The sequence below is a fragment of the Ovis aries genome, chromosome 1 (assembly GCF_016772045.2).
Source record: "Ovis aries strain OAR_USU_Benz2616 breed Rambouillet chromosome 1, ARS-UI_Ramb_v3.0, whole genome shotgun sequence".
Taxonomy (NCBI): Eukaryota; Metazoa; Chordata; class Mammalia; order Artiodactyla; family Bovidae; genus Ovis; species Ovis aries.
In genome coordinates, this window is record NC_056054.1 from 263,139,110 (window position 1) to 263,281,921 (window position 142,812).

At 48.8% G+C, this 142,812-nt stretch overlaps 2 protein-coding genes and 1 long non-coding RNA gene across 4 annotated transcripts; 2 read left to right on the top strand and 1 right to left on the bottom strand.

Annotated features, from left to right (window-relative positions):
- The first annotated feature begins 29,969 nt into the window (after window positions 1-29,969).
- On the top strand, window positions 29,970-96,818 carry ABCG1 (ATP binding cassette subfamily G member 1). Of its 2 annotated transcripts, none has more exons than XM_004003360.6 (15): window positions 29,970-30,116; window positions 36,930-37,164; window positions 74,579-74,696; window positions 75,847-75,979; window positions 78,745-78,795; window positions 82,623-82,768; window positions 82,921-83,044; window positions 83,931-84,045; window positions 87,326-87,510; window positions 87,649-87,750; window positions 88,779-88,947; window positions 89,898-89,998; window positions 90,104-90,262; window positions 91,492-91,610; window positions 93,271-96,818. In XM_004003360.6, the coding sequence occupies exons 1-15, from the start codon at window positions 30,075-30,077 to the stop codon at window positions 93,497-93,499; spliced, it is 2,028 nt and encodes a 675-aa protein (XP_004003409.1). In that variant the 5' UTR covers window positions 29,970-30,074; the 3' UTR covers window positions 93,500-96,818. The 2 variants fall into 2 exon arrangements, with proteins under 2 accessions (XP_004003409.1, XP_004003408.1); XM_004003359.6 differs by having other exon boundaries at window positions 87,326-87,474.
- On the top strand, window positions 46,867-65,270 carry LOC132658556 (uncharacterized). Its single transcript, XR_009598366.1, has 2 exons — window positions 46,867-46,990; window positions 54,662-65,270. It is a non-coding gene; the product is annotated as an uncharacterized LOC132658556 (long non-coding RNA).
- Window positions 96,819-107,035: 10,217 nt separating the features above from the next.
- On the bottom strand, window positions 107,036-110,342 carry TFF3 (trefoil factor 3). The gene is made up of 3 exons (XM_004003361.5): window positions 110,213-110,342; window positions 108,486-108,632; window positions 107,036-107,211 (listed from the first exon to the last, which is right to left on the bottom strand). Exons 1-3 carry the CDS (start codon window positions 110,295-110,297, stop codon window positions 107,198-107,200), a joined length of 246 nt encoding a protein of 81 aa, XP_004003410.1. The 5' UTR covers window positions 110,298-110,342; the 3' UTR covers window positions 107,036-107,197.
- Between the last annotated feature and the right edge of the window lie 32,470 nt (window positions 110,343-142,812).

Consider the following 142,812-nt stretch of genomic DNA (forward strand, 5'->3'; position numbering starts at 1 on the left):
CCAGTTCTTAAGGAGCAAGGCGGCTAGTCCTTAAGGAGTGAGCTCTGGAAGGCAGAGCAAACCTTCAACCAGGAAGAGCTGCGTCCTCAGCCCAGAATTTAGACCTCAGAGCAGAAGTCAAATAAAGACTAGCAAAAGGGACCAAGTCAGGCATTTACTCATCTAAAGATTTTTTTTACCTTTCAATTGTCATATCTCCCTCTATCTAATTCATTATTTATTCATCATCCATCTATTTATCTATTTATCCATCCACTAGCTAGCTAGCTAGCTATCCATCTATTAATACTATCTATTATTGATCTATTTTCTATCATCTATCTGTCTGTTCATCCTTCTTGCTATCCATTATCCATCCATTATATATCATTCATCTATTATCTGTCTATTTCTATCTCTATCATCCATCCACATCTGTATCTATCATCTATCTACCTTTCATTCATTCATTTAGGAAGATGTCCTAAATGTGCTTGCTTTGTGTGAGTTGCACTCACTTACATTAATAAACAAACTTTTTTATTTAAAAAAAAAATGAAAGTTTTGCAGTGGATTTCAGTGGAGAACTGACCTCTGCAGGGGTCAGGGAGCTAACCAGCGCTTCCTACCTGAAGCTCTGGACCAGCACGCACAGCTCTGCTGGAGGGCTCGGTTGGGAACCACATAAATGCTTGTAGGTCAATAGGCCTTGGGTTGTTTGTGCTGCAGCTAACTCTCTCAGTGGAGCATCATGAATATTGAAATCTCCCAAGGAGACTCCTGTTCCGGGATTGTTGCTATGTTCCCCTAGATGTCTGGAACACCTACCCAGCATAAACACTACATGAGGGGAAATTCGTAAACCTACACGAAAAACTACAGTTTGAGGGATGATTGCAGATGAAAAACATTTTAAAGCTGCAATAATAAAATTTTAGTATTCTAGAGATGTGAAAGTGAAAGCAGCTCAGTCGTGTCCAACTCTTTGTGCTCCAATGGACTGTAGCTCTCCCTGCTCTTCTGTCAATGGAGATTCTCCAGGCAAGAACACTGGAGTGGGTTACTATGCCCTCCTCCAGGGAATCTTCCCCACCCAGGGATCGAACCCAGGCCTCCCACATTGCAGGCAGATTCTTTACCACCTGAGCCACCAGCTAAGCCCAGGAATACTGGAGTGGGTAGCCTATCCCTTCTCCAGCAGATCTTTCAGACCCAGGAATTGAACTGGGGTCTCCTGCATTGCAGGCAGATTCTTTACCAACTGAGCTATTAAGCCTGCATTCTAGAGATAAAGCATCGTTTAAATTATGTTGCAAAACAATCAATGAAATAGTAGTTTACTTTCCCCAACAGGGGAAATGCACACAAAGTCTGGTGAGATACGATCACAATAAAAATTCAGGTTCAATGCACAGTGGCCTGGAGGAGGGCACAGCAACCCACTCTAGTATTCCTGCCTGGAGAATCCCAAGGACAGGGGAGCCTGGCAGGCTACACTCCCTGGGGTCACAAAGAGTCAGACACAACTTAGCAACTATACACACACAGTGGCCACATAACTACGTTTTCCTGGATACTCACAATTTTCAATAGTACTGATATCCACTCTCCAGGATACACTTAGTTCATGTACCCAAAGACAACTTTTCCCGCAGAACATGGCGACTTTCTTTTTCTGTACATTATATAGACATCATTTGGTGTAAGATATTTTTAGATTTACATATATGCCTAACTGTATAATCTCTGACAAGTAATGTTTCTATTATGGACTTCTGAAAAAAGATCCAACTGTCTGTTTGCATATAAGACCACATCTTTCCTGGGAAAATTCTAAAAATCGGGGAGGTGCTGAAATCCCACAGACAGAGGAGCCTGGTGGGCTACAGTCCACGGGGCTGCAAAGAGTTGGACACGACTGAACAACTTAAACAACTGACTTTCCCAGGGAGGGTGCATCCCACCAGGTAGACTATCCCTGCCTTTTCCCTTGGCAGATATCACCAATCAATCAGGACACCAAGGGCTGCTGAGTCTGGACTTGGTATAATAGAGATGAAGGCAATGACTGCCTTCATGAGGGAGCCAACTTAGCTTCATCCTGAGGGATGAACCTTAACTTTCTTTCTCCAGATTAAAACCTTTGTCCAGATGGGGACCTCTGGCTGGAGTCATTTCATCTACCCTTGCTTGTGTGGGATCAGAAATTTAGCAGGATGTTCAAGGCTTCCCCTGCAGACATTGCTGCACAAGCTGATATTCTTGCTGTGTGAAAGCTTGCCTCAGTCTGGGGATCAGTTCTTCCCATCCATCTTTTTCCTCCCTGGCTCAGATCCCTGCTTGGGATGACACCATAACCTTGGACTACCCTCTGGGTAATGCCGACCACAGTGACCCATGCACTGACTCCCACCTCAACAGGTGGGCACCCCAGGACCTGCATCACTGAACCACACCTCCTGGAGGCTTGAACTGGAGGCATTTTCTGACAAGCTCAGTGTTGGAGAGATCTCTATACTGAGAGCTCCACACTATACTGCCATGAAGAATGGCAGCAATGCAATTTATCTACAAATGAAACAAAAGCAGTCTTTTATAGATGGGCCTGGGAACCTAACCCCTGCATCTATGGGAAAATGCATTCTCAGTGCTCAACAATAAGCCAGAGAAAGCCATGGCACGCCCTGCGTGGGACTGCCAACTTTCCGGATGTGGCATGTCCTCGTGGACCGGACCTCGGTGCCGAGGGCAGCTGACAGTGCGTGAGCTGGGAGGGAGCTGAGCTTAGAAATTCTTTCTCCAGGGCTCCAGCAGGATTTTATAAAAAGAGTCTAAGATTTGAAGTCTTTAAGCAGGGATTTCTATGATTCCAAAAGGCAAAAAGCCTTTGGAAGTCCATGTCCTGTTAACAAGCTCACAACTTCATTCTGGGTTTGGGGTGACTTAAGGAGCACAGCTGGGAGACAGGCTGACATTGAATCACAGTTACCCTTCTGCTACTCTTCAGCTCTGTTGGAAGAGGACTGTTCATTGCCTGATGGAATTTTCTTAGACACTCAGTAGTCAAGGCTGGTTCTCATAGGTTGTAGACATTGGATGATGTGGTCCCATGTTCTAGGCCACTTTGCACAGCCTGCTGCTCCTGGCCAGCTTTCCATGCTCAGACCCCAATGTCATCACCCAGAGACCTGACTGTGACATGTTTTTGACTTATCCACATTTGATGGTGACCTTGTCGGAATTTGCAGCACATTGGAAACAGTGAGAGACTTTATTTTCTTGGGCTTCAAAATCACTGCAGATGGTGACTGCAGCCAAGAAATTAAAAGACATCTGCTCCTTGGAAGAAAAGCTATGACCAACCTAGATAGCACATTAAAAAGCAGAGACACCACTTTGTCAACAAAGGTCTGTTTAGTCAAAGTTATGGTTTTGCCAGTAGTCACGTATGGGTGTGAGAGTTGGACCTTAAAGAAGGCTGAGCACTGAAGGGTTGATGCTTTTGAACAAGGAGATCAAACTAGTCAATCCTAAAGGAAGTCGACCCTGGATATTCACTGGAAGGACTGATGCGGAAGCTCCAATACTTTGGCCACCTGATGCGAAGAACTAACTCATTGGAAAAGACCCTGAGGTTGGGAAAGATTGAAGGCAGGAGGAGAAGGGCATGATGGAGGATGAGATAGTTAGTTGGCATCACTGACTCAATAGACATGAGTCTGAGCAAGCTCTGGGAGTTGGTGATGGACAGGGAAGCCTGGCGTGCTGCAGTCCATGGGGTCACAAAGAGTGGGATGCGACTTAGTGACTGAACAGCAACAACCTGTGCAGACCCCCAGCTGCCTGCCTTCAAGTCCCCTGGCCCTGAGAGAGGTACTTGCTAGCTTTGCTTTCGTCTCTCCTCTTGCTTATAGGAACACAAACAGCCTTCCCTCAGGGCCAGTGGGACTGTCCCAGCCACGTGGGCAGGACCCAGGCTGTCCTGGTGAGGAGATTTGAGATTTGGCCAACATACTTGTGATTTCTATCAACTCACAGCTTGATCTATCTATTTTACAATCTCAACTGTGTGAGATATTCTTAGGTGGTTTTCCAGTTTCTATATTCCGAAATGGTTGCATGGGCAGAGGCGGCTATAAGAACCTGCATGCCTGGGGATGTCCTAGGACCCCTTTTCCTGTGCTGAGGGGTGAAAGTCTCTGCCCTTAACTTCCTACATCATCTTGCTCTGCTGCCAGGTATTCTTGAGCTGTTTCACCTTTGGCATCTGGAGAACAGGCTCTAGGACATTTTTTTTGGGACCGCAAATGGGGCAGGTGACTGGGGCTCATGCTTCACTTTCCTTTTCTTATTCTGGGATTCATCAGGAGAAAACCACCCCCATCCTCATGCCCTCATGGGCCTGTGCCCATGCACCACAGTCCTGCCCTGGAGTGAGTGACCTCAGACACATGGCCACGTGGGACAGGCAGCTGGACAGACTCAGTGCAACAGGCTGGGTGGGGGAAAGGAGGGCCACCTCTGGGATACTGGGGCATCCAGCCCTCGGTCTGCCTGGGCCTTCCTGTCACTCAGGATGGGTTCTGAGATGTGGCCATCAGGGTTCTCTTCCCTGAATCCCACCCAGATGTCCCGATTCATGAGTCTGCGGTAATCTGGAGGCATCACAGCCCCTCCCCCAGGAGAGTCTACGGGGCAGCCTGGTTATGGCAGGACTCATCGTATTGTGGAGCTTCCTTGATGGCCAGTGGGTAAAGAATCGGCCTGCAAATCAGGAGACACAGGAGATGTGGGTTCGATCCCTGGGTTGGGAGGATCCCCTGGAGAAGGAAACGGCAACCCACTCCAGTATTCTTCCCTGGAGAATCCCACGGACAGAGGAGCCTGGCGGGCTACAGTCCATGAGGTTGCAAAGAGCTGGACATGACTGAGTGAGGTCACTGATGACAGGATTGTAAGTGGTGAGGGGAGGGCTGCGTATCAATGACACAACAGGGAGAGGGGTCCTCAAGGTCACCTCCAGGGCGGACTTCATGAGGACGACACCACATTCACAGGGAGACAGAAATGCTGCAGGCATTCGGAGGAGCTGGGGAAAAGCACCAGGTCTCACCCACTGACTGAGTGTGGCATGGTGTGTCTAACAAGGCAAATTCCCAGGAATTTCTCATGCACACTCACCTTTAGGTCCAGGCCTCTCATTCCAATATTTGAATTCATATTTGCATCACCCGTAAGCTGTTCAGACTCTGGACACCCAGACCTTTGCCGTCAGGGTCTCGGGGGGATTCCAGGTTGCAGGCATTGCTACAGGACAGGCATGGAGTGAGCGCATCAGGAAAGGGGGAGCTGGATACCATCCTGGGTCCGTCACCATAGTGGGGACAGATGAGTGGCCATCACTTACGTGGAGCTGGAGAGACGCTTCCGTGTCATCTCCGATTCCTGAGATGGTGAAGCAAAGGGGAAGGAAGGTGACATCTGGTGGAATGAATTCCCCCGCAGCCCTGGGGAGCCCCCAGGATCCTGTGATTCGGGGCTCACAGGTGGCCACACTCAGCTGCCCCACAGGAGGAGCCCTAAGAGCTGTGGCTCTCGGCGGCTCTCAGGAGGGAATCGAGTGTCCCAGATGCATTCACAAGGCTGTCAGCACCAGGCACCCCCCACCCAGGGGCACTCTTGTTCCCCGCCTGTTTAAGGTGCTGCTAGAGTTACCAGTTCCCTGCAGCTGCTCAGGAGGGAGAGGTCATGAGCTGGGAGGGGGTCAGGATCCTAGGAAATGCAGGGTTGGGGGAAGCGAGGGAGGAACCACTGGACAATGAGCTCGGCCAGGATGACTGGGCAAAGCCAGGTTCTACTGAAGTTGTGTTGATGTCGGGTGGCAGGGACGGTATTGGCCTCAGACGTGTGTCCTGCTCTCCTCGGTAGACTCAGGCCCTCTGGGGAGGGAGCACGGAGTGGGCACCGCTTCTTGTGAGAGGCCTCAGGGCCCACGCACATCCAGAGCCCATATCAGGTTATAGACAGGTGCAGGATGTCCAGACTGGAGACGTGAAGGGCAGTGTGGGGCTGATGGGACACCAGTGCCCGACCAGGAGGAGACAGACCGGCATGGTGGGGATGAGGTTGGCTGGGAAAGGTGGGGCCAGAAAGGGTCCAGGGACACTGGACATCAGGGAGCAGACTCCAAGCTGTTCCTCGGTCCTCAGGGCCCCGCGCATAGCACGCATGGCCTCAGTTCTAGGTCTGAATCCTTGCCTGGTGTGGTTTCCCATTGACTCCCTTCCAGGCATTGCCAGCTGAGAGCCCAAATAGTGCTTCTGATCTCTCCTATGGTTAAGAGTTGAAAACTTGGTACAGTTGACATAACAAGGTGTCAAACACTGTTGTGTAGCAATTGAGACATTAGAAAACCAAAGCACTCTCAAGTTCTTCCACGTGAGGCATTTATCACACAAATGACAGTGCCCACATAGGGACTCGTTTCCAATCACAAACCTGTACAAAATCCCTCAGAACCCTTCATTGAGAGGCAGGCAAAACCCCAGGGAACCAGTTATGGCAACCATGAGTTACCTTTGTTCTTAAGAGAATAGGGTTTGTACCATGCACCACAGGTTACTTCAGTTAAATTGTTAACATCAACTTTAGGACTTTTTGAGAAATAAAGAACAATTTACTCAAATGGTGGGTTGTGATGGGTGCATTGGCAATCCTCAGTGTCTATGGGCCATTCAAGGAAAATGGTGAAAATGGTTTCAACCTCTAGACCCTGTGTCGCCCGAGGCAACTAACTAGCTTCCCAAACTGTTGAGGGGAGAGTGCCTCCTGATCTCCGGTGACTCAACACTGTTTGGGTTATTGCATCGGAGTCACCGCTGCAACATGTACTTCCTGGCCTGGTTCCTGCGGTTGCGGTCACAGACTCCAAGGTAAGCCAACCCAGACGTCCCAACCGGTAGGTGAAAGTTGATGAGTGAGTACAGTAACCGGAGCACAGACGTCAGGAGACACAGTTCATGTCTTGTCTGGGGAGACAGCTGGTGTGTTTAGAGGTCAAACTTCTGAGAATGACCCAGTGAATAAACTTGGAAGTCAAGGACTTCAAAATTACTGTGACAAATATAATAGGGTAAAAGAGAGACAAAGCGGGGTGCAAAGTGGGAGCATTTCAATGAAGGATTGGAATCTACGAAAATTGTCAAATGGGCTTTCTGGAAGGGCAAATGAATATCTGAAATGAGGGTGTTGCAGATGGCTTTGACAGAAGACTGGATATAACAGGACACAAGATTACTATGTTTAAAGATAGACCAAGAGAAAATATCCAAAATGAATCACAGAGAGAGAGAAAAAACTGTGAAAATAGAACAAAGTGTGAGACAGGTAGGGAGGACGTGATTAATATCAACATGGATGTAACTGGAGTCTTAGGGAAGAAAGAGAGGGAAAGACAGGGGAAATAGAGGGAGGGGGGAGAATAGAGGAGGAGGCTAGAGGGAAAAGTGATACTTAGAAAAATAATAGCCAAATATTTTTGAAATCTTATGAAAGGTAACAACCCACAGATTCAAAAATCTAATTCCAGTCAGGATGAATAATTAAGAAAAAAAATCAAACATCATAGTTCAACTATCTATAATATAAAATATATTATATACTATAAATATAATATAAAATATGCTATCTAAAATATAAAATCTATAAATGTGTAAATTATTGTCATTAGTAAATGATTTTAGAAAGTTCACTATGTGCACATCAAACAACACTATTCTGAGTTATCAGATATTCAAAGAAGAAACCACAAGGGAAATTAGAATATGCTTCACAATGAATGAAAATAAAAGCACAATATACCAAAACTTAGAGAATACAGTGAAAACAGTGCCTAGAGGGAAATTTATAGCTGTAAGAGTTAAAAAGGATCTCAAATCAATAAACTTCCACTTTAAGAACCTAAAGCTTCCACTTTAAGAACCTGGAAGAAGCACAAACAAAACCCAAACCAAGCAGAAGGAAGGAAATAATAAATATTAAAGCAAGAATAAATGCTTAGTTATTCAGGAAAAGATTCCTAAATAATCTTTTAGGAAGATTACAAGATACAAAGTTAGTCTAGAAAGTCAATTCTATTTCGACATACTGCAAATAATTGGATAATGAGTTTAAAATATATCCTTTACAATAATAAAAAAGAATAAATCTAGCTAAAGATGAACTTAAAACATAGTAATATTGATGAGAGACACTACAGATGATGTATATACGGTGAGATATTTTATACTCGTGGGTCAGGATCTTTAAAGGACTTCCCTGGTAGCTCAGCTGGTAAAGAATCTGCCTGCAATGCAGGAGACCCTGGTTTGATTCCTGGGTTGGGAAGACCCCCTGAAGAAGGAATAGGCTACCCACTCCAGTATTCTTGGGCTTCCCTGATGGCTCAGAAGGTAAAGAATCCACCTATAACGTGGGAAACCTGGGTTCGATCCCTGGGTTGGAAAGATTCCCTGGAGGAAGACATAGCAACCCGCTCCAGTATTCTTGCCTGGAGAATCTCCATGGACAGAGGAGCCTGGCAGGCAACAGTCCATGGTGTCACAAAGAGTTGAACACAGCTTAGTGATTAAACAACAACAAATACACCTAAATACAGTCTACGAAATAGAACATAGTTGCTGAGCAACTAAGCACAGCACATCACAGGGTATTTAAAGCTGTCAAGATGCAGTCTCCTCTTGGGAGGACCTGTGATCTTCCCAGCATTCTTGCCTGGAGAATCCCAAGGAAACTGGCAGGCTATAGCCTGTGGGGTCACAAGAGTTGGACATGACTTAGTGACTAAACCACTGAGATGAGGTCCTAACATGAAGTAATCTTTAGAAGAATTCAATCCCGGTCGAAACCCCACTAGATTTGCTTTTCCTCTCCCCTCCTTTTGGGATGACAATTGATAAACTGGTTTTAAAATGTATGTGGAAATCCAAAGGACCCAGGATGTTATCCTATTCCAGGACTTACTTTTAAACAATATAACAAAGATGGTGCAATATTGGTGTAAAACCAACGGACAGCTGTTGGGAAGAATAGATACTCCAGAAATGTACCTTCCTCTCATGTATGGTGATGTGATGAAATCAAAGTGCTGGTGCAATTCAGGGGAGAAAGGATGGTGTCTTTGGTAAACTGATGCTCGGAGCTATTAAACATACAGAAAAAATAAACTTTGGCCTCTGCCTTTTGGCACATGCAGAAATTAATTCAACGTGGATCACAAACTGAGAAGTGAAAACCAAAACAATGGCACTTTTAGAAGAAAATACTAAAAATATTTTCATATTCTTGTGGTAAGTAGGTTCTTGTGGTAGATTTCTTAAAGACATACATGCAAAGAACCTATAACCACAGAGGAAAATTGAGTTTTGTTAAAACTAGGAACTCTAATCATCAAAAAAAAAAAAAAAATTAAGAAGCTAAATGGCAAGCTGCAGACTGGGAGAACATATTCACAAAATATTTGGGCAACAGGGAACATGTATGCAGAACAGACAGACAAATCTACAAGTCATTAAAAACAAAACAATCCAATTTTTAAAATTTATTTAATTGGAGTCTAACAATCCAATTTTGAAATGGGGTGGGGGGGGAATTGAACAGACACATCACTAGTCAGTAGAGAAAGTGAAACCTTGGTAATGCAAGCACCAAGCACACATGAGAACAGCTACAGTTAACAACAACAACAAAAAAAAAACTGGAAATGCAAAGTGATGGCAAAGACGTGGACCAGCTGGAACTCTTACATGGCTGGTGGGAATACGTTGGTAAAAATTTGGAAAACTGGTTGGTAGTATCTACTCAAGTTAACCATATTCTTGTCCCATAACCCATCAATTTCACTGCTAGATATATTCTCAAGAGAAATGAATATTTACGTCCACCAAGATACATTTACAAGAATATTGATAGCATCTTTATTTATAATAGCCTCAAACTGGAAACAACACAAGCATCATCAACAAGAGAATGAAAAATAAACTGGGTGTAAAGGAATGAACCATGAGTATGTACAACAAGAGTGAATCTCAAAATCATAATGTGGAGTGAGAGAAGGAAGACACAAAATGGTATATATGGCATTCCAATTATACAGATATCAAGAATAAACCACTATCTATAGTATTTATTTCTAAACACTGGAATTGTTTGAGCAAGTGCCCAAGAAACATTTTCACAGGGTGAATATGTTCCATTTTGTAGTTGGTATTTAGGTGTATTTGTTGTTTAGTTACTCAGAAGTATCTAACTCTTTGCAACCTTATGGCCTATGACCCACCAGGCTCCTCTGTCCATGGGATTTCCCAGGCAAGAGTATTGGAGTAGGTTGCCATGCACTCCTCCAAAGGATCTTCCCAACTCAGCATTGCAAGCAGATTCTTTACCACTGAGCCACCCGGAAAGTCCTAAATAAGTGAATAGACATGTAAAATTCATCAAGTTTTAACATTAAAATATTTGTGTTTTACTTTTAAAAAGAAAAGAAAAGAAAAAATATCTTTCTTACAGGAAAAAAAAAAAGAATCTGCAACATCTGGAGCAAACCTTGACCATTTTGGATCTGAGATTGGTACTTTTTTGCTGTGTGACCCTAGGTAAGTTACATAAACTCTCTGTGCCTTATTTCCCCATTGTGAAATATAATAGAGTGAAGAATAATTAGAGACTCTGGTTCATGGGCTTCTCTGGTAGCTCAGCTGGTAAAGAATCCACCTGCAATTCAGGAGAACCCAGTTCTATTCCTGGGTTGGGAGGATCCCCTGGAGAAGGGATCGGCTACCCAGTTCAGTATTCTTGGACTTCCCTGGTGGCTCAGTTGGTAAAAAATCTGCCTGCAGTGCAGGAGACCTGGGTTTGATTCCAGGGTTGGGAAGATCCCCTGGAGGAGAATGGCAATCCGTTCCAGTATTCTTGCCTGGAGAATCCCATGTGTAGAGGAGCCTGGCGGGCCACAGTCCATGGGGTTGCAAAGAGTTGGACATGACTGAGAGACTAAGCACACAGCACTGGCTCATGGAGCTGTGCTAAGGATTAAGTGAATTAATGGCTCTCAAGTTCAAGGTGTTGGGCACCTAGCACAGTCTCCAAGGCTTAGTTCTTGTTAGCAGATGATGGCTAAGCTTCCTTCAAGCTCTGAAGTCTCAGGAGCTTCCCCAGCTCACTTTTTCCCACTTTGCGGCAATAATCTTCGGCTAGAGCTATCATGATACGATGTTTACAAGTTATTCTAGATCTTCTACTAAGAAGCACTCCATTTACCTTTGTTATTGCCCTGTAAACCTTGATGATTTCAATTTTTGCTGTAGTCGTGTTCAGTGTGTGCTATTAAAAAATTCCACCATGTTCACAAATGCAAAATATATCAGCTGACTACCTGTGGAAAATACCTAGATTTCACACTTGCTCAGTCCTTGGACAGAGAGGTAGTGGATGCTTTTCTATGCCAGTGACCTGGGAACGAGCAAAACTGACCGTTAGTAACCTCACTCCCTTCCTGTTTTCTACAGTAACAATTACATTGGGCAATATTATTACGCAGATGATTACATCATGCTTATTTTAAAATAATTCTCATTGTGGCATAAAACAGAAACTGAATCACGGTTTGTGGTTTGGGGGTTTTCACGCATCTGCAGGGGTGACAGCTGAAACCTGCCCTACATCAGGCAGGGGCTTCTTCCCTTTATTAATTGCAAAATAAATATACTTCACTCAGTGGGTCTGTTTTGCAGCAGAAAGATTCCTTGGGAAGTGTTTACACCTAAGCTGTGGCTAAGTCACTGACAAAATGCAGTTTAGTAAAAAAAAGTTTTTAATGTGAATGTAAGGAGTAAATGTAACTAGATGTGAATCAGGGAAAATACAAGTCATGTCTCTTAGTAAAGGCAGCCAACAAAAATTTGTAATTTAAACTCTGATGTAAAATTGTTGAGGTCCTTTAGTGGACCGGAACCTGGTCTGGAGTCAACCGATAAGAAAGTAAAGGAGAGAGAAGGAGGCTGATATTCCTTGGTTTACACAGAAAGCCAATAAAGGCCCTGCACAGGGCTTGCTCTGTTCATGAAGGCCTCAGGCGCCCTCTCGATGGGGTGAAGGTGCAGAGTGCCTTCTCGAGAGGGTCTTAGAAGCCCAGGCAGGAAAGTGAACTCAGAGAGCCTCTACACCCCAGGGGATCAGCCTGAAAAAGAGAGAGAGAGAGAGAAAGAAAGACACAGGGACCAGAGCTCTGATGGAGCAAAGGGGTTTTAATCAACATGGTGTGGGCATACATACTGTCTTACAAGGTAGTTATTTTCAGCAAAGATAAAGATTAAAATTCCAGACTTACAAAACTTAGGTGATCCATATTAAAGAGAGAGAGAGTTGTAAACAATCACTTTTACCGTATGGTTCACAAGAAAGAAGAGGGTACTTATCACTGTATAAAAAAACTAATGGAGGAAATGCCTGGATTCCTCAGCCCCCAGGAGAGATTTGCCTCTCCTCTTAATTCCTGAGTATTCAGGAATTAATAAGGAACAGAGAATTCCTGACAGATCCAAAACAGCACACAGGAAGCCTCCTGTTCAATGCTTCTTGACGTAAAATGTCTGTGACAAATCAGCCAATCTACAGATACTGAAGAATCTCCTTACAGACAGACACCTGCTAAATGGTGGGGACCAGTGAGAAGCAGTCAGTGTCTCCATCCTCTGGGTCCAGAGACTAGTGGGGGAAGGAGAACAAATCTGTAAATTCAGATGAACTGAGTGTCAGCAAAAAGTAAGATGCTTTAATATTTTATCCAGTTGTATTGAGAAATAATTGATATACAATATTATATTCAGTTCAGTTCAGTCACTCAGTCGTGTCCGCTCTTTGCAACCCCATGAATTGCAGCACGCCAGGCCTCCCTGTCCATCACCATCTCCCGGAGTTCACTCAGATTCACTTCTGTCGAGTCGGTGATGCCATCCAGCCATCTAATCCCCTGTTGTCCCCTTTTCCTCCTGCCCCCAATCCCTCCCAGCATCAGAGTCTTTTCCAGTGAGTCAACTCTTCCCATGAGGTGGTCAAAGTACTGGAGTTTCAGCTTTAGCATCATTCCTCCAAAGAACACCCAGGACTGATCTCCTTTAGAATGGACTGGTTGGATCTCCTTGCAGTCCAAGGGACTCTCAAGAGTCTTCTCCAACACCACAGTTCAAAAGCATCAATTCTTTGGTGCTCAGCTTTCTTCACAGTCCAACTTTCACATCCATACATGACTACTGGAAAAACCGTAGCCTTGACTAGATGGACCTTTGTTGGCAAAGTAATGTCTCTACTTTTGAATATTCTATCTAAGTTGGTCATAACTTTCCTTCCAAGGAGTAAGCATCTTTTAATTTCATGTTAGTTTAAGGTAAACAAGATGATGGTCTGATATATGGATTGCAAAATGATCACCATAATAAATTTAATTAACATCAATCACCTTCTATAGTTACAGATTTTTTCTTGTGATGAGAACATTTACGATTTATTTTCTTAGCAATTTTCAAATATACAATATAGTATTAACTCTATTCACCATAGTACATTATGTGCTGTGTGCTCAGTTGCTCAGTCGTGTCCAACTCTTTGCAACCCCGTGGACTGTAGCCTGCCAGGTTCCTCTGTCCCTGGGATTTCCCAGGCAAGGTTACTGGAGTAGGTTACCATTTCATCCTCCAGGAGATCTTTCGGGCCCAGGGATTGAACCCGTCTCCTGTATTGGCAGGTGGATTCTTTATCACTGCGTAACCTGGAAAGCCTGTACATTACATCTGCAGGAATTATCTTTTAACTGGAAGATTTTACCTTTGTCCACCATATTGATGCTTTAATATTTAACATCAAAATATATCATTGTGAGGTTGGTGACAATGTTCCTTTGTACATTTATCCACCCATTTTATTCTTTATAGAATATCCTATATGGCAGTTCATCATAGAAGGCAAAGAAGAATAAATTCACTGGATGAGACAAGCAGTGAAAACAATGGAGGAGGGAAATGGGCAGGTGAGGGGCTCAGGATGTGAAAAAAAAAAGTTAGATGCATATGAAACACCCTCTCTCCTCAGCTCCCAGGCACCTGAACTACCTAATCTTACTCAAGCATCACAATGGTACTCTTTTTATTCCCATTTTACTGATGAAGATGAAGGATTTGAGAGGTTAGAAACCAACTTGGCACCGGTGATGGCCAGCGATGAGGCTGCCCTCTCGCCCACCACTGTCTGCCTGCAGATGCCTGGACCTGAGCGTGCACACATGCACTCTCTCTCTCTCTCTGAGTTCTAGTAAGGAGGAAGAGCATCATTCCTGGTCCTCACCTTCTGAGATTGACAAAGGATGGTCACGGTCCCTTGTCCTGCAGCCCAGCTGTCTGATTCTGGTGACCTGACACCTCTCGTTCTAGGTCCTCTCACTGTTCATCTCCAGAGCTCCTCCACCCACTTCCTCACCCCCATGCTCCATGTAACTGCCCCCGCTGCCATAGTGACCTCACTCAAGACTGTCCTATGACTTTAAAAAAGCTGACCTTGATGCAGCCCAGAGACAGAACATTCCATGCGCACAAGGATGCCTCCAGTGACCCCTTTATGATCACATCCCCTTTCACTCTCCTCACCTGCTTCTTAACCTCTGACAGTCACACACCTCTTCCCCATCTGTATAATTTTGTCATTTCAAAAATGTTGCATCAGTGGAACTGAATAATATATAACCTCTTGCGATTGGCTTTTCCATGAGAATTCTCTGGACATTCTTCTATGTTGTTGCCCGTATCAGTAGTTCCTTCTTTTTTATGGCTGAGCAGTGTTCCATGGTGTGGATGGACCACATTTGGTTTAATTCTTCACCTGTTGAAAGACAACTGGGTGGTCTGGAGGTTTTGACTATTACACATAAAGCTGCTGTAAACCTCTGCGGGCAGATTTCTGTGTGAATGTGAGTTTTCGCGTATCTGAGGTTAATGTCCAGCAGCGCAATGGCTGGACTGAAGGGTAGTTGCATGTCCAGTTTCTGAAGAAACTACCGGACTGCTTTCCAGAGTGGCTGTACCTTTTACATTCCCACCAACAAGGTACCAGTGATTCAGTCTGTCTACACTGTCAAACCTGGTGATGTCCCATTAATTTCTAACTTAGCCATTCTTATATATCTGTAGTGCTATCTTATTGTGATTTTAATGCAGAACTTCTGTTTCATGCACTTATTTGCTATCTCTTGGGGTAAAACGCCTGTTTGTGTCTTTTACCCATTTTAAGCCGGATTGTTTGGGCTTTTACACTGCTGAGTTTTGAGAGTGCTTTATATATTCTAGATACTAGTTCTTTGTTGGATGTGAGTTTTACACCTATTTTCTCCCTTCCATAGCTTGTTTTTTCATCTTTCTAACAGGGTCTTTGTCAGAGTCGAGATTTTTCATATCAATGTATTAATAGTTCAATGCGTTCACATTTCATTTCATGTATCATGCGTTTAATTTTTGAAACCTCCTTGCCTGGCCCTGGATCCAGGATTTTGTCCCACTTTTTTCCTAAAAGATTTGTTGTTTTACATTTAAATATATGGTCCCTTTTGAATTTGCACTAAGGAGCTAATGACCTGAGCCACAGTCAGCTCCAGATCTGGTTTATGCTGACTGTATAAGAGCTTCTCCGTCTTTGGCTGCAAGGAATGTAATCAATCAGATTTCAGTATCGATCATTTGGTGATGTTCTTGTGTAGAGTCATCTCTTGCGTTGTTGGAAGAGGGTAAGAGTTGGACCATAAAGAAGGCTGAGCGCTGAAGAATTGATGCTTTTGAACTGTGATGCTGGGGAAGACTCTTGAGAGTCGCTTGGACTGCAAGGAGATCAAATCAGTCAATCCTAAAGGAAATCAACCCTGAATATTCATTGGAAGGACTGATGCTGAAGCTGAAGCTCCAGTACTTTGGCCACCTGATGTGAAGAGCTGACTCATTGGAAAAGACCCTGATGCAGGGAAAGATTGAGGGTAGGGGAGAAGGGGGTAACACAGGATGACATGGTTGGATGGCATCACCAAATCAATGGACATGAGTTTGAGCAAGCTCTGGGAGTTGGTGAAAGACAGGGAAGCCTGATGTGCTATAGTACATGGGATCACAAAGAGTTAGACATGACTTAGCGACTGAACAAAAGGGCAGCTGAGACGTGTTCAGAAAATCCACAGTCCATCCAGCACCTGCCTGATGGGGCTGTAATTGTCTATAAAAACAACTTACCCACTGAAAACATGACTTAGCCACTGAACAACAACAACAATTTTGAGTTAATTTTTACATAAGGCGTGAGATTTGGACCCGGTTTCTTTTTCTTTCTGACTATGGATGTCCAGTTGCTTCAGCACCATTTGTTGCAAAAGATATCTTTCCTGCAGTGAAGTGCTTTGAACCTGTGTTAAAATCACTTGGGCGTTGTTGTGTGCATCCAACTCCAGGTGTCCCTTTTGACTTCCATTGATCTTTCTTTCTCTCCCTTTACCAGAAACAGTCTTAATTCCTGTAGCTATAATTAGTCCTGAAATCAGGTAGAGCAATTTCCCCTACTTTATTCTTCCTTCATAACAATGGTTTAAGTATTCTAATCCCTCTGCCTTTCCAAAAATTTAGACGATACTTATTTTAATCTATAAAGAAATGTTGCTGAGATTTTGATAGGAATTGCATTAAACCTGTATTTGATCCAGGAATAACTGACATCTTTACTTTGCTAAGTCTTCCAATCGATAAACATAGGCTGTCTCTCCAGGTTGCAGTGGAGATGCAGACATAGAGAACATTCTTGTGGACACAGGGCAGGAAGGAGAGGGTGGGACGAATGGAGAGAGCAGCATGGAAAAATATACATTTCCATGTGTTAAATAGGTAGCCAGTGGGAATTTGCTGTGTGCAGGGAGCTCAAATCTGGCCCTCTGTGACAACCTAAAGGGGTGTGATAGGGTGGGAAGTGCAAGGGAAGTTCAAGAGGGAGGAGACATTTGTGTACATACGTAGGGTTGATTCATGCTAATGGATGGCAGAAATCAACACAGTGCTGTAAAGCAATGGCCCTCCATTAAAAATAATTTTAATTTAAAAAAAGAAAAGAAAAAGAGGATTTTCTTTGATTATCTTCCATCATCATTTTGTAGTTTTTAGTAGATAAGTCATATACATGTGTATGTTAGGTCTGTACCTAAGTATTTGCTTTTGTTTGAACAATTGTAAATTACTTGCTATTTTTAATTTCAGTGTCCATATGTTGATGGCTAGGATATAGAAATAAATTTTATTATTGTGCATTTATCTTATATCCTCAAACTTGCTTATCTCACTTAATGTTCTAGGAGCGTTTCTGTTGATTCTTTAGTGTTGTTTGGTGAAAGTTCAGTTCAGTCGCTCAGTCGTGTCTGACTGTTTGCGACCCCATGAATCGCAGCATGCCAGGCCTCCCTGTCCATCACCAACTCCCAGAGTTCACTCAGACCCACGTTCATCGAATCAGTGATGCCATCCAGCCATCTCATCCTCGTTTGTCCCCTTCTCCTTCTGCCCCGAATCCCTCCTAGCATCAGAGTCTTTTCCAATGAGTCAACTCTTCACATGAGGTGGCCAAAGTATTAGAGTTTCAGCTTTAGCATCATTCCTTCCAAAGAAATCCCAGGGTTGATCTCCTTCAGAATGGATTGGTCGGATCTCCTTGCAGTCCAAGGGACTCTCAAGAGTCTTCTCCAACACCACAGTTCAAAAGCATCAATTATTTGGCACTCAGCTTTCTTCACAGTCCAACTCTCACATCTATACATGACCACAGGAAAAACCGTAGCCTTGACTAGATGGACCTTAGTCAGCAAAGTAATGTCTCTGCTTTTGAATATGCTGTCTAGGTTGATCATAACTTTTCTTCCAAGGAGTAAGCGTCTTTTCATTTCATGGCTGCAATCACCATCTGCAGTGATTTTGGAGCCCCAAAAAATAAAGTCTGACACTGTTTCCACTGTTTCCCATCTATTTCCCATGAAGTGATGGGACCAGATGCCATGATCTCCGTTTTCTGAATGTTGAGCTTTAAGCCAACTTTTTCACTCTCCTCTTTCACTTTCATCAAGAGGCTTTTTAGCTCCTCTTTACTTTCTGCCCTAAGGGTGGTGTCATCTGCATATCTGAGGTTATTGATATTTCTCCCAGCAATCTTGATTCCAGCTTGTGTTTCTTCCAGGCCAGCGTTTCTCATGATGTACTCTGCATATAAGTTAAATAAGCAGGGTGACAATATACAGCCTTGACGTACTCCTTTTCCTATTTGGAACCCGTCTGTTGTTCCATGTCCAGTTCTAACCATTGCTTCCTGATCTGCATACAGATTTCTCAAGAGGCAGGTTAGGTGGTCTGGTATTCCCATCTCTTTCAGAATTTTCCACAGTTGATTGTGATCCACACAGTCAAAGGCTTTGGCATAGTCAATAAAGCAGAAATAGATGTTTTTCTGGAACTCTCTTGCTTTTCCATGATCCAGCGGATGTTGGCAATTTGATCTCTGGTTCCTCTGCCTTTTCTAAAACCAGCTTGAACATCAGGAAGTTCACGGTTCACATATTGCTGAAGCCTGGCTTGGAGAATTTTGAGCAATACTTTACTAGCATGTGAGATGAGTGCAATTGTGCGGTAGTTTGAGCATTCTTTGGCATTGCCTTTCTTTGGGATTGGAATGAAAAATGACCTTTTCCAGTCCTGTGGCCACTGTTGAGTTTTCCAAATTTGCTGGCATATTGAGTGCACCACTTTCACAGCATCATCTTTCAGGATTTGAAACAGCTCCACTGGAATTCCATCACCTCCACTAGCTTTGTTCGTAGTGATGCTTTCTAAGGCCCACTTGACTTCACATTACAGGATGTCTGGCTCTAGGTGAGTGATCACACCATCATGATTATCCAGGTCGTGAAGATCTTTTTTGTACAGTTCTTCTGTGTATTCTTGCCACCTCTTCTTAATATCTTCTGCTTCTGTTAGGTCCATACCATTTCTGTCCTTTATCGAGCCCATCTTTGCATGAAATGTTCCCTTGGTATCTCTAATTTTCTTGAAGAGATCTCTAGTCTTTCCCATTCTGTTACTTTCCTCTATTTCTTTGCATTGATTGCCAAAGAAGGCTTTCTTATCTCTTCTTGCTATTCTCTGGAACTCTGCATTCAGATGCTTATATCTTTCCTTTTCTCCTTTGTTTTTCACCTCTCTTCTTTTCACAGCTATTTGTAAGGCCTCCCCGGACAGTTATTTTGGTTTTTTGCATTTCTTTTCCATGGGGATGGTCTTGATCCCTGTCTCCTGTACAATGTCACGAACCTCATTCCACAGTTCATCAGGCACTCTATCTATCAGATCTAGGCCCTTAAATCTATTTCTCACTTCCACTGTATAATCATAACGGATTTGATTTAGGTCATACCTGAATGGTCTAGCGGTTTTCCCTACTTTTTTCAATTTAAGTCTGAATTTGGTAATAAGGAGTTCATGATCTGAGCCACAGTCAGCTCCTGGTCTCGTTTTTGTTGACTGTATAGAGCTTCTTCATCTTTTGCTGCAGAGAATATAATCAGTCTGATTTCGGTGTTGACCATCTGGTGATGTCCATGCGCAGAGTCTTCTCTTATGTTGTTGGAAGAGGGTGTTTGCTATGACCAGTGCATTTTCTTGGCAAAACTCTATTAGTCTTTGCCCTACTTCATTCCGCATTCCAAGGCCAAATTTGCCTGTTACTCCAGGTGTTTCTTGACTTCCTACTTTTGCATTCCAGTCCCCTATAATGAAAAGGACATCTTTTTTGGGTGTTAGTTCTAAAAGGTCTTGTAGGTCTTCATAGAAAGGGACAGTCTTATTTCTTCCTTTTTAATCCATGTGCCTCATTTCCTTTTGCTTTACCATAGTGGCTAGAATTTCCAGCGCTGCGTTGAATAAGAGTGGTGAAAGCAAATATCTTTACTTTATTCTTGATCTTAAAAGGAAAGCATTCAGTCTTTCACCATTAGCTGTAGTTTTCTGGTAGATGGGCTTTATCACATGGAGGAAGTTGTCCTCTATTCCTATTTAACTGAAAGTTCTTTTTTAAAAAAAATCACGAATCAGTGTCAAATTTTGCCAAGCAGTTTTTTTTTTTCTCTGCATTAAATGACGTGATTGTGTGAATTTTCCTCTTTAGTCTGTTAATATGGTTCACTCCATTAAATAACTTTCAAATATTGAACCAGCCTGGCCTGCCTAGAATAACATCCACTTGAACATAGTACGTAGGTTTAAAATGTATTGCTGAATTCTATTTGTTAACATTTTGTTAAGGATTTTTGCATCTGTATTCATGAGGGATATTGGTCTGTAGTATCCTTTTTTTCATGCTCTCATTACCTGGTGCCAGGATAACACTAGCAAATTAAATGAATTGGGAAGTATTCCTTTATAAACCATCTGTACCCAAAGAATTCTTTATTTGGTGTTTTAAAATTTTGAATCTAGTTTCTTTAATAGCTGTTGTTAGCCGTTAAGTCTTGTCCGAGCCTTTTGCAACCCCGTGGGTGCAATTCTGTTCTGTGTGGTCAGTCATTTGGTTCTGTCCGACTCTTTGCCACCCTGTTGACTATAGCCCACCAGGTTCCCCTATCCATGGGATTTTTCAGGTAAGAATACTAGCCCACGCTAGTCATTGTCATTTCCTTCTCCAAGGGATCCTCTTGATCCAGGGTTCCAACCCATCTCTCCTGAACTGGCAGGCAGATTCTTTACCACTGAGCCTCCAGGGAAGCTCTCTTAATATTTATAGGGCTACTCAAATAACCTATTTTACATTCAGTGAATTGTAGTTTTTTGAGGAATTGGCCTGCTTCATCTAAATTGTGAAAATTGTGTGTTTAGAGCTATTTGTACTGTTCCCCTATTGTCCTTTTGATGTTCGCAGGATCTGTAATGGTATCCCTGCTCCATCTTGAATATTGGTAATCTGTGTTCTCTCTCTCTCTCTCTTTTTTTTTTCCCTTTACCAGTCTTGTTAGAGTTTTGTCGATTGCATCGATCACTTCTAAGAATCAGCTTTGTGTTTCATTGATTTTCTTTAATGTTCTTCTATTTTTAATTTGATTGATTTCTGCTCTTATGTTTACTGTTTTCTTTTGACTTCTTTAGCTCTTTTTTTACATTTCTGAGGTGGGACGTTATATTATTGATTTGAAAAGTTTCATCTGGGTCAGAGAACACATTCTGTATAATTTCAATTCTTTTAAATTTGTTGAGGTTTGCCTGATGGCTCAGGATAGAATCTGTCTTGGTCTATGTTCTATGAACATTTGGAAAGAATGTGTAGTCTCCTGATGTCTGGTGGGGTGTTGTATAAATATTGATTGGATTTCATAGGCCAGTGGTGCTGCTGAGAACATAGATATACTTGCTTATTTTCTAATTGTTCTAGCAATTGAGGAGAGACAGAGAGAGATGTGGAAGTATCCAACTGTAACTGTGGGTTTATCTCTTCTCTTTTCAGCTCTATCAGTTCTTGCTTCACTAACTTTATAGCTCTTCTATTTGGTTCATACATACTTAGAATTGCTATGCTTTCATGCTGGATTGGCCCATTTATGATCATGGCAATACAATGTTCCCTCGCCTTCTTAAAATAACTTAGTTAATTTATTTATTTTTGATTGCTTTCAGCCTTTGTTGCTGGCGGGCGCTCTCTAGTTGTGGCGAGCTGGGGCTCTCCTGCTTGCTGTGCGTGGGATTCTTGCTGCAGCGGCTTCTCTTGTTTTGGAGCATGGGCTCCAGGCTGGGGGCTTCAGTAGCTGTGGTGTGTGTTCTTAGTTGCTCTGTGGTGTATGGAGTCTCCTTGAACCAGGGGTTGAACCAGTGTCCTCTGCATTGGCAGGGGATTCTTAGCCACTGAAAGTGTGAGTTGCTCAGTTGTGTCTGACTCTTTGCGACCCCGTGGACTGTAGCCCGACAGGCACTTCTGTCCAGGGGATTCTCTAGGCAAGAATACTGGAGTGAGTAGCCATTCCCTTCTCCAGGGGATCTTCCAGACCCAGGGATCAAACTCGTGTCTCCCGCATTACAGGCAGATTCTTTACCATCTGAGCCAGCAGTGAAGTCCACAGTGGCTCTTAATTTTTGTACAGCTTATTTTCTTTGTGTTGCGCTTCCCTGGTGGCTCAGCAATAAAGAATCTGCCTGCGTTGCAGGATGTGCCAGTTTGATCCCTGTGTTGGGAAGATCCCCTGGAGTAGGGCATGCTATCGCGTTCCAGAATTCTTGCCTAGAGAATCCCATGGATAGAGGAGCCTGGTGGGCTACAGTCCATATGGTTGCACAGGGTTGAACGTGACTAAAGCAACTTATCATACATGTACATTTTGTCTGCGTTGTTCAAATTGGATGATTTTTACAGTTCTATTTCATTAATTCTTTCCTTTTCCCCTTTATTCTGCTGTTGAGCCTGTCCACTGACTATTTCACTTTGGTTATTGCATTTTTTTGTTGTTTTACACTTTCCATTTTATTCTTCTTTACATCTTCTATTTCTCTGCTGAGAGTTTCTATTTTTCAATTTGTTTCAAGCGTGTTCCCAAATGCTCACTAAAGCATTTTTATGATGGCTGCTTTTATATCTTCGTTGGGTAATTGTAACTTTTTTTTTTCATCTTGGTTTTGACATCTATTGATTGGGCTTTTTTCGCATTTAAATTTTGCTTCTCTTGATTCTTGGATGATGAATGATTTTTTATGGAAACCTAGATATTTTCAATGCAATGTTACAAGATGCTAGAGCTTATTTAAGCCTTCTGTTTTAGCTGACTTCTTTTGACATCACTAGGCAGGGAAGGGAAGAGGAGCACTACCTCATTACTGCCTGTGAGGGTAGAATTCTAGGTTCTCTGCTCACTCTTTGTAGACATCCAAGGGAGGGATTTCTCGTTACTGCTGGGAAGGACTGGAATCCTGACTCTCCACTGGCCACTACCCATGCCTCCCTGGCTGGGACAGGGGAACTTCATTACTGCTCCCCACACACTTTCCACTGGCATCATGGTTTGGATCGTGTTCTCCTTACCACTGATTGGTGCTGTGAGGGCTCATTCCACTGTGTCTCCTCTGCCACCACTGCAGCAAGGAAGGGAAGGAAGCGAGTGGGTCCCAGACCCCCTGTCTGGCCTTCTCTGATACAGTTTTGATGGGGGATGAAGCAGGTTTTGGTGCTTCATGACAGCCTGGGGGGAGTGAAAATCTAGGCTCCCCTTTTATCTTTGCTGGTGCGGGTAGAGTTCGGAGTTTATTGCATGGTATTTGTCAGGAACAGAGCCGTAATTGTCTACAAATTTTCCATCCTGCTAGGTGGCTCTCTTTCCATTCCCGTGGCTAGAGTGAGTAGTCTTTTGTGCGACCTTTTTCGTTTGTGCCAACTGCCATTTCCGGTTTGTTGGTTTCTTCAGCAGAGCGTCTGGGATCCATGCAGTGAAAGAAAGCCCGGAGACCTCACCACCATGTATTACCTTGGGTCCCCAGGTCCTGGCCACCCTGTCTTGTCCACTCCACCACTCCACAGAGTCTCCTCCTGTCTGTTTTGTATTATGTCCAGAGTTTTTAGTTGTACTGAGGGGACGAATAGAGAAAAGCATGTCTATTCCATCTCCCCTCTAGTCTGCCTGTGACTTTTAAAAGACTGCACTTGGACTTGTAGCTAGTTCTCTCCCATTTACAAATAGGTTTGACATATTCTCAACAAATGTTCCGTTATAGTTGTTCAGTCGCTCAGTAGTTTCAGACTCTTTGCGATCCCATGGACTGCAGCACGCCAGGCTTCCCTGTCCTTCATTGCCTCCTGGAGTTTGTTCAAATTCATCTCCACTGAGTCAGTGATACTATCTAACCATCTCATCCTCTGCCATCCCCTTCTCCTCTTGCCTTCAATATTTCCCAGCATCGGGGACTTTTCCAATGAGTCGACTCTTTGCATCAAATGCTTGACAGCTGTAAAAAAGTGGAAAAGGTGCTCACCGAGAGTTAGGAGAGCTGGGTTCTTGCTTTGGCATCTTGGCCCCAGGCAGGTTTCAAACCTCGTCCAGCCTCCATCCCCTTCTTTACTGCAGCAGGAAATAATCTGCTGAGATAATCTCTGACACTAATTTCCTTGCTGGAGATTTCCCCCCTTCCTTTCCTCTAAAAAGTAGCCAAGATTTTTTTAAAAAATTAGATTGATTCTCTCTTGCCTTGGGGACTTTTGAGTTGCAAGGCTCTGCCCTGAAAGTTTCCAAGTGTACAGAAGATAATCTCCCTAACCAGACTTCTGTTTTCAAAAGCCAGGGCTCAGCAAAGTGACAGTCAGGTCTTCCCGGAGGGGAAGGGATAGAGCTGAGTTTCCAGAGGGGAGAGGCAGGAGGTGGAAGAAACATTTCCCAGGCCTGGGGAGGGGAAAAGTGGGTGGGCAGATCCCAGGAGAGCTCAGGTGTCTCCAGGAAGCATGAGGACATCTGCTGGGTGGCCTGGGTGCTGAGCACAGTGGGCTGGAGCTGTGGTCTTCGGAGCCATGAAAAGTTACTCTGTGTTCCAGCGGGCCTGACTTGTCCTGCTCCTGGGGCTTGGGACTCAAATGCACACATGTTCCTGTGATGGCACCTGTGCTCTGACCCTGCAGGGCTGTTCTGAGCATCTCAGAGGGTAACGCATGTCACAGCACTTTTCAAGCCATTAGATGGAATGATCTGGTGGCTCTGGGTGGGGGTTGTCTTGGATTGAGTACATGGAGTTGGGGAGGGCAGTTCCCCAGAGGAAAAGTGGGTGCCCGTGGCCTGGGGGGGTTCCATCTACTCCCCAGCTGGCATCTTTTATGGGGGGACATGCTTCTATGTCTGTGGGAGAAGGAGGCCTCAAGTCGTTTTCTGATGTCTGCCTCTGAGACTTCTCTCCTAATTTTCAGCTTTGAAGGTCATCTCATTGCCAGATGCTATTTCCTCTTTCTTCATTTGTAGAAATAGCTGGTCTCCTGTATCTTTCCCACCATTCTGTGTTCCACGTTAATGAGAGAAAACAAATAATCTGCTTGCAATGGTTAACTTGCCTCTTGCTAACTTAGCTTATAAAATACTTACCTGCCTTTTTCCTTCTCTCATTCACTCACCTCCACCTTCCCTCTTACCATCTGGGCTCCACCTGCACCGCACTCTCAGTGGTGACCTCGCCCCTGCTCTCACCTCTGGCAGGCTGGGGATGGCAGGGCCCCTCTCTGGAGCTGGGCTGATGCTCACATGTGATGGGGGGGTGGCATCTGGATCAAGATGCTGGGGAAGTTACACTGTTGTTGTTTAGTCGTGTCCAACTCTTTGTGACCCCATGAACTGTAGCCCACCAGGCTCCTTTGTCCATGGGATTCTCTAGACAAGAATATTGGAGTGGGTTGCCATTTCTTTCTCCAGGGGATCTTCCTGGCCCAGGGATGGAACCCATATCTCCTGCGTTGGCAGGTGGATTCTTTACCACTGAGCCACTGGGAACCCCGGGGGAGTCAAGAGGGCTAGTAAAATAGGAATCAAACAAACCATAGAGAGAAAACAATGTTTCTTAAAAGTACACCAATTACAGAGTCCCCATTTGGTGTGTGGCTTAGCCTGTCATCCTCCCAGGCAGCCTCTGTCTGTGCGTCTGACTGCTCATCTGCTCCCCTTTCCACCCTTTCCATCAAAGGCTAAGACTCCTATTCTTCCCACTCAAGGCTCTTTCTCTCTCCCCCTTTCCACTTCCTTCTTCCCTGTCTTCCTTCCTCCCTCTCACCTCTTCTCGCTGTCTCTTTCTCTCTTTCTCTTCCTTTTTAAAAGTGGAAGCAATGGAGGTAATGTGAACAGAAGAAGGGGTCCGATGACTCTGCCAACATGAGTGGAAGGACCACAGAGGCCAAGAGGTCAGGGGCCATGACCTGAAAGCAGGTCTCCAGCCCAGCCAAGGGCAAGCCTCCCCTTGGGATGCCTCCAGTGACCAATACCTGCAACATTGTGGGCCTGGGGGTACTACAGGGCAGGGCTCCCCAGACCATCTCTGCCTCCCAAAGGCCCCACTATGTCTCCCATCCCCGCCAGTCTGGGGAAGGGGCAAGCCTCACCCTTCCTATTGGTTGTTGAGGCACCAGATTCTGTTTTTATTTGTCTGATAACTTCACCTTCAGAGTCAGAGGTTGGGTTGTAAAGAGTAAGCAAGCAAACACTTTCCTATACCACACCTCCAAAGTCAAGCTCAGTTGAGGCTTTGGGGAAAGAAATCCTATAAGCTCACATTGCTGCAGAGCAGGTGTCAACATGATGAGAGGAGCTAAGGAGGTGGGGGTCAGCCTTCTGTCATAGGTTTTTGTTTGTTTGTTTTACTCCAGTCAATAGTGGTGGTAGTGGTGATTTAGTTGCTCAGTCGTGCTCAACCTTATAACCCCATGGACTGTAGCTCTCCAGGTTCCACTGTCCATGGGATTTCCCAGGCAAGAATACTGGAGTGGGGTGTCATTTCCTTCTCCAGTGATCTTCCTGACCCAGGGATCAAACCCACATCTCCTGCATTGCAAGCAGATTCATTACCACTGAGCCACCAGGAAAGCCCGTCTGGGCAATGGTGGGCACCACATGGGGGAGAAGCCCGCCTGGTAGAACACTGACAGGCGTGTACATCTCCACTCTGGGCACTTCATGCACACTGGGAACACCCAGCCTGGGGGATCCAGAGGGACTGGAGGTGGGAGGTATTGACTGAATAGCTCATGAGCTTGGACACTGCTCCTGGGGCTGATGACCCATGAGTGGGTGGATATTCCTGCCCGCATGGGGCTTACATTCTTGAGCAGTGTGGTGGACAGGAAACACAATCGATAGTGAATTAATTAGGTGATGCACGGATTATAAGGGGTCATAGCATCAGGGATGAGAGGGTTTGCGAGGGGGTGCAACTGCAGATATATATATATAGTCTCCAGGGTGGGACACCTGCAGGACTGATTCCGAAAGGGCGGGGCCAAGAGAAACCTGAGGCCTGAGAGGCACCAGTGTGCTTCTGAAAGGGTGTCCCTTAAACTACACAATAAGAGTCCCTCTAACCTAGGCAAATCAGTTCAGTTCATATTTATGAAATACGTTAATCTCACAGAGCAGGTATAAAACATACCAAATTTAGTTCCCTGGGTTGGGAAGATCCCCTGGAGGAGGGCATGGAGACCTACTCCATTATGAGGAGGGCATGGCAACCCACTCCAGTATTCTTGCCTGGAAAATCACATGGACAGAGGAGCCTGATGGGCTACAGTCCATGGGGTTGCAAAGACTGAGTGACTAAGCACAGCACATACATTCATCATTAATATATGTACCCAGGTTGCTTTTCCAGGGCAAGATATTCTCAGGTCCATGCCCTGAGCCATGAACCACCTGAGATCTCCTGCCTCCTGAAACTACAACTCAGCGCTGTCACAGATGATAATTAACCTGAGCTCCTTTGTTCTTTCCCTTTTAAAAATCCCAAAATCAAAGAGCCGGTGGAAGTGAATCTGAGGCTTGTCTCCCCGTTCCTGGCTTGGTGCCCTGCATTTAAGGCTATGCTTTCCTGCCTCACATTCCAGTGTCAGTAGCTTGGCTTGGCTGCATGATGGAAAAGTGGAGCTGATCTGGTTTTGGCCACAGTGATGGGATGCAGGCTTGTTACTGGGAGGGCCGTGTGGTGACAGCCTCCAATAGTGGAAAGCCAGCAGACAGAAAGCAGAGCCATGGACAGAGCTTGGGATCAAGGGCTGAAGCCTGAAACCAGTGCACCCTGAGTCTTCCTGTTACGTAAGACAGTGAAGTACCTTGAGCCAGTTGGAGAGGGTATTCTGTCACTTACAACCAAAGAAGTCCCGATAGCCACGTCACAGATCTGACCGACCTTATTCACCATTTGCTTATTCCCAGGTTTGGCACAAGAAGGATAACATTAGTAAGGATTAGAATTGCTGGCTATGTGTCCATGAGCAGTGGAGCACACATTATCTCCCACGTGGCTGAGATGATTGTTATCCCCATGTACAGATGCGTAAGCAGAGCTCTCCATGGCCTGTAACAGAAAAGCCAGCAAGAACCCACTTTACCACTGTCTTCCCTCTCTGGCTTCATCCTCAGGCTCCACATGTCTCCCTGCCCATTCCCAGGAGCTTGGCGAGCAGAGCCTTACACTTCCAGTACCTGACCTATCACTGGCCAAATCAGCTGGTGTAGAGCTGGGGGCAGGGGCAGTTCCAGAAGGATGTTCTGAGCACATGCCCAGCAGTGAGGAGAGTGGGTCTCAGGCAGAGAATACATGCCAGGGCAGCAGGACCACACTGTCACTTGTCCTGGCTGCACAGCACGGTCCAGTCGATTCTCATGGAGAGTTCCTCCGTGGTCACGTTCTGTTGTGTCTTTCACCCCTGTTTTGTGTTCCATTTGGCCCTAGGGCAAGTGGTGGGCTTCAGGGCTGCCCACAAATCCCAGGTCTCAGAGATGAGGCACCTCCATCCCTGCCTTTGGGTCTCAGTTCTCATAGACCGGCTTGTGAATCTGAAACCTCTTTCCAGAACATTTGGAGTTCATTGGCCTCCCTGCTCAGCATGTTCAAGGCACCACACAGCCTGGTGGGCCCGGCATGTAGAGAACCAGTGGCACCTAGAGATACAGCAGTCAGATTTCTTAACAACAGAATAGAGGTGATGCGTGAACTATTCAAGTGAACTGTGCAGACAAAAGCAGGGCCCTCTCGCCCTTGAACTCATGCTTTACACTGCCTTTCCCTCCATCCTTTGATTCGAGGGTCATGAGACCTCAGGTGTGAAGCCCTCCTGCTTGGCATGAAAAGCCGTGCTCCCTCTCCCCGTGAGAAAAGCAGGGGCTTCACCAACCCGAGGAAAAGTGGGGAGGGGTGACCCAGGTGTGCTGGAGGTGAGAAGGGATGCATTCCTACCTGTGGTCCCCACATGCAAACCACTGAATAAAAGTATTAGCCTCTGAGATTGGGAGTAAGAAATGTCTTATCACCATGGTTACCAGGAAATGGTTCCACTTACATATAATAAGGGTCTTAGCAGGCCATCTGATACTCCCATCTGGGGCCACAGGAGAGGGTGTCTGATGTGTCTCTCCTTATGCAGTTACATGAACACAGCTGTGGGCCAGGTACTGGGAACACTAAATTTAAAAAAAAAAAGTTTTTGGTTTTTTGTTAAGGTGGGAGTTGGGAAGCTGGGGGAGGACAGAGGCCTGGGCATCTTCACCTAGCACCCTTTTGTTACCCAGGCCTTAACTCTGAGTCTGGCACCCAGCAATGTTGGGTGAATGAGTGAATGTGCTGCCTCAGTATGCAAGGGCGGGTGTCCCAGATACAGAGCTGTAATGGGGGGCGGGTATTGGAGCGGCCGTCTCCTCTTTAGTTCTCACGCTCCTACCTGGCAGAGAGGTGCCCAACAACAGAAAAAAAGAGAGAGAGAGAGAGAAGTTCCTTTACCCTTCCACTCTCCCTCCCAAAACGAACTCCGCAACCCCCCTCCCGGCACAGCACTACAGGCTGTGAGGTGGCAGTCTTGAAGGGGATCCCCCGCTGACAGTCGGGGGCCCAGGGTCTCTGGCCTAGCCCTCGTGAGTTTTGGAACTCGAAGACTCGAGGTCCAGGGAGGATCCTCGGCACCTGCCGGGCCAGCGGCTCGGACAGCCAGTGGAGCTGGGACGCGGAGAATTGGGCCAGCCGCGCCCCCGCAGAAGCAAAACAAGAGCACGCGCACCTGTCGGCCCCGCCCCACCCCCGCGCGCCGGCCAATCGCTGGTAGAGGGCGGGGCCGGAGTGGGCGAGTCGTGGGCGGGGCCTGGGCCCCAGAGCCCTTAGAGCCGGAGCCCGAGTCCGAGCCCGCTCGGCGCTCAGCAGCCGAGCCGGTGCGAGCGCAGTCTCGTGCCCGCCGCCCGTCCCCGCCGCCCGCAGCCTTGTCCCCGCCGCCGCCGCCGCCGCCGCCCCCGGGGCATGGCCTGTCTGATGGCCACTTTCTCGGTTGGCACCGCCATGGTGAGTGAGCGCATCCTTTGCCCCCGGCGCTGGGTTCTGTTCTCCGGGAGAATAAGAAACGCACAAAGACCCGCACCCTGACATCTGCCCGTGAGCCCCGGGGGAGGCGCCCGACTCACATCGCCCCCCGCCCTGGCCACCTGACGCCTCGGGATGCTGCTTGCAGCAGAGGACGCGGGGAAGGCGGAGGGCCAGGGGACGGAGGAAGGGAAGGAAGAGGTCCCACAACTAGACAGATGGCCTTGACCTCGTCCGCCTCAGAGTGCTCGGCCTGGGAACCCATGGCATACTGGGGCGGGGCGGCAGCCTGGGTCAGAGGGAAAAGGGGGTCCCATCCCTCTGCCCGCGCGCGTGGCGGGAGCCTGAGGATCCGGCGCTTCTTGCGCTGCTCTCCGGAGCGCCGGCACTGTCTAGGGGAACAAAAGAGAGAGGTGGTCGAGAGCCTGGGCTGCCCCTTCGCCCCCGGGGACGGCCTCTCCCGGACCTGCTCAGGAGGGGGCGGCGGACGGAGTTAGGGGGAGGCAAGTGAGGGACTAGCCTGGGTCACATTTCTCTACCTTGGGAAGAGACTGGGGTGGGGACAAAGGCGCTCATCTCACTCTTCCCAAGGGTGCCAGCTCCGTAGGGGGACCACCGGGTGCAGGCGAATTCTTTGCTAGACACTTACAGTAAGTGCTGTTTCTATAGGTGGTCAGGAGTCTCCTCTTGCCCCTTTAAAACAGCTCCATAAACTCACATTAGAAAAAAAGCAAAACAAAAGTCTCACCCATCCCAGGGCCTTTCATTTCTATGCCCAGCACACCGGCAGTGCAGTGAGGTACTTCTGGACTGATTTCAGGTCATCTAAAGTACAGATAGAATAAAGTATTCCGTATTCCAAGCCAAATCGCCTCCCCACACCAACCGCCCACCCACCCCCACCATGCATCCCTCTTCTGTCCTTTGTCTGTGTGTTTACTATCCTGCTAGTCACTTCCCATGAGCTGTAGCCCCACCGTGCACAGCACGCACGGGTTTCTTCCCCATCCTTTGCCTTTATTTCATTTTTAGCATCCTGTATTTGAAGTCAGCAGGGCTCCGCAAGATTTGACCGACAGTTACCTCTTGCCTTGAGCGAAAGAAAAAAAAAAAACGTAGCCGGGTTTCTGCGCATGCTCTGCTCTGACAACTGCATCCTATGATTCCAAACAGGTTACTGTAGAACATATCCAGCCTCGCCAGCTCATTATATAATGATTTTGTGTAAACCGAGAGAATGGGGCCGCGGACACATTGAGGAGGTTGGCAGAGCAGGAAAGAGCCAGGGACAGGGGGATCCACATGCCGGGTCCCATCTCTGGAAGGTCTCTGCCTTTATGACCTAGCTTCTTAATATGAGAGGGATACCCAAATGAAAAAGGCAGCCCCCTCATGACGTTTGCTTTTATCTGGTTGAATGTTTGGGTAACACTTGACTATTTTTCATTTTGCACTTGTTCATTGCTTTGGGATTCCAGAATGAAGGTGGCAATGGAAAATGAAGGAGATTATTGTTGTTAGTTGTGGGTAAAGAAAGTTTCAGGTCTTGGAGGTGCCTGGTAACTAACTCTTGAAGCCCTTTCAAAGCTGCAAAAGTGGTTTATACATGTGGGACAATAGTGAATCAGCATGTTTTAAGGTAGAGATGTTTTTGCCAAGATTTCCTGAATGTTACCTTACGGTTTGATGCAGCACCAGAACTTAGATGTTTCTTTCACATGAGGCTGAGCTCACTTTTTTCAGAGAATGTTGTTTTGCGTGAAAATCATTCTCCCTGAAAACGTTGTCCTTTTTTAAATTTAAAATTTTGACCCAAGTCATAAGCAGAACCCTAGAGACATTCCTAGGGCCCTAAACTTTCCTCTAGGGTCCAGCCCAGGGCTGACTGCCAGGTGTGAGTCTAGAGAAGGTGCCTTGGAGGATGGGAAAACCACCCACCCGTGTTCACGAGTCCCTGAGCTGGGCTGGGTGGGGCGGGCAGGGCTCCCAGTGGGATTGGCATTTGGGGCTGTTGGAAGCCAGGTTTTGGAGACGATGAGGTTGGCACTCTGAATGACCGTATCAGTGACACCTACCCTTTGCTTAATTAAGGGCTTGACACGGGTTCTTTTCCCTTAGGCAGTGCTCTTGAGGGTGCTGGACCTAGTTTTCCCTTTTTTTGTGCTCAAGGTTCCAGTGTGTGTGTTTGGGGGGGGGGTCTGCCCTCCAAATGCAGGGTCCACTCATCAAGGTGGACACTGTAGCTGGCAGCAGGGAGAGAAGTGGGAGAGAGTGCATGCCAGTGCCTGGAGCCTGTGAGTTCCTCTTTCCTTTCCTTTCCAAGATGCTGTGAAAAGATGCTGAGAAGTTTCTATCTCCAACTGGGCTTCCCTGAGTAAAGAGAGTGAACCAGCGTCACTATGGTCCGGGGTGGGGGCAGGGCTTGCTGACTGTTAGAGACCCTCCCTAGCTAAATAGGTATCTAGATATGCAAGGAAATCAGTGGCCCAGAAAAAATTCGTACCAACAGCAAGCAAAAACCGTCCAAATGGGTCTCCTTGCCACTCAACACCTGTGAATGGACTTGCTATTATTTACCGTTTATTATGCAGCGCAAATTGTGTGGAGGGAGAGGGCAAAGACAATGCTTTGGTAAGACAGGGAAACATACAATGAAAGGGAACAAATAGGGAGGGAAGATATATTTGTTTCATTTTTAATGAGCTCCGGAGGCTAAGGACAAGCTAGCTGTAACCTACATCCTCGGCAGCTCTCATCTGAGGATGTGTTTGAAGAGAGCTGGTCTATTTTGGAGTGACAGCCACTACCTCCCATCAGACAGGATTGTAGGATTTTATTAATTGGACACCCGTTGGAAAGACGGGTGATGGTATGCACTGCTTTGGTTGCTTTGGAAGGTGGGCTTGTACGGTTTCCCCAGTCTCTTGTGGCTTTGCCTGTGATGAACAGGGGCTGGGATGGCCTAGGGACTACTGCAATTTGCCTATAGAAAGCCAAGCAATATTCCGGTGTGATTAGGGACGCTGCCTGTGGGAGCACCCTGCAGGAGCTGGCCCCCAGCTCGGCCTCTCCTTAGCCCTGGGGCCTCAGGCTCTGTGAAGTGGAGTGGAAAAGGGTATACCCCCTGTCGAGCTGTGGAGACAGAAGAGGAGTAATCTATGCAGCCTGGAGTGTAATTGGGCGCATTGTTGTGCATTACTGAATGAATAGTCACTATTGTTCATAATCGTTTACCTACCACGCGGGAGGCATAATAATTCAAAACTTTATATAGGAAGTATGGGCCTCTGGCTTCTCTCTTTCAGTTCCAAATCAGTTTACTCACCCAGCTTTGTCCCACCGGCCTGTCCATCTGTCTCCCTCCCCACTGTCTCCAGCTAGTGGAGGTCACTCACTTCCACCACCCTCCTGCCGCCCGGGCTCCCGCACCTTGCGGAGCTATTCGGCTACTGGCTACTTCCTCCTTGACATCCCTCTGCGGCCCCACAGAGACTTCCAGATAGAATGCAAATCCCTTAACAAGCTTGGCAAGCCCTCCACCCTGTGGACCTGGTGAGCCTCTCTAGTTCCATCTTGTTCCAGAAGCGCTTTCCCCCACCCCACATCAGCGCTCCAGCCCCCGAATTTCCAGTCTCCAGGTTCTCCACCCTCTCGTGCTGCCCAGCCTTTGCACCTGCTGTTCCCTCGCAGGGAACATCATGAAGCAGCACCTCTCCTCCACCTCCCCTTGCTAAGCCCAGCTCACAGTTTATTTCATCAGAAGCATCGTGTGTCCCACACCCCCAGGCTCGAGCTGCACTGGGTGACCCCTGTGGGTCCCAGTAGCGTCTTCCTTCTAGTCCTAGCCCCTTCCTATTGAAATTCTTTGGGGCCCAGTCTTGGCCCTGAGCGTGTCTGGCTGGCTGGCTGCAGATCCCCAGGGCTTTATCTGGGCTAAGAGTGAGGGAGGGAGGGAGTAGATAAGTCTAGAGGGAAAGTCAGGCCCTCGCCATGCTCCAGGTGGGCATCTGCTCCAGTTGGGAGGAGGGTGGAGTAATGGCTGCTCATCCCCGTGCTGTGTGGGCTTCATCAGCACTGCGAGACCCGACGTGTCCCTGGGCTTCCTCAGGATGGTCCACCTCGGCAGGAGGGGGAAGGTGGCCACGCTCTGCGGAGGGGCTGCTGGAAACTCCCTGTCCCTAACTGAACACAAAACGATTGGCCATTCAGACTTTAGAGCCTCAGGATGCCACGCAGACATCTCACCTTTCAAGGTGGGGGGTGAGGACGGACTTTGGAGACCAGGCCTGGAGCTAACTGCCCTGCCCATTGGTCTCTCCACTACCCCGTGCGTGCATGCATGCTCAGTCGCGTGGGACCTTTTGCGACAGTGGACTGTAGCCCGCTAGGCTCCTCTGTCCATGGAATTCTCCAGGCAAGAATACTGGAGTGGGTTGCCAAGCCCTCCTCCAGGGGATCTGCCTGACCCAGGGTTAGAACCCCTTTTCCTGCATCTCCTGCACTGCAGAAGGATTCTTTACCACTGAGCCCTCCCCCCACCCCGCCTTCCACTGCTACCGTACCCACCGCGGCTCCCCCACCCCACCCCAGCCCCCGGGAAGGGGTGGCCATCTCCTTCTCCTCCACTACCCGACCCCCGGCCAAAGCCAGGACTGGTGTTTCAGGACTCTTGTGGAGTCAAACTGGGTTATAACCCAGAGAAAGAAGCTCCTGTTCCCGGAGGGGCAAGACAGGTGGCACAGGAGTGGCATTTGGGGCTGCTCTGTGTGCTGGAGTTGAAGGTGAGCGTTGCACTGGTGGGTCAAAGCTAAGCTCGTGCAGAACTAGGGCAGGGTCTCTGTTGTTCCTTCAAGGGGTCCCATCACTGAAGGCACTGGGCCAGCGCGGATGCGGAAGCCCTGCAGCGCCCTCCTGGGCGCAGGAGGGGCTCCTCCGTAGCCCAGGCTCTGAGGAGGCCCGTTGTCAGGCTGACACAAACCCGATTGTGTGGGGGATGCACAAACCCACTCATGTTTGCATTTGAAGCACTTCACGTGCTTGGTGCCAGCGGCAAAGCAAGATTAATTTTGTCAAGAGTTTTACTCTGCACTTTAATTTTTATCCACAGAATGTTACAGTCAATGAACTAAGTTCTGATGCAGTTAAGCTTTCCAGAAGTGGGAGATGCCTGGGAGGGGTGTGTGTGTGTGTGTGTGTGTCTTTTTCTTAAACTGCAAAGCAACATTTTCAAGCATCGTAAGAACCAGAAACCCCTGTGGTCACATCTCCCCATCCCCTTACTCCTGCTTTAAAGATTTGAAACCTCCAAATCCTCTGATACTGCAGAGGCCCTTAAATCCCATGATAGAAATAATGTCAGCTCATTAAGGATGCAGTCACTGTACACACAAGAGGTCATTCTAATGGGGAGAGGGCTTGTTTTAGTCACTAGAGTTGCTGGGGTTTGTAAGAATGTTTATTGATGGTCCACCCTCTGGTTTTGTTTTAGATTTTTTTTATTAGAAACAATAATGATAAAAAAGCCATCAACTTTAAAGAAATACCCCACAAACCTATGGAAAAATAACAGTGTGATATTATTCCTGTTTAGAACAGATAGCAGTATGTCAGGGGCTACCCAGCCTTATAGCCATCAGAAGGGCCTGAATTATCAAAGATGGTCATCCAGATCAGAATAGATCAGGCGGACTGCCTTCAACAGTATGGAGGTGTGTCACTGGAGGCCCACACTTTTGGCATGGGGGAATGTTCTCTCTCCATTCAAGAGACAGCTAGAAAAAGCACAGCACATTATTTGTCCACCCCAGGGTTCTTCTGTGTTTTGGATGTACCTGAAGCATATTGATTTGTTCAGTATTGCCAAGCCATTAGAAAGGATATTCCTTTCTCTGCATAAATACTTTTGGTTCTTGGGTCACCTGTTCAGTGGACTCCCAGTGGAAGCCTGAAAGGCCAATGGAGCTACGTATTAGGTATCCTGGTGGTGCAGTGGAAGAGGCACCTGTTTTTATGGATGACTCACATTCTGGTGTTCTTGCCTAGGGAATCCCAGGGACGGGGGAGCCTGGTGGGCTGCCGTCTATGGGGTCGCACAGAGTCGGACATGACTGAAGCGACTTAGCAGCAGCAGCAGCAGCATATTCTGGGATCCCTTCTGCCCCTCACTTGATCGTAGAGTTCCTTAAAATAGTCTGTGCTTCAGTTTCCTTGTCTTTATCACAGAGAAAAAAATCAAGCTTTCCAACACTTCAGAGCTATTATGAAGATACAGTGAGAGAGGAGAGTTGTAGGGGGGTTGGAAAATTTATCAGGAAAACACAAAGACCAACTCCCAGGGGTCCAAGCGATACCATTGCTCTTGAAAAACGTGTATGACTTTACACCAGGGAGGTACTGAACGAGATCATCATAAAGCTCTTTCAGCTGTGCACTTCTAGCAGTCTCATGCATTTTTGTTGGGTTTTTTAACAAGTGGACTGTAAGTAGATGATTTTTTAGGGTGGCTGATGTTTCATTCTTTGAGACAAGTGGTGTATTTATTTTGGTTTTGTGATTAGATGTTATGATTCCTAAATAAGATGGTAGATCTGTTTCATAGTTTATCTTTAGCATATTTATAGTGGTAGAAGAAGTGAAGCCTGGAGAGAGGGAATTTCTCTAGGGGAGCACCCATCCTGTGCTGCTGAGGGCACGGTGGAGGGTGAGGAGTGTTGATAGATGGACGGTTCTCTCCTTGTGGTCCTTGCCGTGATGTAGCTTACACTCGCTCTCAGCGCTTCTTTCCTGTCTCCTTAGAACGGCTCTTCAGGGATGACAGAGCCCAAGTCAGTGTGCGTCTCAGTGGACGAGGTAGTCTTCGGCAACAGGGACACCATGGAGAAGGAGCTGCTGAACGGACATCTGAAGAAGGAGGACAACAATCTCACAGAAGCCCAGCGCCTCTCCTCCCTGCCTCGGAGAGCGGCAGTGAACATTGAGTTCAAGGACCTCTCCTACTCTGTCCCAGAAGGCCCCTGGTGGAGGAAGAAAGGTAGGCGGCGGAGCAGCTGGAGCCTTCGGCGGTGGGCGGAGCCTTGAAGGAATCATCAGGTGGTTTGGGAAAATCTGGGTCTGGAAGGTGGGGGACTGTCTTTCCACTCCGGCTCTGCCATGGCCAATCTCTCTGATTGCTTTATGCCTGATTTTTGGCTTCCCTGGTGGCTCAGACGGTAAAGCGTCTGCCTGCAATGCGGCAGACCTGGGTTCTATTCCTGGGTCGGGAAGATCCCCTGGAGAAGGAAATGGCAACCCACTCCAGCACTCTTGCCTGGAAAAATCCCATGGACGGATAGGACTGATAGGCTCCTCCCTCCATGGGGTCGCAAAGAGTCGGACATGACTGAGCGATTTCACTTTCTCACTTTTTTCATGATGTGAACAGATCAGATTAGATGACTCAGGAGACATCTTGAGTGTTTTTGTTTTTGTCTTTTTCACTGAAGTGTAGTTGATTTACAATGTTGTGTTGGTTTCAGGTGTACAGAAAAGTGATTCAGTTATATATATATATATATGTATATATATATATATATATGTATGTATGCATACTTTTATAGCTTCTTTTCCATTAAAGGCTATTGTAAGATATTGAATAGCATTCTCTGTGCTATACAATAGGTCCTTGTTGTTTATCCATTTTATACATCGTGGTGTATATCTGTTAATGCCAAACTCCTAATTTATCCCTCACCTTCTCCCTCTGGTAACCACAAGATTGCTTTCTGTGTCTGTGAGTCACACAGTAGTTCTTAAACTCTGATATGATCACAAAGTTTGACCAACGTTCCTGTGTGCTGGCTTCCAGTCTGAACACAGAGGGTTCTCTTTACTGGATGCTGTTAATGTTAGTCTTTCTAGATGGGACTTTTTTAGTTTCAGAGAAAAATGGAAACAGGTGTTTCCTCCCATGCTTGAAGTGTTGAAAAGTAACCAGTGACCTAGGGTAACCTCTCGGGAAACCAGTTGTGTATGTTTATAGGTCTTGAAAGGACTGACTCAGGGGGGTGTTGGTGGGCTAGCCGTAAACACAGAAAAGCTGATGGAGCAGGTGAGACTTCAGAGATCTTGGGAGACGCGCACACACACGAGTTTGCTGCTGCCCTTTTGCTTGCTGTTGGGAATCGACAACTGATGGTATTTTGAGTTTTCTTCGCAATGGAGATGCTCCTTTGCTAGGTCTGGATTTTCAGAGTGTAGAGTTGATGCTTCCCTGGGTTGGTATTTATTTTTCAAGCCTGACTGACTTCTTCCCATGGAATTCACTCCTCATTCACCCCAGCTCTGTGTACCCACCCTGCGTCCATCTTTGGAGGTAGGGGAGGGAGGTGACTGGGAGAGGGCATGTTAGATGTCACCCAGAAACGATGGTCTATAGTTTCTACTGAACCATTTAAAACAACTGGAAAATCATGAGGAATCTGGAACAAAGTGATTCAGGTACCTTCTAAATGTTTATATTGTTTAAACCTTTTAACTTAATCTAGGCTCTATCCTTCTTTCTTTATGAAGAAGACCCACCAAGACTCACTTTTTTTTTTTAACTTTTCATCTTTCTGCCCTCTCTTGCCTTCCCTCTCTTGTTTCCTACCGCCTTGACACGAATCTGTTGAGATGGTTGGTGTGGCACCCCAGAATCCCTTGGAACCATGGTTTTAGAGCCTTGATTGACAGATCCCTGGGACTTTGGAGCCAAGTTGACTGTGGGATGACTGTGGGTCTGTTACCACAACCAGGAACAGATCCCAAACAAATACTATCAGCAGCTGATAGTATCTGAGTGATCTGAGACATATTTTCAGGGTGTGTCAGCCTGTTTCATTAACAAAGAAACTCTGTGAGAGGCTCAGGAGCCTATTTGTTTGAGCCTCTTGAAATTTCAACATAAGTTTCCAGCTTTTTCCTTCTTCACTTAAACAAAGATTTTTATTGAAAAAATGCACTAAGTGACTAGGAGGACATTGTGAGGTTTTGACCTGCTGCATCTCTATAGATAAGTGGTGGCAAACCTGTGGGAGAGTGAACAGGTTTCTGTCCATGTGTTACGTGTGGTCTTGGAAATGTGATCATGATGTTAGCAGTGCTTAGATGGGTATTTTTCAAATGGAGACAACTTGCAATGCAGAAATGCCAACATTTGAAAACGGAGGCAGAATGTTGGCTTGAAATCCAACCTGGCAGGTGTTCACTTGGGGCTCTGGCAGGTGAAGAATATCACTTCCTGGCCAGATGTGTGGCTTGCCCACACTATAGTCTCTACTTGTTAGAACTGGTCACGCTGATTGTCAGCGGAAATGGCCTCTTAATTAGCAAGGGAGAGGCCACCAAGGTCCATGGCCAGTGGCCTACTAGGAAGCCTTGCCCAGGTGGCTTCTGGGTAGACACTTGCCCTGAAGTAACCTCTGTGTAGGCTCGGGATGGGGGGCTGGGTGGAGGAGTAGGGTGTGGGCCCCAGGGACCTGCCTGTGAGTCAGAGATGGTTAGGGCTGGAGTGGAAGGCAGGCTGATGTGTCCGGGTTGCTGGTTTCTCAAGCAGCGAGGCCTGACTTCTCCATCCGGCTTCCTCCTTGGCCTCTGCAGCACCTCTGTTCGCTTCCTCTGGCCCTGCCCTCCTTCCCTGCACTCCATCATTTCCTTTGTTCTTGGTGCCCCGGTGGTTTATCACTCCCGCACACCCGGAGGCTGGGGGGGTACTTGTCCACCTTCTCACCAAATCAGAGGAAGCAGTATGTGCAGGACTTGCCCTGAGCCTCAGCTTCGGGGATGGCCAGAGGCTGGACGGTGGTTTCAGACTTGGTGGTCCAGCTTGGTGCCCAGGCCACACCTGGTGCAGGGCCTCGGAGTGCCAGGGTCCCTGTGGCCACAGGGCAGCGGTGCTTTCTCCAGGCTCAGTGCCCACAAGGCCCGCTCTGCTGCTGCTCATCCAGCTGGCCAGCGTCTCCCTTTTCTCTTGGTGGCAGCTTTATATTTGGCGTCACCTCTGTGTGATGTGTGATGCCAGGCGTCATGCCGAGTGCAACTGACGGTTGGGGCAGGAGCTTTTGTGCTTTTTTCTCTCACCATGTTCTGTTTTTCTGTCTGTATTGAGTTGTTTGTTTTTTAAAATTCAACGTTATGTGCCGAGCTCACTATAAGGATCACAGCGGGGCTGAATGCAGCGCACTGAGGAGGGGAGAGGCGTTTCTGAAAGGAAAATGAGAGTTGTGGGTTGAGAGGGTGACGTGTTTCAGGACTGCCTGGTTGTATAGTGAGTGATGGACACAGGAGCCTGAAGGCTAGGGTGGTCGCTCAAAGTCAGAGCCAGCACCTCCACTCGCCTTGGATTCCTGTCCATGCTTCTCCCCCTCACACAGACACTAGTCCACTCAAGTAAACTCCAGGAAAGCCTCCCCCGACCCCCATCCCAGAACATGGTGCTATACACTAACTCGACACAGAATGCTGTAGCAAAGTCTGTCACTGGCATTAGAATAATATCACAAGCTCCTACACAATTATTTTAAAGAAGATGGAAAAAGGAAGCTTCCTAACCCTTAGTGGAAAGGATGTGAGTGACACCATGTTTAAGAAGGCGATGTCAGCACTGGTTCTTTACAATTCTTGAGCTTGATGATTGCCAGGCATTGACTGTGGCCTTTGAGAAAACATCTTGAATTTTCAATTGTAGTTACATTTTCACTATATGATTAATGATGTCTTTAGAGGAAAATGTGGATCGTATAATAGATTCCTAGTAGAGAGCATAATTGTGAAAGGAACCATTCCCAGGAGAAAAGAGTGCCCCCCGGGGACGATCTCACTGACTTCTGATACAGTAATGACTTTACCTCAAGGAATTCACTCATGGAGCCAGAGTTGAGGGGACAGATGACTTGGAGCAATTTGGACTTTGGTATCATAACATTAACTAGTCATGTGAACTACTGTGTTGAGGGAAGTAGGGGAACGTCTAGTTTAATTGTCCTCACTCACCCCAGTGTGACTTAAATTTGAAAGTAGCTTTTGCTTTGTGGAAGCTAGGCACTGCGTTGGTGTTGGTAACATTTAGGACTCCATATATATATATTTTTTTTTAAATTTTTTTGATTGGAGTATAATTGCTTCACAATGTTATGTTAATTTCTGCAGTACCAGGAAGTGAATCAGCTATAGCTGCCATCCATGGGGTCACACAGAGTCGGACAGCACTGAAGTGACTTAGCAACAGCAGCAGCATACATATAATCCCCTCCCTCTTGTACCTCCCCCCCACCCCCATGCATCCCGCCCCTCCAGGTTGTCACAGAGCACTGAGCTGAGAGCTTCCTGTGCTAGACAGCAGCTCAGGACCCCTGTTAGGAAGAGAATCCACATCACGAAAGGCTGGGGTGGAGCAGAGGCGATTCTACACGCATACAGCACTCCCTGGCTTTCAGAGCTTGTCCATGAAGTGGAGTAGTGGGTACTCTTGAGTCGTCTGCCTTCCAGGGAGAATGAAGCCATTTCCATTTATAAAATTCAAGCAGCACTTTGGTTTAGGTGACTCAGGGGCCAATTCTGTCCTTTCAATGCAGTGAGTATAGGAGGTTTGGAGACATATCCCAGGTCACGGGAGCAGGGGAGGTGGGACACGAAAGCATGGGGGCTTTGAGACTAGCCCCAACGAGACACCCAGTAAGCCCCCGGCCCCAGCATGGGCACCTGACAACAGGCCCACCGTGGCATGAGTATCGTTCGCCCCTTTTTACAGAACCACTGAGGGTTGCCTTACTGTTACTTCTGGTTTATTTTCCCTTTAATAGGCCTGCCTGGATGTCAGTCACCTCTGCCTTTCACAGGGACCCATAAAGAGGCTTCCTAATCTCCTGGAGAGGCTTGGCTGTCCTGTCCTCTCCAGAGGGAGGTGAGGCTGGTGTGCCTGACATGCTTTGCACAAACAGGTGACTTGATTCTTAGAAATGAAATTATACCTCCCCAGATTACCTGTGGGTTGAGAACAAAAGTAATCCTAGCTGGGGCTTTAGAGAGTCTTCTTTCCTCTTCCTGAGCCTGGCTGGGGTCTCAACATGCTAATATTCCGATGGAATGGGACAGCACCTCCTACTCTGAAACCAGACCCTCCAGCCTCATCCTTGCCAAATGTCAGGATAGAGTTAAACATTCTGGGCAGCCCCACATCAGATTATCTGTATTGGTTTGCTTCTGAGCTATAAAAATGCATTTGAATGCCCTTCTCAAATTCAAGTTTGCTTTCTCTTAATTTCCACAGCTATTTCACAAGGCCTGCAATGACAGGCTGGCTAAAATGAGCAGAAGGTGCCATTAAAATCCCTTTCAGCAATTCCATTAAGGGGAAGACTGGATTCCATCCCAGCACTGGGTGACTTGATCCAACTGGTGGGGACATGGATGGGGAGGAAGGCCAGTGAAAGGAGGACTGTAGAAATCGCAGAACAGTGAGGGGGCTCTAGGGGGTGGGCTGCCTAGGTGTGAAGGCAGGTTTATGCTCCTCTAGCATGAATGATATTTTAAAAATTAATTTTTATTGGAATATAGTTGCTTCACTATGCTGTATTAGTTTCTACTGCACAGCAAAATGAATTGGCCATACATCAATTACTTTCATCTTCTATGAAACTGTCATGCAAAGGCAAGCTTTCTTTGGGGAGCAAAGAAAAGGCTTCTGATACTCTGCCTTTGTTTTTGAGGCTGTGGCTGGTCTTATGGTGCAGTTTAGCAAACCTAGACCTTGCTTACGAGGACTCCCTGCTTGATGCTGGGGTGTTGACATGGGGAGCCCAATAACCCCAGGTCACCTTGGTGAATGGAGACAGCTGCCGCACTCCTCTGCCCCCTCCGGGGCCAGTTGCCAGGTTCTCTGTGGCTCCCTGGGACAGGCCACTGGCTCAGGCCCTTTTGATGATGAGGTCTTCTGGAATAGTTCTGAATCTCTGCCTTATAGGCTCCGAAAGAGGCTTTGAAAAACTATAGTGAAAGTGAAGTGAAGTCGCTCAGTCGTGTCCGACTCTTAGCGACCCCATGGACTGCAGCCTACCAAGCTCCTGCATCCATGGGATTTTCCAGGCAAGAGTACTAGAGTGGGGTGCCATTGCCTTGAAAAACTATAGAGGATGGGCCAACTCTCCTGACAGATGGAGGTAGTGTGACCATGTATAAAACCAAAAGAGTTTGCTAGCTTACAGGCAGAACTTGAACATCCAAAGGGTCTAGGCACCCTTTCTGTAGCTCTCTTGGGGCCTGCTGCATGGAGGTCAAACCATCACTAACAGGGACCTGGAATCAGGGGTGCATGATCCCTATGTAGTCTGATCAGGCTCTACAGCCCCCACAGACATAGCACAGGTGACCTTGCTGACACTGGCTTTGAGGTCTCCTCTTCTCCTTCATGTCCATGTCAGGCCACCCCAGTCGCCTTCCAGTTGGCGGGACCCGCTAACACACTGCCATTTTTCTAAAGAGTGTGCCTGGTCTGGAGCCATCTGGTCTCCTCAGTGTGACCTTGCAGGATGGTGCTCTGCTCAGTGGGGGGCTGGTGTCACTGTGTCACTTTTTGAGTACACTCTTGTGACACTCATCTTCGCCTGCTGGGTAGGTACCCTCCTGCCTTCCTTTAACACCCCCTAGTATGCTCATTAAAACTTCATATGCTGGAACTAACATCTTCTTGTATAAACCAGAACTGAATCCATCAAGGCCAAGATATAACCGAAGGTGACATTCTGCTGAACATGAAACCATTTCTTTTGTGTATAAACTGGTAGAATAAAATGTTTAGTAACCACACACCTGCTTGTTTTGAGTTCAGTTCTAGAACCAGCAGAATTGCTTATTTAAGGAACAAAGGCAACCACGTGGGTCAGATGAAAAACATTTGGAAAGACTGACCTGAACAAAACGAGGAGCTTTTAGGATGGCGGTACATCCTCTATAAAACCTTCACTGATGGAGTTCCAAAACCTCTATAGAAAACTTACCTTTGAATAAAGTATCTCTAATATTGGGTGGTTTTGCCCATAATTTGCAAAAAGGCATCAGGAGGCGTTTTCAGAGACTAGGATGGAGGCGGGTGTGCCTGCTGTGACTTGACCTGACCCACAGCCCTTAGTTTTACTTTTCGTCAGCCGTGTCTGTTAGTCTTCTTTGTGCTTGACTTCAAGACTGCAATTATGTCCAATGGAGTCCTATATTTAGAGCCTGAATCTTGGAGCCCAAAGGAGCCTGGGAGCTCCCTCCTCTGACCTCTCACCCATGGAGCAATCTTTCTTGCTCCATCCTGACAGCAACCAAGGCCTGGCACCTCCCGGCTTGACCAGGTCCATGTTTGCACAACTCTCATTCTTAGAATTCTGTCTGTGGAGCTGAAATCTCAACTCGAGTAATGTTCATTTGTTGATCCAAGTTCTGCTTTCGAAACTCTGAAGAAATGTGCATTATCTTGGTCTTGAAATGAGCTCACAAACTGGGAGGAAAAAAGCCTATGTACAAATCAGGTGCCTTAAGCTCCAGGGCTGTCTGGAAAGGAGGGAATGAAAAGCATGTGGCTGGTAGAGGAGGTGAAGCTGGAGCCCTGCTCTGGGAGAAGGTAGCGCAGTGGCACTCCTGGGGGCAGGGCAGTGAGCAGGAGCCCCTCCCGGAATGCTGTCGGTGGTGAACTGATAAGGGTGGGGATAAACTGAAAAACAGCCCGAGTCATTCTGTCTGTTTCTTTTATGGTCATCAGACAAGCTGCTGTGTTCAGACAAAAAGTCCCTCGCCTTGATATCTCCTCTGCCTATCTTGAAAGTGAACTTTTTAGCAGGAGTTTAATGGGATTTCTCAGTTGTTTCTTCCCTCCCACTTTTGGGGGTGAAGTGTTTATTTTTTAAACAAATGCTGTTTGCTTTAGCATATTGTCTCTGTTAAGTGCGCATGGGGAAGCCACAGGGCATCATTGTCAGTGTGGACCTAACCAGGAAGAAAAGGAGGCTTAGAAGGAGGCAGATGTCAGATTCAGGCCTAGACCGCAAATCTTACTAATCACCAGCCTCTCCACCAGCTCCGAGCTCCACTGAGACCCCTCCTCCCTCTGTCATTTCGCAGGTCCACGTAAGATCAGCTGTTTTTCTCACCTTTCTTTGCCCATGACAAACACAACCCCAGACCCGGTGGCAGCAAAGGTGCCACAGAAAGCCTCCCCACCTCCTGGGAAAGAGACCCCCAGAGTTCCTTCATGGGCTGGGCCGTGGGCGGCTGTGTTCACCACCCTAAGGACTCCGTCGATCCTGTGCCCTCCAGGATGGGGTTCTCCGGCCACCTGTCCTTCACCTTGCCCTTCCTTCCCAGGGCGACCAGACTGGCTTGTCTCCAAGGAGCGAATCACTGGGGCCAATCCCAACCCCCGCAACCCCTTCTCCCTATTCCACACTTAAAGCGAGGCCCTGGCCGGCCCGCCAACAGGGCTCTTGCCCGGCTTTTAAAATGGAGTAAAAACCCTTGTCTTTTCCGCCGGGGCGGATGCTGATTCTGCAGGCCTGGGGCCCAGGGTGACGTTTGCACTGTCCTTGCCAAGCGGCGGGGACACACCTGCTTTCAGTCATATGGTTGAGGGTCCGGCGGAGGCTGCCTGGTGGTTTTTGTGCACTTCGGGAACCCTATATTGTGAATGGTTGGAAGAGAAGGGCACTGGCCGACCCCTCAAGCACGCGCGTAGGTGCGGGCTGGGCAGGGGCGCTCCGCTGCGCATGCGCAAAGGCCACCTGCCGCCGCCGCCGCCGCCCGCGCCGGGGTTACTACCGGTCAACGCTCGCGGGTAACCTCGGCGGCGGCGCCGTGCTTGGCTGCCCGCCCGGCGCGGTAGCTAAGCGGTAGCTGTTGCTAAGCGCGAACAGAGGATGCCAAGCTGCTAGGTCCGGATGCTGCGGCCTCTCTGAGCGGACCTGGCCGCCCTCCGCAGACCCTGCCCTGTGCACATCGGATGCCGAGCCTGAGTGCCACAAGGCTCCAGACCAAATCCGACGGACACCTGGGCCCAGAAAATGAGAGAACCTTTCTATAGCCTAATTTTACCCTGGAGACGTCACTAACATGCATCTGATGAATGGAGTTCCTTTTTACCCATGATTATTACTTTGATGTCTATTTAAGCATAATTGGGAGACTTCACTGGGATAGAAATAGCATATAGATATTTAGAAAGACCATCTTGAGGGAAACTGGCTGGCTTCCTTGTGTAGTGTCTTCCCCCTGGAAGCTTTCCTCAGAATGGGGAAGCTTCATGAGGTTTCCGGACTTCTGTTGAAAGTGGAAGGTAGGGCCATGAGGCCAGGTGCGCGTGTTTCCTGTGAGACAGCCACATCCGAATCCTTGTGAATCATTCTTGTTTTGCTTTGTTTTAAATTCACCCTGTAGGTGAGACAGTGAGAAGCAGGGCCTCCTGCTTTGGGCCGGGCAGACTGAGCAGTCAGCGTTTTAAAATGAGCAGGGTGGTTCTTGGAATTCTGGGCTTCTGCTTAGGAATCCGAGGGGCAGATTGAGTAAGGGGGCTGGAATCCAGAGTGTCAGCTGCCAGGCTGCTGCTCCCCACTCCCTGGTGACTCACTTCCACCCTGGGTGGGTTTGTGAGGTTGGGAGAAACAGCAGCTGAACTTTATGTGTGCTTCCTGGAGCATACATGTGTACAAGGTGTGTGAATATAAACATGATCTACAAGTTGGGCTCCATTCCAGAGCCTTGAAGGCCAGGGATGCCTTGGTAGAAGCAGAGGTGCCATGCTTTGCCCCTCCCTGAGGACCAGGGCCTTCCCTGGACACCTGGCCAGTTTGGTTCCTCTGTGCTGAATTTAGGTGAGTTATGAAACATCCAGGGCTTCCTGGGTGGTGGTAGTGGTAAAGAATCCCGCTTCAAATGCAGGAGACTAAAGAGATGTGGGTTTGATTCCTAGGTTGGGAAGATCTCCTAGAGCAGGGCTTGGCAACTTGCTCCAGTGTTCTTGGCTGGAAAATTCCATGGACAGAGGAGCCTGGCAGGCTGTAGTCCATGAGGCTGCAAAGAGACTGGGCACACACACACACACACACACACACACACACACACACACACACACGAAACATTCAGCACCATCATTTATATGGTTCTTGACCAAACACAAGGAGACAGGGGGTTAATAACTGTTCTCATAGCCTTGGGTTTTACTTGGTTGGTTGTTTAATTTTGTGATTGTAGAGTTGACGTTTTTGTAAACCTACCTAGAGAGTGTAGTTCTCAAGCACCAAGACTTGCTGACCTGAAGGTGGGATACAGGAATCAGAAATGGTGGTGGGTAGTTGTTAAGCAATAAATTCTCTCTTATGGTTTCCTGAGTGCTGCTGGTGAGGTACGTGGAAAACCTTTGGAGAAAGAAGGAAGTGCACATTTATGATAGCTGAGTTGTTCCCTCATTATAAACAATAATAGGGCTTATTGCCAACACAAGAACAGATTATGGCCAAAAGCTGGTTGAAAAATGGAGAGCCCTTATATTTAGTTTCACTGGAGTCCCCATTAAGACATGCAAAGAAGCTTGTGGGTTTCCTATTTCTAAAGACCTGCATATTGGTCTGTCCAGAAAATGGTTCTGTCCTAAATGGTATGAGAGGGCAGGCTGTCTAGTCATGGGCTTCTGCTCTGACTGGCAGCCACAGGGGCATTGGTGGTGAGCCCAGTCTCTGTGTGGCCATGCATGACCAGCACATAAATGCTGTTCTTGGGTTTCCAGATATTTAACATGAAATCCCATTGGCTGTAGTTTTGTGGAAAAGGCATTTTCTTTCCTTTAGAGTAATTTTGAGTTAATGTGTAGTAAGAAGGAAGTTAAAGTGAACTGAATTATTATTTATTACATAGGGCTTTAAGTTCAGTTCAGTTGTTCAGTCATGTCTGACTCTTCCCAATCCCATGGACTGAAACACGCCGGGCTATCACCAACTCCCGGAGCTTGCTCAAACTCATGTATATTGAGTTAGTGATGCATTCCAACCATCTCATCCTCTGTTGTCCCCTCCTCCTCCTGCCTTCAATCTTTCGCAGCATCAGGATCTTTTCCAATGAGTCAGTTCTATGAGTCAAGTGGCCATTGTATTGGAGCTTCAACTTCAGCATCAGTCCTTCCAATGAATATTCAGGACTGATTTCCTTTAGGATTGATTGGTCTGATCTCCTTGCAGTCCAAGGGACTCCCAAGACTCTTCTCCAACATCACAGTTCAAAAGCATCAATTCTTTGGCGCTCAGCTTTCTTTATGGTCCAATTCTCACATTCATACATGACTACTTAAAAAACCATAGCTTTGAAATTATGGACCTTTGTCAGCAAAGTAATGTCTCTGCTTTTGAATATGCTGTCTAGGTTGGTCATAGCTTTTCTTCCAAGGAGCAAGTGTCTTTTAATTTCATGGCTGCAGTCACCATCTGCAGTGATTTTGGAGCCCAGGAAAATAAAGTCTGTCACTATTTCCATTGTTTCCCCATCTGTTTGCCATGAAGTGATGGGACCAGATGCCATGATTTTAGTTTTATGAATGTTGAATTTTAAGCCATCGCTTTTACTCTTTCACTTTCATCAGGGCTGTTTAGTTCCCCTTCACTTTCTGCCCTGAGAGTGTTGTCATCTGCATATCTGAGGTTCTTGATGTTTCTCCTGGCAGTGTTGATTCCACCTTGTGCTTAATCCAGCCTGGCATTTTGCATGATGCTCTCTGCATACAAGTTAAATAAACAGGGTGACAATATACAGCCTTGATGTACTCCTTCCCCAATTTGGAACCAGTCAGTTGCTCCATGTCTGGTTCTAACTGTTGCTTCTTGACCTGCATAAAGATTTCTCAGGAGGCAGGTCAGCTGGTCTGGTATTTTCATGTCTTTCAGAAGTTTTCACAGTTTATTGTGATTCACACAGTCAAAGGCTTTGGCATAGTCAGCAAAGCAGAAGTGGGTGTTTTTCTGGAACTCTCTTGCTTTTTCTGTGATCCAACAGATGTTAGCAATTTGATCTCTGGTTCCTTTGCCGTTTTTAAATCCAGTTTGAACATCTGGAAATTCTCAGTTCACTTACTGTTGAAGCCTCACTTGGAGAATTTTGAGCATTACTTTACTAGTGTGTGAGATGAGTGCAATTGTGCAGTAGTTTGAGCATTCTTTGGCATTGCCTTTCTTTGGGATTGGAATGAAAACTGACCTTTTCCAGTCCTGTGGCCACTGCTGGGTTTTCCAAATTTGCTGGCATATTGAGTGCAGTACTTTCACAGCATCATCTTTTAGGATTTGAAATAGGTCACCTGGAATTCCATCACCTCCACTAGCTTTGTTCATAGTGATGCTTCCTAAGGCTCACTTGACTTCACAGTCCTGGATGTCTGGCTCTAGGTGAGTAATGACAGCATCGTGGTTATCTGGGTCATTAAGATCTTTTTTGTACAGTTCTTCTGTGTATTCTTTACACCTCTTCATAATATCTTCTGTTTCTGTTGGGTCCATACTGTTTCTGTCCTTTATTGCCCCTGGCCCTACACTGCATGGCTCATAGTTTCATTGAGTTAGACAAGGTTGTGGTCCGTGGATCAGTTTGGTTGGTTTTCTGTGTTACATGGGGCTTAGTTAAAATGTTCCTTCTTTCTCTCTTGTTTATTTTAATAAAATGATTCCCAGTCTAGTGCCTTTTAGTAGCTTGTGTTCAGCAGAGAAGGGGTTGAGTGGGAATGTGGCCTCAAGAGTTAGAGTCTGGGTTCAAAACCTACCCTACTCTAGATGGGCATCTGGGTGAGTTACTTAACCTCCCTGTGAAAAGGGATTATTGGTAATAATACCCATGTTATTGAACCAAATAACTTGATATAGGTGAAGCTCTGTACTCAATGTGCAGTATTAACAGTAGCTACAGTCCTTATGAATGCTACATGTCCTTATGTCTGGAGGAGGGCATGGTAACCCACTCCAGGATTCTTGCCTGGAGAATTCATGGACAGAGGAGCCTGGCAGGCTACAGTCCATGGGGTAGCAAAGAGTCAGATACGACTGAGTGACTTTCACTTTTTTCACAGTAGTTATGAATGGTATTATGTGGGATATAATTAAATAATAATAGCCCAGAGGTCATAGGATGGATCAGAACCTTTGTTTATCATTCTAAAAGTCAGTTGGGGGTAAAATCTGAGACTTTAGAAATAAAAGAGTCAAGACACTGTACAGTTGGTGGACATCAACTTAGCTGAGCGTTTCTTGGGTGTGAGGGAGGAGCAGGGAAGCATTTGGGACCTTCCTGAGGTCACGAGGCTGTAAGTCTCGAGTGAGAGGGAGAGTCCAGCCCTGTCTCCCCATCTTGGTCTGTGAGGGCTCCCTAGCAGCCTCCCAGAGGACGGTGGCAGTGGTGTGACCTGCCTTGCCAAGTGAGTCCCCATCAGTTTGTCAGGCCTGGTCTCCAGGTCATCAACAGGGGAATCCTGGTTGGAGAAGTGTGAGTGACAAGTTCAGAATTTCTGCAAGGACCCCGGGATCCTGTCTGGACCCCAGGCTCCTTCTGTTTGTTCTGTGTCCAGTCAAAATATCCCTTGACCTCCCTGGCCCAGGGACATTTATTTTTTCCACTTTATTTATTTTTTTAATTGAAGAATAATTGTTTTACAGAATTTTGTGGTTTTCTGTCATACATCAAGAAGAATCAGCCATAGATGCACCCATGTCCCCTCCCTTCCCAACCTCTCTCCCACATCCCTCCCCATCCCACCCTTCTAGATTGTCACAGAGCCCCTGTTTAATTCCCTGAGTTCAGTTCAGTTCAGTCACTCAGTCATGTCTGACTCTTTGCGACCCCATGAATCGCAGCACGCCAGGCCTCCCTGTCCATCACCAACTCCCGGAGTTCACTCAGACTCACGTTCATCGAGTCAGTGATGCCATCCAGCCATCTCATCCTCTGTTGTCCCCTTCTCCTCCTGCCCCCAATCCCTCCCAGCATCAGGGTCTTTTCCAACGAGTCAACTCTTCGCATGAGGTGGCCAAAGTACTGGAGTTTCAGCTTTAGCATCATTCCTTCCAAAGAAATCCCAGGGCTGATCGCCTTCAGAATGGACTGGTTGGATCTCCTTGCAGTCCAAAGGACTCTCAAGAGTCTTCTCCAACACCACAGTTCAAAAGCATCAATTCTTCGGCGCTCAGCTTTCTTCACAGTCCAACTCTCACATCCGTATATGACTACTGGAAAAACCATAGCCTTCACTAGACGGACCTTAGTTGGCAAAGTAATGTCTCTGCTTTTGAATATGCTCTCTAGGTTGGTCATAACTTTTCTTCCAAGGAGTAAGCGTCTTTTAATTTCATGGCTGCAGTCACCATCTGCAGTGATCTTGGAGCCCCCAAAAATAAAGTCTGACACTGTTTCCACTGTTTCCCCATTTCCCATGAAGTGATGAGACCAGATGCCATGATCTTTGTTTTCTGAATGTTGAGCTTTAAGCCAACTTTTTCACTCTCCACTTTCACTTTCATCAAGAGGCTTTTTAGTTCCTCTTCACTTTCTGCCATAAGGGTGGTGTCATTTGCATATCTGAGGTGATTGATATTTCTCCCAGCAATCTTGATTCCAGCTTGTGTTTCTTCCAGCCCAACGTTTCTCATGATGTACTCTGCGTATAAATTAAATAAGCAGGGTGACAATATACAGCCTTGATGTACTCCTTTTCCTATTTGGAACCAGTCTGTTGTTCCATGTCCAGTTCTGCTGCTTCCTGACCTGCATACAGATTTCTCAAGAGTTCCCCCTGAATCATATAGCAAATTCCCATTGGTTATCTATGCACTCTAAAGGTTAAATTGTTTACTTCCTGCCTGCTTGTGCCTTGGAGCATTGTTTACACAGAGAATGAGCCAGTGTCATCAGAGAGAAATCCAATGAGCTTGGAGGCTGTGGGAGCAGAGCCTGCAGCAGGATTCAGGCCTGGCCCAGATTAAACCTGCTGCAGGTCTTTGCGGACAGCAGACTGTCGTGACAAGTGGACCCCACACTCACATGGGCAGGGCAGTGCAGGATGAATCTGCTGCTCTGGGACATCGTCAGCATTTCAGGGGGGTGGGGGAGCATTGGGGTGGCCACCTAGGCAGCCTTTCCAGAGGGACTCGGGGGCCCAGGTGTCTGGACCAGCCAGGAAAGAACACGTGGATCTCCACGAGTTTCGTGACTCTGACGCTTGAGGACTTGTTCTGAGAGGCCTGCCCACATTCAGAAGTGCCTGCCTCTTGGAATATGAGCTGGACCACCAGCCTGGGCCACCGGCTTCATGAAGCCCCATGCAAAGTGGGCCTTCTTGCTACACATAACATCAGTGAGCTCACCAGGAACTGAAAGGGGGACACGTCACAGCTGTGTTTCTGGGTGGAACTTGAAAATCCATAGGCTTTGGTAATTTTATACTGTTTCGTAAATGATTCCGTTGTATGGAGGATATTCCACAGTGCTTCAGTCACCTATTCACAAACTTGCCTGCTGGGGAGAGTGCGAAGGAGCCGGATACGCTTCTAAGAAACCCTCCTGGTGCGGGTGCCTTCGTGGGCCTGCCCTAGCCCTTCTCTGGGTATTTTGTTCTTAGTGATACCACTCACCGCAGAATAAGGTCAGCTTGTCCACCATCCTCCGCAACAGCTCCAGCGACCAGTCAGGGAACACGGGCGGCCGATGCAATCACTGATTTGCCCGTCAGTCAGCTCATCTGAAGGGCCTGATTGTCTCTCGTGCACCGTGTCGCCATGGTCTAATAGGCGGCATTGTCTTACTTCGCAGTCCCCATTCTCTTTTTGGCAAAGAACTGGAGCCTCTTCCTGGTCTCCCAGATGGCAGATTCTGAATTGCAAGGATCATAGTTTGTGAATTTTAAAAATTCTGCTTCGAGCACACAGGTGTCCTAGTGGTTGGAGTGTGAGCTGAGTGGTGAGAGGCCTTCTTACCTCTGTGCTGAACAGAGGCCCATTCCCCTGACACAAAACAACTGACTCTGCAAAGAACTTGGAAAACACCTGCTGAGCGCTGTGACCTTTACCCCTGGTGAAGCACTTTCATATGGTGGTTGACCAGAGGCAGAGAAAACCCCAAACTTATTGGAGGAACTTGAGACTTGGAGAAAGTCATCCTGGGATGGGGAGGGGAAGCCCAGCAGTGTGTGGGCTTCATCATCACACGACTCACTGGCTGAGGGTGAACCCTGAGTAAGACGACTCCATGCCTGGCAGGTCCCAGATCCCCCTTCACTGGCCCAGCTCTAACCCCAGGTGCCTTCTACAGTTCAGCCTTATCCCAGGAGCTGAGTGTCAGGAGTGTGTCCCCTGGGACTGTCTCTGGGCCTCTTCCATTGAATTGCGGACATCCTGTGCTTTGTACCAGAAGGTGTAGGATGAAGCCAATTTCAGGATCAAAAAGTCCATAGATGGAACAACCAAAGGAAACAGGATGTATGTGAAAGCTTGACGCTTTCCGTTAGCTTCTGTAGAAGCCCAGTTCATAAGGAAGATGTTGCTGCGGGGGTTTTGTAGTCATAAAAATTATAAAGCCACTGGAAATTTCATTCTTCTCCAGCTGACTTTAGGTGTTCGGCCCAGAAAAAGGGAAAAGCTAGTGAGGGCAGCAGGATGTCTTTATTCTGATTTGCTTCCTGAGAGGACTGCTTGGACTGGGTGCTCTCATGGACACTGGGGTCCTCTCATTTGTGAGCTGGGCCACACATCCTGCAGTCTGCTGCACATGACATGGCCAGCCAGGGGACAGGAGGATGGCAAAGCAGAAGCAAAGATGAGCCTCCCCTCATGGGAGGGAGGTGTGGAGAGGCCCGGGAGGCAGGGCAGAGCTGGACAGGCAGGTGGAGTCCTGTCGGAGCAAGGACAAGAGCAGCTTAGGGGGTAGGAGGCCTGGCAGGTGGGTGCTGAGCTCACTGGACCAACTCTGGGGGAATCCAGGCAATTTGGCGTTTCCCCTGTTTCTGAGTGCCTCCCTGTTTCAAACGCACCTCCACATCTTGGTGGAGATCTGACGACCAGCAGATGGAGCTCAAGGCGGGGAAAGTGGTGCCGGTGAGACAGACGAGACACCTTGCCTGCGTCTCTCCTCCATGGAATGGCCCAGAATAAGATCCAGGACATGGCCCCAGGCCGGAGCGTTCCAACACCTGTCACCGGAGGAGGCAGCAGCTCTGGGTGGTGGGGACAGGGAATGATGGCCAGGAGGCAGACATCACTGGCACACCCACCTCTGGGCACCTCACGGGCTCTCCTGTTAGCTCCCAGACTTTCAAGGGGGCAGCACTGAATTTGCCATCCAGGCACTTCAGAGAAATAAAGGTAGGGACTTTTACAGGGGCTGTTTCTTGAGGGAAAACAGTCATCAATGGACATAAAATAGCTTTGAAAGGAATTACTGCTATTGAGACAGTTTTCACCTAAGATATTGGCAAAACAGTAAAACTGTCCTAATGATTTACCTGCGACTGAATATTTTCATAGATGAAGCTCAGTGCAGTGCAAAGACAGTAACCAGAGCTGCTTTGGCTATGAGAAGAATCATCAGTCACAGCTTTTCCTCACTGACATAAAGGGATGAATGCCATTCCTTGAGCTTTTGAGTTTCTTCTTCATCAATTTGCCTTGCAGAGAGAAGAAATGACATTTCAATATACAATAACAGGTGCGTATATTAGTGCTCGTATTTATAAATGCATCCTTGTGTGATCATATTTATACATGAGTATTTTTTCCAAGTTAGGAAAAGCTATTAAAGATTGCAATGGTCCAGTCTTCTCATTTGATAGATGAGAAAGCCCAGGTTGAAAGACCTTTGGTTTGAGATAAACCAGCTTTTGAGATCCCGTCCTATTACTGCCACCTCTAAATTTGTATCTTACATGCATGTATTTATTTTGTTCTGACTGAGATACTGATGATTCTACTGTCAATATTAAAGCCTCATGTAACCAGATTAGAATACGTTTAAAAAAATCAGATAATCGGATGAACCAACTAAGCCCATCCGCCACAACTATTGAGCCTGTCCTCTGGCGCCCAGCCTGTGTTCCACAGCCAGAGAAGTCACCTCAATGAGAAGCCTGCACACCAGACCAGAGAGTAGCCCCTGCTTGCCGAAACTAGAGAAGAGAGTCCACGCAGCAATGAGGACCCAGCACAGCCAAAAATAAATAAATAATTTAAAAAAATAAAGTGGAGCTGGAGAAGGGGCAATTCTTGGAATACACACATTATGACACATTTATATAAATTCCAAAACCATGGAAACCTTACCAAACTTATTTAAGGATAAATACAAATGTCATACAATAGAGACAAAAATAAGGGGATAGTACAGTTCCAGATGGTTGAGATCAGGCGTGGCATGATGTGTGTCTTCATTTATTTTTCTTTCTTAAACCTCACCAGCTTGCCATCTCCAGCGGAGAATTAGGCTAGCAGCCCATTGCTTGGTTTACATTCTGGCCTCCCACCTGTTAGTCATGGTACTTTGCTGCTGCTGCTGCTGCTAAGTCGCTTCAGTCATGTCCGACTCTGTGCGACCCCATAGACGGCAGCCCACCAGGCTCCACTGTCCCTGGGATTCTCCAGGCAAGAATACTGGAGTGGGTTGCCATTTCCTTCTCCAATGCATGAAAGTGAAAACTGAAAGTGAAGTCGCTCAGTCGTATTTGACCCTCAGCGACCTCATGGACTGCAGCCTACCAGGCTCCTCCATCCATGGGATTTTCCAGGCAAGAGTACTGGAGTGGGGTGCCATTGCCTTCTCCGTATGGTACCTTAGGAAAGCTATTTTAGCTTTCCGTGCCTCAATTTTCTCTTCTATAACATGGGGGTATTAAAGTCTGTACCACATAGGGCTGTGGTGAGAATCAAACTAATTCATACTCATGGGGCTTTCCAGGTGGCACTAGTAGTAAAGAACTTGCCTGCCGATGCAGGAGACCTGAAGGGACGTGGGTTCAGTCCCTGAGTTGAGAAGCTCCGCTGGAGGAGGGCATGGCAACCCACTCCAGTATTCTTGCCTGGAGAATCCCATGGACAGAAGAGCCTGGAGGGCTACAGTCCATGGGGTCACAAAGAGTTGGACATGACAAAGTAAGTCACACACACGCTTGGATTTTAACTCACTCCAAGGTCAGGGTTTGGGAAGTCATTGGAGGGAAGGTCAACTTTTGATGTCATCCCAGGCCAGGTGGTGGTGACAGTGAGTGAGGTTCGGGGGCCACTGCTTGGGGGCGGCAAGGGAAGGCACTTCTGTGCTGGGGCTGCTGCCTGTGTGCTCTGCCTTTTCCAAAGTCCCCACGTGCCTGCATGTGACAGCGGCTCTTGGAGACTAATGTAGCCGGACCTGTGAGAAGCAGCAGAGGATGCCTCTAAACCTAGATCCCAGCCTGGGGCAGCTCGTCCCCAGGGAGTGCGCCTACTCTGCCCTGAATCAAGGGCTGCTCCAGCAGGAGGTTCAAGGGTGGGTGAGGGCCTGTCAGCCACTCACTCCATGGGTGAGGAGCCAAGACCCCAGTGTCTGCCAGGGCAGGTGCTCAGAGCAGGTCATAAGACCAGAGCAGGGGTGTGCAGGTGCCCATGTAGGGAGAGCAACCCAGCCCCCTTGGAGGGTGGAGAGTAAGCCAGAACTATGCTGGACTCAGCTCAGGAAGGCCTGGGACACAGTTCACTACACGAGCCCCGTCCCCACTGAAGAGCCCCGGCCTCACCGCCCCCACCGCCGGCCATCCACGGTAAGGAGAGAGACTTCCATCTGATGGGACCCACGGGGCAGGTGCAGTCAATGCCCCACTGTCCCCAAGCCAGGAGCCCACGTGGCAGCAGCTGGGCACCACCTTTGGTGCTGTGACTTTTCTCTGGGGAACACGAACAGGATACTGCATTTCAGTGACTCTGTCGAGTGGCCCCTGACTTGTCACTATCTGCTGAGTGGCTGGGCTTTGAAGGACGGGCAAAGAGCCCTGTGTTGTGGGGGTGCCTTTTAAGTTGGTGGATTTCCCAACCTTGTTGTGGAGTTGGGAGTGAGAGGAAGCTATGGGCGGCTCTTTGGGATGCTTGTGGACACAGAGCAGCGTTTTGCGTACTTACTGACGTGATAATCACCCACCAAAATTCAGAACCCATGCAGACAGGAGGGTGAGGGGACGCTTCTGCTGAGGTTTGGGGCATTGGGATGCTGGGAGGCCAGGGCAGGCAGAATGACAGGGACCCCAAAACAGGAGGGAGATTAGGATGGTGATGCAGGGAGAGGTTCTGAGGAAACAAGGATGAAAAGCATTGCTGAGCTGTGGTCAGGAGACCATTTTAAGCCTCTTAAAGTCATGCCCTGGGGAAACCATCCAGAAAACTTGCCGCCTTGTCTGTTGCCCAGTTGACTTCCAGGGTTGAGCACCTGCTTAAAGCCCAGGGGTCAGTGTTCACAACCTGACAATTCGAGCAGCTGTTCCAAAGGCAGAATGGACTTCCTGCCATGACACCCACTGGAGGTGGCAGATGAAGATGTGCTGTTTACACAGTTCGGGAATGAACAGTAATGTCCTCATTTTACAAGTAGTCCCTTCCCCCAGACTCAGAAACTCTCACATGTGGTTAGGTCTATTTGGACAGTTTTAGGTCCAGTTTCCCGGGCCTGGTTCCTGATATTGTTGTGGGCAAAAAAAGTCCCCTTTTACTTCAGAAGCAAAAAACAAGAAGAGGTCTGAGTAGTCGGTGTAGCTTTGCCCCTTAATAAGGGAAAGTACTTAAAAAGGAAATCAGTCCTGAATATTCACTGGAAGGACTGATGCTGAAGCTAAAGCTCCAATACTTTGGCCACCTGATGCAAAGAACTGACCCATTGGAAAAGACCCTGATGCTGGAAAAGATTGAAGGCAGGAGGAGAAGAGGGTGACAGGGGATGAGATGGTTGGATGGCATCACTGACTCAGTGGACATGAGTTTGAGCAAGCTCCGGGAGTTGGTGATGGGCAGGGAAGCCTGGTGTGCTGCAGCTCATGGCGTCACAAGGAGTCAGACATGACTGAGCAACTGAACTGAACTGAAGGAAAAGTGAGACACTGATGAGCTAGCCCTTGGGCATTAGGGTGAGAAGCAGGCAGGGTTAAGGAGGAAATGTCATCCGTGTCTGGGAAAACGGACCTTGTACTTTTTGCGTTGAGCATACTCTCAAAGAGGGAGGAAAAGGGTCTGGAGAGCAAAGCAGTCTGTTCTCACCATGAGTCCCTTTGAACCCCAAGACCAGACTGAAGGGGAAGGAAAGGGGAGCAGGGGAGGTGGGGAAGGGTGTAGCTGGGCTCCTCTTGTCAACGTTGGCATCTAGAGGAAAGTCATGACCTTGGGTGTAGAAATGGTTCTGCTTGTTGATTTCAGTCTGAGGTTGATGTGACACTTGGAGCTTATTTGGCACCCTTATCAGTGCTTTTGGCATAACTTAAGTCATCAGAAGGATTTTTTTTCTTCAATGTTCTAGCAGGTTTAGAAGCTTGTGAAAAAGATCAGTTCTGCTTTTAGAAGGATAAAAATACTGCAGTGATGGAGAACTGCTTCGTGCCTGACAGGCAGGTGTGACGGCCGCCGTCTGCACTGGAGCAGGGGCTCCTCTGCCAGTGGGCTTCTGTACTGACCAACTGTGGAACATGGGAGTGTGTGTACACGGTGTGTGTGTGTATGGTATGTGTGTGTGTACATAGTGTGTGTACACACTGTGTGTATACGTGGTATATGTGTGTATATAGTGTGCATGCGCACAGTGTGTACATGGTGTGTGTGTACATGGTGTGTGTGTACATGGTGTGTGTGTACATATGGTATGTGTGTGTACATGGTGTATGTGTGTGTACATGGTGTGTGTACACAGGTGTATGCACATGGGGTGTGTGTGTAATGGTGTGTGTGTATACATGGTATGTGGGTGTATACAGTGTATGTACATGGGATGTGTGTACATGCTGTGTGTTAATGGTGTGTGTGTATATGATGTGTATATATACATGGTATAGTGTATAGTACATGATATAGTGTATATACATGTGGTATGTGTATATATATGGTGTGTGTACACATGTATATACATGGGATGTGTACATGTGTGTACATGGGATGTGTGTATGTGTGTTTTACACGGTGTGTGCACATGATGTGTGTACACACGCATGCATGGCATGTGTGTGCATGTGTGTGTACACGATTTCTGTGCCCTGTGTACATGGTATATGCATGTATATAGTGTGTGTGCACACACTGTGTGTGTCCATGGTATGTGCATGTACATGTGTGTGTGCACATGGTATGTGCATGTGTGTGCATGGTGTGTATGTGTGTACATGTTGGAGGTGCATAGCACATTGTTCTCTTGACATCACAGCTGCTCTGAGCACCCAGCCCAGGAGTCCTGGCTCCAGGGGGCTGTGATTCCAGATGACCCATAGAGCCTGGCAACAGGAAATGATGTCATTGCAGTGTGCCAGCAGTGTTGTCTGGGACCCTGACCCACTGAGAATCAGCAGTTCTCACAGTGTAAACAGAGGCAGGCCTGCTCCCAGGGAGGCTGGGGTCAAGGTTCCTCTTCACAGGGCCTGACTGGGCTCTGTACCTAGCAGCCTTTAGAGGCTTTCTGGAGCATTCCAGGAATGGGCTCTGGCTCATTGAAAATGATCACAGGCTTGAGCAACCAGATCCAGAATGTTAACCCTGGGGTGGATGCTCTTTTGGGTGCCCCTTCCCTGCAGATGCACCAGGATGCACACAGGGTCCTCAGTCCACGTGAATGAGGATGGTGGCCCAGCTGTCCCTCTTCAGGTGACAAGGTCGCTGTCAGGTGGCTTGCGGTTCACCAGGCGCGTTTTGTGCCTGTTGCAGCTGCAGCTCCACCACTTCTTGCAGCCCCTACCTGCTGGAAGGGCACCCCTACCTCCTCCGGATGCCCTTCAAACACATGATCTCGTTCTGTCTTCACAAACACCTTGAAGATCAAGGTGAGAAAATGGGTCTTGGAAACTGAAACAACTTGTCCTGGTCACACAGCAAACTCCAAGGTGGTGGAGGGGCCACTGGGGCCAGACTGACTCCATCAGAATAGCTTTCAAAGCTCCAGGAAGACCCCACATGCCAGTGATATTTGGGACCATGGGGCTGGTGGCTCTGCAGAAGTATTTTCCAGTCAGCATCTGGTCTGAATTATTCCTTGGTGTTTATGGAGTTATCATTAAAGAGACACAGGGCTGGTGAAGAGAGATGCAGAGTCAGCAGGACACGTGCTAGTATTTTCTGGGTGCTGGGGGTGGATGAGCTGGGACCCTCCATCCATCCTGCTCCTCTAGGCAGCCTCATCCCAAAGCTTATGGCAAGGCAGCATGAGGACAAGATAGTGACCCTGAGAAAGACAATGCAGGGACGTCCAGACTCTGACAGACATCTCACTTGGGCCACCTGCCCACTGTGCTCACTGCCTCCAACACTGGATTGAACACTTCGGAAACTGGAATGTGTTTCAATCTGTGGTCAAGAGGAATTCCACACACTTAAGGGTATGATTGAACTGGCCACTGAAATGCCTGCAGTCCACAGGTGCCTCCCTGCACAGCAGGAGTGAGTGAAGTCATCACCCCAGCAAAGGAGATTTCGAAGATGAAGGAGCTTGTGCTATAGGCTGAATTGCTCCCTGCAGTCAGGCACACTGGATAACACTGGCAAGCACAGGGAACCTTTACACTCGCTTCCAGAGGTGACTGACCAATCAGAACACAACTTGTCCTCTCCTGAGCCACCGAGGCAGCCCCTCTAGCCCACACATGCCTTCTCTGGGTCTCCCCCCACCCCACTTCCCTCTCCCATCATTCATCCCATTTCCCCTTCCTGGTTCCCAAGCATGGAGAAGGATCCAGAAGGATTCCATGCTCACCAGATCAGACAGTCCTTTGATTGCTGTAATTTTCACATCCCGTGATATTGACATTTATTTTCATCCATTGAGTAGGAATGTCTGCCTATGTCTCTGCCTCTCAGCAGAGAAAATATGCAGTCAATGAGCTCAGTTCTGGGCAGTGGGGGATCACTGATGTCTGTGGCATGAGGCAATGCCCTGGGGTTAGGCAAGTTTTGTCTGGCAGACCTAAAAAATGTTTCACTTGACGATTCTGTGAGTCTGCTGTGCAAAATTTTACCATTAAAAAATAATTGAAGGCACACATCCATTTGAAAATAATGATCTAGGTTTATTGCCTTTATAATCTGCTTGGGCTCCCTTGTTTCTTTTTAGTTGTCAGTGTTCAGAACCAACGGAAAAACATCTCTTTGAAGTGAAAGACCTGCTTCAGATTGAGACAAGATTCTGGGCTAGGCTCTGCAGGCTGGTGACCTCAACATCAGTGTTTGCTGTGAGCATTGTGTCTGCAGATGGAATTCTGTGTCTCTGGCCCTTATGTCAGGACCTTTGGTTGTTTTGGTAGGAGCCTGCCCCTTAACCTCAGCTGACATTTGGTTCAGCAAGAGAGCCCCACGTGACTCAGTTGGAGAAGTCTAAGTTTTTCTTTCCTCATGGGAAACTGAGGCCAAGATGGTGGGGAAGCCTGTGCATGGCCACTCTCTAGCCATGAGCACAGCCAGACGTGAGGCCCAGGTTTCCTCCTACCACCGTGCTCCCTCCTTTCCAGAGGTCCCCATGGGAGGCTCCAAGGCCGATTATCTTTCTTTCTGTATGTAATTGCACAGCATGTAATCAGCTCCTTTAACCTCATCATGAAAGAACCTGTAGTGGAGATGATGTAACCAGGCTTCATGCCCACGTGGGCTGCACAGGAGATTCTGGGAAGGACTGTGGACTGGAGAAGGACCCCTGGGAAAGCTGAAAGACAGCAGCTCTCATCACTTCCAGAATATTCCTTCTCAGGACACTGCCTCTTGTGAATGTCTGCCGGCTGAGAAGTGTAGCTTCTCCATAATGTTCATGTAGGAGTTATCTTCAGAGGGAAGTGGTCCCCTGGGTCTGGCAGGGATGCTGCTGGTGTGGGCAGTGTGAGGGTGGGCGTGTTCATTTCCCATGGCTGATGAAAATGACTACAGTCTCGGTGGCTTAAAAACATACAAATCTGTGGGTCTTCCCTGGAGGTTCAGAGATTAGGATTCCACACTTTCCCTGGAGGGGGTAAGGATCCAGTTCCTGGTTGAGGAACTAAGATCCCCACAGGCCCTTCAGTTCAGTCAAAAACATTATTTAAAACTTTTTTTAAAAACCTCACAAATTTGCTACCTGAAAATTCCAAAGGTCGGAATCTAAAATTAAAATGTTAGCAGGGCTGTGTTCCTTCTTTCCTTCTGAAGGCTTCAGGGAAGAATCCTTTCCTTCTTTATCTTGCTCTGGAGACACCTTGGTTCCTAGTCCCATGGCCTCTTCCTCCACCTTCAAAGTCAACAGAGTAGCATCTTCAAATTTCTTTTTCTACGCATCTATCTTCATAGCTCCTGCCACTGCCTCTGACTCTCCTGCCTCCTTCTTTCCCTCGTAAAGACCCTTGTGATGATTTTGGACCATCACACCCGCCCCCCACCTGGGTAATCCAGAATAATCTCTCAATCTAAATATTCTTCATTTAATCCCATCTGCAAAGACAACATACAGATGCCAAGGGCTAGGATGTGGACATCCATGGAGATTATGATTCTACCTCCACAATGAGGCAGAGCATGAATCCCACCACCCCTCCCTCCACCCACCCACCCATCCCTCCCTCCAGAGTTCTCCTCACCCCAAGTCTCCAAGATCTGGGCATGGAAACTACTCTGGGGCTTGCAGTTGGGGATTGCTCTAAACATGGTTCTGCTGTTAACTGGAAAAAAAAAAAAAAGCACAATGTGACAATTATAAGTTAAGTTTTATTTGGGGAAAAATGAGGACTATAGCCTGGGAGACAGCGTCTCAGGCAGCTCTGAGAAATTGCTCCAAAGAGTCAGGGGAGGAGGTCAGTATGCATGTAATTTTGGTGAAAGGTGAGTATATGCAGTTGACCATGTATTTTTAGCAGAAGGTTTCTGTTAGTCATGGGGAACAGTTGTCACCAGAAAGGATTTTAGCATTTTTCTAGATACAAGGAGATAAAAGAATTGGGCTCAAAAAAATCTTGTCCTGAAAATATCTAACTATGTGAAGACCTGTTCTGCCAGTTTTCCCCAAAGCACTGATGCTGCGTTCCTGATCTCCACCCTGAACTCCTTTGGTGGGTGCTGATGGTCAGCAGCTGTAGCAGCTCCTGATTTGACCCTTATAAAGACAGATGGCACATGTCAACTTGTGGGTGACATTGCTATTCCTGGTGCACTTTGGAGACATGGGCTGGGACGTCCTATCAAAGAAGGGTCATGGGATTAAGGCAGCTGCTAGTGCCTACACTCAGGGCTTCTGATGAGGGGCCTGCAGGTGGCCCTCGAAGCTGTGGCTCTGGTGGTACTCCTGACAGGGGCAGCATGGTGGGAGGAATGGGAGAAGAGCCAGCCCAAAGCCTTCCTAGCACCTGGCATACTCGCAGACTGTCACCCTTCGTGCTGGCTGAGCTAGCCTCGTTCATTCTAGAATTCTGGAGACCCATGCCCTCCAGAGCAACTTGCGGTTCGGGGCAGTGCTCTTCCTCGCTTCTGGGTGTAGAGTGCATGCCTTCCTCCCAGGCACACCCCGGCTCTCCTGATCTCCCTCAGAACTGTGCCCCCTCCTTACCTGGCCTTCCTTCAACTTCCCAGAGGGATGACGAGGCCAGAAGTGGCATGGGTGGTACTCCAAGGTCCTAGGGCAGGACTGGCAACAAGGGCCTGGGGACCAAACCCCTCCCCCCACCTCCTGGTTCTGTAAGTAGAGCTTCATCCGAATGTTGTCACATCCATTCCTTTCATCTGGCTGCTTTTGTGGTAAGACCACAGAGCTGAGTGGTGTGACAGGCTGTGTGTCCTGCAGAGCCTAAAATATTGATGATCTAGCCCTTAAAGAGATGAGTTGCCAACACCTAGTCTGCAGGGTTTGAGCCCTGTCATCACCGCCATCTGACCAGTCATTCAAGGAGCACTTCCTAGGGGCCTCCCTGGTGGGGGCGTCATGTTGGCCCGGGGAACAATGGAGGTGACCCAAGCTGGTGTGGCTTTTGAGGAGTCAGCCATTGTTTGCTCTCCTAAAGTGAAAGTGTAAGTTGCTCAGTCGTGTCCAACTCTTTTGCAACCCCATGGACTATACAGTCCATGGAATTCTCCAGGCAAGAATACTAGAATGGGTAGCCTTTCGCTTCTCCAGGGGATCTTCCCAACCCAGGAATTGAACCCAGGTTTCCCACATTACAGGCAGATTCTTTGCCAGCTAAGCCACAAGGGAACCCCAAGAATACTGGAGGAGATAGGCTATCCCTTCTCCAGTAGATCTTCCCGACCCAGGAATCGAACCAGGGTCTCCTGCATTGCAGGCGGATTCTTTACCAACGGAGATATTAGAGAAGCCCCTTGCTCTCCTAACGTCACTCATCTTGTGGACTGGCAAGATTGCTGGAACCATGTCTCTGCATCCATCAGGCAATTGTGCCTGCATTTGGTGCCCACAGTCATGGCCTCCAGAGGAGCTTCCCTCCATGCAGTCAGTCCCACTACATGAGGGTCATGGTATCCTGGGTGTGTTATTCTGTTAACACCAGTCGTGTCAGGGCTCACAGGGCAGGAAGGGCAAAGGATCAGGGTTTCCTGGATGAGCCCGTGGAGGAAGGTGAGGACCCTGTGTCACCTCTCGGGTAAAGCTGGTGACCTGGCCACTCATGTTTAGAGTGGACGCTTATCCTCTACCCCAAGGTGGGATCCAGAGTCTGGGCGGTGGGCGTTTCTGGGAGCTGGCCCAAATCCCATAGCTCGATGGTGGCTGAGCTGGGACCGGACTCCTCCCAAAGGGCCTGAGATGTGAGTTGTCAGCACTTGACAAGCCAGGGTCTTGCCACTAGGTGACACATGAACTGTGCTGAAACCAGCAGGTGCCTGCAAGTCCCCATTCGCCCTTCCTCGTGTTCCCTCTGAATGATTTTGCTGTGGTCCTTTTCGAGTTGTGAGCATTAAAAAGAGCTGCCTGAAATATCCAAGAGCTTGTTGTTTTCAGTGGGGGCAGGGGGTAATTGGAGATGCACATGTGGAGTCCCGGTGATTCAAGACCTGGGTCTGAACCTCCTCCTGCCAACTGGTGGTGTCAGAGGTGACAGCAAGAGGCAGGACAGGTGACCAGTTTCTGTGCCCACCCTCCCTGTGCCCCCAGCCCCGCTCTGCCAAGGAGCTGAGGAGCTGATGGTGGGAAAATATCCATTAGCAGAAAGAACAAATAGAAAGACAGCCCAAAAATGGGGACTTGCTCGAAGGCCCCCGGCCCTCATTTCCATGTGAGCTGCTGGCTCCTTGCCAGTGTCCTCCTGCCTCCCTTTCTACATGGAATCCCCAACAGCCGTGTTCAGATGGCGCAAGGCACCCCCACCCACCTCGCTAGCTCAGGGGCCTCTTTGTAGCTTCAGATGGACTCGACGAGGAGGCATCTGTAGGGGTTTCAGATGTCCCTGGTGGTCAGATGGTCAGTGATGACAGTGGTCTGGGAAAACTTATTTGGAAAACTGACCTCTTGGATGTGTGGAGATGGAAGTTGGGTTAGAGGGGTTGGGTCTGTGCCTTATCATTCCTGTGTGAGAGGAGGTCTCCCAATGAGGATATAGACCGCAGTGTCCTGGAGCCTGGCTGATGAGTGTGGGGACCCTGGGGGCGGTTGAGAGGGGACTGGGTTGGGGTGTGGAAGGGAATATTGGCAGTTCTATTCCTCTCCTGCAGGAAGCATCTCTCTGTCCATCGAGGACCCTTCTCTGTGATGAGACTCACCTTTTTTCTCCCCCCCTAAGATATTTATTTATGGCTGCGGTGGGTCTTCATTGCTGAATGCAGATGTTCCCTAGTTTGATGCGTGACCTTCTCATTGCAGTGGCTTCTCTTGTGGTGGAGCATGGGCTCTAGGTTGTGTGGGCTTCAGTAATTATGGCACACAGGCTTAGTTGTCCCATGACATGTGGTACTTCCCAGGATACTACCAGGGATCAAACCCACGCTCTTCTGCATTGACAGTCAGATTCCCAACCACTGGACCACCAGGGAGATCCGAGACTCACCTCTTTGCTGAGACTCAGAGGAGGCTATTCTGTGTGGCCCAGTCACTCCCACAAGCTTGACACACATGCTAGCTGTGGGCCCTGTGGTTTGAGCACAGTGTTTTTACGGCACACTCACCCCCTGGATGGGTCTGAGTGCTGAGCTGCTGCTGTGGCCTTGGACTTCCAGCCAGCCCATCTGGGAGGATACTCACTGTCTACTCCAGCCCTGCCACACACCACAGACCTCTGTGCGGTGAGCTTGGAAACAGACTGACTGACCTTGGGATCTCCCTAGAAAAGCCAGCCCTTGTTAAAAAGTCTGAAGCTTGTTAAATGAAACTTGAGTGAGCAGGCCCCTGGAGCTGGAGATGAAGGACAAGCCACTTGTCATTTTCTGCAGGTAACAGGGTCAGGGGCCTGATGGTGTTGAGGGGCAGCAGACCCCGATGTACCAGCAATACTACTGCTCCAGACCCTCTACACCAGTCTGTGTGTTGCTCTTGCCCAGCAGAGGGTTTTATGACAAGGAGGGGCTGGAAGCATCCGCTTGGGTCGGAGGACAGACCCTGCTCCTAGTGAGAGGTCCTTTCAGAAGTGGGGCGTGAGTTCCCCCCAGACCAAAGAGGCTTCCTATGTCCTGGCAAGAACTTTTGGTTTTCTTTATTTAAAAAACAAAGCAAAACAAAACTCAAGAATGTTTCACAAAGTGAAAAAGAATTTGAAGGATGAGAGGCGATTGGACAAGTTGGGAGCTCTTTGGAGGCACAGAGGGGCTGGGGGCCTGGCTCCCATAGCATCTTCCCGCATCAACACTGGGAGAGGCTGCTAGTACCCGGGTGGCACACGTGGCCTCTGCTGACCAAGGGCATCTCGTGTTTGAGGCAGGAAGGTGTGTGTTTATTCCCATCCTCTGTTAAATATTTCATGCAATGGCAGACTGAATGCGCATTCCCGAATTGAGCTGAACTTGGGGATTCGTTAGGGCTTCCCAGGTGGTGCTAGTGGTAAAGAAATCGCCTGTTAATGCAGGAGACACAAGAGATGCAAGTTCGATCCCTGGGTCGAGAAGATTCCCCAGAGAAGGAAATGGCAACCCACTACAGTATTCTAGCCTGGAAAATCCCATGGACAGGGGATCCTGACAGGCTACAGTCCATGGGGTTGCAAAGAGTTGGACACAACTGAAGCGACTTAGCACACACGTGCTTGGGATTCATTGGGAGCAAGCCTACATGTGGAGGGAGGGTGGGGAGGGGGCAGCTGGCTGCCCGAAACCCCCAGCTGCACTTCCCTGGACTGGCAGAGGTTCTTGGCCACTCTGAGGCTGGGCAGAGAAGTGGTTGGAATGTTGGGTTCTCTGCTCAGCCACTGTGTGGCCTCAGGCAGGTCATGAACCCTCTCTGAGCCCTGGCTTCTCCTCTTCTGCACTATATGGAGAGGCACCCCGGACTCAGCCTGCTGTGGGGCATGAAGACAGAGACACCGCAGAGCTGGCCCGTACTGACCCAAATGAGGGCTTCTAGGGCTGATGCTTCCCGAGGGGTTGGGGGCTGCTCCCAACCCCTCCTTCAGGGGCAGGTTTCTAGAGTGAAAAAATCCATGCCGGGACCCATCCGGCCTTACAGAACCTCGGAGGTGTTGACAAGCACCATTCCTCTTTAAAGCACTGTCAGCTGACATAGAGAATGTAACAGCGGTCAGTCGCTGCTTCTCCCTGCTGTCCTGACTTGGGGCTTCCCTTGTGGTTCAGCTGGTAAAGAATCTGCCCACAATGCGGGAGACCTGGATTTGATCCCTGGGTTGGGGCGATCCCTCGGAGAAGGGAAAAGCTACCCACTCCAGTGATCTTACCTGGAGAATTTCATCAGTCCATGGAGTCGCAAAGAGTTGGTCACGACTGAGCGACTTTCACTTCACTTCCTGAAGTGCATTCTGGACAAGAGTTAGCTCATCCCAGGGGCTGGCTGGCTGGCCAAGTGGGGGGAGGGGTAGCCCACCGCCAGGCTGGGGTCACAGGCCTTCAAACAGGCACTCGCCATGTGGGGTAGAGGGGCGGGGACAAAGGAGCAATTTCCCATCTAAGGTCTAAGGGGTGTTTCTTAATTTTTCCATAGCAAAGGAGAGCTGTCTGCATTTCCAAGGGAGGAAATTACTGGTTTTTCCCTCTATTTGGGAAAGATGTGTTTCCCTGATTAAAATTCAACAGCCCAGGGGTTCTACTTAAGATTCAAAAGCAATTCCCACACTGAAGTGATGGCAGGGGGCCTGAGGACCCTCCAGAAGCTCTGTGGATCCCTTTTCGTGATCTCAGGGCTTGTTCCTTGGGTGGTTCTGTCTGCGGAAAGTATACGGAGCCATAAGTACACTACCAATGTGTTCACTGTTCTCTGTGTATTCTCTATGTTGGGTTTACCTGGTGGCTCAGAGGGTAAAGAATCCACCTTCAATGTAGGAAACCCAAGTTTGATCCCTGGGTCGGGAAGATCCCCTGGAGAAGGGAATGGCAACCAACTCCAGTATTCCGGGCTGGAGAATTCCATGGACAGAGGAGCCTGGTAGGCTGCAGTCCATGGAGTCACAAAGAGTCCAACACGACTGAGTGACTAACACACACACACACACACTGTCTTTATTTCGGTAAAATTTGCATCAAAAGGGATTCCTTGGAAGTGACATAACATGCACGGTTTGACTGCTGTTACGTAAGAGTTTACAGACGACTGGGTGTGTGACACAGAGGGCTGTGACACAGAGGCAACAGTGGCCCGTCCGTAAGGCAGTGCCCACTTGGTGGGTTGATCTTGGAGACCATCCAGGCTGCTGGTCCTCCACAAGCTCCTGGCCATATCCTGCTAGCCCAGCACTCTCCAGAGGGGTCTGGTCATGTCGGAGGGTGGCTTGGAAAGAAGTGACATCCGCATGGCTGTGCCTGAGGTACTGGCCATCACTCTGAGCTCACCTGTGCAAAGAGCTCACCTTCTGATTATTAATGTCATAGACACTTTCTCAGGGACCACTACACGCCAGGCACCATTGCACACGCAGGACTTGGTGCTTCAGAAGATGGCTCTGCTTATGTCTTCCTGAAGCTGAGGGGTCAGGAGGCAAAAGGAGGGGTGCATTGGGGGGCAGGTATCAGATTTCAGGCTCCCCTTGGGCATTCGGTTTGCGGCTGGCGGGTAGGCACTGTCTTTAGAAGTAGCCTGCTCAGAGTGTCCTTCATTCCCCAAATGCAGAATGTCCGGACAGGCTCTTTCTGAATTGCTAACGTTGTAAGGGTAACTCGCTGCAGGCATAACTGAGAGCCTTCAGTTTTTGCTTCATGCAAACTGTTAGCAAGCATCTTTATCTCCGCTTTTTATAGATAAATACAGCCCCACCAGGCGGGTGCTGAATGGACTATGGATGTTCTGAACGTATCTCAGTTCCCCTCGGAAAGGATTTGTTTTTGTTGTTCAGTTGCTCCTACTCTTTGTGACCCCATAGACTGCAGCATGCCAGGCTTCCCTGCCCTTCACTGTCTCCTGGAGTTTGCTCAGATTCATGTCCACTGAGTGGGAGATGCTGTCCCACTATCTCATCCTCTGTCCCCTTCTCCTTTTGCCTTCAGTCTTTCCCAGCATCACAGTCTTTTCCAATCACTCGACTCTGCATCAAGTGGCCAAAGTGTTGGAGCTTCAGCTCCAGCATCAGTCCTTCCAATGAATATTCAGGGTTGATTTCCTTTAGGATTAACTGGTTTGATCTCCTTGCAGTTCAAGGGACTCTCAAGAGTCTTCTCCACCACCGCAATTCAAAAGCCTCAATTCTTCACTGTCCAGCCTTCTTTATGATCCAAATTTCACTACCTGACTACTGGAAAAACCATAGCTTTGGCTACACAGACCTTTGTCAGCAAAGTGATATCTCTGCTTTTGAATATGCTGTCTAGGTTTGTCATAGCTTTTCTTCCAAGGAGCAAGTGTCTTTTAGTTTCACGGCTGCAGTCACCATCCACAGTGATTTTGGAGAAAGGATTAGATCGTGGAAAAGTCACCTCCAGTTGGCTTCATTTTCATGACCTCAGCGGGGTTTATGGAGAAAGTCTTTATGGGTTTACGCTCATGGTTTTCCTTCCTAATACCCGCTGGGCAGGGCACAGGGTCTGTCAACCAGTTCTGAGTTTAGTGGAGCCATGGAATCATTTGAAATGCTACGGTGTGTCTTAAGCTCTCCTTACAAAACACAGCATGCTTAGCAAGGGCATTTGTAAAGCAAAACTCTGGAAAATGAATCTTGCTTCTCACAGACTGCTCTTGAACACCAAACACAAGCCAGGCAGGATGATCCTTGGGCGCCCTTGGGCCTGTGGGGCTGTGGGGATTCTCAGTCAGGTCTGCTCCTCCTCTGTATTGGGCTTCGCTTCTCCCGCAGATGCTCCGTCCTCCCATGCCCTGGGCACCTGCTCTAGCCATCCTTCCAACAATAGTATTTCCTCTAACTGCCGGGGCATGACTAGGCTTTCAGCCAGAACCAGACATCACATTGTACTTTTGTCCTTTTCCCCATGAAGACCCCCTCCACATCCCCATGATGTAAAGCATCCAGGGCTGTGAGACAGACTGGCCCCAGCTGGCTGGAAACTATGGGTTTCCATCTGCTGCCCCCACAGTGCCGCAACCCCCAACTCAGCAGCACATTTGCTCCAGCGCTCCTGCAGTTGGAGGTCAAGGGACACTCCCACTGGTGGTCCCCGTCTTCTCGCTTCAGGCCTTCCCATCTGAGAGGATGCTAGCAAAGCTCCCCCACTGAACCCAGGGTCTAAGCAGTTTCCTTCCCTGTGATGGGTGGGCCCAAGGCACTGTCATCTCTCTGTCTTGTCTCTTTCTCTGTCTCCCCGTCTCTCCCGTCATCCCGGGTCTGGGTTTTGACCTGCCTTCGGGGCTGGACCTTCTAAGGACAGAGCACGCATGCCCTGTGTGGGGCTGATGGGCCCTCGGTGGCCCTTCCTCTTGGGAGGTTTATGTGCTTACAGTCCCCTGAGTGCTCACCGGCCCGATCCAAAGAGCAGCCCAGGATCAGCACTTGTGTAAACAAGTGCCCTCTAGACATGGAGGAGGCGGTTTATCCATTGTACCAAAAGCTGGGCCGAGCAGAGGTTCCTCTGGGAAGTAGGGCAGGGGGTGGAGCGGGGTGGGGTAGAGCATCTCAATTTCATGTTTCTATATGGGGATCAGACACCAGACTCTGCAGTCAAGGACGAGCTCGTTACATAAATACAGGGATGCACCTGGGGAAGGAAATGGCATCCTGCTCCAGTGTTCTTGCCTGGAGAGTCCCATGGACAGAGGAGCCTGGCAGGCTACAGTCCATTGGGTCACAAAGAGTCAGGCACAATTGAGTGACTAAGCACAGGGATGCATTTGTGTTCGCCAACTCGCTCACACACTCGACTCTAACAGGAGTGCCCCCATTGGCTCCCCAGCCCTCAGCCAGTGCAGAGCACGCCCAGTCTTCCCATCCTGGCCTCTGTGGGTCCAGGGTGGAAGCAGGTGGATGCTTCCTGGACTTCTGAGTCCAGTGTCCCCTTCCAAAACCTTCAATCCCAAATACAGGTCTGTCGTTTTAAAAGAAAAGCAGGTTTCTGATACAAACGCGGGGCCCGAGAGGGTGGACCGCACACAAGGACACTTCTTGGCCAGCCAGCTCTGTGTCATGTCACGCACGCTCGCTGTCCCTCCCCGTCCCCTTGGGAGCCCACGCCCCTCCTAGGAATGAGCTGGGAGGCAGATAACTCCTTTGGCTCCAGGTGTGTTGGTTTAGCCCGGGGTCCACAGTCAGACCCCCAGTTCCAAGCTGGTGGCTGTAAATGACAAGACCATGGTCTATACCCCTGTCTGTCTGCCTTTTCCCCTGAAAGGCTGACGCTTCCCCCCAGCTCCCAGACTCAGGTCTGTTCCTGGCATCCTGGCGTGGGCATCACAGCCTGTGTGAGCTCCCTGGAAGTGTTACTATTATCCATTGCCCTCGTGTGGACCCCATCCTCAAGGGTCCCAAAGAGAGCAGCTCCCATGGCCCCTGCCCGAGGGGAGGGGCCTCACAGACCCCCCATGGCAAGACTGCCCTCAGGTGTCATGATCCAGAATGTACATGACCTCCAAGTGGCTGGTGGTCAACTCAGCCACCCCATACCTCCACAGGCAGCCCCGGTTTCCAGGGGACCAGCTGGGGGTTGGCTGGTTCTGAACTCGGGGAAGCACAGAGCTGAAGGAGGGTTTGCACTGGAGTAACCCCAAAGCCGCCTGCATCCCCCAGGAGACTGGTACTGAGCAGATGCCTGGCATTAGCACTCCCTCAATGATGTCACACCAGTCCCCTGGGATCCCCCTCCACAGAGCTCCCTCCCATGTGGACGGAGCCCACTCTGGAGCTCTACCCACTGGGGCGGGGGTGGTCCCTGCTGTCCCCCAGCTCTTCTATCTGTGTCCACGGCTGGGCAGGTGTAACCTATCAAGGTCCTTGACCCCCACCTTTGTCTTCTTTGGCTTCCCTGCTGTGTGTCTGTCCACCTGCCATCACTGACGTCCCAGTGGCAAGAATCTGACTCACCTGCAGACCTGAGCGGTTCTTCCAGGTGTCCCCCAACCTGTCCATCTGCCACTTGGTCCCTTGCCCCCAGGATGACTGTCTCAGGCCTCCCTGGTGACCGCCACTCCCCATAATGAGTCAAGTTGCAAGGCTGCAAGCTTCCTGCCCTTTGCTTCTCTCGGCCTGATTAAAAAGTCCTCAGGGACTGACTCCCCATTCAAATCAGGGAAGCGCCTGGTGACAAGTGGGGGGTTGTGGTTCCCATCTGTGAAAGAAGAGAGGCCACTGGAAGAAGATGCTGAGACCTAGACCCAAGCTGGGGTTTGAGTAAACATAGGTTTGGGGCCTGGGGAGTGACTAGGGGCTCGTCAGGTACCCCAAAGGCCCTGTCCTCATCAGGCCCCTTTCAGCTCTGCATGGGGAACCAGAATGCTGAATTTGCCCGATTCTGATCATTTAAGGGCATGTCCTGGGAATGTTTCTCAGGGACTGAGAAGTGTCCCTGAATTAGGAATCTTCAATGAATCCAGTTGCCTCTATTTGATTCCTTTTTAAAAAACAAAATTTATTTATTTGACTGTGTCAGGTCCCACTGTGGCACGTGGGATCTTTTAAGATCTTCAACCATCTGCTTGAAAAGAAGTAACGTGACTCTGTCTGGCATGTGTAATTCTTTTTTTGTCCTTTCACAAGGCTCTTTGATGGAGATTTGGCAGAAAGTCCAAAGCAATGTGGTATAACTGCAAAATGATAAACTTTCAATTAGTAATGAATTATTAGCATATGAAACATTTAATTACAAATGTGGATAAGTTCTACATAAATAATTTATACCAATATAGATTTTAAATAGATAAGTTATATGGATTCCTCGTACCTGAGATCAGGGGTTCCCAACCTCTGGGATCTAACGCCTAATGATCTGAGGTGGAGCTGATGTAATAATAATATCAACAGCAATAAAGTGAATAATAAGTGTAATGTACTTGAATCATCCCCAAACCACCCCCTACCCCCTAGTTTGTGAAAAAAATTGTCCTCCACCAAACTGGTCCCTGGTTCCAAAAAGGTTAGGGATGGCTGCCCTAGGTGATGTCCAGGAAAGGGCTTTGTAAAGGCTACAGCATTATACACCCACTGGTACTTATCGCTAATATAACCCATGAAATGCAACTGAGAAAGTCGGCAGAGGCATGTCCATCAGCAGATGAATGGATAAGAAAGCTGTGGTACATATACACAATGGAGTATTACTCAGCCGTTAAAAGAATTCATTTGAATCAGTTCTGATGAGATGGATGAAACTGGAGCCGATTATACAGAGTGAAGTAAGCCAGAAAGAAAACACCAATACAGTATACTAACACATGGCACAGATCGGACACTCAGAGGGAGAGGGAGAGGTGGGATGATTTGGGAGAATGACATTCTAACATGTATACTATCATGTGAACTCAATCGTGTTTGGGAATGCATGTAAGAATTAAAGATTTTAAAATTTAAAAATACTGACAGGAGGTCCATTTTCTTGCCCAGAACTCAGCATTTTTATAAATACTGTGGAGTGAAAAACCTTGCCTTTGGCCTTGGTTCTGCAGTTACATAAAATAATGTGTGTTTGCCTCTATAGCACTGGGGAGAGAACCATTATGTCCTGGGATGGCTGGAAATGAACGTGATCCTTTTTTCACAGGATACAAGACCCTTTTGAAGGGCATTTCTGGAAAGTTCAACAGTGGAGAGCTGGTGGCCATCATGGGTCCTTCTGGGGCTGGAAAGTCCACACTCATGAACATCCTGGCTGGATACAGGTGAGCAGACCCTCAGCCTGAGGTCTCCCAGGGGCCAGCGGCTTTGATGGGCCACTCCATCACTTTTTAAGGCTCTGGGAAGCCTCAGGGGAGTAGCATCTGTTTGGTGAATGCAATCATTTTTCAGCTCACCCCATACCCACACTCCTGCCCAGACTGCCCAGCACCATCCTGGAGCCACGTGTGGCAACCTGGAGACAGGTCTCCCAGGCTAGTTCCCTGGGAAGCCAGTTGATCCAACCCATTCCTTGGAGAAAAGAAGGGACCCACCCCAGGGCCCACGGTCATAGTAGTGGGCTGGATGAAGATGGAGAGCAGGTGTAACCTCACTGGTCTCCATAGACTCTCTGTGTTTCTGTTCTTCGTGGCATCAGCGAGGCAGCACTGGATAAGGTGGATCCTAGCAGGATGCCTGTGGCTCCCTCTACCTCCCTGGGCTGCGATGATGCACCAGAGTTGTACTGGACAGTAGAGATGCCCAGTGCGTCTAAGTGGGGGAGTGAGTGTGGCTGGTGGGGCCATGCCCCTCCGTCTCCATCGCATACCCAGGATGCCGCACCTCCACTGTGCTCTGAGAGAACAACTCCCCATCTGCTCAGTCTAGTGGGTCCAGGGCCCAGATCCCCTCCTCTTCTCTGAGCCACCTGGGCCCAGAGAGCCTGTACTGGTCCTTCCCAGTCAGCATCAGATTCATGCTGCCCTCAGGAACTGGTTCTGACCTACCTAGTGGTCCCACCCTGGGCTGCAGAGCCTTGGCCTTTAGGGGATTTGATATAACCGAGGCTACACACAGGATTGTTCATATGCTCATCTTATAACCCTGCAAAGCCGGGGGCGTGCATGGGGCTTCATGTCCACAGGTAGGAGCATCCATGTATTGGTTTGGTCTGTAGGCACCTGTAACAAACGTGAGATCCCAGAGAGGCCCACACTTGTTCTCCCCTCCCTTTCCACACTGGGCCTTTTCTTCTTGGGGTTCCTTCCTCTGAGCATTGATCTGGGCTTCCCGGCCATACCCACCTTGGTGTCCCTCCTGGGCCAGTTGGATGATGCTGGGAGGGGCTGTGGTCTCCCCCTTCCCTCAGCCTTGGAGGAGGGGGAGGCGGTGCAGGAGGGGCCGGGCTGACACGTCCTCTCGCTGACCCTGCAGGGAGACCGGCATGAAGGGTGAGGTCCTCATCAATGGGCTCCCTCGGGACCTGCGCTGCTTCCGGAAGGTGTCCTGTTACATCATGCAGGACGACCTGCTGCTGCCGCACCTGACCGTGCAAGAGGCCATGATGGTGAGCGTCCTGGGGCCTGCAGCCCCACACCTGACTACCCCCATACCCTGCATGAGGCGGAGCGGCGCCTGAACCCCGCCCTCCCCTGCGTCTGCCCCCCACCCTCCACATGAGGCAGAGTGGCACAGGCACCCCACTTTCACACAGAGTTGTGACCCCGCGTGCTGTGTGGACTCACCCAAGGCAGCCCCCCAAGCCCCTGTAGACCCCGGATGGCAAAATCGAGGCCAGGTTTCTGAGAAGGTGATTGACCTGGCTGATGTGGGGGCCACTGCCAGGGTGACCTCAGTCCCAGGCCCACGAGTCGAGGGTCTTTTCTCCCCATTGGTGTTCTATGGCTTTGGCCAAAGTTCCAGGCAGTCTGGTGCCTGGATTAGGGCCCTGAGGGTCTCGTCCCTCTGACTCACCTGCCTGCCAGGTGGGTATAAAACATGTGTTTGCTGCTCACTCTCTGGGTCTCAGGCCCCCACACACATAGTCGAGCAAGGTCATCAGACATGTAATCCTACACAACAACACGAGAAAGGGTGCCTTGGAGAGTTTAGCGGTTAGCCCGGGCATCTTGTACAGCGGGGTCTAGGATGGCCTGGCAAGGGTACTCTTTCAGCAGACCATGACCTAGCACTGTGCCAGGTGGACAGGGACCACACTGACTCGCTGTGGGCTATGGAAGCTGCTAGGGTGCCTCCCAGCCAGGAAGTCAGTGGGCAGCCCTTGTCCATGATGGAGCATGGGTCGGTGGGGCTGCCTCCTCATCTGCGGTGCAAGGCAGCGCCTGGTCTCCAGGCCTCTCCTGGCACACTGGGGACCTTCCCAGCTAGTCTACCTCATGCTCGGGCAGTAGACAAGCATTCACCATGGATTTCCACAAGAGAGGTCTTGCCTTGCATGCCTGACACACACGGGGCCAGGCTTCATCTCTAGGAGGTCACAGAGGGGTGGATGCCCAGCATTTTGGCTGAAGGGCAATTCCAGGGGATCCTCAGTTCAGCAGAGAGAAGCAGAGAAGGTGTTGGGTAGGTGGTCTGCCTTCTAACCTGCTGCCCCAGCAGCCCTAAGCGCCCAGCAGCCTGACCATGTAGCCCCTCTGGCCTCCCAGTGGCTATTCTCATGGGGGCATGGGCTGCTCAGGAGGAGTTTGCAAATAGGATGGTGAGGTTGGGAAATACATGATTTCTACTTACCCTGTGAATTCCCGCATTGTCACTTCACCTTCATCTGGGGCCACCAGAGCTTCATTCCCTGGTTACTTGTTTGAGAAACTCCACTTCGATTTCTAGCTCTGTCACCGCTTTCTTTTGAAAACGAGACCTTCGCCTCGTTGTCTTCCCCCTAACCTGTCTCCAGGTTCTGCTGGGAAATCCATTTATTTTTCAGAATTAAAATCAATTACATTTTTGTTTTGAGAACTTCATGATCTCTTTGATAAATACTGTGAAGTTAATGAAAAATGATTAACTGAGTAAATGAGTTATTCTCAGTTAATGAGAAAGGATGGCCTTCCCAGGTGGTGCTAGTGGCAAACAACCTACCTGCCAATGTAGGAGACATTAAGACACTTGGGTTTGATCCCTGGGTCGGAAAGACCCCCTGAAGGAGGAAATGGCAACCCACTCCAGTATTCTCGCCTAGAGAATCCCATGGACAGAGGAGCCTGGCGGGCTACAGTCCATAGGGTCGCAAAGAGTCAGACACAGCTGAGGCAACTTAGCACACTGGTGCACAATGAGAAAGGATCCCTTGTACTCTGCAGGGTCCTGTCCCGCACGTTGGCCACGAGCCCTTGGTGGTGCCCTTCCATGCGCTGCTTCTGACCCTCCAGGCAGCCTGAGACATGACACCCAGAGTCACATGGCTGGCGGCTGCTCCAGCCTGATTCTGGGAGCTCAGCCTCTCAGCCCCTCACCCCTGCACCACAGTCTCTTGCGGGGCCACTGGGCAGCCTCAGTAGCTCACCAGGTGGGCAGGTTCTGACCTCAGTGCTATGCCAAGGAGGAGACTGAAGTCCTTGCTTCCCGAGGTCCCAGGAATCGGCAGGAAGCTGGCCATGGTGATGGCTACTCAAGCCTTCGCCAGACAGGGTCAGGGGCCCCGTGTGTGCTAGCAGGCGGGATATCAAACCACACAACAGGAATAACAAAACTAGACTCTCTGTATGTGGTTGTCGTTCAGTCACTAAGTTGTGTCCGACTCTTTGCGACCCCATGGACTGCAGCACGCCAGGCTTACTTGTCCTCCACCATCTCCTGGAGTTTGCCCAAACTCATGTCCATTGAGTCGGTGATTCCATCCAACCATCTCATCTTCTGCCGCCCCCGTCTTCTGTTGTCTTCAGTCTTTCCCAGCATCAGGGTCTTTCCCAGTTAACTCCTTTTATGTACCACTTGCCAATTTCTGTGGTGTAAATACTCCCATTGTGGACAATGGCAAGCCATCAGTGGTTTCACAGGTGGCTTTGTGAAATTCCTGACAGTGATCTTGAAGCCTCCAAAGCCTGGAGAGTCCACATCGCTCAGTTGCCCACATCTAACTTCCCTCAGGGACCAGCAGAGAATCCGCTGAAATGACTGAAAGCATCCCAGGCCTCACTGCTCTCCGGGACCTTCCTTAGTGAAGCCGAGGGAGGTGGGGAGCCCGGACCTCTGTGGGTTTCCTCTGTTATCGGCAGCTCAGCCCCTGGGGCCCTGGGGCTGCCGTCGCTGAGTTAGGTTGTCTTGCTGCTGGCCATCTGTTCTGATCCGCACTGCTGCTCTTGTCCCCTTCAGGTATCTGCACACCTCAAACTCCAGGAGAAGGACGAAGGAAGAAGGGAGATGGTAAGTGTCTGCTTGGGTCACGTGAAATCCCCTTGGCAGTCACATGTGGAGGGGCCTCTGGGGACTGACTTGGCTTGTGACTTGGCGCCTGGCTGTTTTTGTTGGGGGGTCAGTGGCATAGCAGTGTGCCCTTGGACTGGCACACGACTTGAATGCCCGTGCTGCCACAAGATAGATGTCGCAGCTCACGGATGGAGCCAGGACACGGGCTTGAGGAGCCAACTCAGGCTTAGACCCAGCACTCTGCCCCTTTTAGTTTCTGATACACTTTATACTCCATTGTTTTTGATAAAACACTAACAGTGAAGATGGTTAGTCATCCATTTAAAAATAACCAGCCTCCACTCCTACACACTTGCAAGAAGAAATTTGGTTCTTACCTGTTATTAATCAGTCTTTTAAAAATAACACAAGCAAGTTTCTGAGATGACAGAGATCTTGTGATCCTTTTCATTGCTTTTTTGCCTCCCTGAAACCCCAGGGAGCCAAAGAGTGTTGGGTAAACAGACCCAGCGGGGAGCACCAGAAGCCCCCACTTAGTGGAGAGGCCTGTTATATTTACCTACTGTCTAAGACAAACCCAACTCCCTTCCTCTCCACCCCATGGCTGGCACTGGTGGGAGTTCCAATGTAAGATGGGATTTGGTGAAATTCTACTTTTATTATATTATCCTGTCTTCCTGTGCCTGTAGGGCCACAGGCCAGCAGCAGAGACAGTAAGATCCGTGGGGTTGGTGCCAACAATGCGACTTGGCTCTTTATGTGTCCATGCAAAATGGAATGAGTTCAGTTGAGTCGCTCAGTCACGCCCAACTCTGCAACCCCATGAACCACAGCATGCCAGGCCTCCCTGTCCATCACCAGATCCCGGAGTCCACCCAAACCCATGTGCATCGAGTCAGTGATGCCATCCAACCATCTCATCCTCTGTCATAGAAAACAGTCACAATGTCAGCAGCAACGGGATAGTTGATAGGATGTGATGTAAACCTCCTTGGGTTTCCCAGGTGGCACTAGTGGTTGAAGAACCCACCTGCCAATTGAGGAAGCATAAGAAATGCAGGTTCAATCCCTGGGTTGGGAAAATCCCCTGGAGGAGGAAATGGCAAACTTCTCCACTATTCTTGCCTGGAGAACCCCATGAACAGAGGAGCCTGGCAGGCTACAGTGCATGGGGTCACACAGAATTGGACAGGACTGAATGGCTGAACCTGCACGCAGCACAAATGACCTTGGAGCCTGGTGTGTCTTTAGGGGCCCTCCTGTCCCTCCCTGTGCCCTCCTCTCCCAACCCCCCCCTTCAGAAAGCTGAGGATTCGGGTGGGAATTCGAGAGGATGAGGAAATGGCACATCCAGGGTAGGGGAGCCCGATTTCTGTGAGGAGTGAAAACCCCTCCTCGCAGATGCTTCGCGTGGACTCTGGTTCTGTAGCTGAAAGGAATAAAATGGATGAACAGACCCCAGAGCACAGATGTGGGGAAAAAGCATGGGAGGCATGGGTGTTCCCACCACCACGCTGTTCTGAAGGGCGAGCCTCAGACACAGGCTAGCCCCCTGGGAGGATGGGTGAGCAGATGTGGGGGTTCAGAGGGTCTTGCTGGCATGGAGAGGGCCCTGAAGTGAAGCAGAACTAAGTCCATGAGGGGACCCTTCAGGCTGGGCCTCCTGGAAACCACTGGAAACCTGAGGCCAGGGCCTCCAGCGCCTGGGACTTTTGTCCATAGCTGCCTCCTGGAGGTGGGAAGCTAAGTGTGATGCTCTCATTAATGTCTGAGCTCCCAGAACAGATGCGATCCATGAGTAAGAGGGTGTGGGATGGTTTGCCTGCAGCGTGGTCCGGGGTACCAGCCTTTCCAGGTGGGAGAGGGAGCCGGGAGGGAGCGTTTGCTGAAGGGCGGGGGCGAGGAGCACGTGTGTGCCTCTCAGCTGACTCCACAGAGGAGCACCCACAGCCAGGCCTTCCGCCCTGCACCCGCTCTGTCTGTCAAGTCCCGACCGGTCCTCCTCGTCCTCAGCAGGGTCCAGCTCCACCCACCCCCAGAACCATCAGCAGGGCTGTGTGATTGTCCAAGGAGAGGACAGGCCCTGACTCATTTCCCTCCAGCCCCATTGTGTCCCTGGGTCCTGGTTGTTTACTTCTCGAGGAAACATAACAGACTGGAATGTTCCAGCAGGTAGTGGAATGTTGCCCACTCAACCTCGTTTCCCAGAAAAGTGGCCCCAGCCTCGAGAACCCCCCAGTGAGGGGCCTTCCTCAGGAGTGAGGTCTCCCAGGAGGGGACATTGTTCTTTCTGATTCACTTTAAAACAAAACCAGCCTGCAGGGCGTCACTCCTGAGAGAATCCTAGACAAGATGCCTGCACGCAAGGGAAACAGGAGGTGCTGACCTTGGCCTCCGCCTCCAGCATCCTTCCAGTGGGGCAAAGTGCAAGTAGGGAGTGGGTGGTCTTCCTCCTGAACCTTTGGACTGGATTCCTGGAGACCGCTGCAGCCATGTCATCCTGGGAAGGCCAGTGGACTAAAAGCGTTCCTGAAAGATGGCCTTTTCTGGGCAGCCTCTTTGCGAGGTTCCAGGATGGCGTGCCTCAGTGGCTGTATGTTCTGGATGAGGTGGTGGAGCTGGATTTAGGGCTCAGCAGGGGAAAGGCCAAGTAGGATTCAAATGCAGATCTGTCTGACCTGCCTGCTTCCAGCTCATGGAGCAGGAGCACCCTGGGCCTTCCCATCACCAAGGCCACATTGTGTCCTGACCGCGCAGAAGTAATTCAAGAGCCAGAGTGGAAATTTTCCTCCTCGAGTTCCTTCTCCTTGAGGATGACCTCATCTCCCTAGAGAAGTTGCTGGACTAGGGTCTACCTGCTGCCACCGTGGGCTAGGACAATGGTCCAGTGAATTCTGGCAGGACCTCTGTGACAGGTTGCCTCACACCCACTGAGAGGTGAACCTGACAAGGAGCCCAGAAGGGCAGCAGCTGACCTCTGCCTTCTTGTGGCCACCTCCAGAAGACACTAGGATGGACCCCGAACACTGACCGCTGTGGATGAAACTGATGAACGGTTTACACCGAACTTTTCTGACCTTCCTGCTCCCTGAGTCCATCCCGGATCAGTGATGGGGGCAGCCAGGGAGGGCTGAGCGCACAGTGGGCTGTTTATACCTTGGTTCCCAGGCAGCTCCCAGGGGCAGTGTTACTAAGAAGGGTCACTAAGAGAAGCAGTGGTAGCTTTAAGCAGTGTCATTGCCTTACTGCTGAGTCAGAGACCTTCTTTCCCATTTACAAGTGTGGATGGAGCTCCATCTTTCTGGGAGACCTGGCCTGTGTGGTTGAGTTCACGGGAGCTATGTGCAGTAGCAATAGTGTCACTAACAGCTGTGGCCGAGTGAGTGCTTACCGTGTGTCGAGCATTTTATCTGTTATAGCGTTAAACTATCAGGGTGGCCCTCCCGTTTGTGCTGGTCAGAGACCCAGTCACTCGTCCACCTATGTGTCCATGGATCCAGCCTTTCTGCAGTGTTTACCCAACACCTTCTCGGCCCTGGCCCTGAGTGAGGCTCACACATGAAGGGACTTGCTAGGTTGCCAACCAGAGGCAGGACCAGGACGCCAGCCCAGGCTGGCCTGGCCCCAGCCCTGCCTCTCAGTCTCCTGGGTCTCAGCCTCCCCAATCAGGACATCAGGCCTGGCAACGGATGGGCCGATGCACAGTCCCTCCAGGTGTGTCTGGGAGTTGGGTGGGGAAGGGGATCAGGCTTCCACGTGGGCCCTGTAGGTGACAAGAAGTGGCAGGTGGTCTCTGATGCCACTCTGCTTCTGCTATCCCCCAGGTCAAGGAGATCCTGACGGCCCTGGGCCTGCTGTCTTGTGCCAACACACGGACCGGCAGCCTCTCAGGTGGCCAGCGGAAGCGACTGGCCATCGCGCTGGAGCTGGTGAACAACCCTCCGGTCATGTTCTTTGATGAGCCCACCAGGTAATCAGGCCCTGCCCTCCCTGCTGGCAAAAGGGGCCACCTCTCCGCCCGCCAAGGGGCTCAGGCCAGCCTGCACAGACACAACCAGGGCACTCTGAATGAGGGATCTGGTTGGGGCTCACAGACGTCTCACGGTGTCCCTTGACTTGCAGTGGCCTGGACAGTGCCTCCTGCTTCCAGGTTGTCTCCCTGATGAAGGGGTTGGCCCAGGGCGGCCGGTCCATCATCTGCACCATCCACCAACCTAGTGCCAAGCTCTTCGAGCTGTTCGACCAGGTATGTTGGCCCGCTGTCATTGGCCTGGGTGAAACCAAATCTGGGTACTCGTGGCTTAGTTCATGAGTGTGTCTTCATTTTTGAGTGGTCTTAGGTGTTATATTTCTTAAGACTTTGGTGCCATAAGCACTTCAGGTGGCAGGGCCAGAGGGGATAGGAAGAGCTGGCCAGTGTCCTCTCTCTAGGGTTAGTGTCCAGCCTCAGGGTCTTGGATGAGTCACTGACATTACTGAGGCTTCATTAATGGCCCCCCTGATGACAGAAGGGGGACACTTGCCATACAGACTTAGATAGCAGGTTGTGATATTTGTGCGGTATCATCTCCTTTATAAATCTTAGGCTTTTATATCATCCTGAGCAAAAAAAACCTCCCAAGGAATGCAGTGTGTAGAGCTCCAAAATCTGGCCTAAGCAAGAGCTTAGCATGAGGGGAAGAAAGGCAACAGAGTGAATAATTCCTGGTCATATGGTATCTCCCGTCTTTCCTGACTTATCGTGGATTTCCCTTTGAACTTTGAGTCCTTGGGAGGTAACATAAAGCTGTCCTGAGAGAGGAATTAATGGGTTAATGGATGAATGGATGGATAGGTAGATGGGTGGGTGGTTAGATGGTTGGGTGGATGTACAGATGGATGGGTGGGGTGGACGGATGGATGAGTGGATATATAGATGGATGGATGAGTGAGTGGATGATGGGGTGAATAGATGGATGGATGGACAGATGGGTGGATAGATGGATGAGTGGGTGTATAGATGGATGGATGGATGAGTGGATGGATGGATGGGTGGGTGAGTAGTTGAGTGGATCATTGGATGGATGGATTGAGAGTTTCTCTCCCTTTACAGAGGAAGGCAGAGTTGATGTTTTCCTTCTTATTTTTTTCAGCTTTATGTCCTCAGTCAAGGACAGTGTGTGTACCGAGGGAAAGTCTCAAACCTTGTACCATATTTGAGGGACTTAGGTCTGAATTGCCCAACCTACCACAACCCGGCCGATTTCGGTGAGTTGAGCCTTGACCAGCCAAAGGGGGTCTTTTTTATTCCTGGTGGGTTTCCACTCTTACCTGTAGCCTTCAAGTCAGAAATTACTTTAATATTCCACAGATAGCTCAAGTGCCGTCCTGAGGCAGAACTTTCAAGACCAAGTCAAAAGAGGTTTTCTTTCCTCCAGATGAAATACCTGGGACTACAAACAAGGGATCTGTTGTTAGGCCAGATATTTCCTGATACTTGACTGTGTGATGCTTCCAGTCTAAAGGAAGTTATTTCTAAAAAGAAATAACCTTTAACAAAATCCCTTTTGCATTGATTAATGCAGATGTTAAAAATTCAACTTAAATTTTAACCAAACACAACAAATTTTGACCAACGCAGTTTTGAACAAGACTGGGATCCCAGGGCTTCCCTTGTACTTCAGCTGGTAAAGAATCTGCCTGCAATGCGGAAGACCTAGGTTCGATCCCTGGGTTGGGAAGATCCCCTGGAGAAGGAAAAGGCTACCCACTCCAGTATTCTGGCCTGGAAAATTCCATGGACTGTATAGTCCATGGGGTCACAAAGAGTTGGACATGACTGAGCGACTTTCACTTCACTTCACTGGGAACCCAGGGCTTTCCTAGTAGTTCAGATGGTAAAGCATCGGCCTGCAATACAGGAGACCCAGGTTCAATCTCTGGGTCTGGAAGATCAACTACAGAAGGAGATGGCAGCCCAGTCTAGTATTCTTGCCTGGAAAATTCCATGGACAGAGAAGCCTGGCAGGCTACAGTCAGTGGGGTTGCACAGAGTCGAGCACGACTTAGTGACTGACACCCTGGGAGCCTAGAGCCCAGGTTAACGGTAGGGGCCGCTCCTCCTGACCCAGGGGCTGCAGCTTCTGGGCTTTGCAGCTCATGCTTTATGAGCTGCATGCTCGGTGCCCCCAGGGCTCCTGCTTTGGCCTTTCCTCTTGGCCAGGACCCTCCAGGGCACTGACACCAACATCCCAAGTCACTTCCCCACCAGATCTGCCCATTGCGCAGCCTGCGCGTTTATCTGCAGATGGCAACCTCTTTGTGTCCGGCACCTCTGGAACCATCTCCCGTCCTTCCATCAGGTCCACCACTTCTGCTCCCTGCTGTCCAAGTGCAAGAACTTGCAAGTTGCTTGCGTGCTTTTTCTTTTGAGCTTCGTAGTCACTAGACCACCAAGTGCTTGTACACCCCGACCCCGTCCCATCCTCCCCCTCGGCCACAGTGCGTGGGGTCCTGTCCTGGCCATCGTGTCCTGCTTCCCTGGGGCCCCATAAGCTGGGTGGTCTGAAACAAGAGGAAGTCATGTTTCAGACTCTGGAGGCCAGAAGTCAACGTGTCTGCAGGGCCGGGCTCCCTCCTGAGGCTCTGGGGGAAGGTCCTTCCTGCTTCATCCAGCTTCTGGAGGCTCCAGTGGTCCTTAACCTGTGACCCATTCCTCCAGTCTCTGCCTCTGTCTTCACATGGCTTTTTTCTCTGTGTTTCTCTGTGCGTGTCTGTATGTCACCTCCTCTTCTAATAAGGACACCAGTCATTTTATTCAGTTGCTGTTCAGTCGCTAAGTCATGTCCGCCTCTGCAACCCCATGGACTGCAGCACCGCTAGGCTTCCCTGTCCTTTACCATCTCCTGGAGTTTGCTCAGATTCATGTCTATTGAGTTGGTGATGCCATCCAACCATCTCATCCTTTGCCGCCCCCTTCTCCGTTTGCCTTCAGTTGGATTCAGGGCCCATCTTAAATCCAGGATAATTTCATTTCAAGATCCAAAACCAATTACATCTACAAATAACCTTTTCCAAAGAAGGCCACATTCTGAGATTCCAGATGGACATGAGTCTTTTGGTGGGGCATGCTTCAGCCCACTCTATTCCTCCTTCTTGGTCTCCTGCTCATCAGCCTTTCTCACTCAGTTGTTTTACTTTCAAGCATCCAGCCCCACCAGTTCCCCAGACCCCACCTTTCCTACACATCCTCTCCCAAATTGTGTTCCATGAAATGGTGTTGCTGGGAAATGCCTCTCTCTTACAATAAGGGAGCTCTGATGAAGCCAGGCCAGAGTGGGGTGAGTGGGAAGGAGATGTGGGCCGAGGGAGAGGAGGAGGAGTCTTAAGCATCCTTGATGGTGGGGATGGTCAGGCTGGCTGCATAGTTGTTCAGGAGCAAGGACAGTGGGGGACAGGTGCTGCTGAACAGGGAAGGGCGGTGAGGTCCATGGCCAGCAGAGAGGTGAGGACCTATAGGGAAGGACAGATGGGAGGAGAAGGAATGGGGCACTGGGGAGAGCCCAGGGAGGGGCTCCTTAATATCACGCCTGAGGAGAGGGAGAGGCATGGGGAGAGAAGGCCTGTTTGGAGGGTGGTGGGTGTAAATGACCACCAGAGCAGGCAGTTCTGGCTGGGTTGGTGTCATTGATCGTGACATTCTGGTGGGGCCAGGCTCTCCCGGTGTGATCGGATGGAGAGAGAGTTAGCCGTCCTGGCTTGGGCTCTGGAAACAGCTGGTTTTGCCAGAGAGGGTCCCTGGGGGCATTGCATTAGCAAGAATCTTAATGAGATGAAGGGTCAGGTCCCACACCAGGAGGAATGGGGGAGGGTGGAGGGAGAGTGCAGGTGGGAGGAGAGGAAGAAGCAGCAGGTGCCAGGGGAGGGTGGAACCGGAGAGAAGGAGCAACGTGGGACCTTGGACACTCTGGGGTACAGAGGAGGCATGACACCAGGGTCAAAGAGGGTCAGTGGAGGTGATGCTCCCTGGGATCTGAGAGGTGGAGCTTATAGTCCAAAACCTGTGTCCGCAGGGAGCTCAGCGCACCCCTCTCAGGACCCCCAGCACTTCTTCTTGGTCCCAAAGAGCTGCCCCAGCACTCATCACTCACCCTCCTCCTGGGAACTGCCTTCCCACCAGGAATCTTGCTTCCTTGTGCCCTCCTCCCAACTCCAGTTCTGATGCATGCATGCCCATGACCAGCACTCAGTAAACACGACAGATGAATAAGTTAATCGATGCATGAGCTCATGACTTCTCGGGCTGTCCAGCATCACAATCTGTATTTGCATTTCCAGGCTCCTGATGTGATCAACGGCCTTGCTGGGTGCTGAGAACGGAAACAACACTGGCCACTAAATGATTTTTATCACATCATTAGCATCCTCACACGGCATCTATATAATCAGTTAAAAGATATTCCCACTGGATTACTGACTTTGTTGCAGAGGAAAGAGGCCCGCATGAGCAATGCCTGGGCTGAGCCCTCTGTCTCTCTCCTCTGTGCAGTCATGGAAGTCGCGTCCGGCGAGTACGGCGACCAGAACGGCCGCCTGGTGAGAGCGGTCTGGGAGGGCAAGTGCGACTCTGACTGCAGGAGAGAGCCTGAGGGCGATGCCGAGGTGAATCCTTTTATTTGGCACCGGCCCTCTGAAGAGGTAAACCAGACAAAACGATGGAAGGGGTGGAGAAAGGTAATGCACACCCCCAGCCCCCGGGAGCGCTGCACGCCGCCCCGCACGCCTGCTGCACGAGCACTTTCCTCGGCTCAGAGGAGGGGGCGTCCGGGGGCCGGGGGCTCACCCCTCCTCGCCCTCTTGGTGTGTCCCCAGGACTCCACTTCCATGGAAGGCTGCCACAGCTTCTCTGCCAGCTGCCTCACCCAGTTCTGCATCCTCTTCAAAAGGACTTTCCTCAGCATCATGAGGGACTCGGTAAGGCGGTGTGCAGTGGTCTCCATGGCAACGGAAACTGAGGGGTCACCTTGGGGTCTGTTCATCTGCTTGCGCTTTCCTCTGTCTGCATCAGTCAGCTTTCTGTGACGCCACAGTAACAAACACTCCCCGGCTGCTCGTGGTTATGACAGTAGTCATGTCTGGTTTGTGTAACCTGTGGGCGGCTGTGGGTTGTGGTCCTGCCCCGTGTGTCTTCTCGTCTGGGGACCCAGAATGGAGGACTGGATTCTTTCTAGAGCACGACAGGGGAAAGTGTCAGAGAAACCCAGTGGCAGCCCTTATAGCTTCCTGCTCCTGGCGGGGTGGAGGAACCTGTCACTGGTGCTCACATTCCATTGGCCAAGGCTGGCATCAGGGAGGGGATTCCTCCCTCTGGGAAGCTCCCCCCAGCAGAGGAAGGAGTTGGTGAAGGATTGGAAGTCAGAACAAGATCCAGCCTTTCAAGTGGACAATCTGACAGCATGTGTAGGGGGTCCCTGAGTGCCCAGGAGCTTCCGGAACCCAGTTTGAAAGATGGAGGGGCTGGTAGCCATCCAGGCTGTGCTCTGCAAGGTTGGGTCTGTCCTGTGGCCATTCTTTATCCGCTTTACCACCATTCTTGTCACTTGTCCCTCCTCTGAAGGGACACAGTCCTGGTTTGCTATGTTGAAGGGGATTAAACGCAGGATAGCAGTTCCTTCTGCTTGAACATCAGTAAAATGCTGCCGTGTGAGTGTGCATGTGTGAGTGTGTGTGTGTGTGCGCATGCGTATGAGCTGGTCTAGGGTCCTGGGCTTGGTATAAGGGAAGCTTAAACTAAGGGTAGTGAATGAATGGGCTTCCTGGGTAACTCAGTCGTAAAGAATCCGCCTGCAATGCACAGGCCTCAGGAGAAGCGGGTTGACTGCCACCTTCCTGGAGGGAAGGGGCAGAAGCCTTGACCGCCACCTCTGGGGCCCCTGGTCTCCTTGTCCTCTCACCGCCCACCTCCGGGCTTGCACACCTGAGTGTGGATCTCGCCTGCCCAGGTCCTCACGCACCTGCGGATCACGTCCCACATCGGCATTGGCCTCCTCATTGGCCTGCTCTACCTGGGGATTGGGAACGAAGCCAAGAAGGTCCTGAGCAACTCCGGCTTCCTCTTCTTCTCCATGCTCTTCCTCATGTTCGCGGCCCTCATGCCCACCGTCCTCACATGTGAGTGCCTGGGCCAGCCCGCGCCCACCCCGCCTTCTTTGTCTGCCACTAGGTTGTGGCTTGCTTGGCCACAAACATAGAGTGTCTTTTTTTTTTTTTTTTAATCCCGTTTTCTTTGTTGACAGATGTAGGTATGATTGTATGCTCTGTTCGATGAGAAAATGCATACGTGTTTAAGCCAAAGGAGTGAATCACTAATGGAAAATCTATAAGCCTGGTGGAAGGCTGAGAGATTTTAAAAGGTTTTCTAATTGGGAACCCCTCAAATGCTACTGTGTGAACATTACCTCATTCAGTTAAGATAGCCCTGGTGCAGCCAAATTTGTGAGTGGGTAAAGCTATTTTGGGTTGCAAAGATTCCCTGGAATAGGACATGGCAACCCGCTCCAGTATTGTTGCCTGGAAAATTCCATGGGCAGAAGAGCCGGGCGGGCCACAGTCCATGGGGTCGCAAAGAGTTGAACACGACTGAAGCGACTTAGCATGCAGCAGTGCTGTTCTAGGTGGATTTCTGTGCAGTTCTAGGCTGCTTGCAGAGCAGGCTGCCCTTGGCCGCTTCAGGGGGACAGTGTGGAAAACTGGCTTCCCCAGGTCTCCCAGCCTAGACAGCTCCTCCGGCAATGCCTCTTCCGTAAGTTGCCCTGAATTTCCAGGAGCAGCTTCTGAGGACTTGCCGGGGGAAGGGATTGCATTGTCAGTTACTCAGTGAAAACAGGTTCAGCAGGAGATACTTGGACCAGTCTCTACAGTGGTGCCAGTGTACCAGGCAGTTTCTCCAGGCAGGTGAATCATTTCATACCTTTCCATTCAAACTCCAGATAGTAATACTTGAAGCTCTTCAGGTTCACAGCCCCAAGTTGGGGCTGCAGAGGGCCTTGCAGGAGACCCTTGTCTGAGTTCTTGGTGTGCTGTAATGTCCGAGTGACCCTTTTCATTTTCCTGCCCCCTAGTTCCTCTGGAGATGAGCGTGTTTCTCCGAGAACACCTGAATTACTGGTACAGCCTGAAGGCCTACTACCTGGCCAAGACCATGGCGGACGTGCCCTTTCAGGTACGCTAGTGCCCTGGCGTGGTGTGACGGGGTGGGGCTCTCCAGCATCCCCAGGGGGCGGGAAGCGCGGCTTGCAGGTGAGGGTGACGGGCCCTGTGTTTCCAGATCATGTTCCCCGTGGCCTACTGCAGTATCGTGTACTGGATGACGTCCCAGCCGTCTGACGCTGTGCGCTTCGTCCTGTTCGCGGCACTGGGCACCATGACCTCACTGGTGGCGCAGTCCCTGGGCCTGCTGATCGGAGCCGCATCCACGTCACTGCAGGTACCAGCCAAGGATGTACCATGGGGCGAACCTTGCTTCCCCACCTCCACCCATGTGGCTGGGGCTGTGGGCCCCATGGGATCAGTACCCTGCCCCTGAGACCCCTCCTCCTGATTCTGTCCTGACTTCCCAGCCTGGCTTCAGCAGGTCAGTCAGTTGGGCCCTGGGGAAGGGATCAAGGTGTCCTGGCTGCTCAGGATTGGCAAATGGACGGCAGCAGGTGGCCTTATGTGTCACCAAGCACTTTTTTGGGGAGGAGCAGGCTGGTCTTTTGCACAAGGATGGGCTGAGTTTGTGCCCAGAGGCCAGCTGGACCTGTGATTGAACATGAGCTCATTGAGTCTAAGCACCCCCACAAGTTAGGTGCAATCCTCCCATTTCACAGATGAGGAGACTGAGGCCCAGAGAGGCAGGGTGATTTTGTCAGACTCACACAGCCAGCTCTGAGGCCAAGCTCTCAATTCTTATGTTTTGTTGCCTCTGTGGATCCACACAGCTGTTCCCCAGACAACCCCATCACACCTCACACTCCCACCTGCCCAAGCCCCTCCACATGCCCCTTTTGGACGTCTGGTACCACCTACTCCCAGCCTGCCAAACCCACTGTGTGCACAGTTTTTGCGCCTCCAGGGCTTCACGTGCTCAGGCCAGTCTGAGCCTTAGGAAACAAAGCCAGAAGTCTGGGGAGTCAGCAACCAACAGCCTTCTGCTGTCCCCTCCCCTGCTGAGTGGCCTCGTGTTCCATGTCCATGGCCTCTGGGCAGCACCCACATCCATGGGCGGGAATGGCAGTGATGTCCATCTCACAGCTGACAGCCATAGAGAGTGCTGGGCCCATGCCAGCTGCACCCAAGGAGTCTCACTCCTGACCCTTCCTTGCTGGGACACAGGATGTCAACTCCTCAGGCGTGTGCCTCCTGCCCCACAGGCGCCCTCATGGCCGCACTAGCGTCTCTCTGTCCCTGCTTTTCAGGGCCTCCATGCTTTTCAGCCTCCATCCCCTCTGCTGGGTCCAGCTGGGCCTCTGGGCAGCAACCCAGCCCCTCCTTGTGCAGGAGACCAGCCTGCTCCTCCCCAAAGGGGTGCTTCTGTGCCATCCTGGCCCTGGATGACCTGGATGACCTGTCCTGACAGCTCTGGCCCTTTCCTGGAAGCATGGACTGTGGGCTCCGGGCTCCTTGAGGAGGAGGTGGCGGGCAGGAGTAAGGTCCTTCTGTGTCCCCTCCCAGGTGGCGACCTTCGTGGGACCCGTCACGGCCATCCCCGTGCTCCTCTTCTCAGGGTTCTTCGTCAGCTTTGACACGATCCCCACCTACCTGCAGTGGATGTCCTACGTCTCTTACGTCAGGTAGCCCGCGGGGCCCCTTAGGACTCGGGGCCTTTAGGACGACAAAGGGAAGGGAACTGGGGACAGGCAGAGGCTCGCGAAAGCCCCTCCTTGGCTATCAGCTAGATGCCGGCTGGATTCTCAGGTCATGAACCCAGAAAGTATCAGTGCCTTTTTCTTCCTAGTTTTGTGTGCCTCACCTTCACCCTCACACACACAGACACACAGACACACACACTCGTGGATAAAATAAACCCTAGCTGCTGGTGCCCTGGAAATGGCAACCCACCCCAGTATTCTTGCCTGGAGAATCCCATGGCCAGAGGAGCCTGGCGCATTGTGGCCCATGGGATCGCAAAGAGCTGGACATGGCTGAGTGACCGAGCAAGCATGCACTGGTGCCCTGGACAAGCCATGGCAGCCCCATGTCCTGTGTGCTTTAGAGAGCTGCCTTGAAGAACTTACTCCTCTCTGGAATTAACACTGCTTATAACAAGGTTCTTGTTGTTGTTCAGTCGCTAAGTCATGTCTGACTCTGCAACCCCATGAACTGCAGCACACTAGGCTTCCCTGTCCTCCACCATCTCCCAGAGTCTACTCAAATTCATGTCCACTGAGTCAGTGATGCCATCCAACCATCTCATCCTCTGCCACCCCCTTCTCCTCCTGCCTTCAGTCTTTCCCAGCATCAGGGTCTTTTCCAATGAGTCGGCTCTTCACATCAGGTGGCCAAAGTATTGGAGCTTCAGCTTTAGCATCAGTCCTTAATGAATATTCAGGACTGATTTCCTTTAGGATTGACTGGTTTGATCTCGTTGAAGTCTAAGGGACTCTCAGGAGTCTTCTCCAACACCACAGTACAAGGTTCTGAGTAAGAAATCCAGTGGAAAACAAGACATGTCTCAAGCGTCCTCATATTCTTGAACAAGACTGCTCTGGTGCCTTAGCGCTTCAGCATCAGGTTTCACGCTTTGGTATCTCGGCCCTCAGCAGGCAGGGCCGGTCATTAGAGCTTGTGCCCCCAGCCACAGCCATTCCACATGACACCCAGGGTCCCAAGCTGTGAACAAGCTTGTGTTTTCTAGAATGTCAATTCAAAGCCAAGTATATTGTTCCCAAGAACAAAATCGAGACGAAGCCCTTGTGCAGAGTTTCAGCAACGGTGCACCTTTCAAGACTGAGAAATCAGAGACCCATGTCTTTCTTCTCAGAATTAGCATTTTTGTTCTGATAATGCAGAGCTGGAACAGAATGAAAGGTGGTGCAGAAATGTTTTATTCAAATGCTCTGCAGGCCTTGAAAAGCCCTCAGACCCTTTATTCTATTTAACTGTTAAAAAAAAAAAAGGTGTAATATCAGAAGTGATCAATGTGTTTTTCCAATCGTGTCACCTCTGAACAATACCCACTCTTGGTTAAATTTGGGTTGTTTTGTGTGTGTGTGTGGAGACTTTGGAGGCAAGGAAATTGGAAGACATTCGGTCAAGCTGTTGAGTGGATTTATGCTAGGAAGCTGCAGAGCGGTTAAGAAGTATTCCAGGAGAAAAGACCTCCAGGGAGGGAGGGAGCCAGGCTGAGGATGGGTAGGGGGAGGTCAGTGTGCATTCCAGAAACATGGGCAGAGGTAGGGATGAGGGGAGGGGGGTCCTGAGCCCTCCTCACTCTGGCATTCCCCCCCTCAGGTATGGGTTTGAGGGGGTCATCCTCTCCATCTACGGCCTCGACCGGGAGGACCTGCACTGTAACACTAATGAGACGTGCCACTTCCAGAAGTCAGAGGCTATCCTGCGAGAATTGGACGTGGAGAACGCCAAGCTCTACTTGGACTTCATTGTCCTGGGGATTTTCTTCATCTCCCTTCGTCTCATTGCCTACCTCGTGCTGAGATACAAAATCCGGGCCGAGAGGTAAAGTGTTGGAAAGCCAGAGAGAGGAACGTTGGACACCGTGGCCATGGGCCACTTCCAGAACCCTTGAGGGGCTCAAGGACAGACACGCCTGTGGACCCTGAGGACTACGCCGGGTTGTCAGGCGGCCAACCAGTGCTGCACTTCGCTGCCCCACTGAGTTGGGTCTTCTCTCCATTACCCTTTCTAGCTATAACTAGGAAGAAGATGTAGAATGGTCTTTCTTTTTCACATGCAGAAATTTTTAAAATGCAACCCCTGAGGCAGAATTTAAAACTGCCACAAAGTGGGTGACAAGAGGCTTCCTCAGCAGAATTCTTCCTTCTGACCGGGGAGCTCTGGTTCTGCACGAGGAATGTGGGCAGGTTCCCGGGGCCCCTGGGCAGTCAGATGTCCAGGGGTGGAAAGGCGAAGCCAAGAGGGACTCCGTTCTGTGACTGGTATTTTCGTAGTTTCATCTTTCTACAGTTTGTCTCTTTTTCCAACGAGAAGTCGTTTTCCAAGTCAAAAGTTGATCAATTTCATTCATTTCCAGAAGCTGTACCTTTTTAGTACTTGGTGAAAAAAATTATTCAGGGTAAACGTACTTCGTGGAGAGACATGAGGGGTTTGGCTTGATTGCTGAGCTGGTCTCATTTGCAGACAGATCCTGGGAAAGACATAGGTGCTGATTGCAGGTTGGAGGAAAACTGTGGAACCAACCATGTGCGCTAAGCCAGGCAGGAATTTTTTAAAGTTGCACAGAAAGTTGTAAGGCAAATTTGGCTATCTCTTTCAAAATCTTTTATTTCCCCAGCGTTTCTGATTTTCACTTAAGCAAAATATATTGGGTTTTTTTTTCCCCTAACTTTCTGAGCACCTTAATTTTGCCTAAAAATTCTAGAAGCTCAATCCTGCTGATTTTTTACAAACATTTTCTCTTCCCTCACTTATCACATCAACTACCTCCACTGAACCTGGGGACGCTGGGCTTAGAGAAACCCAGGTGTGAATGTGCAGGATCTGCAGGCGTAGCCCACGAAAGGTGTACTAACTGCACAGGAGGGAAGATGCTGAGATTTCCTGAGAATCCAAGGCCTTTGTAAGAAACCGGCAAAAGCTGAGTGTGGCCAAGATTCTGGAGCTCCGTCAAACTATACCGAGAGCCATGGGAGATGCTGTATCCCACATCTGGTTTCCATGGCAGCTCAGTGGCACCTTCATCTTTTCAGTCTTTCCGGATTGGAAACGTCTTTCCAATGACGCGATCACATAAGCAAAATCCCTCTAGGGCAAGAGTCATGGGCACTTCTGTAGGGTAAATGGCCTTTGAATTCCTGGCAGGAGCCTGTGTGCTTGTCGGAATCAGTGTGGCCACAGAGTAGAAGGGGACTCAGGCCAAAGAAGGTTTCTGAAGGAAACAGAACTATTTTCCCCTTCTAGAATGCCGTGAACCTGGAATCAGGGTCTCCGAGTGAATCTGCTTTTTGTTGTATGGAAGTTTGATAAAACCCCTTACTGCAATGGCCTGAGATAACATCCGGGCTTCCCAAAGTGGCTCAGTAGTAAATAAACCGCCTGCCAAGCAGGAGATGAGGGTTCGATCCCAGGGGCGGGAAGATACCCTGGAGAGGGAAATGGCAACCCACTCCAGTATTCTTACCTGGAGAATCCCATGGACATGGGAGCCTGGCAGGCTGTAGTCCATGAGGTCACAAAGAGTCAACACAACTGAGCAACCAAGCAACAACAAAAGATAATATCCAAGTAACCTGTTGATTTTATTTTTCTAAATGGGTTTAGTTAAGAGGTGGGGGGAGGGGTGATGTGCTGTCTCACACATTGAAATTTAAACCAGGGCCACTTGCCAAGTCTAATTCTTTTAAGTAATTTCTGAATGTAATGACTTGGATCTTCCTTTGTCTGTGATTTCATTTCTTCATTTAGAAGGAAGGAGGAAACTTCGGATGAATGATTTGCTGCCTTTCTGGTTGTTGGTATAGGTGAGACTATAAGTCCAGAGAATCTCTGATCCATGGGGTTGAGGAGAGGAAGGGGCTCCACTGTGTTCTAACCCCCGTGGCTCCTCAAAAGCATCAGGGACTGGCTTTGCTGACCAGCCCATCTTGGGAGCCTTTCGCCTCTGTCTGCAGTACCTCAGACCTCCCTTTCACCTATTCTTTCTGAGCATCAGCTTGAGAATTAAGTGCTTCCAAAGCTTCGTACGTGTGACATGGGAAGGAAAGACACCAGATAAACATTTTATACAGAAGATGCTGGAATCTGATTAAGTCACCTTGGGAGAGGGCCCTTCCGGACCAAGAAACAGGACTTAAGCTTTTAGGTAAACATTCATCCTAGAGACCCACAGAAAGGTCATTTTCCCACCTGAGAAAGGTCAGGGGCAGGCCAGTGCTTGAGGTAGAAAGGCCTCCGGTGGTTTCACGGCTGAACATCCCCCCCGAGCACCTAGCATCCATCATTCCTCACTGGGCGACCTGGCTATGTGCCTAACCAGCTCCTCTGCTCAGGTCCTTACTTCCTAACGTGTGTTGACTCCCCCCTCCCCGCCCCGCCCCAGCCACTCTCTGCATGCTTGGTGCGGCCAGAGCACTGAGGCTGGAGAGGCTCAGTGAGGCCCCGAGCCCGAGGGCCAGGAGAGAGCCAGGTCTGACCCCAAATGCTCTATGACTTTCGCTTTGCCCTCTTGCCTCCTGTTCTCAGTGTGTGAATGTACTCGAAAGTACTTTTCAAGGTGTAAAGTGCGATACGAGGATAGCTCTGGGCTTGCTGTCACCGTGCAGACCACGGGGATGTGGGGCAGCCTGCTCCTCTTTCCTCAGTTGCCTTTTGTAGGGGGTCCCGAGCTGGCTGGGGACCCAGCTTCTTTCCCCCGCCACACCCACCCACCCTGTCTCAGCAGAGAGGTGCCTTCCTCTGCCTGTGCCTGGCTGTAGCTTCCTAACGCAGCCTGCCTGTGGGCTGGCTGGGGTCCGAGAGGGTCCACTGTGTGTGTGCCTACGAGTGTGTGTACACACGTGCAGGGACGCGTGCCAGCTTGCTCTGGGTGTGTATCTCATAGTATTATCTGTGGTGTCTCTGTAAATCTTTACTTGTCCTTTACTCCAAGAAGGAAAGAGAAAATTCCCCGACTTCACACCTGCCGAGCAGATGGTGAAGCGTAATCAGAACCCACTCAGACTCAGCAAATGCCGGCTTGATCAGCGTGTGGCAGAAAGCAAACCCAAACAACCCAGCTGGGCGGAGGGAGGTGCAGTGTGTACGGCCATCAAGTTAGAGGCTCTGAAGAAATAAGACTGCTAATAAAATATTTTATAACTTTTTACTTGTGTTCAGTGTTAAATGATTCAGACTCAAAATACTGGGCTTGGATCTGACTCGGTAAAGGGGAGGGGTCTTTGTATTTGGAATTATCCTTGCTGATTGATGTCCAGCAGAGGCTCTGGTTCATTCCTCAGTGTTCCGGTCTAACGCCTGATTGTAAGTAGTCTCCTTTCTCTCAGTAACTTTCGTGTTTCATGTTGAACTGTCTTGAAGTGTTGTTTTTCTCCTCTGTGTTCCAGCCTCCTCACCCATCTCTTCCCCACCCTTGTTAAAGTGAGCCAGGGCTTTAAAAGTGCCGACAGCCCAGATTCACAGGGACTCCGGTTTCGGTCGGTAAATACACCCAGAGCCACACTTTCCAGGGAAGCGTGTTTAGGGCTCGTTGTCATCATGGGCTTGCCTCTCTCCTTGGGGACACAGAGGATGGAGCCAGGCAAGGCCCGGGATGGGTGGCCCTGCATTCTGTCTAGGTGACCACAGAGCATGTGCGGACACTGGAGAGCTCCCTGGTGTGGGGCAGGCTTGAGAGCCTCCCTCTGCTGCCTCTCTGCACCCCCGCTGCCTTGCGGATCCCACCCTTCTTCTCTGCAGCTTCCATTAAGGTCTGGTCCTTCCGGTCCCTGCACTTGACCTCCTGCCTCAGGGAAATGCCCCGGAGACAATCGCCTTCTGCAAAAACAGGTGTTTCTTATGTCCCTATTGGGGGTCCCCCTGGGACCAGAAATGGGGGAGCCCCACACCCTCCCTGCAGAGTCCACTTTTCTCACCTGCAGGCTCCATTCAGCCTGGGATGAAAATCCCGCTTTCTGGGCAGGAAGTCGGCATGCAGTTGAAGCATTCAGGCATGTCCTTCTGAGGCTCAGCCCAGGTTTTCTGACAGCTGTTACATGTCCTCCCCTGCTTCTTCTTCACATCTTTGAGGAAATGAAGGTTTAGCATTAGCTTCATTTTTGTTATCTCTGAATGCATCAACATGGAATCAGTCCTCAAACAGGCATTCTGTGGCCTATAACAGTGGCCCTGAGGACAGCCAAGGAAGCCAGGTTTCTACAGACGACTCAAGTGAATTCAGGCCAGACTTGGAGCCCCTGACACCTCCCTGTTCTTAGAATAGTCCTTTAACATCAGAGGAGAAAGTGCCCCAAGTACACTGGCTACCACATTCCAGCCAGCCAAGTGGTCATCACGGGAGGGGCCCGGCCTCAGGGCTTTCCCACAATATAAAGCCGCAGAGGAAGGACAGAAGCACAGAACTGTGTCCTCATTTGCTCACAGGCCAGACAGAGCCTGCAAGCCAGGTCTGGGCCCCACTTGGGAGGGAAGATGGGCCATGAGTATACTGTGGGAAGGCCAGACCCAACCAGTTTGCTCCCCGTTCCCACGGAGACACCCCCAAACCAAGGATGGGGCCACAAGTACGTTTGAATTTCTCCCTGGGGCTCGTGGTTTTAACCAGATGTTGGAAACAGCACGAGCCCAAGCCACACAAGTGGAAAAGAGCAAAGCAGAAAACGGCTACGGTCGGCCGAGGTTCTGTCTCCATGGCCCGTACCTCTGCTTGAGGTGTCTATAAACATGAGTGAGAACCCTGCTGATCACCTGAGGGCGCCTCCAGTGTGTACTTGGCACACACATTTAACTGTGGCCCCGATTCTGTGTACAGTTAAATGGTACTTCCCGTGTTCACTGATGCTAGGATATCTGGTCCTGGGGAACTTGGAAGCCATCTGCTGGTACCTCTGCAGGATGGAGGTCATCCCTCACCTGCAGCAGGGCAAAGGTGAGCTGGGGCGGAGATGCTGAGGCATGGCCAGGCGGTGAGGTGTGACAGTCCCTGACCTGCTTGGGGGCAACTTCTCAAGCCCCCCAGGGCGTCTCCTTGAAGGATTGTTCAGGAAGCCTTGCTTTCATTTCACCTGCCACAAGGCAGTGGTCCAGTCAGCACAGCCTTGGATCAGCACTATGGGGCTTTCGAGAAAACAGTATTTGCCAAGCAGGTCTTTGCTGGGGCAGAGGAAACAGCAGGTTCACTCATTCCAAGGGGAGAAGTTACCAAACTCACCTGCCCTCTTGGGGATCCCAGAACATTCCCTCTCGAGGTGGGTGGAATGGATCAGGTCTCGAAGGGATAGACTGAGACTCGTGGGCACCTGGGCTAAGGTTGAGAGCCCTACATTCATTGGTTCCTGGACATCCCAGGTGCAACCCAGTCTGAAAGGCACCACAGTTGGTTTCATCGAGAGTATTCCAGTGGCTGTGGTAGATACTTTGTTTTTATATCTCTACTTTTTTCCCCCACAATTCTGGCATTGTGTACCTTAGGGGACTCTTTTCTACGACCTTTGGAACACAGGCTGCCCAAGATTCATCACAAATACCTCATTCCAAGTCCTTGGCCAGTGAAAAATGATAGGAAAAGGTTCTATCACCCAAATTGCTAACAATATGAACCACTCACCCCACACTAGAAGTTTTCTGTCTCTATCATCAAATGCTCCCTGGGGAGGGGGATGACCAGAGGTGCGTTTCTTGGTAGAACGTGTATGTTTTTTAAAAATTAGCACATGTAGCTGACCCCATTCCCCAAGTGTGTTTTTTCTTTGCAGACAGAGTGGCTTAATACCTGCTCAGAGCTGAATCTGAACTGCTGCCTTTTACTCGATGAGCAGCTACTTTGCGTTTTTTCCTCTGTTCTTCCTTCCAAAGCAAGAGTCAATGCAAATAACACTTTTAATCATTGTGTAAAGATGTGCATATATCTGTATATCTAACATGTAATTATGTAATCTCTGGTTTTTATAATGCTGTGTGGATAACCTTGCCTTGATATAGCCACGTAGCTTTAGGAAATCCTGGCAGAGGTGTACTCTCTCGTAGATGAGGATGACATCTATACATACACGTATGTGTGTATATATATATATATATATATTTTTTTTTTTTAAGTGATGGTGGCTACCTTGGGTACCTGACTCCTTGGCTGTTTCCCTCTGTTGGAACAAGGACCTGAGCAGACCCCAGGGTGTGAGCTTTCTGACTCAATCTTATAGACCCTGGTCCTACTTTGTATATCTCCATAGAATTATCTCCTTAGATGATTTGTACATGCATTTTTTGCAGACTCGAGTTTTGTTTTCTGAAATTAGATGCCATTTATGAAAATGTGACATAAATCAAAATAAATCATCATTATTTTCAGATTTTCCTGTTTCTCGCTTCTCTTTCCTTTGACAGCAGCAGCTCAAAGACCTGCGGGGACAGTCGGGCCTGGGGCCTGGTGGAGGCTGTGGGGAATTTTCTTGCACTGTGCTCTCTCCTAATGAAACAGTTCCTCTGGAAGGTGTTATGATGGATGAAGCTGGGAAGGAAAGTGAGAGTGAGGGAGGAGATATGCCAGCCCCACTCGATAGGCAAAGTGGTAACGCAGGGTCAGGTGGCTTTCATATGTGATCTCATTTCTCAGGCATCCTTGGGGATAGAAAACTATGGCCAACCCATTTCACAGGCCAGGGAACTGAGGTTGAGAGATGAGACAAGTGTCCCAAGGCAAATGGTGGAGGCAGAATTCAGATGGTGACAGTCTAGCGGGGGACCCAGGACTCCTGACCCCTGCATCGCACTCCCGCCTTCAGAAGAAGGCATTGAGGAGCTGATAGCAAAGAGTCGGTCCAGTCACAGGAAGTGGCCTGGAGGAGTCTGCCCCCACACCCACACTTCTCCCAGTCTCTGCTAGGAGATGCAGGTTCAATCCCTGGGTTGAGAAGATCCCCTAGAGAAGGAAATGGCGACCCACTCCAATATTCTTGCCTGGGAAACCCCATGGACAGAGGAGCCTGGCGGGCTACAGTCCATGGGGTCACAAAGAGCTGGACACGGCAACTAAACAACAGTCGGACAACGGGTGAACATCACCGGGAGTCAGTGCTGTGGGCCTTTACACTGTCAGGGCGCCACAGGGGTCGGCACTGGGGTTCAGGCTGGCCCTGGCCCAGGTGTTACTCTGGGATCCTCACCTGAGAGAGGCCATGATGGGGAGGCCTAGGCTTCCCTCGCAGGTGTGTGTGAGGGGACAGGACACAGAGAGAGGCCCCGCTGAGGCCTGGAGCCCCCACCGTCTTTCCCTGTGCAGTCTCTCTGTCTCTAGACGCCGTCCTCTGCTCCCAAGCCCCCCGCACTTCCCCACCAGCATCCCCGCCGCTGTCCACTCCTTCCAAAATGATCTTTATCAGACATGTCATTCAGCAATATCCTACCCACGTCTTTGAACAAACAAGACGAAAGTTAGTCATCTCACCCCCGAACCGTGCCAAGCACAGCCCCTCAAGGAAACCAGAGCTGCCCACCAGATGCCTGGTGATCACCCTGCCCCTCATAGCTCTCAGAACAACCCTCCTCACGCCAGCTTCCACCCCCGACTCCAAATCAGACCAGAAGGTACAGCACTCGTGCCATCCTCGGAATGTTCCAGAATCCATGCAGCCATGTCCCTTCTGATCCCCACTGTGGTTGTTTTTACCTTAGCATGCATGCTTCAGTAAATCTAAAAAGTGGGAAAACAACCTTGTACTTTTATCCTTACAACCTCCAATCTAAACCACAGGAGCTGTTCTGGAAATCCAAGCAGAAGGAAATGTGCAATGTGAAACAGGAACACAGAGAAGCTCTCCCCCTGGAGGTGGGACTGCAGACCCCACGCGTGACCCCCAACTCTCGTGGTGCTGCCAAGGCAGCCCCTCCCACACCCTGCCTCTAGCCCCAGGGCACCCGCGCCAGGACACTTCCCCCAGGCCTCTCCCAACCTGGCATTCCTCCCCATGCAGTTTTCTTCTAAGGGGCAGCTTGGTTTAGGGATCCACCTGTTGGAAACCTTGTCTGAGCTTGGCCGTGGCCTGAGGCTCTGCCCCCGCCCCGAGTCCTTCCTTCCCTGCTCCTCTCGTTGGTGTCAGACCGGCAGTGAGATCTGGGACTTGCGGTATCACCCGCTCGCCTCCCTTGCAGGCTTCCCTGGTGAATGCACTGATCACCTGACTGCAACAGCCTTGCTCTCCGTGCCTCTGAGCGTTCAAGAATTCTTAGAACAGGGTGATGCATTCCAGTGAACAGTCGACATATCTTGGAACAATACGGAAGGGGTCATTGCCAAATAAGAAATGTCAGAGCAACGCTCTCACAGACCAACCGCACTGACACAAAAGGAGGAGAGAAGCCTGTGAACATCACAAGTAATGTTAATAACAAGCACGTTTAATGGCCACTGTGTGTGCTGGGGGTGGAGTAAGCCTGATGTTTGCTTTCCCTTTTCTACCAGCAGCAAGGCAGCATCAAAGCACTGGCTTCTCCTGGGCAACTCAAAGCACTCATCCCATGGTTTCTGGAAGGTTCCACAAATGTGCATCATTAATCAATGAGGAAGGTATTTGACATCACAGTGATCCCTGGATCCTAGGAGACCCAATTCATTATTTGAACCTACTGTGACCACTGGTGGCTTCAAATTTTAGATATGCACCGATCGGGAGGCAGGAAGGTTTAATGGGTGGTGTATAGGCCATTTGGAACCTGGACAGGCGGTGTCAGTTGAGTGTCCGAGGGCGTGAAATCCACCAGTGATGATCAAGTTACACGCAGCCCAGGAAAAAGCCAGCACACTTTGAGTCTGAGTCTTAGCAAGGCTGTGTCCTTGAGCGAATTTCTGTTTCCTCACTGGTAAAATAAGGATAAATCTAAGAAAAAAGTGCCCAGTCCACATTATAGTACCTCTCCTCCCAGAATTTTAAAATTGGTTAGCACTCTCTGTACTTAATTGACATTTAGCGTCCAGAGCCAAGGAAGACCACCCACCCCTGGGAGACCCCCCACCGGGTCACACAGAACTCAGGGACTGAGCAGGGCTCGGTGGGATGTTCTGCTGGGTCCTGGCAAGTCAGTAATTAGGATAATTATTCACGTTTTTCAGCATTTCAATGTTTCCTTTTTCTTTTTCTTTTCTTTTTTTTTTTTTTTGCCTGCACTATACCCCTGCAGTGGAAGCTCTGAGCCCTAACCATTGGACCTCCAGGAAATTCCCCATCAGTGTTTCCTTTTTAAACCTAGCCAATTGTTATAGACCTTTCTTTACACAAGCTTGTAAACATATTAACAATTTCATTTCCTTGTGCTTAGTTGCTTCAGTGGTGTCCAACTCTTTGCAACCCTATGGACTAGACCGCCAGGCTCCTCTGTCCACAGAATTCTCCAGGCAAGAATACTGGAGAGGGTAGCCATTCCCTCCTCCAGGGGATCTTAATCTTCCTGACCCAGGGTTCGAACCCACATCTCTCACCTCTCCTGCATCAGAAGCCTGGTTGTTTACCACCAGCGCCATCTGTCAGAAGTCTATTGCTGTTTACAAAATGGATTAGATGGGAGGTGCTCTGATTCTGCCACAGCGCATCCTCACAGGCTGCCTCCTGGCTGTGGATGCCTGATCAAATTACTACAGGGCTCCGTGAAAGCTTCCTCTTCTGAATAACTAAAAAACGGGATGGCAGTACCCACCCCCCACACCACATGGGCTTTCAAGGACTTAGCAAATCTCAAGTGCCTGATGGGTGTCTGCCGCATGCCAAGTGCTTGATCATCTTATTAGCTTTGATTATCTTTGCAGATCCGTCTGGGTGTCAGCCAGCGACTTCCAGGAGATGTCCACACCTAGGGGAAGGATAAAGGCGGAACCACCCTGCCCCCAACACATAGCTTGCCTAGGAGCCACACCTCTCCAAACTCCTCCCACCCCAGGTGTCACTGTGAGATGCTCGGCTTCACGCAGACCCTTTGTTTGTCCAGAGGATGAAACGAGGGGCAGCCACAGGCTTCAGGCAGACACACAAAATACATTTGCACTGCGCACATCAGTGACTTGAGTTTTCTCTATGGCTGAACTTAAAACTCCCCCTCAGGCATTTTGGGGTGAATTCTGCCCAGTTCCCTGCTGAGTAAGCTGAGGCTTGCTGGGGTCTGGGCTTCCACACTGGGCATGGTGATGTGGACTTCTGTAAGCCTCCTGCTCTCCCCCTGGCCTGGCACACATGGAGGCAGGGTCCCAGAGGGACCCCCTCCAAGACCCTTCTGGATCCTGCAGGTTCAGTGGGGCTACTTCCAGCTCTCTTTGGCAGAACATGCAGTAGCCACCCAGCCATTGCTACTTACTGACTGTACAGGGAAGCCCCTCTTCTACCCACCGCCCAGAAGCTGCCCCACCCAGCGCCTGGCCTGAGAACTAAGAAGGAGCCCTCTCTCCTCTGAGAGCTCAGAGCTGCTAGGGTAGGGAAGTGCCTGCAGACCCTGGAGATCTCCCTCCACTGCTGTGTGACCTTGGGCTCCTGACCTAACCTCTCTGTGCCTCTGCTTGTTCACTTGTATAAACGGAGATAGCGATTGTACTTCACAGGCTGCCGTGGGGGCTGAATGAAGTAAAGTGTGTGAAGCCCCACAGCGCTGCAGCTGTGTGCACTGAAGGAGGCTGAACCGCCTTTTCAATGTTCATTTTCAGGGAGACAGGGCGCTAGACGCTTCCATGAGACCCCCACCTCCTCTGCTCCCCCACCCCCTGGGACTAGAGGACATCTCAGGAAGCGGGAAATGGAGCACCACGGCCGGGGTTAGATTTAACCGCAAGGAAAAAGAGAATGAGAAAAAAATTCCAAGTTTCCTGCGAAGATGAAGTTTTTGCTTAATTGGTGGAAACTGGGGGTCAGCTCTGCTCAAGATCTCATGCTGTCTGGAGGCGAAGTGGTCAGGTGACCAGGCCTCTTAGTAAATCCCATTTAGAAAGTGAGTGATTTGGAGACAGGCTGAAGCTGGGATTGCAGGAAGCTGCAGTCACTCAGGTCAGCCAGCAGAGGGGGCCACTGGTCACTGTGGTTTGGACGAGGTTGGAAGGATGGGGAACTGGGCTTCCCTGTGTCCTGCTCCATCGCGGTCAGAGCGGTCTGGCCTGATGTCGGTGGTCTTTGAACACACTTATGAGACTACTACAGCCACAGTCCCCGCCCTGTGTGGCTAGGGTGAGGCATGGGATTGAAGTGACTGCCCTAACTCAGTAATGATATGAAATTATTTAAGAAGTGGCCTGTCCAGGTCCCCACAAGTCTGCAGTTATCTTGGCTTGGAGGACAAGTGAGCCACTGGCTCTGCTTGTGTATTTCGTTTTGACTGGAGAGTGACGGTCTCAAAGACGATCCAAGTCTGCCTGGTCAGGCCCCTCTCTGGGGATCGTGTCCTTCCTGGTGTCACAGACCCTCAGAACACACTTGGTTTCCATTACCAGACGTTGGCCCGGAACAGAAAGATGTGCCCAGCTTCTCTCTGCCTAACTGGACATCACTGAGGTTGTGAGCTGCCCTGGAGACCCTGATTTCATCACCAGACTCTGAGATTCTTGGAAACTCCTTGGGTGACTCTGATCCACACCTGTTGTTTGAGCCACTCGAGAAGTGTTGGCTTTGGGGAGGGGCTAGTGTTCACGCTGACTGGGACCCCAGATGCCCGACTTGCGTGATGACCCCTCTGATCTTTGCAGGAACAACAGAGATGTGTGGGCCCCAGGACGGAAGGGTTAAGGCTCCATCTCCCCATCTTCCCACCTGTGGCCAGGTCTCCTGGTAGGGACGAAGGTTGCTCCAGCATCCAACTCTGGCCTGGGGTCTCCCCAAGTTTCCCAGGAAACACATTCTCCAGACAGGACCCTGAACAACCAGAGAGCGAATAGAAGCTGCAGTCTGGGGGCTAAGGTGGGGGCAAGGACCCCTCCCCTTGATGGTGTTGGAGGCCTTGACACAGAAGCAGTGGCTCTGAGCTGACCACAGGAGTGCCAGGTGGGCAGTGGCAGCAGTGTCAGTGGGCAGACAGTGGCTCCAGTGGGCTCCATCCAGGAGGGTGGGTGCAGGGGTCTTGACTGCCTCTGAGGTGGGGGAAGGGAACTGTCCCCTGTGACCCCAGCCTTGTCTCCCTCCTTACCCTTGCAGGGCTGTACGCTGAGTGCCCTATCCTCTTGGGGATAGGGGGTGAGCAGGGAACTATGGGGGAGATGCTGTTGGGAATCTGTGGACAAATTAAGGGAAGTGGTTGGTGCCAGGAAGAGATGCTGACTCAGGGCCAAAGGGGATGATGGATGGGACAGAGTCCTTTTCTTGGGGTGGAGAGTGTGAGAGGGCTGGGGACCAGGTGGGGGGGTCCCACGTGGGGAATCACGTGCCAAGTCAGGGCAGCTCTTGGTCCTCCAACCAGACCTCACTTGACACATCTCAGTGTAACAGGCAGGCCGCCCCTGGGTGGGCTCTGGGTGGTGCCCCCTCAAAGGGCTTTGGGATGAGTTGCTTATCCTACAACAAGGGTATTAACCTCTCCCTTCTAGGACACACAGAGGCTCTCACTCTACAGACCTGGCCCCACGTGCAAGGCTAAAAAGGAAGACTTTGTTTTGAAAAGGAGCCACTGTCTCTTTTCCAGTGGGAAGGGTGGCTCAGGCCCAGAAGCCCTGCCTTTGGGGGCCGCACTACTTCCTGGCCCCTGAGCAGCAGGAAACAGCCCTCAGTAGCATCAGGGGAGTTGGCCGTGTGGCCTGGAGAGCAGGAGCTCAGATCTGACAGTGTGGACACGTTCCTGGTGTCCCGGGAGAGCCGAGTGTCTCTGAGAGTGGGGGAGATGACTCTCCATCTGGGGATGGCCAAGACTTCAAGAGCCCTCATGGTGACACTTTGTTCATGTATCAAAACTACATCCATTTTCGGAGGAAAAATAGCAAAAGAAGGCCAAGGTGTCACAGATGCTACACTTGACTTGCAAAGAAATACCAAAAAAAAAGTGCCAATTGGTAACATGGATTTATTGGCTCTCTCTTTACCATGAACGTCATGAATAACCTTTTGGGGGGAACGTACATTTGAAATGGTGTTTCTCAACGCCATTCTAAGTGATGCTTAGTAGGTGAGAAACCTTCTAAGTTTCTAAGTGACACTATCTGTCCTACAACACTAGGTCACAGGTTTGCAGCATCCTCACCTCTAGGGAGCTACTTTGGGGTCCTTCCCTGCTCCCCAGGCCTAGGGCAGACCCTCTGCTAGGTGATGCTAAGACACCGCCCCCTGCCCCCATCAGTGGAAGGCTGAGAAGGGAGAGAGTGACTTGGCAGAAATAAAACACAGCGGCGTCAATTCTTAGGAATGAAGACCTGTCCTCATGCTGAGCACGGGAGCTTTATTCTTTAAGACATCAGGCCCCAGGCGTTTGGTTCAGGCCTGGCCAGGAGCAGTGTGAGACAAGCAGAGGGATGAGGGTGGGCAGGCTAGGTACCCAAGTGCGGAGGTCCCCTCCCTGGGTGTCAGGCGGCCACGCAGCTTCAGAAGGTGCATTCTGGAAATGAAGCACAGACAAGCATCACCCTCAGCTGTGTGGTCCCCAGCCACCGCTGCCTGGCTTCTCCAGGTCCAGACCAGCTCCAAGGTCAGTGGTGTGTGCTGTCTCTCTGCCAAGTCCCTGGGGAAGGGTCGAGTCCCCACCTCCTGGGAGAACAGCCCATACCCCAGGGATACCCCAGGGGTCAGGACAAATGGAGCCTGAGATGGACCAGGCCAGACAGGGCCGCTGCTAGAATTCAAAGAAGTATCATCTCGAGCTGAGGAGCGGGTGGAGGGGGTAATGATCGGCACAGGGGTGACTCCCCACTGGGCCCAGAGCCTGATCTGGACCTTTGTGGGAAGGGGAGGAGCCCTGGGCAATGGGTAGCCCCCCACCCCCATAACTGGTTAGGGAGGCAGACCGGCTGGCTGGAATGCAGGCGCCTTTGTCATTCCCCAGGGACAAAGGGCAAGCATGCCCCCATCTCCCCCGCCACTCCCCTGCCATTGTGCCGATTCCAGGAAAGGGCCTCATGGAGTAGTACGTGCCTCTTAGAAGGTGAGCTGGCACCTGGGCTCCAGATGGCTCACGGCAACCTCCAAAGGGGTGGAGATGGGGGACGGGCCAGGGGGCGGGGGACACAGCCAGGACAGCAGAGCACCCAGGGCACTGCCAGCTGCTCCAGGGCGGGGTCCCCCGGGGCCACCCTGCACCCCACCGCCCCAGCCAGGAAACGGGGAGCCCCTCGTGGTGGGGGCAGGAGGGGAGTGGCGGTGTGGGGAGACATGCCAGGACTCCACGTCCAGACAGAGAGCACGTCACAGATCACAAATGACCGAGACTCTGAGTGGGGTGCTTGCTGAAAACAGCCTTGAAAGTCAGCCCAGTTTTCCAAACCCAGGTATTGTCCACTTTTCTCCAGAGGAGCTTTTAAACTATTTCCCTCTAATAAGGCCTTGACTCTGAACACCTTTCTGAAATGATGAAAAACTAAGTGCATGCATGATCAGTCGTGTCCGACTCTGTGTGACCCCCTGGACTGCAGCCCGCCAGGCTCCTCTATCCATGGGATTCTCCAGGCAAGAAAACTGCAGTGGGTTGCCATGCCCTCCTCCGGGGGATCCTCCCAACCCAGAGATTGAACCCACGTCTCTTGTGTCTCCGGCATCAGCAAGTGGGTTCTTTACCACTGGTGCCACCTGGGAAGCACCCCCCCCTTGCCCAGCAGACAGCTGTGGCATAGGGGGGCCCACCCAGGGCCCAGGTGTGTGTGGCTTCCCAGGGCTCACCTGCTTCCTGCAGGGGCTTGAAGCACCAGGGCACCCCGGGGATGCTGGAGTCGAAGCAGCAGCCGCGGTTGTTGCACTGCTCGGGGGTGACCTCGGGGTAGCCGCAGTCCACCCTGTCCTTGGCCGGCACCGCACACTGGTTCGCCGCTGGCCCACACAAAGCCGGGTCAGAGAGCCCTCTCTGGCTTGGGGTTGGTCCGCCGGCCGCATTTACAAGTCCGCACGCCCCACCCCCCACCCCCCACCCCCAGCTCCCGGTTCATAGGATACAACCCCACCCCTCTCCCAACATCTGCTGCTCCAGGGCCTTCTTTCCCCATAAATATTTCAGGAGAACGGTTTTGTGAAAGATCTGGCCAGCTGCCCGGGGTCTCTCACTTGGCTGCTCCTAGCACCTGTGGAGCCTGGGTTCCCGCCAGTAGGCAGGTACCCACAGGAATCCAGGGTCCCCTGAACCCGGAAACAAAGTTCCCCTTCAGTGTTTTCCCCACAGATCTTCCTCCTTAAAAATGAATAGGATAATAGAAGGTAGGCATTCAAGTGAGAAAACCGCAACCTGTGCTATTTTCTGCCTCTCCCTATTTCCCTTGACACACCGTGCCTGTATATCTGTGGGTCTGTATGATTCACTTTTCAGATAAGCCTTTATGTCAGAAGCTCAGCAAAAGTCCGCTGTGCCTCATGCCTTAACCGGATTTTTCCTTAGGAAAATAGAATTCACAGGGAACCTAGAATCTGCTTCTACGGCTGCCAAATCATAAGTCCTTATTCCACTGGGGCAAACTTTGCTCACGTTGGGGTCAGGACCAGTGACACCTGCTCCCACCCAGAGACATTCTGATGTAGTTGGCACATCCTATTGGGCTTTGAGATTTAAAAGCTTCCAGGTGATTCCAGGTGCCGAGTTTGAGACCACTCAGAACCTGATAAAAGCCACACTTTAATTTCTGCAAAATCCAATTAGTGGAACAGCCATGCCCCACCTGGAATTACAATTGAGTCGCTAAATGAAAACTGTAGGTATTGAAAATGTTCTGGAAGTGGCTGTTTTCATTTGTCTTTTCTTTGTGTTTTGCAAATGTGTCAGAATAATGTAGAAAGACCTATACTGTTAATTCAGAAGTCTCCAGCAAAGAAGGCAGTGGGAGGGTAGGCTTGGTGTGGCTACCAGGGTTCCCATCCTGCTTTCCACACTGACCAGCAGAGTCATTTACTAACTCTCTGAAGCTCAGTTTCCTTGTCTGCAAAATGGGGACAGCAAGACCCAGTTTGTAGGGCTGCTGAGAGAAAATGTGTGTGTCTGGTAAGCTTGTTGTTGTTCAGTCATGAAGTCGTGTCTGACTGTTTGCGACCCCATGGACTGTAGCCCACCAGGCTCCTCTGCTCTCTACTATCTCCTGGAGTTTGCACAAACTCACGTCCATTGAGTTATCTAGTCCACTGAGTCGGTGATGCTATCTAAGCATCTCACCCTCTGCCACCCCCCTTTCCTTTGCCGTCAGTCTTTCCCAGCATCAGGATCTTTTCCAATGAGTCAGCTCCTTGTGTCCAGTAGCTAAAGTAGCAATCATTAAATTATTAAGGAGCTTGGTCACTTTCCTCTAGCCCACAGAAAGCCCCCAGCCTGGCTCTTCCATGTCCTGTCCCCTTGTCCTGTATTCCCACTCTGCCACCCAGACCCTCCTCCTCCCTGCTGCCCAGTGGGAGGGGGTTGGAGCGGTACTCACACAAGCCCACGTACTGCCCGGTCGAACTGGAGGACCCCAAGGCCAGGACCACCACCACCAGCAGCCAGAATGTTCTGGCCTCCATGGTCACAGGCTGGCTCGGGGACCCGACCGCTCAGAGAACATGCTGAGTTGCCCAAGAAGACACCTTTATACCGCTGTGTTTACACAGGCACTCCGGGTTCTGTTTGTTTGGGAGCCCTTCCCTCCAGCCCCGCCCACTCCTGCCCTGCACGAGACGACAAAGTCCCCAGAGGCTCGACCATCCCAAGGGTAGAGGTGCTTCCCACCCCACTGTTTTGTGGTAGCGAGTAAGGGGCGATGGCAGATGCAGCTGCCTGTGAACACCTCTGTATCAGGGAGCCAGAGCAGGGTCAACGCCCATTGTCAGCCTGGCCAGGAGGAAAGAACAAAGGCTCAGTGTGAGGCTCAAGGAAGTATCGCCAGGCCTGGGCACCACCCAACAACCCACCCAGGAGCAGGTCAGGAGGGTCCCTGCTCAGTGACATGAGTTTCCAGGCCACTTAATCCCAGGCCAACCTCGAGTACTTGAAAAGACAGGTGACAACTACAAGTCAGGTACACGGGGTGTGCTGATTTCATTTCTGTGTCACAGCTCTTGAAATGTAGAAGTGCTTTTTCTTTATTTTTTGCTTTTTCTCCAGCAAAAAATTATTTTTATCAACTACATTTTAACAAATGTATTAATTATTGAGTATGTTTTAATAAAGATACAATACCTGCAGTTGGTTGTTAAAGGCAGACAGTACAGAAGGCTCTGCCCCTTCTGTGTGACACTGTCCAAGTTTCACACGTTCTTAGGTATTTTCCCAGAATGTCCTCTGTACTTTTAAGCACATTTGTTCACACAAAAGGGAACTTACTCTACCTTGCCCAGCTTCCTTTCCATTTTTTTTAATATGAAAGCTAAAGCTTAGAAATTATTTTATAACAACATATCTAGGGGCTTCCCTGGCAATCCAGTGGTTAAGAATCTGTTCTGCCAAAGTAGGGGACAAGGGTTCAGTCCCTGCTTCAGGAAGATCCCACTTGCTGTGAAGCAACAAAGCGCATCTGCCACAGCTACTGAAGCCCTCGAGCTCCAGAGTCCTCGAGCCACAGCTGTGGAGCCCCTGTGCTACAACGACTGAGCCCTGAGGCGAGAGCTTGTGTTCTACACCAAGAAAAGCTACCACGATGAGGTGCACACACCACGCTAGACAGTAACCCCTGCTCTCCACAACTAGAGAAAGCCCTTGTGCATCAAGGAAGACCCAGCACAACCAAAAAAACAAAAGTAATTAATTAAAAAGCACATCTAAATGAAATGGGAATAATTATACCCACTTTGCAGAGGAACAAACTAAGGCTCAAAATGTTGCTATCAAATCCATACTACTGGTGCTATAATAGGCTGATAAATCGAGAGATGCGTTTTGGAGCAACAGTAGCTATTTCATTTGGAAAGCCAAGAATCCAGGAAGATGGTGGACCCATGTTCCAAAGAACTGTCTTAGCTGAATTAGAATTCAGGTTTCTTTCCACTAAAAGGGGAGGGGCGTGGTGGTTGCTGCAAACCTCTTGGTACCAGCTAGACCCCGGACCTTTTTTCTTGCAGCAGCCCACACAGGTCTAGGCACCATGTTCTTGTAAACTTCCAACAGGACAAACATTCTCTGCTCTGCAACTTTTTATCTCTATGTGAATGAAATGTGTTTTACCTTTAAAGGTTAAGGCTGGGAGGCAGAGCCTTGAGAAGGGGCTATTGCATATTTCAGGCTATAGGTGACCTACTTGTACCAAGATGAAGGGGCATCATGATTAGGCTCCAGCCACAGAGCACAAGAGGGCTTCCCAGGTGGCGCCAGCAGTAAAGAACCCACCTGCCAATGCAGGAGACACAAGAGATGCAGGTTCAACCCCTGGGTCAGGAAGATCCCCTGGAGGAGGGCATGGCAGCCCACTCCAGTATTCTTGCCTGGAGAATTCCATGGGCAGAGGAGCCTGGAGGGCTACAGTCCAGCGGGTCGCGAAGAGTCGGACACAAATGAGCACGCATGCCATTCATCCACCCATCTGTCCATCCGTCGTCCATAGGCATGAAGGTTGGAGCTGAAGATCAGCTGCAGTATGGAGTTGGGTTTGCTCCTCTCTGTTACCGGCCATCTGCCAAAGGTCACCCAGCAGGCCTGGCAGAGCTGCGATCGACCTGCCTCTGTGGGACCCTGCGGTCTCCTCCTCCATCGAGGACGCCAGCCCCCTCTGCACCTGACTGGCGGGGAGAGTGGGGAGCGTGGGGTCTCGTGGTGTGTTCTCCAGGCTTCCTTCCTAACAGGGCATTCTTCTCTCTCTGTTGAACTCTGATCCAGGAACCGTGGGGTGCGAATTGTCCACCATCCCGGGGCAGACACACCTGCTGGCTGCACTTAACCCCCAGGTAGGGGTATGGTTTTCGAGGGGTTCCCAAACCAGCCAGGGGTTCATCTCTAGCACTGCCCTTCCCCAAGGGACTGATGGGGCGGGACTGCACGTGCTTTGGAAGCAGGCACTGGGTCCCACCTCACGACTCCTCAGGCCCTGCTCTGCTACGCAGGGAGCCCTGCGTGAACCATGTGCAGAGACGCCCATGTCTGAATTGCCCCTCCCCAACAAGGCTTACAGACAGAGCAGTTTCTGCATTGTTTATAGGGCATTTGCTCTGCTTCCAGAGAGGGGAGTAACCCAAGCTAACAGATGGCTTGATTTTTATGTAATTAACAAGGACATCACATCAAATTCCTCACAGCATTTGCTGGCCTGACCCCTGCCTTCCTGCTCCTCACAATATCCCCAGGCCAGGCCAGGCAGGGGAACTGGGTTAGGTTCCAGGAAGGCTCAGATGTCCAGAAAAAGGCTGAGAAGTGACAGTTATCTGAAGGCTGTCCTGGTAGGGAGATCACCCGGCTGCCCCTGGAATTGCCTGGAGGGCAGGACCTGCGTGGATCCCCGGCCTGCCCACCCAGGCGAGTAACTGGCAGGCCACTGAGTTCTCCTGCAGCCAGCACCAGCTGCTGCCTGGTAACTTGCTCAGCATCCCTCAGTGAATGTGAATTGAGCCTCACTGCAGGAGCCTGGGGCTTGGGGACGAGGAAGGAAGAACGTGGAACATGTCCCCAACCTGGAAAAGCCCCCACAGGGAGATGGGGTTGTAGTTACAGTGATGAAGCCGAGAGACCTGGTCCCAGTCTGGGGACTGGTAACCTTGGGCTTGTCCCTCCCCGTCTCTGGGGCCCCGGCTTCCTCACCTGTCACGTGGAGCCTGGCCCACAGGCGTGCATGAGCTGGTGACCCCGAGCCAGATGCCAGGGTCTCACTCTGATCACCTGCCAGACGTGGTTCAGCAGCTACAGTGCAGAGGGTCCAGTGCCCCAGAGCTCGGTCCCATAGAAGCCTTGGCTGCGGGAGGGTTGGGGATGGACGGGCAGGACACAGGCTTCTTGGAGAAAATGGGGTGGGGCTGGCCTCGGAGCCCCGGGAGCTGAGGCTGGGGGGAGAAGCCCAGTGTGTGCGTTCTCTTTGTTCTGTTCCCACCAGGGGCAGAGGATGGGGACGGGGAGCCCACCCCGCCTCCCAGAGCACACAGGCCCACAGCTGTCAGCATTCCAGTGGGGCACTTCAAGTTCCAGGAATGAAGTAAAACCAGTGCCAGAGCGGCGGGCCCCCAGGTCATCTGTCTTGGCCCCGCCCCAACAGGTGGCTGCCTGGTGCCTAGAGCCCGGTCTGAGCAGCTGGTTGGGCTGTCCCGGGAGCCTGCCCTGCAACCCCCACCTGGGCAGTGTGTGCAGATGCCCAGGGCAAGCAAGGGCCAAGAAGCAGGCCATCTGGCCCCGGGTGCTGCAGGATGCCTGGCCACTGGCACATATGTAAGAAGCATGGGCTGAGCGTGATCATGGGATGGATACTTGGCCTGTGATGCTGGGACCTCAGGACGCCAGGCAGAAACCTGCCCTCAGAACCCAGGGAATTGGCCTTGAAGTATGAACTGAAGTACAATACCTGACAGAGAGCTAGTTACCCGGCAGGCTTCTCATGGGGGGTGAGACTGCACTGGGTCTTGAGGGATGAGCAAGAGTTCAGACGGTTGATGGTCAGAAGGGCATTCTGGGCAGGTACCATGAGCTCACCACCTCATAGGAAATACAGTTAGTGCGGCCTGCACAGGGTGATACACCCCACTTTACCGCTCAGCTTTCTGATACTGTCCCTCTTGGTTAGTCAAGCCCACAGAGAGCCACACAGAGAAAGAAGTTTCAAAGTCCACTCATTGACACCCTCTGGGTGGCTCTGGGGTCCGCCCTTCTCCAAGAAGCTTCCTGCGGACCAGCTGTCGCTTCGCCCTGCAGCTGCCTTAGGTGCAGCCCCACCCTCTGTGCTGAGTTCTCTGCAGCCAGACCCTCCCTGAGGAGCAGGACTGAGTGTCCATGCTCAGGGGACACAGATGTGGACTGATTCAGGGGGGACTGGTTTATACTGAGGGCAAATGGGGGGCTTGGGGCTGTACAAATGAATCACCCACCAAACGTGGGGAGAGGGGGAGAGGACAGCGGGCCCTGAGTCGGGCTGGAGGCCATGGATCCTGGGTCTCTGCCCCGAGTACTGGGCCAGCACCAGTCCTATCGCCGCAGGGCTTGTGATACCCTCTGGGGGTTCCAGGGAAGTGATGTCCAGCTCAGGGTACACTTCCGGCGGTATGGCCACCGTGACCTCTGTGTCCAGGGTGCCTTTGGGGTTGGAGCTCTTGCGTCAGCAGCAGGTCCTGTTACAACAAAGAAAGATTCCTAGGAACAAGTTGGCTGAGGACCAGGAAGCCCACAGGATCAAGGCAGAAATAAACAGAGTTAGAGCCTGGAGCAGGTGTGCCCGGGGCACCAGGCCCCTCGTGGACAGCCTTGGCTTTTGGACCCAGAAAGCCTTTTTCTGCAGCTGGATGGGCTCCAGCAGGAAGCCGAGGCCTGGCAACCACTGAGGTGGCACCTGGGTGTGCCTTCCACTTGAGCCTGACCAGCGCTAGCCCCTGGCCCTGCCCTGCATCCTAGGGGGATAGCCTGGGAAGGCAGAGATCGTCCCTGAGAGGCCCCAGTGCAGGCAGGACAGGACAAAGGCCCAGCAGCGGCAGGAGATGCCCCCAGGGAACTCCATCCTCAGCCAGTTCAGGTCAAGCCACTTCGCTGTTCTTCCCTGTGACTCAAGCCACTGTCACCGAGTGACCTGTGGGGATGCTGGGTGCGGTCATGTCCTTCCGAGAGTCATGTCCTTCCTGGAACCCCAGGGCATGGCTTTATTTGGAACAAGGTTGTCTGGGTATAAGTGTTTCAGTTAAGGTGAGGTCAGGCTGGGGTTGGGTGGGTCCCTGGTCCACTCTGACTGGTGTGCATATAAGAGAGGAGAAAATACAGTGACAGACACACAGAGAGGAGACGACGTGAACATGGACAGGCACAGAGATGCTCTTGACTACAGGGACCAAGACCCAGAGATGCCACTCAGAGCTGAGGACCGTGGGTGGCCCCCAGGAGCTGGGAGACGGGGGAGGCGGCTCCCCTAAAGCCTCAGAGGGAGCTGGGCCCACAGAGACGTCCAGCCTCCAGGCTGTCAGAGGAGAGAGATGTCTGTGGTTTAAACCACTCAATCTGTGGTGCTTTGTTATGGCAGCCCCAGGGGACACCCAGCTGTGAGGGTCAGTCTATTTAATTTGTACTTTCTCCAGGGAGGGGAGGGGTTGTTGTTGTTGTTGTTCAGCTGCTAAGTTGTGTCTGACTCTTTGTGACCCCACAGACTGCAGCACGCCAGGCTTCCCTGTCCTTCACCATCTCCCAGAGTTTGCTAAGATTCATGTCCATTGAGTCAATGATGCCATCCACCCATCTTGTCCTCTGTCACCCCCTACTCCTCCTGAGGGGAGGGAGGATTTGGTCAAAGATCTGAATAGATGTCTCCAAGAATGCCTCTCCTTCCCCGTCTCCCACCCGCCCCTTGGTCACCTGGACAAGCTCTGACCAGGGCCCATGTCCTCTTATCCAGGACCCTGGCCCTCTTGCTGTGCAGATTGAGACCCCACACCCCAGTGTCCCTGCCTGTGTCCTCATTGTGCACAAATGATTGGTTGTCTCTGTGAACCATGGGCCACAGTCAATCCCCAAGTGTCTGCTGAATCCCTTCCACACTTCCACAGAGACCCAAATAATCCCCACCAAGCCCTCCATTCAAACGTCCTTGCTTAGGCAGGCTGGACCACACTGGCCAGCGGGGAAGAACAAGGCTCTCACCTTCCAGTCAGGGCCTGGAGGACCAGGGCAGGGAGCAACCACGCCAGGGGAGGCCCAAGTGAGGTGACCGTAGGGTGAGTCATCCACATGGGGACACGTTCAGAGCATGTGGGATGCTATTAGTGATTATGCCAGGACAGCAGGCGTGGGGTCCCAGGCCACCTGGCAAGAGGACATCCCACCAGCCCTGAACCTGGTGGCAGTCACTTCTGATATGACTGTGTGACTTTGATGGAGCACAGACAAGGTGCTTTCTAAAGCTCTGGAAACAGTCAGCAAAAGAAGACCAGGAGCTGACTGTGGCTCAGATCATGAACTCCTTATTGCAAAATTCAGACTTAAATTGAAGGAAGTAAGGGAAACCACTAGGCCATTCAGGTATGACCTAAATCAAATCCCTTATGATTACACAGTACAAGTGACAAATAGATTCAAAGGATTAGATCTGATGGACAGAATGCCTGAAGAACTATGGATGGAGTTTCCTAACACTGTACAGAAGGAAAACCATTCCAAGAAAAAGAATTGCAAAAAGGCAAAATGGTTGTCCAAGGAGGCCTTACAAATACTGAGAAAACAAGAGAAGCAAAAAGATAAAGGAGAAAAGGAAAGATATACCCATCTGAATGCAGAGTTCCAAAGAATAGCAAGGAGAGATAAGAAAGTCTTTTTAAGTGATCAGTGCAAGGAAATAGAGGAAAACAATGGAATGGGAAAGACTACAGATCTCTTCGAGAAAATTAGAGATATTAAGGGAACATTTCACACAAAGATGGGCTCGATAAAGGACAGAAATGGTATGGACCTAACAGAAGCAGAAGATATTAAGAAGAGGTGATAAGAATACACAGAAGAACTGTGTAAAAAAGATCTTAATGGCCCAGAAAACCATGAGGGCATGATCACTCACCTAGAGCTGGATATCTTGGAGTGCAAAGTCAAGCAGGCCTTAGGAATCATCAATACAAATAAAGCTAGTGGAGGGGACGGAATTCCAGATGAGCTATTTCAAATCCTAAAAGATGATGCTGTGAAAGTGCTGCACTCAATATGCCAGCAAAGTTGGAAAACTCAGCAGTGGCCACAGGACTGGAAAAGGTCAGTTTTCATTCCAATCCCAAAGAAGGACAATGCCAAAGAACGTTCAAACTACTGCACAATTGCATTCATTTCACATGCTAGCAAAATAATACTCAAAATTCTCCATGCCAGGCTTCCATAGTATGTGAACCAAAAACTTCCAGATGTTCAAGCTGGATTTAGAGAAACCAGAGATCAAATTGCCAACATCCACTGGATCATCGAAAAAGCAAGAGAGTTCCAGAAAAACATCTGCTTCGTTGACTCCGCTAAAGCTTTTGACTGTGTGGATCACAACAAACTGTGGAAAATTCATCAAGAGATGGGAATACTGACAGAGTCAATTCCCAGGCAGGTTGATAAGAAGTCTGGGGTCCCCGAGGAGAAGAGACGGGTCTGGGGTTCTCGAGGAGGAGATAGGGGTCTGGAATTCTTGAGGAATAGGAAAGGACAGATGTCTTTTTGTTTTTTGTTTTTTTTTTTCTCTCTGCATTCCTTAGTCTTAGTCACATAAAATGTTTTTTTTTTTTTTTCTTTAGGCCCAGAACTGGTGATAACACAACAAACAAGTCAGTTTAAACTCTGTCCTAGGGATTATATAACAGCAATGTATCCTGCTTAAGGGCAGTTTCTCCTTCCTGAAAGCCTTCTGACTAATCCTAATATCTTAAAATGTAAATTGTGGGAGTGGGTCTGGTAGAATTTTTATAACCTTGAGACATACTTTTGACTTATTGTAATAACTAATTTAAAAAGTGTATCATTCCCTTGCTAAAGACTAGCTTCCCTGGTGGCTCAGAGGATAAAGCATCTGCCCGCAATGCGGGAGACCTGGGTTCGATCCCTGGGTCAGGAAGATCTCCTGGAGAAGGAAATGGCAACCCACACCAGTATTCTTGCCTGGAGAATCCCATGGACGGAGGAGCCTGGTGGGCTATAGTCCATGGGGTCGCAAAGAGTAGGACACGACTGAGCGACTTCACTATACACTATACTATATAAAGACTAGCTAGGGGGGCACTCTCCATCCCTTTCCGATGTCTATGTCAGAAGTTTCTCTGTCCCTTTCCACTGTAATGAAACTTCAGCCACACAACAGCCCTGAGTGGTCAAGCCTTGTTTCTGGTCCCGAAGCTAAATCTTCCTCAGAGATCATGAATCCAACATCGTTCACCGTAAGCTATCATCTTGGGGGCTCGTCCGGGACCTTCAGGACAAGGCAAGAACACCCAGAGCTCTGGCCTCTGCTTTCTCAGTATACATGTTTCCTGCTTTACTTCCCTCTTTGGTGTGCTTGTGTGAATGAACAACATGCCCTGTGTGAAGCAAGTGACAAGCCCTGCTCTGCAGTTTCGGGGTACCTCATAATGACTGAAGGCAGCCCCAGAAAGGGGAGCCTTGTCAGGGCATTATACCGACCTGCCAATGCCAAGAGACACCCAAGGTCCCTGCAAGGGGAGCAACCAAAAGTGGGCAAAGCGCGTGGGCTGAACTTTCCTTTCTCCGTCAGCTTTTCCTAGTCTCTTTGACCATTTCATAATTGCCTGTCAGTCAGTCAGTCAGTTCAGTCACTCAGTCGTGTCTGACTCTTTGCGACCCCATGAATCGCAGCACACCAGGCCTCCCTGTCCATCACCAACTCCCGGAGTTCACTCAAACTCACGTCCATCGAGTCAGTGATGCCATCCAGTCATCTCATCCTCTGTCGTCCCTTTCTCCTCCTGTCCCCAATCCCTCCCAGCCTCAGAGTCTGTTCCAATGAGTCAGCTCTTCTCATGAGGTGGCCAAAGTACTGGAGTTTCAGCTTTAGCATCATTCCTTCCAAAGAAATCCCAGGGCTGATCTCCTTCAGAATGGACTGGTTGGATCTCCTTGCAGTCCAAGGGACTCTCAAGAATCTTTTCCAACACCACAGTTCAAAAGCATCCATTCTTCGGTGCTCAGCTTTCTTCACAGTCCAATTCTCACATTCATACATGACCACTGGAAAAACCATAGCCTTGACTAGATGGACCTTTGTTGGCAAAGTATTGTCTCTGCTTTTGAATATGCTGTCTAGGTTGACCATAACATTACTTTCAAGGAGTAAGCGTCTTTTAATTTCATGGCTGCAGTCACCATCTGCAGTGATTTTGGAGCCCCCAAAAATAAAGCCTGACACTGTTTCTACTGTTTCCCATCTATTTCCCATGGAGTGATGGGACCAGATGCCATGATCTTCGTTTTCTGAATGTTGAGCTTTAAGCCAACTTTTTCACTCTCCTCTTTCACTTGCATCAAGAGGCTTTTTAGTTCCTCTTCACTTTCTGCCATAAAATATCTGAGGTTATTGATATTTCTCCCAGCAATCTTGATTCCAGCTTGTGTTTCTTTCAGCCCAGGGTTTCTCATGATGTACTCTGCATATAAATTAAATAAGCAGGGTGACAATATGCAGCCTTGACGTACTCCTTTTCCTGTTTGAAACCAGTCTGTTGTTCCATGTCCAGTTCTAACTGTTGCTTCCTGACCTGCATACAAGTTTTTCAAGAGGCAGGTCAGGTGGTCTGGTATTCCCATCTCTTTCAGAATTTTCCACAGTTGATTGTGATCCACACAGTCAAAGGCTTTGGCATAGTCAATAAGGCAGAAATAGATGTTTTTCTGGAACTCTCTTGCTTCTTCCATGATCCAGTGGATGTTGGCAATTTGATCTCTGGTTCCTCTGCCTTTTCTAAAGCCAGCTCGAACATCTGGAAGTTCACAGTTCATGTATTGCTGAAGCCTGGCTTGGAGAATTTTGAGCATTACTTTACTAGCATGTGAGATGAGTGCAATTGTGCAGTAGTTTGAGCACTCATAATTGCGTTTATCAACTACAAATTGGCACTTACCAAGAGTATTGCCAACGACTAAACAGCAAATGCATTTGCCATCTGCCTCTATGGAGATTTGACTTCCTGGTGGCTCAGATGGTAAAGTGTCTGCCTACAATGTGGGAGACCTGGGTTTGATCCCTGGGTTGGGAAGATTCTCTGGAGAAGGAAATGGCAATCCACTCCAGTAGTCTTGCCTGGAAAATCCCGTGGATGGAGGAGCCTGGTGGGCTTCAGTCCATGGGGTCCCAAAGAGTTAGACATGACTGAGCAACTAAACTAAAACTACAAAATCTTAGTCGCTCCGAGGCAGTGGTGCCACAATATGTAGGTGACATTCTGCTCTGTGCTGAGACAGAGGAAGCTTGCTCACAAGCCTCAGAAGATTTCTTAAAACTTCCTGGCAGGCTGCAGTTATAAGGCATCCAGGAAAAAAATCTCATCTTTGTCAACAATCTGTTAAATATCTGGGCCTAATCATATCAGAAGGGACTAGGGCCATAGGCCAGGAGAGAATTAAACCTATATTAAATCGTCCCTTACCTATGACTTTAAGACAATTGAGAGGATTTGGGGAAAGCACAGGCTACTCCCTGATAGCTCCCACAGTAAAGCGTCTGCTTGCAATGAGGGAGACCCGGGTTCAATTCCTGGGTCAGGAAGATTCGCTGGAGAAGGAAATGGCAAACCACTCTAGCACTCTTGCCTGGAAAATCCCATGGACGGAGGGGCCTGATAGGCTACAGTCCATGGGGTCGCAAAGAGTCGGACACGACTGACTGATTTCACTTTATATAAACATAACTGAAACTCAGCAGGCCCAAACTGACAAGCTGGTTTCGTCTCCAGATATTCAAAAGGCTTTTAAAGCTCTTCAGCCTACTCTCCTGCAAGCTCCTGTGTTGAGCTTGCCCAAAGTGTTAGAATTTATTTGTCACTGAAAGAAAACTTAGGAGTTTTGACACAACCCCAAGGGCCTACACAACAATCAGCAATCTATATCACCAGCAATATACATCACCAGCAATCTATAGCTTATCTGAGCAGAGAATTAAATGTAATCTCAGGTGGGTGGCCACACTGTCTAAGAGTAATTGCAGCAGCAGCTTTATTAACACCCAAAGCCCTCAAAATAATTAATGGGTGAAATCTTACTGTACTGACTTCTCATGATGTGAGTGGAAGCTTAAACTCTAAGGTTAATACTTGAATGACAGACAGTTGGCTTCTTAAATATCAGTCATTGTTGTTAAAAAGGCCAATAACTAAGCTTAAAGTTTGTGGAAACTTAAATCCTGCCACTTTCCTTCCTGAAAAGGAAGATGATGAAACACCTGATCACAATTGTTCCCTATTTCTAACTTTAAACTATGCAGCTCGGGAAGATCTAATGGACACCCCATTAGACAATTCTGACATGGATATATTTACAGATGGCAGTTCTTTTGTTTGAAATGGGAATTGGAGAGCAGGTTACTCTGTGGTTACATCTGAACAGATTTTAGAGGCAAAGTTTCTTCCCCCTGGTACAAGTGCCCAATTGGCAGAGCTTGTTGCTTTGACTCAAGCCCTATAGTTAAGCAGAGGGCTGCTGCTGCTGCTGCTAAATCACTTCAGTCGTGTTCGACTCTGCGACTCCATAGACGGCAGCCCACCAGGCTCCCCCATCCCTGGGATTCTCCAGGCAAGAACACTGGAGTGGGTTGCCATTTCCTTCTCCAATGCATGAAAGTGAAAAGTGAAAGGGAAGTCGCTCAGTCGTGTCCGATCCTTTGCGACCCCATGGAATGCAGCCCACCAGGCTCCTGCGTCCATGGGATTTTCCAGGCAAGAGTATTGGAGTGGGGTGCCATCACCTTCTCCATAAGCAGAGGGCAGCAATATCTAAATATCTACACTGATTCTAAGTATACTTTTTTGACTTTACATGCCCATGCTGTGATATGGAAAGAGCGACAATTTAAAACAGCAACAGGAGAACCTATTAAACATTTCAAAAAGATTGAAAGACTTTTAACTACTGTATATTGTCCTAAAGAAGTAGCTGATAAACATTGTGAGGGGCACAGCAGGGATGGGAGTAAAGTAGAGGAAAATCGGGTGGCTGATTCTCAAGCCAGAAAACTGGCATGTTAGGAACTCCCTCTTCTACAAACACCCCTAGTCTGGACAGGTCCTGCTGAACAGGAAAAACCACAATATACAGAAGAACTAGAAAGATATGAGAAAAGAGGAGCAAAAAATTACTGATAAAGGTTGGTTACAGTCTGAAGTTGGAAGATTCATAATTCCTGAAAATACTCAATGGAAAATTCTTAAGGCTTTACACCAGAGTTTTCATTTAGGTGTTGAAAGCACTTACCAGATGGCTTCTCACCTATTTGAGGGTTAAAATGTAATGAAAACTTTAAAGAACATTATCAAGAGATGTGAGGCTTGTCAGAAAAATAGCCCAAAGACTGAAAAGTTAGCAAAAACTAGGTTCCAATGAAGTGGGAAGTATCCTGGAGAGGACTGGGAAATTGATTTTACCCATGTTCCAAAGACAGATTTTCTTACTTACAAGTCTGGATAGACACTTTAACTGGATGGATTGAGGCCTTTCCCTGCCATAGTGAACAGGGTAAGGAAGTCATAAAAATTTTAATCCATGAGATTATTCCCAGGTTTGGGTTGCTGGAGCCTCCAGAGCGACAATGGCTCTGCCTTTAAAGCTGCTGTATCTCAAGGGGTGTCAGAAGCTCTAGGAACAGAATATCGCTTACACTGTTCCTGAGACCCCAATCTTCAGGAAAGGTAGAAAAGGCTAATGACATTATTAAGAGACATCTGCGTAAATTAACTCAAGAGACTCGGGACAGTTGGCTTAAAGTTCTACCCATAGCTTTAATGAGGGCTCAGATTGCCCTTAAAACGGAAGGACTGTCCCCCTTTGAATGTATCTATGGAAGACCTTCTTATGCACAGACATTGTTATAGACCCCGAAGCCTTAGAATTAACTAACTATGTGACTCAGCTTTCAGTCTTTCAAGAAATATTATGGAAATTCAGGGAGGTGGCTCCTGACCCAGCCTCTGAGTCAAACAAGCCACTGAGCTAAGCACGAGGTCCTGATAAAGACTTTGGTATTTGAAGGCCAATCTCTCGAGCCCCTCTAGGAAGGCCTTTACCAGGTTATTCGTTCTTCTCCCACAGCTGTCAAGGTGCCAGGAATTGATTCCTGGGTGCACCACACTTGAGTTAAAAAGTGGCCCCCTGACCAAAACTAAACAATATTATTATATGTCTTTAGTCTATGCTGCCACCTTTTACCTTTCAGATGGGCCTGACGATCTATGTGGGCCTGCTTCTGCTGACTCCAAAAGTCCTGAGTCTTCCTTGTGACCCTCAAGACAATGCTTTCCTGTCCTGGGCTCATTCTTACGCTGCATTCCACAGTCGGTCTAATTGCTGGGTCTACGGAGCACTCCCCTCTTCATCAGTTGAAGGCATCCCATGGTGGGTTTCTCCACTTCAAGGAAAAGACTTTCTTCAACTCTGTGAATATCTTCACCAACAACAATCACGTGTGATGCCTCTCTTTAATCTGATGATATCTAGCAATCCTAAAATGGACTGGTGTAACACTTTGTACCTTAACTACGGACCTAATGGGACTTTCAAATTTGATTATACATTATCTTGGTTTAATGACTGTTTTGCTGCACGTAAGAAGGTAAATGGGTCTAGATCTGGTGGCTTCCTACCTGATGTTTAGGGATGAGATCATATGGGTAACTCCTGAAAAGGGACACCTACCATCTAATGCTCCCATATGCTGGGAATAAATACAGCCATCCCCAGAAGTTAGATGACAACTTAATTATAATGATTGGAAACCATTGGGATTTTTGCCTCAAGAAACATGCAATGTAACCATTTCTGTGTTTTCCAATCCCGGTTCAGGTCCTCCCTTTTTCTGGCCGGGTACGTGATTGGGACTGGATCCCTCAGTCACGCTGGTTTGCTCCAAGCGGGACCTATTGGATATATGGGTCTTACCTATAGGCATGGCTTCCCCCGGCTGGATAGGGAGATGCACCCTAGGTTTACCTTTTACTCGTGGCTTCATATTTTCGGAGCTTCCAGAGAAGCCTGCTAATCTGCCACACCTTAAAACTTGCTGGGCAAGGTCTGTATTTCACTGGTATGATTATCTGGCTGCAATATTCCTTCCCTCTCTGGGAACTACAGATGTTATGCTATGAGTTGATGCTCTAACTTTACTCAACAGGCTTTACAAGATCCTCAAAAAGCTATTTCAGCCCTTAATGTTGAACAACTACAAATTAGAAAGGTGGTTTTACAAAACAGATTGGCCTTAGATATTCTAACAGCCACGCAAGGAGGAGCTTGTGCTATTATTCACACCCAATGTTGTACCTGTATACCAGATATGAGTGCTAATGTTACTCACTTTACTAAACACATGAACAAAATGATTCAGGCTATGGATTCTCCTGAAGCTTCAGTCACCGCACTTTGGGAAACCTTAACTAGCTCCCCATGGTGGAAAACTATCTTAATCATAATAATTCTAATTGTTCTCTTTTTACTGTTTGCTCCTTGCACCTGTAACTGTGTAACTGCATTTGTTTCTAGCCATTTGAAAGCTTTTAAGTTAGGAATGGTTGTCCAGGCTCCTAGGAGTGCCACAGACTCTTCCAGCTGTTATTTGGGGCCCCAGATCAGAGACCCTCAATATGAGGTTTAGAGTAATATGTTGCCTCAACAATTTAGGGATGATGCCCTTTAACAGCAGGAAGTAGTTATGGAATGAAAATGACACCCCTTTCCCTTGGCAACATGATTCTCCTAAAACAAAAGCAGGGTGGGGGCATGGGTGAGACAGTTAATTCCTAGGCAGGTTGATGAGAAGTCCAGGGTCCCAGAGGAGGAGAGAGGGGTCTAGGATTCTTGAGGAGGTGATAGGGGTCTGGAATTCTGAAGGAGAAGGAAAGGACAAACTTTTTTTTTTCCTTAGTCTTAGTCACATAAAATGTTTTTTTTTTTTCTTTAAGACCTGAACTGATAATCACACAACAAATAACTCAATTTAAACTCTGTACTAGGCATTATATAACAACAATGCATCCTGCTTGAGGATAGTTTCTCTTTTCTGAAAGCCTTCTGACTAATTCTGATACCTTAAAATGTATATTGTGGGAGTGGGTTTGGTAGAATCTTTCTGTTGTTAAATTCTAATCCTGTTATCCTAAAATGTAAATTGTGGGAGTAGGTCTGGTAAAATTTTTCCAAACTTGAGACATTCTTTTGATTTGTTGTAATAGCTAACTTAAAAAGTATATAATTCTCTTGCTCAAGACTAGCTGAGTGGGGCACTCTGCCCCCTTCTGATGTCTAGTTCAGAAGTTTCTCTGTCCCTTTTCACTGTAATAAAACTTCGGCCACACAAGAGTCCCGAGCGGTCAAGCCTGGCCTCTGGTCCTGAAGCTAAATCTTCCTCAGAGATCATGAATCCAACATGGTTCACCACCTTACTTGCCTCCTGAGAAACCTGTTTGCAGATAAAGAAGCAACGGTTAGAACTGGGCATGGAGCAATGGATGGCTCCAAACTGGGAATGGAGTACGAGAATGTCAAGGCTGCATATTGTCACCCTGCTTATTTAACTTCTATGCAGAGCACATTATGCGAAACGCTGGGCTGGAGGAAGCACAAACCAGAATCAAGATTGCTGGAAGAAATATCAATAACCTCAGATATGCAGATGACACCACCCTTATGGCAGAAAGCAAAGAACTAAAGAGCCTTTTAATGAAAGTGAAAGAGGATAGTGAAGAAGCTGGCTCAAAACTCAACCTTCAGCAAACGAAGATCATGGCATCCAGTCCCATCATTTCATGGCAAATAGATGGGGAAATAATGGAAACACTGACAGACTTTATTTTCTTGGGCTCCAAAATCTCTCTGGTTGGTGACTGCAGCCATGAAATTAAAAGATGCTTCCTCCTTGGAAGAAAAGCCATGATCAACTTAGACAGCATAATAAAAAGCAGAGCTATTACTTTGCCAACAAGGGTCCGTATAGTCAAAGCTATGGATTTTCCAGTAGTCATGTATGAATGTGAGAGTTGGACCATAAAAAGAGCTGAGTGCCGAAGAATTGATGCTTTTGAACTGTGGTGTTGGAGAAGACTCTTGAGGGTCCCTTGGATTGCAAGGAGATCCATCCAGTCTATCCTAAAGGAAATCAGTCCTGAATATTCATTGGAAGGACTGATGCTGAAGCTGAAACTCCAATACTTCGGCCATCTGATGTGAGGACTCTGGAAGACGGTGAAGGACAGGGAGGCCTGGCGTGCCTGGGAGGTAGAATGAGACACGACCTAGTGACTGAACAACTGGATTCAGGAAGCCCAGGATCACGGCACCAGCATGGTCAGGCCATTGCAGGTCCTTGTCAGTAGTCAGTGGGCTGAATAACAGGGCTCATGGGATTTCATTAAGTGTCTTGTTTACACCTTGCATTCAGTGGGGACAGTTTCTTTTCCTTTTGAGATGAAAACTCAGGTGATCCCATGATCCCTAAAGTCATGAAATGTAGTTCTCAGGAAATGAAGCTTCCAGCTCCATGCAATCATCATAATTCTGTACTCAATTTCATTCAGTGCTATAAAGGAAATAATGGTAGCATGAGAATTGTATTATAGATTTATGAGTGTGTATCTGTATGTACATTTCTTCAAAATAATCCAGGAGGGAGAAATAGATGGGGTGGGTAAAGATAAGACAAGATTAGCTGTAAATTGATCATTGTTGAATTTACCTGATGGGCACATGGGGCCTCATTAAACTATCATCTCCACTTTAACATATGTTTGAAGTCAGCCAGAATGAAAATGTTAATCCCTCCTCTTCTGACTTGCTCCTACAAGGGTAGGCAACCTGGGTGGGGCAGGGCAGGGTAGGGCAGGGAAAGGTGGGTTAAGGCAAGTTCTTCCTGAACTGAGTTTTCTCTGGTGCCTCCACTCTTTCTGCACCCATCAGATGTTTAAAACAAACTCACTGTCTCAGGGGCTGCTTTGTGGGCTCTTAGGGATTCCTAAATTGCCGTTACTCTGATGCTGGCGATGCTGTCCCTGCCAGCTCAGCAAGGACTCTTCTCATCCCCTGGAAATGTGGTGATGTCATGAGTGATGTCATGAGCTCTAGGGTGTCTGTCACACCTCGAGAGTTCACACTTCTTGCACAAGCCCTAGAGGGAAGCACAGAGTTCCCCTGGGCCCCCATGGCTAGCCTCTGGTTCATTGGTTTACATGTAGCTGTCCAGCTTACCCAACACCACTTGTTGAGAAGACCAGATTTTAAAGAGAGCCTTTTTTTTTTTTTTTTCAAAATTAAACTACAGATTTAATGTATTTTTAATCAAAATTCCAAAGGGAGATTTTTATGAAACACCACAAATTGATCATAGAATTTATATGAAAGGTAAATAGCCAAAGATACCCAGTAAAACTTCTTTAAAAACAAGCAGTAAAAAGAAGAGAAAGAGTAGAAGTATCTATCCAATCAGATTATTCATTAATTGTGCTTAAAGCAAAGAAGTTTTGGCACAGTGATGGATCCATAAACAGCTGGAGCAGAACAGAAATAGAAATAGACCACTTACGTAAGAAATTTGGATAATAACAGAAACATACTTTATATGATGGGGAAAGAAAGGACAGCAGAGTACCTGGTCAGGACAACCAGTTATCCATATTAGAAAGAAAGATAAATTTAGATGCCTGTATCACAACACTAAGCATCTCTTAATTATCCATCTTGAGAAAAAGACAGATTTAGATTTACAACTTACAGTCCACTCACATATTTCCAGATGAATTAAAAGCCCCGAAGTGAAAGTAAGCCTGACAGTATTAAAAAGAATTAAAGATTTTAAAATTAAAAAAATAAATAAATAAATAAATAAAAGAAAATATAAACAAGCAACAATCTCGTATCAGACCCAACCTTCCTGCAATAATAATGGAAACTCTGGAAAATAAAAACAACAATCTGAAGGCATTGGGGAGTGAAAAACAAAACGAAAACACTCTGCAAAATCCTAGAGGGGCATCGACAACTGGAAGACAGGAAAGGGAGTGAAGTAAATTTGCCCTCTTTATGGATTTTTGCCTGAGGGTAGGCCATGGTTGATATTGTCTTCAGTTCAGTTCAGTTCAGTCATGCAGTCACGACCGAGTCTTTGTGACCCCGTGGACTGCAGCACGCCAGGCTTCCCTGTCCATCACAAACTCCTGGAGCTTACTCAGACTCACGTCCAATGAGTCAGTGATCCCATCCAACCATCTCAACTTCTGTCATCCCCTTCACCTCCCACCTTCAATTTTCCCCAGCATTAGGGTCTTTTCAAATGAGTCAGCTTTTCACATCAGGTGGCCAAAGTATTGGAGTTTCAGCTTCAGTAGTTCCAATGAATATTCAGGACTGATTTCCTTTAGGATGGACTGGTTGGATCTCCTTGCAGTCCAAGAGACTCTCAAGAGTCTTCTCCAGCATCACAGTTCAAAAGCATTAATTATTCTTAAATGCTCAGCTTTCTTTATAGTTCAACTTTCACATCCACACATGACTACTGAAAAAACCAAAGCTTTGACTAGACGGACTTTTGTTGGCAAAGTAATATCTCTGCTTTTTAATATGCTGTCTAGGTTGGTCATAGCTTTTCTCCCAAGGAGCAAGTGTCTTTTAATTTCATGGCTGCAATCACCATCTGCAGTGATTTAGGAGCCAAAAAATAAATAAAGTATGTCACTGTTTCCATTATTTCTCCATCTATTTGCCATGAAGTGATGGGACTGGATGCCATGATCTTCGTTTCCTGAATGTTGAGTTTTAAGCCAACTTTTCACTCTCCTCTTTCACTTTCATCAAAGGCTCTTTAGTTCTTCTTCACTTTCTGCCAGAAGAGTGGTGTCATCTGCATATCTGAGGTTATTAATATTTCTCCCGGCAATCTTGATTCCAGCTTGTGCTTCATCCTGCCTGGCATTTTGCATGATATACTTTGCATATAAGGTAAATACAGTCTTGAGGTACTCCTTTCCCAAGTTTGAACCAGTCTGTTGTTCCATGTCCAGTTCTAACTGTTGCTTCCTGACCTGCATACAGATTTCTCAGGAGGCAGGTCAGGTGGTCTGGTATTCCCATCTCTTTAAGAATTTTCCATCATTTTTTGTGATCCACACAGTCATAACACTCTGGCATAGTCAATAAAGCAGAAGTAGATGTTTTTCTGGAACTCGTGTTTTTTCGATGATCCAGTGGATGTTGGCAATTTGATCTCTTGTTCCTGTCTAGTGGTGGCTAAAACCCCAACAGAAAGGGGTTTCTAGCCTAAACAACTAGCATACAGTGAACAAGACAAGCTCAGCCTCTGGGAAGTGAAGGAGAAATCCTAGAAAGAAGAGAATCGCAGAGGGAGAACCCCAAACTCCAATAAGTTTAAAAACCCTTTTCAAATTTTGATCTGACCTCTGAACTATGTGGGTTTCCCTGCGGCTCAGATGGTAAAGAATATGCCTGCAATGTGGGAGACCTAGGTTCAATCCCTGGGTTGGCACAATCCCCTGGAGAAGGGAACATCCTCTGGAGAAGGCAACAGTCACCCACTCCAGTATCTTGCCTGAAGAATCCCGTGGACAGAGGAGCCTGGTGGGCTACAAGTTCATGGTATCACAAAGAGTCAGACACGACTGAGTGACTATCAGTTTCACTTTCATTCATCCGTGTGTACACAGGACGCACATCAGCTAAAGATAAAAAGAACTGAGGTTTGAGTGCCACCCAAGAGGAAGAGTTTGAGGTTTGACTCCAGCCAAGCAGATGGCCTATTGAAACAAGCAAACATACAAACAAGCAAATACAACACTCTTCAGAGGGATATAACAAAATCTAGATTCTCCACAACTTAATAGTATATTATCCTGCATATAATCCAAAAATCAGTTCAGTTCAATCGCTCAGTCATATCCAACTCTTCTCGACCCCACGGACTGCAGCACACCAGGCTTCCCTGCCCATCACCAGCTCCTGGAACTTACTCAAACTCATGTCCATTGAGTTAATAATGCCATCCAACCATCTCATCCTCTGTCATCCCCTTCTCCTGCCTTCAATCTTTCCCAGCATCAGGGTCTTTTCCAGTGAGTCAGTTCTTGGCATCAGGTGGCCAAAGTATTGGAGCTTAAGCAAAATTACTGAAAGACAAAGAAGAAATGTGTCATGCATTCTGAAGAATCAATCAATCAAACCAATCAAATTGGGATGACCCAGACGTAACAAGGTCATACCTGAATGGTCTAGCGGTTTTCCCTACTTTCTTCAATTTGAGTCTGAATTTGGTAATAAGGAGTTCATGATCTGAGCCACAGTCAGCTCCTGGTCTTGTTTTTGTTGACTGTATAGAGCTTCTCCATCTTTGGCTGCAAAGAATATAATCAATCTGATTTTGGTGTTGACCATCTGGTGATGTCCATGTGTAGAGTCTTCTCTTGTGTTGTTGGAAGAGGGTGTTTGCTATGACCAGCGCATTTTCTTGGCAAAACTCTATTAGTCTTTGCCCTGCTTCATTCCGCATTCCAAGGCCAAATTTGCCTGTTACTCCAGGTGTTTCTTGACTTCCTACTTTTGCACTCCAGTCCCCTATAATGAAAAGGACATCTTTTTTGGGTGTTAGTTCTAAAAGGTCTTGTAGGTCTTCATAAAACCGTTCAACTTCAGCTTCTTCAGCATTACTGGTTGGGGCATAGACTTGGATAACTGTGATATTGAATGGTTTGCCTTGGAGATGAACAGAGATCATTCTGTCGTTTTTGAGATTGCATCCAAGTACTGCATTTCAGACTCTTTTGTTGACCGTGATGGCTACTCCATTTCTTCTGAGGGAATCCTGCCCACAGAGTAGATATAATGGTCATCTGAGTTAAATTCACCCATTCCAGTCCATTTCAGTTCGCTGATTCCTAGAATGTCGACGTTCATCCTTGCCATCTCTTGTTTGACCACTTCCAATTTGCTTTGATTCATGGACCTGACATTCCAGGTTCCTATGAAATATTGCTCTTTACAGCATCGGATCTTGCTTCTATCACCAGTCACATCCACAACCGGGTATTGTTTTTGCTTTGGCTCCATCCCTTCATTCTTTCTCAAGTTATTTCTCCACTGATCTCCAGTAGCATATTGGGCACCTACTGACCTGGGGAGTTCCTCTTTGGTATCCTATCATTTTGCCTTCTCATACTGTTCATGGGGTTCTCAAGGCAAGAATACTGAAGTGGCTTGCCATTCCCTTCTCCAGTGGACCACGCTCTGTCAGACCTCTCCACCATGACCTGCCTGTCTTGGGTTGCCCCACAGGCATGGCTTGGTTTCATTGAGTTAGACAAGGCTGTGGTCCTAGTGTGATTAGATTGACTAGTTTTATGTGAGTATGGTTTCAGTGTGTCTGCCCTCTGATGCCCTCTTGCAACATCTACCATCTTACTTGCGTCTCTCTTACCTTGGGCGTGGGGTATCTCTTCACGGCTGCTCCAGCAAAGCACAGCCATTGCTCCTTACCTTGGATGAGGGGTATCTCCTTACCGCTGCCATTCCTGACCTTCAACGTGGGATAGCTCCTCTAGGCCCTCCTGCGCCTGTGCAGTCACGGCTCCTAGGGATGCTCCTCCGGGCCGCCGGCCCTGGCCTCGGGCGTGGGTGGCTCCTCCCAGCTGCCGCCGCTGGCCTTGGGCTCAGGGTGGCTCCTCAGGGTCACCGTCCCTGGCCTCGGGTACAAGGTGGCTTCTCCTGGCCGCCCCTGACCTAGAACGCAGGATAGCTCCTCCCGGCCGCCGCCTCTGACCTTGGACGCAGGGTGTCTCCTCCCAGCCGCCCCTGACCTCGGACACAGGGTAGCTCCTCTCAGTGGTTCCTGCGCCGTGGCAGCCTGGCACTCTAGGCCACTGCCCCTGACTTCGGACGTGGGGTAGCTCCTCTCGCAGCCGCCTGTGCTTAGTGCGCTGGCTCTCACAGCTGCCTGCACTTAATCAAATCCCTTATGATTATACAGTGGAAGTGAGAAATAGATTTAAGGGCCTAGATCTGATAGATAGAGTGCCTGATGAACTATGGAATGAGGTTCGTGACATTGTATAGGAGATGGGGATGAAGACCATCCCCATGGAAAAGAAATGCAAAAAAGCAAAATGGCTGTCTGGGGAGGCCTTACAAATAGCTGTGAAGAGAAGAGAATCGAAAAGCAAAGGAGAAAAGGAAAGAGATAAGCATCTGAATGCAGAGTTCCAACGAATAGCAAGAAGAGATAAGAAAGAATTCTTCAGTGATCAATGCAAAGAAATAGAGGAAAACAACAGAATGGGAAAGACTAGAGATCTCTTCAAGAAAATTAGAGATACCAAGGGAACATTTCATGCAAAGATGGGCTCGATAAAGGACAGAAATGGTATGGACCTAACAGAAGCAGAAGATATTAAGAAGAGGTGGCAAGAATACACAGAAGAACTGTACAAAAAAGATCTTCACGACCCAGATAATCATGATGATGTGATCGTTAATCTAGAGCCAGACATCTTGAAAAGTGAAGTCAAGTGGGCCTTAGAAAGCATCACTATGAACAAAGCTAGTGGAGGTGATGGAATTCCAGTTGAGCTGTTTCAAATCCTGAAAGATGATGCTGTGAAAGTGCTGTACTGAATATGCCAGCAAATTTGGAAAACTCAGCAGTGGCCACAGGACTGGAAAAGATCAATTTTCACTCAAATCCCAAAGAAAGGAAATGCAAAAGAATGCTCAAACTACCACACAATTGCACTCATCTCACATGCTAGTAAAGTAATGCTCAAAATTCTCCAAGCCAGGCTTCAGCAATACGTGAACCGTGAACTTCCTGATGTTCAAGCTGGTTTTAGCAAAGGCAGAGGAACCAGAGATCCAATTGCCAGCATCCGCTGGATCATGGAAAAAGCAAGAGAGTTCCAGAAAACATCTATTTCTGCTTTATTGACTATGCCAAAGCCTTTGACTGTGTGGATCACAATCAACTGTGGAAAATTCTGAAAGAGATGGGAATACAGACCACCTGACCTGCCTCTTGAGAAATCTGTATGCAGGTCAGGAAGCAACAGTTAGAACTGGACATGGAACAACAGACTGGTTCCAAATAGGAAAAAGAGTACATCAAGGCTGTATATTGTCACCCTGCTTATTTAACTTATATGCAGAGTACATCATGAGAAACGCTGGACTGGAAGAAACACAAGCTGGAATCAAGATTGTTGGGAGAAACATCAATCACCTCAGATATGCAGATAACACCATCCTTATGGCAGAAAGTGAAGAGGAACTAAAAAGCCTCTTGATGAAAGTGAAAGAGGAGAGTGAAAAAGTTGGCTTTAATCTCAACATTCAGAAAACGAAGATCATGGTATCCGGTCCCATCACTTCATGGGAAATAGATGGGGAAAAAGTGGAAACAGTGTCAGACTTTATTTTTTTGGGCTCCAAAATGACTGCAGATGGTTATTGCAGCCATGAAATTAAAAGATGCTTACTCCTTGGAAGAAAAGTTATGGCCAACCTAGATAGTATATTTAAAAGCAGAGACATTACTTTGTCAACTAAGGTCCGTCTAGTCAAGGCTATGGTTTTCCAGTAGTCATGTATGGATGTGAGAGTTGGACTGTGAAGAAGGCTGAGCGCTGAAGAATTGATGCTTTTGAACTGTGGTGTTGGAGAAGACTCTTGAGAGTCCCTTGGACTGCAAGGAGATCCAACCAGTCCATTCTGAAGAAGATCAGCCCTGGGATTTCTTTGGAAGGAATGATGCTAAAACTGAAACTCCAATACTTTGGCCACCTCATGTGAAGAGATGACTCATTGGAAAAGACTCTGATGCTGGGAGGGATTGGGGGCAGGAGGAGAAGGGGACGACTGAGGATGAGATGGCTGGATGGCATCACTGACTCGATGGACATGAGTCTGAGTGAACTCCGGGAGTTGATGATGGACAGGGAGGCCTGGAGTGCTGCGATTCATGGGGTTGCAAAGAGTCAGACACGACTGAGCGACTGAACTGAACTGAACTAAGATGTAACAATCAGATAAAGATTTTAAAACAGCAATCTTAATTATGCTTGAGGAATGTTTGAAAAGTGAGAAACGGTAGAAGAAAGGAAGGAAGGAAAGAATACAGTTTTAAAAAATTGACAAAAATTCTAGAACTGAAAACTCCAATATGTGCGATCAAAACTTATTGGATGATCTTAAGAGCAAAATGAAGATGACAGAGGAATAATTCAGTCAGCTTAAACATAGAGCAAGGTAACTTATCCTATTTGAAGAACAGAGAAGAAAGAAAGTTTAAAAAATACCAAAGCCTTCCGTACCTGTGGGGCACTATCAAAATATCTAACAGAAATGAAACAGAGAAAGATAAAATAATTAACAACCTTTGAAAAGATAAAGAAAAAGATAAACCTCTAACTAGGTTGATGAAAAAAAATTAAAGAGAAGAACTGAGCTATTACTATAGTCCTATAGACATTAAAAGGAAAAAAGTAGGTAATCTTCAGAATAATATAATTAATATTAAAACCAACAAATGACAAATTCAGTGAAAAACACAATTTACCAAAATTCTTCTATTTTCAAGAATAAATAGAAAATCAATATATCCCTGTTTCTATTAGACTTTCTGAATTACTATCAAAAATCTTCCTATTAATACAAAGAAAGTTTCAGGCTCCAGTGATTTCACTACTGCATTCTATTAAAGAAAGAACTCTAATCTTATGCAAACTTAGGGAAAAAAATGATAAGGAGGAAATACTTGTCAACTCGTTTTATGGAGCCAGCATGAGCCTAATACTCAAACCTGACAAGTAAATTATGAATTATGAAAGATCATTATGAACATAGATTCAAAAATGCCTAACAAAATATTAGTAAAGTGAATCCAGCAAGATACAAAAACAATAAGATATCAGAATGCAGATGGATTTATCTAAGGAAAACAAGGTAGATTTAGCATCAAAACATTAATCACATTAATCAAAAAATGAAAATAAAAAACATGCAATCATTTGAATAAACGCATAAAAGGCATTTAACAAAATTCACACCTGAACATGATAGAAATTCTCAGCAACTAGGAGTAAATAGAAGTGAAAATTCTCAAGCTGGTAAATGGTGTCTACAAAAAAAATCCCACAACTAACATCATACCTTATGGTGAAATACTGGACATTCTCCCGCTAAGATTGGGACCAAGGAAAGAATTCTCAGTCTCTCCACTTCTATTTAATATTATGATGGTGGTTCTAGAAAATGTAATAAGGCAAGGGAAAAAAATCATAGAAATTGCAAAATAATAAATAGAGTTGTCTTTATTCACAGATGACGATCTTTATTTCCAAATGCTTGTGTCTAATATATAAAACCTTCATAGATTTTTTTATATGAACTTTGTCTCATAACTTCGTTGTTGCCAAGATTTCTCAGGATTTTCTAAAATAGCAGAAATTATGAAGGCGCTGTTGACATAGATAGGAAATTTACAGTAAGGGAAACCTAAGTAGTCAATAAGGATGTGGAAAAGGCTCCACCTCACTCACGAGACAAAATAAACTCACATTAGAATAACATATCACAAAATGTTGATAAGAGTATAGAGAATTAAGAACTCTTGCTTAAAGTTGGTGCGGGCATAACTGACACATTCACCTTGGCAAGCATTTGGGCGATACCTAGGAAACTGAGCAACTCCGTGTTGTCTCAACAGGAAGGAACTGAGAATAATATACCTAATTGCCTATCAGTAGGGGAATGCAGTCTATGTTAAATTAAACGAACCAGACATATTTTCAATATAAATAAATTTCATATGTTAGCTGTAAAATATAAGATGAAAAACTGCCTATTTGGGTCCCGTTTCTGATTATTTTGAAAAAAACAAATACTCTTTATTGCTTACGGACATGATGAGAGTAATGTTGTTGTTGTTCAGTCACTAAGTTGTGTCTGACTCTTTGCAACTCTACGGACTACAGCATCCCAGGCTTCCCTGTCCTTCACTATCTCCTGGAGTTTGTTCAGATTCATGTCCTTTGAGTCACTGATGCTATATAACCAACTCATCCTCTGCCACCTTATTCTCCTTTGCCTTCAATCTTTCCCAGCACCAGGGTCTTTCCCAATGAGTTGATTCTTTGCATCAGGTGACCAAAGTATTGGAGATTCAGCTTCAGCATCAGCATCAACCCTTCCAATGTATACGCTGACCTTTAGAACAGCAGTCTACTCTGGGGAGAGAGGGGAAAGGATAGAAAGAGAGGGCACCTTTATTGTTTTATTTCTTTTTATAAAAAGAAGGTGTCAAGGGCACCTTTATTGTTTTATTTCTTTTTATAAAAAGAAGGTGTTAAAGGAAATAGAAGCAAAGTTGAAAGTGGATAAATCTGGGTGGCACACACATATAAATAACCATAACATTACCTACTGTTTATCTAAGCAAAGGGGCTTGAAATATGGCAGCTTGAATTTTTCATTAAAAATATCCAAATAAATAGAGTGGTCCAGGAAGCAGGGGGAAGAAGGTATAAGAGTGAGCAGACTTGGGAGAAACTGGCACCAAGGCTTGCGGTCAGAATCCTGGGGACCTAGCTTGTGGAGTCATTTGAACATTTCATTCTAGACGCTCAGCCAAGATCAAAGAGGTTTATCTGCACAGGGATGAGGAAGGGGACGAATGAAATCACATCCAGCATCCAGTTTAAGAGTAAATGGAAGTCCCAAGTCACTTCAAGTTTACTTACTTGAATTCCTAGGTCCCTGGGCTTCTGCAGTGGAATCCCAACTTTCTCTACTAGTAGGTTTGCCGAAATCACTAAGTATGAAGACCTGGCTGTGTCGCTGGGTGGGAAAGGATGTGACTTGGCAACCCCGTGGGGAAGTAACTAGTAAGTGACCATGTTTTGTATGATGAATCCTTGGATCAAAAGTGCTCTCAGTGTGACACCCCACCACCACCACCATCATGCACTATCTCATCCTTCACCTCAAAGTACATCGGTGAAAATAAGCTAAAGGTAATGTTTCCTACTTCACAGGAATGACCCACTAACTTGTTCAAAGAGCATGTGGTTCCAGCAGAGTGAACAAATGTCCTATTAGATTTTTAACTACAATGCAGGATAAAAATGGTCCCAATTGAAGGTAACTTGTGAAAGTGAAAGTCGCTCAGTCATGTCCGACTCTTGTGATCCACTGGACTATACAGTCCATGGAATTCTCTAGGCCAGAATACTGGAGTGGCTAGCCTTTCCCTTCTCCAAGTGAATCTTCCCAAAGCAGGGATCAAACCCAGGTCTCCCGCTATGAAGGGGGATTTCTTACCAGCTGAGCCACAGAGGAAGCCCAAGACTATTGGAGTGGGTAGCCTATCCCTTCTCCAGGGGATCTTCCCGACCAGGAATCTGGTCTCCTGCATTGGAGGTGGGTTCTTTACCAACTGAGCTATCAGGGACGCCCTGAGGTACATCTCATAAAAATGCAGCCACATCTCACTCCTGGCTCTTTCCACCACATCCCCAATTGTCAACTCAACTATGTAGAGAATAGTTTTTAAGAAATTCAGAAAGCATTGAAAGCAAATCCATCCCGTAAGATACATGTCGCCAAAAGCAAGACCACAGCGGACCATCAAAACTTCAAAGACATCATATCAATTACCCAGACTGGAATCTCCCAGGGATCCCTTGAAGCGGTCTACACAGGGAAAAGGAGCTTTCTCTGTGGGGAGAAGTCTTCACAGTTGGTACCTCTCCAGGGCTGTTGCTCATAGGGATTCTAACTGGTTTGTGCTAAGGTGCCATTTGGACATTTGCTGGGTTTGAAGTAAGCTTATCTCAGGTTGATCTTCCTTACTCACCGTCATTCCAGAGTTTCAAAAACTGCTTTTCCCTTGCTCTAATATATTCACCTCATTAAGAATTCAGTCCACCGGGAAATTTAAAGCTCTGTGAGACCACCAAGAATGGCAATGTCAACAGGTCAGAACTGACCTCAACAGCCAATGCCTCTCTACATGTAGCTCTCAGTTATAAAGGGGCTCACAAGTTCTCAAGACCCAAAATAGACCTGTTTTACATATTAAATGGAAAGAAGCTAGAACCAAGGTTCATTAATAGATGATTCATAATCCATAGCACTCACATGATAGCGTATGTTTGCCTGTCTTGAGGAGTTTTACCAAAATGTTAATATTTGTTCAACTTCCATACACTGATACATTATTGAACAAAGAATAATCAGTCAATATTTACTAAACATCCATTGTGTGCACAGCCTTTAGCCCATATATTGTGGGAGGTCCCAAAGGAGGAAGATGATCCGGTTGCAGCTGATAAGGAAGCTGTGGTCAGGAAGGGAGCAGCGTGACTTCAAACCCAGGCACCTCACTACGGAATCCACTCGGTGTCCCTTCTTCTGTAGCTGCTGCCCTCCAGTGGCTCCAAGCGTTAGGAAGGAACTTTATCGTTAGAATGTGGGGTGGGGGGTCTGCTATTAAGTGAATGGTTAACAGGACATGAAGAACTCCATGGAACTCCAAGTGGCTTATATCTTTAAAAGTACACACGATTCAACAGTTTATTTATTTTACCATAGTCCGTATTTCTCTACTTTTACTTAGGGCTTCCGTGGTGGCTCAGATGGTAAAAAATGTGCCTGCAATGCAGGAGACCTGGGTTCAATCCCTGGGTAGGGAAGACCTCCTGGAGAAGGGAGTGGCTACCCATTCCAGTATTCTTGCCTGGAGAATCCCATAGACAGAGGAGCCTGGTGAGCTACAGTCTAGGGGGTCGCAAAGAGTCAGACATGACTGAGCAACTAACACTTTCACTTTCTTTACATGGTCATGTGTGTTGAGATGCTGTAACATTGCCTAAAGGTTTAATTTCACCCTAGAACTTTTTCCTCCTGAAATTAATCGAAGATGGTCTACAGCCAGCTTTGTGCTTTGTTTTCTATTAAATGTATTCCTTTTAATTCCATCTGAATAAAGGTGAATAACCCCTAGACTTTTGTGAATAATTAAATTAATCCAACATTGATTTGCATATGTGGAAGCTGTTATCATCCCCCAAACTCATTTTTTAAAAAAATTATTTTATTGAAGTATATGGTTGATCTACAAGGTTGTGTTAATTTCTACTGTACAGCAAAGTGATTCAGTTATACATATACATGCATTCTTTTCCATATTCTTTATGTTAGGAAGGATTATGCATATCAGGTGAATATGCTGATTTCAAAAATAAATTCAGGACTTCTCTGGTGGTCCAGGGGCTAAGAATCAGCCTGCGAGTATAGGGGACTCGGGTTCGATCCCTGGTCTGGGAAGATCATACATGATGCGGAACAACTAAGCCTGAGCACCACCACTATTGAGCCTGTGCTTCAGAACCCCTGAGCCACAGCGACGGAAGCCTGTGGGCTCTTGAGCCTGTGCCCCACAACAGGAGAAGCCACTGCAATGAGAAGCCGGTGCGCCCCACGAAGAGCAGGCCCACGCACAGCAACAGAGACCCAGCGCAGCCCAAAATACATACATACATAATTAAACAAGTTCAGAACACAAAGGCAGCCGTGTGGGAGGGAAAGCGTGGGTGTTGAGGCCCTGTTGAACACACATCACTCTTCCTAACAGAGGAACTGGCTCATTGGAAAAGACTGATGCGGGGAAAGACTGAAGGCAGGAGGAGAAGGGGACGACAGAGAATGAGATGATTGGATGGCATCACTGACTCAAAGGACATGAGTTTGAGCAAACTCTAGGAGATGGTGAAGGACAGGGAGGCCTCGAGTGCCGCAGTCCATGGGGTCACAAAGAGTTGGACGGACTGAATGTAACCGAATAGAGGAAATACGAAAGATACAAGAGATCCTGAGTCAAGCTCTGCCAGGCAGGAGGCAGTGGGGTGTCCGAAATGTGAGGAAGAACAAGATGAAGATGTAGCTAAAACTCACCTCTCTCCAGGGCATCAGGGCAGAATGAAACAGTTCAGACACTGGAGCATCTGTGGTGGGAGAGACCCTGCACAGCCCTGGGTAGAAAGGTCCCAGCACTTGGGTCCAGGTGGCAGCAGCTCAAGGGCAGAGCACAGCATGGTGACCTGGACTCGCCATGACATCATGTTTATCAAGCAGGAAGGCTGAGAGAGGATGGTCCTGTGGGGTCTCAAGACAGAAGACTTGACTGAAGCTTCGGTGGGCGTCCTCAGACTCCCAAGCTGTGGTTTCCTGATGGGCAACTGTGATCTCTCCCAAGGAGGGTGCGAGGCTGGAGCAATGATGTCAGGGCCACCTAACAGGTAAAGTGCCATCCCCACGCTGGCCGCAGGGTGGTGCTGACATTACAGGTGACCCGTACACAGCGATCGCCCTATTACATTGTGACGCCCTGGAGGTTCGAACTCTATAAACATCCCCATCCATCCGTCATGACTCACTGCAGCTCGACTTGGCCTCCTGGGCTGGGTCTCACTCTGGGTTTCATGCCCAGAGCAGCTGCCCTGTCCTTGGCACCTCCTGTCCTGCCAGCTGTTCACCCTGAGCTGGAGGCTGCTGTCTGCTCAGTTCCCTGGCACCCCAGCTGCAGGGGAGGGAAGTACCCCCAGTAACAGAGTGTGGAAGAGGGACTGGTAAGGGAGGAGAAGGAAGGAGGAGACCTGGCTGGAGTTCATGGGTGAGAAGCCCTGTAACCCAGGGCTGCACTCTGAGGCCAGCAGTCAGCCATCCAGCGGACTGCAGGGCTCCAGCCAGCACCCAAAGGCTGTTGAAAGATTGGAGACCCATCAGCCGGGCCCTTGGTTATCATCCCATGTTTATAGACTCTAGTAAAGCAAACAAAGCGGACAGGCAGGGTCTCTGTGCTGGTTTTGTTTGCCTTAATGAAGACCATTTGGACCCTAATTCAGTGTGCTCTTTGTGCCCAGATACATGTTGCAGAACAGTGTGGCCATAAAGCAGAAAATTTCAGAAATTCTTGAGCCCTTACATAACTGGTGGGGTGATCCTGAGGTTCAGTGATGAGGACTGTGCAAGCAGGCACGGGGCCAGGCTTCCCACCCCTTTTCACTCTGCACTTTTTACTACAAAAAGAAAAAGCTCCAACCTCTTTTTCTAGAAATTACAAAAATAATTTTAAAAGTTGTAATAACTTTAAATGATGCAGGATAAAGTGAGTTGATATAAAAAATTTTTTTTCAATGTTGCCTTAAAAATGCACTGATTTATATTATAGTCCTTTTCTCCCTTGCCTTTCACTTCTCTTTTTTTTCTCAGCTATTCGTAAGGCCTCCTCAGACAACCATTTGGCCTTTTTTGCATTTCTTTTTCTTGGGGATGGTCTTGATCCCTGCCTCCTGCATAATGTCATGAACCTCCATCCATAGTTCATCGGGCACTCTGTCTGTCAGATCTAGTCCCTTAATTCTATTTCTCGCTTCCACTGTATAATCATAAGGGATTTGATTTAGGTCATACCTGAATGGTCTAGTGGTTTTCCCTACTTTCTTCAATTTCAGTCTGAATTTGGCAATAAGGAGTTCATGATCTGAGCCACAGTCAGCTCCCAGTCTTGTTTTTGGTGACTATATAGGGTTTCTCCATCTTTGGCTGCAAAGAATATAATCAATCTGATTTCAGTATTGACCATCTGGTGATGTCCATGTGTAGAGTCTTCTCTTGTGTTGTTGGAAGAAGGTGTTTGCTATGACCAGTGTGTTCTCTTGGCAAAACTCTATCAGCCTTTGCCCTACTTTATTCTGTACTCCAAGGCCAAATTTTCCTGTTACTCCAGGCATTTCTTGACTTCCTACTTTTGCATTCCAGTCCCGTATAATGAAAAAGACATCTTTTGGGGGTGTTAGTTCTAGAAGGTCTTATAGGTCTTCATAGAACCATTCAACTTCAGCTTCTTCAGCATTATTAGTCGGGGCATAGACTTAGATTATTGTGATATTGAGTGGTTTGCCTTGGAAATGAACAGAGATGATTCTGTTGTTTTTGAGATTGCATCCAAGTACTGCATTTCGGACTCTTTTGTTGACCATGATGGCTACTCCATTTCTTCTAAGGGATTCTTGCCCACAGTAGTAGATATAATGGTCATCTGAGTTAAATTCACCCATTCTGGTCCATTTTAGTTCACTCTTGCCATTTCCTGTTTGACCACTTCCAATTTGCCTTGATTCATGGACCTAACATTCCAGGTTCCTATACGACACCGGA

What these genes read in the sequence shown, in the direction of transcription:
- ABCG1 (XM_004003360.6), top strand. Translation starts at nt 30,075, where the DNA reads ATGGCCTGTCTGATGGCCACTTTCTCGGTTGGCACCGCCATG. An exon ending in CCGTGCAAGAGGCCATGATG is followed by an intron (nt 75,980 to 78,744) that starts GTGAGCGTCCTG and finishes TGTCCCCTTCAG; the next exon opens with GTATCTGCACACCTCAAACT. An exon ending in TTCTTTGATGAGCCCACCAG is followed by an intron (nt 82,769 to 82,920) that starts GTAATCAGGCCC and finishes CTTGACTTGCAG; the next exon opens with TGGCCTGGACAGTGCCTCCT.
- TFF3 (XM_004003361.5), bottom strand. Translation starts at nt 110,297, where the DNA reads ATGGAGGCCAGAACATTCTGGCTGCTGGTGGTGGTGGTCCTGGCCTTG. An exon ending in CGGGCAGTACGTGGGCTTGT is followed by an intron (nt 108,633 to 110,212) that starts GTGAGTACCGCT and finishes TGTGTGGGCCAG; the next exon opens with CGGCGAACCAGTGTGCGGTG.